Consider the following 144,179-nt stretch of genomic DNA (forward strand, 5'->3'; position numbering starts at 1 on the left):
TGCTATGGGTTGGTAGCACTAACTTCAGTTATTTTCCCTTTCTTGGGCATGGGGATGATAGAGGACATCTTGAAGCAGGTGGGGATTTCACCTGAGCTAGAGATTAAAAACACAGGTAGATTTAAGCAATAAGGCCTAGGGGCGGTGAGTTATATGGCCAATATACCACAGCTAAGAGCTGTTCTTAGGCACGATGCAACGCGGAGTTGTATAGCCGTGGTATATTGGCCATATACCACAAACTCCTGAGATGCTTTATTACTATTATAAACTGGTTACCAACATAATTAGAACAGTAAACAAGTAGTTTTGCATCATACCCGTGGTATATTTAAGCAATAAGGCCCAAGGGGGTGTGGTATACCACAGCTAAAGGCGGTTCTTCTGCACAACGCAACGTGGAGGACCTGGATACAGCCCTAAGTCGTAGTATATTGGCCATATGCCACCAACTCCCGAGGGGCCTTATTGCTATTATAAACAAGTTACCAACATAATTAGAACAGTAAACAAGTAATATTGTCTCATACCCGTGGTATAGTCTCATATTCCACAGCTTTCAGCCAATCAGCGTCCAGGAGCCAAACTACCCGGTTTATAAAGTCTTATATACCACGGCTTTCAGCCAATTAGCATCCAGGGCTTGAACGACCGGTTTATAATTACCTTTATAAAATGACAGGAATTGCATTAGTAAGATAATACACAATAATGCCAGTGGAAACACAATTAACACACGAAACATTTATTTGACTAAAATAAAATGACAAGCAGTTGTGAATACAATATCAGAAACGTTAAGCTGCTACATACACTTAGATAACCTTATGGTGGGTCATAATATGTTTTTAAAATACGTTTTGAGAGCATTACTGTATAGCAGCAAAACCTGTTTAGAGAAAGCCAAAATGGATAAATACAATTGAAATAAAAATAAGTAGCAAACTATGTTCCTATTTGATACTCTGTATTTCCTCAAATCCGGTTTCTTGGCAAAACTACAATATTAGCAAAAAAGGGCATTGTAAAAATGTGGATTCTGGCATCAACAACCTGCTTCAGAACAGCTTTGAATCACAATATATAAAATGCATTTTATTTGAAATATGGTGCTGAACAAACATAAGACCAGGCTACATAATGGACCTAGACTAGACATGATGTTATATAGCAAGACCTTTAGTTAGTTAAATAGCATAACTTCCTCAAAATCAGTAACTTCTTCACATGAAAAACACATCATCATTGTACTGTACATGAAACATAATTTCAAAAGAAGAACACTACAAATATTAGAAAAATACTAAACAAGTAAACTGCACAAATAAGACCGTATGTACAAGAAAAAAACACTAAAGCCTAAATAATTTGGGGCTTCATTGGAGAGTCATTGAGCAAGTCCTTTTACTAGGATCACTACTATTGTACACCTGTAGCCAAAGTACAGAAGACACCACAATATGAACTGGTTGGGCTTCTATGCTTAATATAGGCATGGTGATCTGTATTGCATTGGGTGGGGGGTATTAGCTTGTTATCTGTGTTTGGCCTCGCTGGATGCGCCCAAATGGCAACCTATTCCCTAGATTGTGCACTACCTTTGGCCAGGGCCCTAGGGCAAAGGGCTCCATTAGGGACTCCGCCTCTGTTTTAAGGACATAAGTTATAATAACAATTCTCAAACATGATATATTGGGTCTATTTCAAAATAAGACTTGTATGACTGTATGGTGCTAATTCTGCATTGTTGAGATAAGCAGTAGTGAGAGAAGTAATTTAAAATGTATAGGAATGATCCATATTTGTTATGTAATACTATGTAATCCATTGTTGTTTTGATATGCAGTATAGAAGAGATTTAAGTGGAATGTTAAATGTGTTGTTGCAAAAAGAAAAGGGACTCATGATCTGTCAATTCTGCTATGTCATGATCTTCGGTCAATTCTGCTATGTCATGATCTTCGGTCAATTCTGCTATGTCATGATCTTCGGTCAATTCTGCTATGTCATGATCTTCGGTCAATTCTGCTATGTCATGATCTTCTGTCAATTCTGCTATGTCATGATTTTCGGTCAATTCTGCTATGTCATGATCTTCGGTCAATTCTGCTATGTCATGATCTTCGGTCAATTCTGCTATGTCATGATCTTCTTTCAATTCTGCTATGTCATGATCTTCGGTCAATTCTGCTATGTCATGATCTTCTGTCAATTCCGCTATGTCATGCTCTTCTGTCAATTCTGCTATGTCATGCTCTTCTGTCTATTCTGCTATGGCATGCTCTTCTGTCAATTCTGCTATCATGATTTTAGGTCAATTCTGCTATGTCATGATCTTCTGTCAATTCTGCTATGTCATGATCTTCTGTCTATTCTGCTATGGCATGATCTTCTGTCTATTCTGCTATGGCATGCTCTTCTGTCAATTCTGCTATCATGATTTTCGGTCAATTCTGCTATGTCATGATCTTCGGTCAATTCTGCTATGTCATGATCTTCTGTCAATTCTGCTATGTCATGCTCTTCTGTCAATTCCGCTATGTCATACTCTTCTGTCTATTCTGCTATGGCATGCTCTTCTGTCAATTCTGCTATGTCATGCTCTTCTGTCAATTCCGCTATGTCATACTCTTCTGTCTATTCTGCTATGGCATGCTCTTCTGTCAATTCTGCTATCATGATTTTCGGTCAATTCTGCTATGTCATGATCTTCTGTCAATTCTGCTATGTCATGCTCTTCTGTCAATTCCGCTATGTCATGCTCTTCTGTCTATTCTGTTATGGCATGCTCTTCTGTCAATTCTGCTATGTCATGATCTTCTGTCAATTCTGCTGTCATGCTCTTCTGTCAATTCTGCTATGTCATGATCTTCTGTCAATTCTGCTGTCATGCTCTTCTGTCAATTCCGCTATGTCATACTCTTCTGTCTATTCTGCTATGGCATGCTCTTCTGTCAATTCTGCTATGTCATGCTCTTCTGTCAATTCCGCTATGTCATACTCTTCTGTCTATTCTGCTATGGCATGCTCTTCTGTCAATTCTGCTATCATGATTTTCGGTCAATTCTGCTATGTCATGATCTTCTGTCAATTCTGCTATGTCATGCTCTTCTGTCAATTCCGCTATGTCATGCTCTTCTGTCTATTCTGTTATGGCATGCTCTTCTGTCAATTCTGCTATGTCATGATCTTCTGTCAATTCTGCTGTCATGCTCTTCTGTCAAATAGAAAGATACACATTCTTTACAGATTGTTTATAATAAAATATACTGAGTGTACTAAACATGACATAGACTGGCCAGGTGAATCCAGGTGAAACAAGGATTTTTAAGCCTTGAGACAATTGAGACATGGATTGTGAATGTGTGCCATTCAGAGGGTGAATGGGCAAGACAACAGATTGATGTTCATTTGAATAGGGTATGGTAGTAGGTGCCAGACACACTGGTTTGTGTCAAGAACTGCAACACAACAGTTTTTCACACTCAACCGTTTCCTGTATGTATCAAGAATGGTCCACCAACTAAAGGACATCCAGAAAATTTGACACAACTGTGGGAAGCATTGGAGTCAACATGGGCCAGCATCCATGTGGAACGCTTTCCACACCTTGTAGAGTCCCTGGCCTGATGAATTGAGGCTGTTCTGGGGGCTCATTATTAGGAAGGTGGTCCTAATGTTCTGTACACTCAGTGTATATTGTGATGTTTACACATTTTTTTCCAGCATTTTTTGCAGCTTCACATGTTAACAACATTGAAATACCACAACAAATACAACAACTAAATATCCACAGCCTAACGCAACCCAATTCAATATTAAGCACATTATACATTTGTTCATTATTTGAATGAATCCCAAACAAGAACGCTCGCATATACAAAGCAGATTTTTTATTCAAATGGTGCAACATGAAGCTATCACCACTGATGGCATTTATTCATGTAAACATAATGCCCATTACCTCCATATCGTCATTGTAAATTAAGTTACCATGTCATAAATGGGCATTTCAAATACATTTGTGGCCTTTACTTTCATCCTTGGAGCTAAATGTGTTAAAATACTACATTTTTCAGTACTGTTCATTAGCTAAAGGGTATTTGCAATACAAAGCTATCATACTGTAGGTGCATTTGTGTAATCGTAGGAAATGTATGGCAGACCCCATGTAGGTGGCTGTAAAAAAGTACAACTTTATTATTTTCTATTACATAGACAAAAGTATTCTTGTCCTGTGTTTTAGGTTTACAAATGACCAATAAACCTCTTAAATAAAATAACACAGTGATAGTTTCAAGTGAATATAGACTAAAATGATGATAGTCTACCCTCTAGGCAAAGACTGGTTGAATCAACATTGTTTCCACATAATTTCAACCCCAAAAATCTATGTCATGACGTTGAATCAACATGGAACAATAATTGGACTTGCAAAAAGTAATCAGCATTTCGTCTTTTTTTCACCCAACGTTTAACCTAAATCCAATGAATTTTTTTGTTGTTGATTTCACACTGAATTGACAACTCAACCAACTGTAAATCAAAACAAGACGTTGAACTGATGTCTGTGCCATGTGGGTACTTGTTAGTAGGGCAGTAGACGTTGAACTGATGTCTGTGCCATGTGGGTACTTGTTAGTAGGGTAGTAGACGTTGAACTGATGTCTGTGCCATGTGGGTACTTGTTAGTAGGGCAGTAGACGTTGAACTGATGTCTGTGCCATGTGGGTACTTGTTAGTAGGGCAGTAGACGTTGAACTGATGTCTGTGCCATGTGGGTATTTGTTAGTAGGGCAGTAGACGTTGAACTGATGTCCATGTGGGTACTTGTTAGTAGGGCAGTAGACGTTGAACTGATGTCTGTGCCATGTGGGTACTTGTTAGTAGGGCAGTAGACGTTGAACTGATGTCTGTGCCATGTGGGTACTTGTTAGTAGGGCAGTAGACGTTGAACTGATGTCTGTGCCATGTGGGTACTTGTTAGTAGGGCAGTAGACGTTGAACTGATGTCTGTGCCATGTGGGTACTTGTTAGTAGGGCAGTAGACGTTGAACTGATGTCTGTGCCATGTGGGTACTTGTTAGTAGGGCAGTAGACGTTGAACTGATGTCTGTGCCATGTGGGTACTTGTTAGTAGGGCAGTAGACGTTGAACTGATGTCTGTGCCATGTGGGTACTTGTTAGTAGGGCAGTAGACGTTGAACTGATGTCTGTGCCATGTGGGTACTTGTTAGTAGGGCAGTAGACGTTGAACTGATGTCTGTGCCATGTGGGTATTTGTTAGTAGGGCAGTAGACGTTGAACTGATGAACTGATGTCTGTGCCATGTAGGGGTAGACGTTGAACTTGTCTGTAGTAGGGCAGTAGACGTTGAACTGATGTCTGTGCCATGTGGGTACTTGTTAGTAGGGCAGTAGACGTTGAACTGATGTCTGTGCCATGTGGGTACTTGTTAGTAGGGCAGTAGACGTTGAACTTGTTAGTAGGGTAGTAGACGTTGAACTGATGTCTGTGCCATGTGGGTACTTGTTAGTAGGGCAGTAGACGTTGAACTGATGTCTGTGCCATGTGGGTACTTGTTAGTAGGGCAGTAGACGTTGAACTGATGTCTGTGCCATGTGGGTACTTGTTAGTAGGGCAGTAGACGTTGAACTGATGTCTGTGCCATGTGGGTACTTGTTAGTAGGGCAGTAGACGTTGAACTGATGTCTGTGCCATGTGGGTACTTGTTAGTAGGGCAGTAGACGTTGAACTGATGTCTGTGCCATGTGGGTACTTGTTAGTAGGGCAGTAGACGTTGAACTGATGTCTGTGCCATGTGGGTACTTGTTAGTAGGGCAGTAGACGTTGAACTGATGTCTGTGCCATGTGGGTACTTGTTAGTAGGGCAGTAGTTAGTACGTTGAACTGATGTCTGTGCCATGTGGGTACTTGTTAGTAGGGTAGTAGACGTTGAACTGATGTCTGTGCCATGTGGGTACTTGTTAGTAGGGCAGTAGACGTTGAACTGATGTCTGTGCCATGTGGGTACTTGTTAGTAGGGCAGTAGACGTTGAACTGATGTCTGTGCCATGTGGGTACTTGTTAGTAGGGCAGTAGACGTTGAACTGATGTCTGTGCCATGTGGGTACTTGTTAGTAGGGCAGTAGACGTTGAACTGATGTCTGTGCCATGTGGGTACTTGTTAGTAGGGTAGTAGACGTTGAACTGATGTCTGTGCCATGTGGGTACTTGTTAGTTAGTAGGGCAGTAGTAGGGCGTTGAACTGATGTCTGTGCCATGTGGGTACTTGTTAGTAGGGCAGTAGACGTTGAACTGATGTCTGTGCCATGTGGGTACTTGTTAGTAGGGCAGTAGACGTTGAACTGATGTCTGTGCCATGTGGGTACTTGTTAGTAGGGCAGTAGACGTTGAACTGATGTCTGTGCCATGTGGGTACTTGTTAGTAGGGTAGTTGACGTTGAACTGACCGATACCAAGAAAGCTTGACAATCCCTATTTCTAGAGAGTTGTAACATGAAGTCTGCAACAGAGATGAGTATCCATCAGTGACATGAACCTGACAGAACAGAGACGAGTATCCATCAGTGACATGAACCTGACAGAACAGAGACGAGTATCCATCAGTGACATGAACCTGACAGAACAGAGATGAGTATCCATCAGTGACATGAACCTGACAGAACAGAGATGAGTATCCATCAGTGACATGAACCTGACAGAACAGAGACGAGTATCCACCAGTGACATGAACCTGACAGAACAGAGGTGAGTATCCATCAGTGACATGAACCTGACAGAACAAACACATCTACTGCTACATGGAGATGAGAGCTCAGTTCAAATGGATTTCATGTCATTAAACCAAGTGTCCCCTGACACTGAAAACACGTAGGATATCAAACATATCATAGCAGACTTGCAGTTTGATTCACACAGTCATGAATTCTGTAATATGAGTATAGTATCAAAATCATGTTATAGCATTATTGTCAGCCACGGAAACAGTTGATGCAGTCTGATCATGAATGTGCAAAGTGTGTCAGAATGATTTCTGATTTGATTTCTAAAAAGATCCTGAGTGTATTTGTGTGCTAGCAGCACTAGATATACCAGAGTGAAAGTTATGGTCTAGATTACTGTGCAGTAAGAAGTTTTACAAACAAAATAACTCTATTTACCTTGACTTGTTTTCAGCCAATCCCTCGGAGGGAGCGAGTCTGAAAGCACTCTAGCTAGTCATATTGAATCAATATGCCATTGGAGTGCTCCTCAACGTGAACATAATAAGTAAGGTGAGCATCATTGTTAAAACAACCATTGTTAACACAGAACAGCTGTGTTTTAACATGAACCCCTGTATGCTTTTATGTAACCCTCTGAGACTAAGTCCAAATGAAGAAGGTACAATGTTCAACATCCTCTGAATCCGACGTATCCACCTCCCTTTTCTCAATACAAAATCTCACAACTAATAACATTTCACTGACCAACACCTATACTACTGCTACCCTGCTACACATGCCAGTGTGCTGGATATGCAAGTCACACCACCACTACCAGTCCATTACCCGATCCATTCTACATGCCTCACATTGTCAAACCTTTCCTCCTTTGGATTTGACCTAGTCTTGTAATTTATTTTCTAGCGGGGAATTTTGCAATATCATTTTTAATTTCAATCCCCACACATGATTTAAAGTCCAGTAAAATTAAGACAAAATAGAAAATAAGAAATCAACTGTCAACAATGGTGCGTACATCGACCTTATTCTTATACAACATGTAGTCACTCCAGTATGCTCTGTGTATCAGGTCATCAGGTAATTTTCTTTCGGAAAGATATCAGTTTGTCTCTGTGGATGGTTTGTCCTCTGACAAATAAATTGTACGTTTCGGCATTCCTCAAGGTTCTGTTTTAGGACCACTATTGTTTTCACTATATATTCTACCTGTTGGTGCTATGCCGACGACACACAGCTGTACATTTCGATTAAACATGGTGAAGCCCCAAAATGGCCTACTCTGGAAGCCTGTGTTTAAGACATAAGGAAGTGTATGGCGGCAAATTATTTTAAACCCGGACAAAACAGAGATGCTAGTTCTAGGTCCTAAGAAACAAAGAGATCTGCTGTTGGATCTGACAAATAAACTTGATAGTTGTATAGTCGTCTCAAATAAAACTGTGAAGGACGAACATATCAAGAATATTTCAAGGACAGCTTTTTTTCCATCTTTGTAACATTACAAAAATCAGAAACTTTTTGTCCAAAAATTATTTTAGATTAGACTACTGCAAGGCTCTACTCTCCGGCTACCCTGATAAAGCACTAAATAAACTTCAGTTAGTGCTAAACATGGCTGCTAAAATCCTAGAATGACTAGAATCAAAAACATTTGATCATATTACTCCAGTGCTAGCCTCTCTACACTGGCTTCCTGAGAAGGCTAGGGCTGATTTCAAGGTTTTACTGCTAACCTACAAATCATTACATGGGCTTGCTCCTACTTAGCTCTCAGATTTGATCCTGCCGTACATACCTACACGTACGCTACGGTCACAAGACACAGGCCTCCTTATTGTCTGTAGAATTTCTAAGAAAATAGCTGGAGGCAGGGCTTTCTCCTACAGAGCAAATTTTTTAGGGAATAGTCTACCTATCCATGTGAGAGAAGCAGACTCGGTCTCAACCTTTGTCTTTACTGAAGACTCATCTATCTTTTCAGTAGGTACTATGATTGAGTGTTGTCTGACCCAGGGGTGAGAAGGTGAACAACAAGGCACAGGAGCGACGAACCGCCCTTGCTGGCTCTGCCGGGCTGGTTCCCCTCTCTCCACTGGGATTCTCTGCCTCTGACCCTATTACAGGGGCTGAGTCACTGGATTACTGGTGCTCTTCCATGTCGTCCCTAGGAGTGGTGCGTCATTTGAGTGGGTTGAGTCACTGATGTGATCTTCCTGTCCGGTTTTTCACCCCCCCGGCTCGTGAAGTGGAGGAGATCTTCGTGGGCTATACTCAGTCTTGTCTCAGGGTAGTAAATTGGTGGTCTGTTGATATAGCTCTAAAGGTTTGGGGGCTGTGCTTTGGCAAAATGGGTGGGGTTATATCCTGCCTGGTTGGCCCTGTCCGGGGGTATCGTCGGACGGGCCACAGTGTCTCCCCCCCCTCATTCAGCCTCCAGTATTTATGCCGCAATAGTCTATGTGCCGGGGGCTAGGGTCAGTCTGTCCTATTTTGTGTAATTATCCTGTCTTATTAGGTGTCCTGTGTGAATTTAAGTATGCTCCCTCTAATGCTCTCTCTCTCCCTTCCTAGAGGGCCTGAGCCCTAGGACCATGCCTCAGGACAACCTGGCCTGATGACTCCTTGGTGTCCCCAGTCCACCTGGTCGTGCTGCTGCTCCAGTTTCAACTCTTCTGCCTGAGACTAGGGAACCCTGACCTGTTCACCGGGCGTGCTACCTTGTCCCGGACCTGCTGTTTTTGACTCTCTCTCTCTACCGCACCTGTTGTCTCGACCTCTGAATGCTTGGCTATGAAAAGCCAACTGACATTTATTCCTGAGGTACTGACCTGTTGCACCCTCTACAACCAGTGATTATTATTTGACCCTGCTGGTCATCTATGAACGTTTGTACATCTTGAAGAACAATCTGGCCTTAAATGGTCATGTACTCTTATAACCTCCACCCGGCACAGCCAGAAGAGGACTGGCCACCCCTCAGTTCCTCTCTAGGTTTCTTCCTAGGTTCCTGCCTTTCTAGGGAGTTTTTCCTAGCCACCGTGCTTCTACATCTGCATTGCTTGCTGTTTGGGGTTTTAGGCTGGGTTTCTGTACAGCACTTTGTGACATCAGCTGATGTAAAAAGGGCTTTAGAAATACATTTGATTGATTGATCAGGTCATCAGAAAGAGTAACACATAGGCTCTTGAATGGTGTCCATCAGATTTCATCTCACTTTATGACACTGAAGTATGGATGCCATAAGAAGAACTCAAAGTGATCCATTTTCAGTTGTTCCGTGGAGTGCTTAGTTTGCACCAGTCAAAGTCTTTTAAGCTGAAGCCCATCAGAATCCTGCTCCAGCCTGCAGTAACACAGGACTACCTGTAGATGGCAGTGATATAAAAACACAAATGTATGTTTGGACCATAAGCAGCGCTAGGCAGTGTGAGGTCCTCCTGCACGGGATAAACATATGTGTGTGTATCCTCTCTCTCAGTTCAGTCGTGGAGATGAGCTCCAGGTGAGATCCATGCCGACCTACCCTTGGTGCTTGGTGTTCCCTCACTGAGGAGCCTCTTCTCAGGCTAAGGCAGAAGAGACAAGAGGCAGCAGCTCCTGGACATCCAGAGGTTCTCCCCTGGTGGCAGTACATCTCAGCTTTAAGGGTCCTTGCATTGTTTACATTTTTTAATAAAAAAAAAAATATCCTAAAAAGCAGCATTCAAATCAGTACATTGTGGAAGACAGCACTGTTGCATTTTAGAATCAAATGTCTGTCTGTTGCTCTCTTTCTCTGTCTTTGTGTCCATCTCTCTCGCTCTCTCTCTCTTGTCCTGGGACGGGGGGCTGTCAGGCAGCGCTCTCCTCCATGGTGGGCTTGTTGCTGGCATTGGGCTGAGCGTACACACTCTTACTGTCACTATCCACACTCTGGAAGTAGGGGTGGGTCAGAGCAGCAAACGCTGATATCCTTTTGGCGGGATTGAATGCCAGGAATTGCTGTACAGAGAAAGAAAAGAGAGAGACAAATATTATAATGATAACATTTTCTTCAATAAGAAGAAAAGTGTGAGTTCCATTCCTATTGGACAAATCTATTTGAAACAGTACATACTGTATTTAGAGTGTGGTGTGTGTGCGTCTAATACTCACCAGTATAAGGGACTTCCCCAGCTCGTCCATGTCAGGGATGAGGTTTCCGATTGGCTGAGGGGGTCGTGGAGAGAAGGCACTCTGTGGTAGGGCAACTTCCTGGGGCCAGTCCTCCACCGAGGGAACCCCGACCACACTGAGGGATCATCATCATCATCATCTTCACCACTATTTTCATCGTCATCATTATCATTATCATCAGAATCACAAGCCTCATTATTTGCCAATTGATTGTTAAAACTGTAATATGATTTATAGCATGATGTACAACATGGTACTTACTCAAAAATCTTGCCCAGCTGATCAACATCTGAGCTTCCTCTAAACAAAGGTCTGGGGAGAGGAAGAGCACATGTCAATATAACTGAAGCTTATTGGTGTAGAGTTGCACTATCAGACTGTGTTATACACCTTCAATGAATCAGATAAATGAGTTTTAATGTGTCCTTCATAAATCAATGGGATCTGTGGCGGTGATGCAGGTTGCATTAACACTGACTCTTCATCTTCTCAACACAAAATGACATCTCAAACATTCCTACTGAGCCGGCCAGGCAGACGCTGGCCAGCATCATCCTTAACTGGCATAAGCAGTCCAACCCTCACTCTGTTCTACTGTAAAGAGGTGGCTTTCCTGGTTCTGGTCAGACCAGATAATTTCAGCAGCACATGGGAGAAAGGCACACTCATGGGAGGGAGAGAGAGGAGCTGGAGAGGGGCTAGGGATGGAGGGAAGGAGCAGGCCTGCTGGTGGATCCTGTGGCTTTGGGTATGCTTCCCCCGGCACCCACAGAAATTCCAGCAGTCATCATCAGTTCATTCATGTCTCAACTCAAACCCCAGCCAACCACTGCTCCCAACCAACCAACGGGTAGAAAAACATAGATTTAACCCTCATGTGTGTCTGCCTTAGCTCTCTGTGGGCCTGTGTGGTGTGTGTGTGTGTGTGTGTGTGCGTGCATGCATGTGCGGCATTGGGAGTGGGTGAGCAGTGCAAATCCTGTGTGAAAGACCGATTGGATTATTCTAACAGAGACTAGCTGGGAAATATATAAACTAGCAGTCACCACCAGATGTTAATGCATCTAACATCTGCCGTAATGTTTTCCCTACATAGCTGAACATAGCCCCCACACTTTCCCTACATAGCTGGACATAGCCCCCACACTTTCCCTACATAGCTGAACCCCCACACTTTCCCTACATAGCTGAACCCCCACACTTTCCCTACATAGCTGAACCCCACACCCCACACGTTCCCTACATAGCTGTAGCTGAACCCCCACACTTTCCCTACATAGCTGAACCCCCATACTTTTCCTACATAGCTGAACCCCCACACTTTCCCTACATAGCTGAACCCCCCCACTTTTCCCTACATAGCTGGACCCCCACACTTTCTCTACATAGTTGAACCCCCACACTTTCCCTACATAGCTGAACCCCCAGACTTTCCCTACATAGCTGAACCCCCACACTTTCCCTACATAGCTGGACCCCCACACTTTCCCTACATAGCTGAACCCCACACTTTCCCTACATAGCTGAACCCCACACTTTCCCTACATAGCTGAACGCCCACACCTTCCCTACATAGCTGAACCCCCACACTTTCCCTACATAGCTGAACCCCCACACTTTCCCTACATAGCTGGACCCCCACACTTTCCCTACATAGTTGAACCCCCACACTTTCCCTACATAGCTGAACCCCCACACTTTCCCTACATAGCTGGACCCCAACACTTTCTCTATATAGCTGAACCCCCACACTTTCCCTACATAGCTGGACCCTCACACTTTTCCTACATAGCTGAACCCCACACTTTCCCTACATAGCTGAACCCCCACACTTTCCCTACATAGCTGGACCCCCACACTTTCCCTACATAGCTGGACCCCCCCCCACACTCACCCCTACATAGCTGAACCCCCACACTTTCCCAACATAGCTGAACCCCCACACTTTCCCTGCCCTGAACCCCCACACTTTCCCTACATAGCTGGTAGCTGAACCCCCACACTTTCCCTACATAGCTGAACCCCCACACTTTCCCTACATAGATGAACCCCCACACTTTCCTAACATAGCTGAACCCCCCCACTTTTCCTACATAGCTGGACCCCCACACTTTCCCTACATAGCTGGACCCCCACACTTTCCCTACATAGCTGAACCCCCATACTTTTCCTACATAGCTGAACCCCACACTTTCCTACATAGCTGAACCCCCACTTTTCCTACATAGCTGGACCCCCACACTTTCTCTACATAGCTGAACCCCCACACTTCCCCTACATAGCTGAACCCCCAGACTTTCCCTACATAGCTGAACCCCACACTTTCCCTACATAGCTGAACCCCCACACCTTCCCTACATAGCTGAACCCCCATACTTTTCCTACATAGCTGAACCCACACACTTTTCCTACATAGCTGAACCCCCACTTTCCCTACATAGCTGAACCCCCACACTTTCCCTACATAGCTGGACCCCCACACTTTCCCTACATAGCTGAACCCCCACACTTTCCCTACATAGCTGGACCCCCACACTTTCCCTACATAGCTGAACCCCCACACCTTCCCTACATAGCTGAACCCCCACACTTTCCCTACATAGCTGGACCCCCACACTTTCTCTACATAGCTGAACCCCCACACTTTTCCTACATAGCTGAACCCACACACTTTTGCTACATAGCTGAACCCCCACACTTTTCCTCCATAGCTGAACCCCCACACTTTCCCTACATAGCTGAACCCCCACACTTTCCCTACATGCTAAGACTTTGAAGATTAGACACAGGTAGTTTGATGGTAGTTTGCACATTTTACAGTGACAGCAATTATGTTGCCACATACTTTGACGGGTTAAGGGTGCTCCATAACACGCTATACAAACCTAGCAGCAACAGTGGTGGAACTGATCTATGCCCCTTTTCACCAAGTAGACGCCATCCTAACCAATAAACCCCCTATAACCACATTTCTATCAATGGCTCACTACACTGGCATCCCTTTATACTGGTTGCTGTAAGGGCATGTTGAGAGTCTGAGGGTTGAACCATAGAGATCAGACCAACCCAGTTCTCTGCCTTTAGATGGAAAACATCACCTACAACAACAGCATCGTGCCAAAACAAGTTTGATTTCCAAGAGGTCAATTCTTTAACCAGGAGTGGTTTGAATGGATGACTGGCTTCACACAGGGTTGGCACTGACACACACACACACACACACACACACACACACACACACACACACACACACACACACACACACACACACACACACACACACACACACACACACACCCAACCTAGAGGTGATAAGGGGGAAAGGGCTGGGACCGGCAGCTGAGTCACGCTCCCCTTGTGCCAACCATTCTGTCCCACATTCCATACAACCTCTGGAATACGTGTGCCTGACTGTGTGTGTGTGTGTGTGTGGGGGTGTATGTGTGTGTGTGTACTGTATGTGAGGGAGTTTGGGAGGGAGTGCATTTGTGTTCAGATGCACGTATGTCTGTAAGTGAAAACTATGTGTGTGGATGCACACACACGTGTGTGTGTGAGGTTATGTCTTCGAGAGGTTTATCAACGTGCCAGTCCACTGTGAGAAAGTAAACAGGGATGTGATCTCCTCCTGCGTTGGCTGCATTAACATAACATGTCCAGCCTTTAGATTAGCGGAATGTCAACACAGCCCTCTGTGTCATTCACAGCTTGTTGACTAATTACTATCCAATCTAAACCACACAGATACAGACTTGCATGATATTTGCTTCAGATTCCTGAGACAAATGGTACTGATGCTTATCAGTAAGTGAAACTGTTTTTTCCTTCAAAAAGCTATGATTAAGAGATGGACGTATTTGGGGAAAACCTATGATGAAGGGAGTTGGTTGATGAAGGGAGTTGGTTGGTTGCTGGTTGTAGAGGACAACAGAGAGATACTGGGGACTTCTCTGTCTACTACAGTAGAGTCATGGTAGGGGACTTCTCTGTCTACTACAGTAGAGTCATGGTAGGTGACTTCTCTGTCTACTACAGTAAAGTCATGGTAGGGGACTTCTCTGTCTACTACAGTAGAGTCATGGTAGGGGACTTCTCTGTCTACTACAGTAGAGTCATGGTAGGTGACTTCTCTGTCTACTACAGTAAAGTCATGGTAGGGGACTTCTCTGTCTACTACAGTAGAGTCATGGTAGGGGACTTCTCTGTCTACTACAGTAGAGTCACGGTAGGGGACTTCTGTCTACTACAGTAAAGTCATGGTAGGGGACTTCTCTGTCTCCTACAGTAGAGTCACAGTAGGGGACTTCTCTGTCTCCTACAGTAGAGTAAAGGTAGGGGACTTCTCTGTCTACTACAGTAGAGTCATGGTAGGGGACTTCTCTGTCTACTACAGTAGAGTCATGGTAGGGGACTTCTCTGTCTACTACAGTAGAGTCATGGTAGGGGACTTCTCTGTCTACTATAAGTAGAGTCACAGTAGGGGACTTCTCTGTCTACTACAGTAGTCACGGTAGGGGACTTCTCTGTCTACTACAGCAGAGTCACGGTAGGGGCCTTCTCTGTCTCCTACAGTAGAGTAACGGTAGGGGACTTCTCTGTCTCCTACAGTAGAGTAACGGTAGGGGACTTCTCTGTCTAGTACAGTAGAGTCACGGTAGGGGACTTCTCTGTCTACTACAGTAGAGTAACGGTAGGGGACTTCTCTGTCTCCTACAGTAGAGTAACGGTAGGGGACTTCTCTGTCTCCTACAGTAGAGTAACGGTAGGGGACTTCTCTGTCTCCTACAGTAGAGTAACGGTAGGGGACTTCTCTGTCTACTACAGTAGAGTCACGGTAGGGGACTTCTCTGTCTCCTACAGTAGAGTAGGGGACTTCTCTGTCTCCTACAGTAGAGTAGGGGACTTCTCTGTCTACTACAGTAGAGTCACAATAGGGGACTTCTCTGTCTCCTACAGTAGAGTCATGGCAGGGGACTTCTCTGTCTACTACAGTAGAGTCATGGTAGGGGACTTCTCTGTCTACTACAGTAGAGTAACGGTAGGGGACTTCTCTGTCTCCTACAGTAGAGTCACGGTAGGGGACTTCTCTGTCTCCGACAGTAGAGTAACGGTAGGGGACTTCTCTGTCTACTACAGTAGAGTCAATGTAGGGGACTTCTCTGTCTACTACAGTAGAGTCATGGTAGGGGACTTCTCTGTCTACTACAGTAGAGTCACGGTAGGGGACTTATCTGTCTACTACAGTAGAGTCATGGTAGGGGACTTCTCTGTCTACTACAGTAGAGTCATGGTAGGGGACTTCTCTGTCTACTACAGTAGAGTCATGGAAGGTGACTTCTCTGTCTACTACAGTAAAGTCATGGTAGGGGACTTCTCTGTCTCCTACAGCAGAGTAAAGGTAGGGGACTTCTCTGTCTACTACAGTAGAGTCACAGTAGGGGACTTCTCTGTCTACTACAGTAAAGTCATGGTAGGGGACTTCTCTGTCTCCTACAGTAGAGTAACAGTAGGGGACTTCTCTGTCTCCTACAGTAGAGTAACGGTAGGGGACTTCTCTGGGGACTTCTTCTCTGTCTCCTACAGTAGAGTAACGGTAGGGGACTTCTCTGTCTACTACAGCAGAGTCACGGTAGGGGACTTCTCTGTCTCCTACAGTAGAGTCGGTAGGGGACTTCTCTGTCTACTACAGTAGAGTCACGGTAGGGGACTTCTCTGTCTCCTACAGTAGAGTAACGGTAGGGGACTTCTCTGTCTACTACAGCAGAGTCACGGTAGGGGACTTCTCTGTCTACTACAGTAGAGTCACGGTAGGGGACTTCTCTGTCTACTACAGTAGAGTCATGGTAGGGGACTTCTCTGTCTACTACAGTAGAGTCATGGTAGGGGACTTCTCTGTCTACTACAGTAGAGTCATGGTAGGGGACTTCTCTGTCTACTACAGTAGAGTCACGGTAGGGGACTTCTCTGTCTACTACAGTAGAGTAACGGTAGGGGACTTCTCTGTCTCCTACAGTAGAGTCACGGTAGGGGACTTCTCTGTCTCCTGACAGTAGAGTAACGGTAGGGGACTTCTCTGTCTACTACAGTAGAGTCAATGGTAGGGGACTTCTCTGTCTACTACAGTAGAGTCATGGTAGGGGACTTCTCTGTCTACTACAGTAGAGTCACGGTAGGGGACTTATCTGTCTACTACAGTAGAGTCATGGTAGGGGACTTCTCTGTCTACTACAGTAGAGTCATGGTAGGGGACTTCTCTGTCTACTACAGTAGAGTCATGGAAGGTGACTTCTCTGTCTACTACAGTAAAGTCATGGTAGGGGACTTCTCTGTCTCCTACAGTAGAGTAAAGGTAGGGGACTTCTCTGTCTACTACAGTAGAGTCACAGTAGGGGACTTCTCTGTCTACTACAGTAAAGTCATGGTAGGGGACTTCTCTGTCTCCTACAGTAGAGTCACAGTAGGGGACTTCTCTGTCTCCTACAGTAGAGTAAAGGTAGGGGACTTCTCTGTCTACTACAGTAGAGTCATGGTAGTAGTAGACTTGGCAGGGGACTTCTCTGTCTACTACAGTAGAGTCATGGTAGGGGACTTCTCTGTCTACTACAGTAGAGTCATGGTAGGGGACTTCTCTGTCTACTATAAGTAGAGTCACAGTAGGGGACTTCTCTGTCTACTACAGTAGTCACGGTAGGGGACTTCTCTGTCTACTACAGCAGAGTCACGGTAGGGGCCTTCTCTGTCTACTACAGTAGAGTAACGGTAGGGGACTTCTCTGTCTCCTACAGTAGAGTAACGGTAGGGGACTTCTCTGTCTCCTACAGTAGAGTAACGGTAGGGGACTTCTCTGTCTAGTACAGTAGAGTCACGGTAGGGGACTTCTCTGTCTACTACAGTAGAGTAACGGTAGGGGACTTCTCTGTCTCCTACAGTAGAGTAACGGTAGGGGACTTCTCTGTCTCCTACAGTAGAGTAACGGTAGGGGACCTCTCTGTCTCCTACAGTAGAGTAACGGTAGGGGACTTCTCTGTCTACTACAGCAGAGTCACGGTAGGGGACTTCTCTGTCTACTACAGTAGAGTAACGGTAGGGGACTTCTCTGACTCCTACAGTAGAGTAACGGTAGGGGACTTCTCTGTCTACTACAGTAGAGTCACAATAGGGGACTTCTCTGTCTCCTACAGTAGAGTCATGGCAGGGGACTTCTCTGTCTACTACAGTAGAGTCATGGTAGGGGACTTCTCTGTCTACTACAGTAGAGTAACGGTAGGGGACTTCTCTGTCTCCTACAGTAGAGTCACGGTAGGGGACTTCTCTGTCTCCGACAGTAGAGTAACGGTAGGGGACTTCTCTGTCTACTACAGTAGAGTCAATGTAGGGGACTTCTCTGTCTACTACAGTAGAGTCATGGTAGGGGACTTCTCTGTCTACTACAGTAGAGTCACGGTAGGGGACTTATCTGTCTACTACAGTAGAGTCATGGTAGGGGACTTCTCTGTCTACTACAGTAGAGTCATGGTAGGGGACTTCTCTGTCTACTACAGTAGAGATGGAAGGTGACTTCTCTGTCTACTACAGTAAAGTCATGGTAGGGGACTTCTCTGTCTCCTACAGTAGAGTAAAGGTAGGGGACTTCTCTGTCTACTACAGTAGAGTCACAGTAGGGGACTTCTCTGTCTACTACAGTAAAGTCATGGTAGGGGACTTCTCTGTCTCCTACAGTAGAGTCACAGTAGGGGACTTCTCTGTCTCCTACAGTAGAGTAAAGGTAGGGGACTTCTCTGTCTACTACAGTAGAGTCATGGTAGGGGACTTCTCTGTCTACTACAGTAGAGTCATGGTAGGGGACTTCTCTGTCTACTACAGTAGAGTCATGGTAGGGGACTTCTCTGTCTACTATAAGTAGAGTCACAGTAGGGGACTTCTCTGTCTACTACAGTAGTCACGGTAGGGGACTTCTCTGTCTACTACAGCAGAGTCACGGTAGGGGCCTTCTCTGTCTACTACAGTAGAGTAACGGTAGGGGACTTCTCTGTCTCCTACAGTAGAGTAACGGTAGGGGACTTCTCTGTCTCCTACAGTAGAGTAACGGTAGGGGACTTCTCTGTCTAGTACAGTAGAGTCACGGTAGGGGACTTCTCTGTCTACTACAGTAGAGTAACGGTAGGGGACTTCTCTGTCTCCTACAGTAGAGTAACGGTAGGGGACTTCTCTGTCTCCTACAGTAGAGTAACGGTAGGGGACCTCTCTGTCTCCTACAGTAGAGTAACGGTAGGGGACTTCTCTGTCTACTACAGCAGAGTCACGGTAGGGGACTTCTCTGTCTACTACAGTAGAGTAACGGTAGGGGACTTCTCTGACTCCTACAGTAGAGTAACGGTAGGGGACTTCTCTGTCTACTACAGTAGAGTCACAATAGGGGACTTCTCTGTCTCCTACAGTAGAGTCATGGCAGGGGACTTCTCTGTCTACTACAGTAGAGTCATGGTAGGGGACTTCTCTGTCTACTACAGTAGAGTAACGGTAGGGGACTTCTCTGTCTCCTACAGTAGAGTCACGGTAGGGGACTTCTCTGTCTCCGACAGTAGAGTAACAGTAGGTAGGGGACTTCTCTCTCTACTACAGTAGAGTCAAGTCACGGTAGGGGACTTCTCTGTCTACTACAGTAGAGTCATGGTAGGGGACTTCTCTGTCTACTACAGTAGAGTCACGGTAGGGGACTTATCTGTCTACTACAGTAGAGTCATGGTAGGGGACTTCTCTGTCTACTACAGTAGAGTCATGGTAGGGGACTTCTCTGTCTACTACAGTAGAGTCATGGAAGGTGACTTCTCTGTCTACTACAGTAAAGTCATGGTAGGGGACTTCTCTGTCTCCTACAGTAGAGTAAAGGTAGGGGACTTCTCTGTCTACTACAGTAAAGTCATGGTAGGGGACTTCTCTGTCTCCTACAGTAGAGTAACGGTAGAGGACTTCTCTGTCCCCTACAGTAGAGTAACGGTAGGACTTCTCTGTCCCCTACAGTAGAGTAACGGTAGGAGACTTCTCTGTCTACTATAGTAGGGGACTTCTCTGTCTACTACAGTAGAGTAAGTATGGGGGACTTCTCTGTCTCCTACAGTAGAGTAACGGTAGGGGACTTCTCTGTCTCCTACAGTAGAGTCACGGTAGGGGACTTCTCTGTCTACTACAGTAGAGTAGGGGACTTCTCTGTCTACTACAGTAGAGTACGGTAGGGGACTTCTCTGTCTCTACTACAGTAGAGTAACGGTAGGGGACTTCTCTGTCTACTACAGTAGAGTCACAATAGGGGACTTCTCTGTCTCCTACAGTAGAGTCATGGCAGGGGACTTCTCTGTCTACTACAGTAGAGTCATGGTAGGGGACTTCTCTGTCTACTACAGTAGAGTAACGGTAGGGGACTTCTCTGTCTCCTACAGTAGAGTCACGGTAGGGGACTTCTCTGTCTCCGACAGTAGAGTAACGGTAGGGGACTTCTCTGTCTACTACAGTAGAGTCAATGTAGGGGACTTCTCTGTCTACTACAGTAGAGTCATGGTAGGGGACTTCTCTGTCTACTACAGTAGAGTCACGGTAGGGGACTTATCTGTCTACTACAGTAGAGTCATGGTAGGGGACTTCTCTGTCTACTACAGTAGAGTCATGGTAGGGGACTTCTCTGTCTACTACAGTAGAGTCATGGAAGGTGACTTCTCTGTCTACTACAGTAAAGTCATGGTAGGGGACTTCTCTGTCTCCTACAGTAGAGTAAAGGTAGGGGACTTCTCTGTCTCTACAGTACAGTAGAGTCAGTAAAGTCATGGTAGGGGACTTCTCTGTCTCCTACAGTAGAGTCACAGTAGGGGACTTCTCTGTCTCCTACAGTAGAGTAAAGGTAGGGGACTTCTCTGTCTACTACAGTAGAGTCATGGTAGGGGACTTCTCTGTCTACTACAGTAGAGTCATGGTAGGGGACTTCTCTGTCTACTACAGTAGAGTCATGGTAGGGGACTTCTCTGTCTACTATAAGTAGAGTCACAGTAGGGGACTTCTCTGTCTACTACAGTAGTCACGGTAGGGGACTTCTCTGTCTACTACAGCAGAGTCACGGTAGGGGCCTTCTCTGTCTACTACAGTAGAGTAACGGTAGGGGACTTCTCTGTCTCCTACAGTAGAGTAGGGGAACAGTAGGTAGGGGACTTCTCTGTCTACTACAGTAGAGTAACGGTAGGGGACTTCTCTGTCTCCTACAGTAGAGTAACGGTAGGGGACTTCTCTGTCTCCTACAGTAGAGTAACGGTAGGGGACTTCTCTGTCTCCTACAGTAGAGTAACGGTAGAGGACTTCTCTGTCTCCTACAGTAGAGTAACGGTAGGAGACTTCTCTGTCTACTACAGTAGAGTCACAGTAGGGGACTTCTCTGTCTACTACAGTAGAGTCACGGTAGGGGACTTCTCTGTCTACTACAGTAGAGTCACGGTAGGGGACTTCTCTGTCTACTACAGTAAAGTCATGGTAGGGGACTTCTCTGTCTACTACAGTAGAGTCATGGTAGGGGACTTCTCTGTCTACTACAGTAAAGTCATGGTAGGGGACTTCTCTGTCTACTACAGTAAAGTCATGGTAGGGGACTTCTCTGTGTCCTACAGTAGAGTAACGGTAGAGGACTTCTCTGTCTCCTACAGTAGAGTAACGGTAGGAGACTTCTCTGTCTACTACAGTAGAGTAACGGTAGGGGACTTCTCTGTCTACTACAGTAGAGTAATGGTAGGGGACTTCTCTGCCTACTACAGTAGAGTCACGGTAGGGGACTTCTCTGTCTACTACAGTAGAGTCACGGTAGGGGACTTCTCTGTCTACTACAGTAGAGTCACGGTAGGGGACTTCTCTGTCTACTACAGTAGAGTCATGGTAGGGGACTTCTCTGTCTACTACAGTAAAGTCATGGTAGGGGACTTCTCTGTCTACTACAGTAGAGTCATGGTAGGGGACTTCTCTGTCTACTACAGTAAAGTCATGGTAGGGGACTTCTCTGTCTACTACAGTAAAGTCATGGTAGAAGACTTCTCTGTCTACTACAGTAAAGTCATGGAAGGTGACTTCTCTGTCTACTACAGTAAAGTCATGGTAGGGGACTTCTCTGTCTCCTACAGTAGAGTAAAGGTAGGGGACTTCTCTGTCTACTACAGTAGAGTCACAGTAGGGGACTTCTCTGTCTACTACAGTAAAGTCATGGTAGGGGACTTCTCTGTCTCCTACAGTAGAGTAACGGTAGAGGACTTCTCTGTCCCCTACAGTAGAGTAACGGTAGGAGACTTCTCTGTCTACTATAGTAGAGTAACGGTAGGGGACTTCTCTGTCTCCTACAGTAGAGTAACGGTAGAGGACTTCTCTGTCTCCTACAGTAAAGTCATGGTAGGTGACTTCTCTGTCTACTCCAGTAGAGTAACGGTAGAGGACTTCTCTGTCTCCTACAGTAGAGTAACGGTAGGAGACTTCTCTGTCTTCTACAGTAGAGTAACGGTAGGGGACTTCTCTGTCTCCTACAGTAGAGTAACGGTAGGGGACTTCTCTGTCTCCTACAGTAGAGTCATGGCAGGGGACTTTTCTGTCTACTACACTAGAGTCATGGTAGGGGACTTCTCTGTCTACTACAGTAGAGTCACGGTAGGGGACTTCTCTGTCTACTACAGTAGAGTCACAGTAGGGGACTTCTCTGTCTACTACAGTAGAGTCACAGTAGGGGACTTCTCTGTCTCCAACAGTAGAGTAACGGTAGGGGACTTCTCTGTCTACTACAGTAGAGTCACGGTAGGGGACTTCTCTGTCTACTACAGTAGAGTCACTGCAGGGGACTTCTCTGTCTACTACAGTAGAGTCATGGTAGGGGACTTCTCTGTCTACTACAGTAGAGTAACGGTAGAGGACTTCTCTGTCTCCTACAGTAGAGTAACGGTAGGAGACTTCTCTGTCTACTACAGTAGAGTCACGGTAGGGGACTTCTCTGTCTACTACAGTAGAGTCACGGTAGGGGACTTCTCTGTCTACTACAGTAGAGTCACGGTAGGGGACTTCTCTGTCTACTACAGTAGAGTCATGGTAGGGGACTTCTCTGTCTACTACAGTAAAGTCATGGTAGGGGACTTCTCTGTCTACTACAGTAAAGTCATGGTAGGGGACTTCTCTGTGTCCTACAGTAGAGTAACGGTAGAGGACTTCTCTGTCTCCTACAGTAGAGTAACGGTAGGAGACTTCTCTGTCTACTACAGTAGAGTAACGGTAGGGGACTTCTCTGTCTACTACAGTAGAGTAATGGTAGGGGTCTTCTCTGCCTACTACAGTAGAGTCACGGTAGGGGACTTCTCTGTCTACTACAGTAGAGTCACGGTAGGGGACTTCTCTGTCTACTACAGTAGAGTCACGGTAGGGGACTTCTCTGTCTACTACAGTAGAGTCATGGTAGGGGACTTCTCTGTCTACTACAGTAAAGTCATGGTAGGGGACTTCTCTGTCTACTACAGTAGAGTCATGGTAGGGGACTTCTCTGTCTACTACAGTAAAGTCATGGTAGGGGACTTCTCTGTCTACTACAGTAAAGTCATGGTAGAAGACTTCTCTGTCTACTACAGTAAAGTCATGGAAGGGGACTTCTCTGTCTACTACAGTAGAGTAAAGGTAGGGGACTTCTCTGTCTACTACAGTAGAGTAATCTCTCACCTACTCAATGAGGTGAGGGGGGGGGGGGCTAAACAGCCCTACAGCAGTTTAGGGCGGAACTAACCAATCATGTCTGAGGTGTTTTAGCCAGTCATGTGAATGTGAGTAAAACTACAAACTATACCAGAATGATCACCAATGTTTCTTTTGAAAATACTTCAAATGTCATGATACCTGCCCTGTTATTTCCATGTACTGTATGTCTTCAGCCCTGGCCCTTACAGTAAACAGCAATGAGCATTTATGCAACACAGGGGCCTCCCCCTCAATTAAATTCAAAGGGCTTTATTGGCATGATAAACATATGCTTATATTGCCAAAGCAAGTGAAATAGACAATTAACCAAAGGGAAATAAATAATGGAAAGTAACAGTAAACATTACACGCACAAAAGTTTTAAAATAATATAGACATTTCAAATGTATTATTATTGGCTATGTACATTGTTGTAACAATGTGCAAATAGTTGATGTGTGAAAGGGAAAATAAATTAATAGATAAATATAGGTTGTATTTACAATGTTGTTTGGTTGGCCTTTTCTCATGGCAACGAGCCACATGTTGCTGCAGTGACTGCACAGATATGGAGTTCATCAATGTTTGATTTGTTTTCAAATTCTTTGTGATCTGTGGGAAATTTGCTCAGTTTCCAACTCATTTTGTGGTCGGTGGTCTCTCGAGAGCCAGGTCTGCCTATGGCGGCCTCTCTCAATAGCAAGGCTATGCTCACTGAGTCTGTACAGTCAAGGATTTTCTTAATTTGGGGTCAGTCACAGTTCTTTCCAGTATGACAAATAGTTATCTTTTTGTTTTCTCATAATTTGGCTGGGTCTAATTGTGTTGGTGTCCTGGGGCTCTGTGGGATCTGTTTGTGTTTATGAACACAGTCCCAGATCCAGCTAACTGAGGGAACTCTTCTCTACTTCTCTCATATTTCTGTAGGTGAGGGCTTTGTGGTGGAATGTGTGGGCATTGCTTCCTTTTAGGTGGTTGTAGAATTGAACTACTCCTTTCTGGATTTTGATAACTAGTGGGCACATTCCTAATTATACTCTGCATGCATTGTTAGGGGTTTTGCATTGTTCACAAAGTATATTTTTGCAGAATTTTGCATGCAGTCTTCATTTGGTGTTTGTTCCATTTTGTGAATTCTTGGTTGGTGAGTGGACACCAGACCTCACAACCATGGAGGGCAATGGGTTCGATAACTGATTTAAGTATTTTTTTAGCCAGATCCTAATTAGGATGTTGAGTTCAATGTTCCTTTTGATGGCATAGAAGACCCTTCTTGCCTTGTCTCTTAGATCATTCACAGCCTTGTGGCTGTTACCTGTGGTGTTGATGTTTAGGCCGAGGTAGGTATTCTTTGTGTGCTCTAGGGCCACAGTGTCTTGATAAAATGTGTCTTTTTTTCTTGGCTGCTGGACCTTTTTTGGAACACCATTATTTTGGTCTTACTGAGATTTACTGTCAGGGCCCAGGTCTGACATAATCTGTGCAGAAGATCTAGGTGCTGCTGTAGGCCCTCCTTGGTTGGGGACAGAAGCACCAGGTAATCTGCAAACAGCAGACATTTTACTTTGGATTCTAGTAGGGTGAGGCTGGGTGCGGCAGACTGTTCTAGTGCCCTCACCAATTCATTGATATAAATGTTGAATAGGATGGGACTCAAGCTCCATCCCAGTCTCACCCCACAGCCCTGAGGAAAGAAATATGTGTGTTTATTGACAATTTTATCTGCACACTTGTTGTTTGGGTACATTGATTTCTTTCTTTCTCTCGCTCTTGCTCTCTCTGACTCAGTCAGAGGCTGTTCCCAGGTGCCCTTTAATCTGTAACAGGTGGCCTTTTAAAAAGCCACCTTAATCATCTGCAGGTCAGAGAGAGAGAAAGTGAACGAGGGGTGCTGTACAGAGACATCAAAGGTCCTGCCTTCTACCTCCAGGCAGAGTTGGCCAGGAGCCAGGTCCTGAACACACAAGCTCATTGTGTCCCAGGGAGACTCACAAGACCCCACCTAGCCTGTCTTATCCACACACACTAACGCAAACACAAACACATGCACACACACACATGCATACACACATATATACCTAGCCTTGTCTCTGTCCTCTCCTTACAGCAGGATGCTAACAGACCAGACAATCCAGAGTTCCCCTCTTCTCTGTGCTAACAAGGCTAGAGATCAGATGTCCGATCTGACTATGGGATCAGATGTCCGATCTGACTATGGGATCAGATGTCAGATCTGACTATGGGATCAGATGTCAGATCTGACTATGGGATCAGATGTCAGATCTGACTATGCGATCAGATGTCAGATCTGACTATGGGATCAGAATGTGTGATCTGACTATGAGATCAGAATGTGTGATCTGACTATGGGATCAGAATGTGTGATCTGACGATGTGACCTGAATGTGGGATCTGACTATGTGATCTGAATGTGTGATCTGACTATGTGATCAGAATGTGTGATCTGACAATGGGATCAGAATGTGTGATCTGACTATGGGATCAGAAGTCAGATCTGACTATGGGATGAGATGTCAGATCGGCCTTTGGGATGAGATGTCAGATCGGCCTTTGGGATCAGATGTCAGATCTGAATATGAGATCAGAATGTGTGATCTGACAATGGGATCAGAATGTGTGATCTGACTATAGAATCAGAATGTATGATCTGACAATGTGATCAGAATGTGTGATCTGACGATGTGACCTGAATGTGGGATCTGACTAAGGGATCAGAATGTGTGATCTGACTATGGGTTCAGAATGAGTGATCTGACTATGGGATCAGAATGTGTGATCTGACAATGGGTTAAGAATGTGTGATCTGACTATGGGTTCAGATGTCAGATCTGACTATGAGATCAGAATGTGTGGTCTGACTATGGGATCAGAATGCGTGGTCTGACTATGGGATCAGAATGTGTGATCTGACTATGGGATAAGAATGTGTGGTCTGACTATGGAATCAGAATGTGCAGTCTGACTATGGGATCAGAATGTGTGATCTGACTTTGGGATCAGAATGTGTGATCTAACTATGGGATCAGAATGCGTGGTCTGACTATGGGATCAGAATGTGTGGTCTGACTATGGGATCAGAATGTGTGATCTGACGATGTGACCTGAATGTGGGATCTGACTAAGTGATCAGAATGTGTGATCTGACTATGGGATCAGAATGTGTGGTATGACTATGCGATCAGAATGTGTGGTCTGACGATGGGATCAGAATGCGTGGTCTGACTATGGGATCAGAATGCGTGGTCTGACTATGGGATCAGAATGTGTGATCTGACTATGGGATCAGAATGGGTGGTCTGATTATGGGATCAGAATGTGTGGTCTGACTTTAGAATCAGAATGTGTGATCTGACTATGGGATCAGAATGTGTGATCTGACTATGGGATCAGAATGTGCAGTCTGACTATGGGATCAGAATGTGTGATCTGACTTTGGGATCAGAATGTGTGATCTAACTATGGGATCAGAATGCGTGGTCTGACTATGGGATCAGAATGTGTGGTCTGACTATGGGATCAGAATGTGTGATCTGACTATGGGATCAGAATGTGTGATCTAACTATGGGATCAGAATGTGTGGTCTGACTATGGGATCAGAATGTGTGGTCTGACTATGGGATCAGAATGTGTGGTCTGACTATGGGATCAGAATGTGTGATCTGACTATGGGATCAGAATGTGTGATCTGACTATGGGATCAGAATGTGTGGTCTGACTTTAGAATCAGAATGTGTGATCTGACTATGTGATCAGAATGTGTGATCTGACGATGTGACCTGAATGTGGGATCTGACTATGTGATTTGAATGTGTGATCTGACTATGTGATCTGAATGTGTGATCTGACTATGGGTTCAGAATGTGTGATCTGACTATGGGTTCAGAATGTGTGGTCTGACTATGGGATCAGAATGTGTGATCTGACTATGGGATCAGAATGTGTGATCTGACTATGGGATCAGAATGTGGGGTCTGACTATGGGATCAGAATGTGTGATCTGACTATGGGATCAGATGTCAGATCTGACTATGGGATCAGATGTCAGATCGGCCTTTGGGATGAGATGTCAGATCTGACTATGGGATCAGATGTCAGATCTGAATATGATATCAGAATGTGTGATCTGACAATGGGATCAGAATGTGTGATCTGACTATAGAATCAGAATGTATGATCTGACAATGGGATCAGAATGTGTGGTCTGACTATGGGATCAGAATGTGTGATCTGACTATGGGATCAGAATGTGTGATCTGACTAAGGGATCAGAATGTGTGATCTGACTATGGGATCAGAATGTGTGGTATGACTATGGGATCAGAATGTGTGGTCTGACGATGGGATCAGAATGCGTGGTCTGACTATGGGATCAGAATGTGTGATCTGACTATGGGATCAGAATGGGTGGTCTGATTATGGGATCAGAATGTGTGGTCTGACTTTAGAATCAGAATGTGTGATCTGACTATGGGATCAGAATGTGTGATCTGACTATGGGATCAGAATGTGTGATCTGACTATGGGATCAGAATGTGTGGTCTGACTATGGGATCAGAATGTGTGTTCTGACTATGGGATCAGATGTCAGATCTGACTATGAGATCAGAATGTGTGATCTGACAATGGGATCAGAATGTGTGATCTGACTATGGGATCAGATGTCAGATCTGACTATGGGATCAGATGTCAGATCGGCCTTTGGGATGAGATGTCAGATCTGACTATGGGATCAGATGTCAGATCTGAATATGAGATCAGAATGTGTGATCTGACAATGGGATCAGAATGTGTGATCTGACTATAGAATCAGAATGTGTGATCTGACAATGGGATCAGAACGTGTGATCTGACTATAGAATCAGAATGTATGATCTGACAATGGAATCAGAATGTGTGGTCTGACTATGGGATCAGAATGTGTGGTCTGACTATGGGATCAGAATGCGTGATCTGACTATGGGATCAGAATGTGTGGTCTGACTATGGGATCAGAATGTGTGGTCTGACTATGGGATCAGAATGTGTGATCTGACCATGGGATCAGATGTCAGATCTGACTATGGGATCAGAATGTGTGATCTGACAATGGGATCAGAATGTGTGGTCTGACAATGGGATCAGAATGTGTGATCTGACAATGGGATCAGATGTCAGATCTGAATATGAGATCAGAATGTGTGGTCTGACTATGGGATCAGAATGGTCTGACTATGGGATCAGAATCTGATCTGACTATGGGATCAGAATGTGTGGTCTGACTATGGGATCAGAATGTGTGATCTGACCATGGGATCAGATGTCAGATCTGACTATGGGATCAGAATGTGTGATCTGACAATGGGATCAGAATGTGTGGTCTGACAATGGGATCAGAATGTGTGATCTGACAATGGGATCAGATGTCAGATCTGAATATGAGATCAGAATGTGTGGTCTGACTATGGGATCAGAATGCGTGGTCTGACTATGGGATCAGAATGCGTGGTCTGACTATGGGATCAGAATGTGTGGTCTGACTATGGGATCAGAATGTGTGATCTGACGATGGGATCAGAATGTGTGGTATGACTATGGGATCAGAATGTGTGATCTGAATGTGTGATCTAACTATGGGATCAGAATGTGTGGTCTGACTATGGGATCAGAATGTGTGGTCTGACTATGGGATCAGAATGTGTGGTCTGACTATGGGATCAGAATGTGTGATCTGACTATGGGATCAGAATGTGTGGTCTGACTATGAGATCAGAATGTGTGGTCTGACTATGGGATCAGAATGTGTGATCTGACTATGGGATCAGAATGTGTGATTTGACTATGGGATCAGAATGTGTGGTCTGACTGTGAGATCAGAATGTGTGATCTGACTATGGGATCAGAATGTGTGGTCTGACTTTAGAATCAGAATGTGTGATCTGACTATGTGATCAGAATGTGTGATCTGACGATGTGACCTGAATGTGGGATCTGACTTTGTGATTTGAATGTGTGATCTGACTATGTGATCAGAATGTGTGATCTGACTATGGGTTCAGAATGTGTGATCTGACTATGGGATCAGAATGTGTGGTCTGACTATGGGATCAGAATGTGTGATCTGACTATGGGATCAGAATGTGTGATCTGACTATGGGATCAGAATGTGTGGTCCGACTATGGGATCAGAATGTGTGTTCTGACTATGGGATCAGATGTCAGATCTGACTATGAGATCAGAATGTGTGATCTGACAAAGGGATCAGAATGTGTGATCTGACTATGGGTTCAGATTGTGTGATCTGACTATGGGATCAGAATGTGTGATCTGACAATGTGACCTGAATGTGGGATCTGACTAAAGGATCAGAATGTGTGATCTGACTATGGGATCAGAATGTGTGGTCTAACTATGGGATCAGAATGTGTGGTCTGACTATGGGATCAGAATGTGTGATCTGAACATGTGATCAGAATGTGTGATCTGACTATAGAATCAGAATGTGTGATCTGACAATGGGATCAGAATATGTGATCTGACGATGGGATCAGAATGTGTCATCTGACGATGGGATCAGAATGGGTGGTCTGACTATTGGATCAGAATGTGTGATCTGACTATGGGATCAGAATGTGTGATCTGACTATGGGATCAGAATGCGTGATCTGTGACTATGGGATCAGAATGTGTGATCTGACCATGGGATCAGAATGTGTGATCTGACCATGGCATCAGATGTCAGATCTGACTATGAGATCAGAATGTGTGATCTGACAATGGGATCAGAATGTGTGATCTGACTATGGGATCAGATGTCAGATCGGCCTTTGGGATGAGATGTCAGATCTGACTATGGGATCAGATGTCAGATCTGAATATGAGATCAGAATGTGTGATCTGACAATGGGATCAGAATGTGTGATCTGACTATAGAATCAGAATGTATGATCTGACAATGGGATCAGAATGTGTGATCTGACTATGGGATCAGATGTCAGATCGGCCTTTGGGATGAGATGTCAGATCTGACTATTGGATCAGATGTCAGATCTGAATATGAGATCAGAATGTGTGATCTGACAATGGGATAAGAATGTGTGATCTGACTATAGAATCAGAATGTATGATCTGACAATGAGATCAGAATGTGTGATCTGACAATGGGATCAGAATGTGTGATCTGACTATGGGATCAGAATGTGTGGTATGACTATGGGATCAGAATGTGTGGTCTGATGATGGGATCAGAATGCGTGGTCTGACTATGGGTTCAGAATGTGTGATCTGACTATGGGATCAGAATGTGTGATCTGACAATGTGACCTGAATGTGTGATCTGACTATGGGATCAGAATGTGTGGTCCGACTATGGGATCAGAATGTGTGTTCTGACTATGGGATCAGATGTCAGATCTGACTATGAGATCAGAATGTGTGATCTGACAAAGGGATCAGAATGTGTGATCTGACTATGGGTTCAGAATGTGTGATCTGACTATGGGAACAGAATGTGTGATCTGACGATGTGATCAGAATGTGTGATCTGACTATGGGTTCAGAATGTGTGATCTGACTATGGGATCAGAATGTGTGGTCTGACTATGGGATCAGAATGTGTGATCTGACTATGGGATCAGAATGTGTGATCTGACTATGGGATCAGAATGTGTGGTCCGACTATGGGATCAGAATGTGTGTTCTGACTATGGGATCAGATGTCAGATCTGACTATGAGATCAGAATGTGTGATCTGACAAAGGGATCAGAATGTGTGATCTGACTATGGGTTCAGATTGTGTGATCTGACTATGGGATCAGAATGTGTGATCTGACAATGTGACCTGAATGTGGGATCTGACTAAAGGATCAGAATGTGTGATCTGACTATGGGATCAGAATGTGTGGTCTGACTATGGGATCAGAATGTGTGGTCTGACTATGGGATCAGAATGTGTGATCTGAACATGTGATCAGAATGTGTGATCTGACTATAGAATCAGAATGTGTGATCTGACAATGGGATCAGAATATGTGATCTGACGATGGGATCAGAATGTGTCATCTGACGATGGGATCAGAATGGGTGGTCTGACTATGGGATCAGAATGTGTGATCTGACTATGGGATCAGAATGTGTGATCTGACTATGGGATCAGAATGTGTGATCTGACTATGGGATCAGAATGTGTGGTCTGACTATGGGATCAGAATGTGTGATCTGAATGTGTGATCTAACTATGGGATCAGAATGTGTGATCTGACCATGGGATCAGAATGTGTGATCTGACCATGGGATCAGATGTCAGATCTGACTATGAGATCAGAATGTGTGATCTGACAATGGGATCAGAATGTGTGATCTGACTATGGGATCAGATGTCAGATCGGCCTTTGGGATGAGATGTCAGATCTGACTATAGGATCAGATGTCAGATCTGAATATGAGATCAGAATGTGTGATCTGACAATGGGATCAGAATGTGTGATCTGACTATAGAATCAGAATGTATGATCTGACAATGGGATCAGAATGTGTGATCTGACAATGGGATCAGAATGTGTGATCTGACTATGGGATCAGAATGTGTGGTATGACTATGGGATCAGAATGTGTGGTCTGACGATGGGATCAGAATGCGTGGTCTGACTATGGGTTCAGAATGTGTGATCTGACTATGGGATCAGAATGTGTGATCTGACAATGTGACCTGAATGTGTGATCTGACTATGGGATCAGAATGTGTGGTCCGACTATGGGATCAGAATGTGTGTTCTGACTATGGGATCAGATGTCAGATCTGACTATGAGATCAGAATGTGTGATCTGACAAAGGGATCAGAATGTGTGATCTGACTATGGGTTCAGAATGTGTGATCTGACTATGGGAACAGAATGTGTGATCTGACGATGTGACCTGAATGTGGGATCTGACTAATGGATCAGAATGTGTGATCTGACTATGGGATCAGAATGTGTGGTCTGACTATGGGATCAGAATGTGTGGTCTGACTATGGGATCAGAATGTGTGATCTGACTATGGGATCAGAATGTGTGGTCTGACTATGGGAACAGAATGTGTGATCTGATTATGGGATCAGAATGTGTGATCTGACTATGGGATCAGAATGTGTGATCTGACTATGGGATCAGAATGTGTGGTCTGACCATGGGATCAGAATGTGTGATCTGACCATGGGATCAGAATGTGTGATCTGACCATGGTATCAGATGTCAGATCTGACTATGAGATCAGAATGTGTGATCTGACAATGGGATCAGAATGTGTGATCTGACTATGGGATCAGATGTCAGATCGGCCTTTGGGATGAGATGTCAGATCTGACTATGGGATCAGATGTCAGATCTGAATATGAGATCAGAATGTGTGATCTGACAATGGGATCAGAATGTGTGATCTGACTATAGAATCAGAATGTGTGATCTGACAATGGGATCAGAATGTGTGATCTGACTATAGAATCAGAATGTGTGATCTGACAATGGGATCAGAATGTGTGATCTGACGATGGGATCTGAATGTGTGATCTAACTATGGGATCAGAATGTGTGGTCTGACTATGGGATCAGAATGTGTGGTCTGACTATGGGATCAGAATGTGTGGTCTGACTATGGGATCAGAATGTGTGGTCTGACTATGGGATCAGAATGTGTGATCTGACTATGGGATCAGAATGTGTGGTCTGACTATGAGATCAGAATGTGTGGTCTGACTATGGGATCAGAATGTGTGATCTGACTATGGGATCAGAATGTGTGATTTGACTATGGGATCAGAATGTGTGGTCTGACTTTAGAATCAGAATGTGTGATCTGACTATGTGATCAGAATGTGTGATCTGACGATGTGACCTGAATGTGGGATCTGACTTTGTGATTTGAATGTGTGATCTGACTATGTGATCAGAATGTGTGATCTGACTATGGGTTCAGAATGTGTGATCTGACTATGGGATCAGAATGTGTGGTCTGACTATGGGATCAGAATGTGTGATCTGACTATGGGATCAGAATGTGTGATCTGACTATGGGATCAGAATGTGTGATCTGACTATGGGATCAGAATGTGTGATCTGACTATGGGATCAGAATGTGTGATCTGACTATGGGATCAGAATGTGTGGTCTGACTATGGGATCAGAATGTGTGATCTGAATGTGTGATCTAACTATGGGATCAGAATGTGTGATCTGACCATGGGATCAGAATGTGTGATCTGACCATGGGATCAGATGTCAGATCTGACTATGAGATCAGAATGTGTGATCTGACAATGGGATCAGAATGTGTGATCTGACTATGGGATCAGATGTCAGATCGGCCTTTGGGATGAGATGTCAGATCTGACTATAGGATCAGATGTCAGATCTGAATATGAGATCAGAATGTGTGATCTGACAATGGGATCAGAATGTGTGATCTGACTATAGAATCAGAATGTATGATCTGACAATGGGATCAGAATGTGTGATCTGACTATGGGATCAGATGTCAGATCGGCCTTTGGGATGAGATGTCAGATCTGACTATTGGATCAGATGTCAGATCTGAATATGAGATCAGAATGTGTGATCTGACAATGGGATAAGAATGTGTGATCTGACTATAGAATCAGAATGTATGATCTGACAATGAGATCAGAATGTGTGATCTGACAATGGGATCAGAATGTGTGATCTGACTATGGGATCAGAATGTGTGGTATGACTATGGGATCAGAATGTGTGGTCTGACGATGGGATCAGAATGCGTGGTCTGACTATGGGTTCAGAATGTGTGATCTGACTATGGGATCAGAATGTGTGATCTGACAATGTGACCTGAATGTGTGATCTGACTATGGGATCAGAATGTGTGGTCCGACTATGGGATCAGAATGTGTGTTCTGACTATGGGATCAGATGTCAGATCTGACTATGAGATCAGAATGTGTGATCTGACAAAGGGATCAGAATGTGTGATCTGACTATGGGTTCAGAATGTGTGATCTGACTATGGGAACAGAATGTGTGATCTGACGATGTGACCTGAATGTGGGATCTGACTAATGGATCAGAATGTGTGATCTGACTATGGGATCAGAATGTGTGGTCTGACTATGGGATCAGAATGTGTGGTCTGACTATGGGATCAGAATGTGTGATCTGACTATGGGATCAGAATGTGTGGTCTGACTATGGGAACAGAATGTGTGATCTGATTATGGGATCAGAATGTGTGATCTGACTATGGGATCAGAATGTGTGATCTGACTATGGGATCAGAATGTGTGGTCTGACTATGGGATCAGAATGTGTGATCTGACCATGGGATCAGAATGTGTGATCTGACCATGGTATCAGATGTCAGATCTGACTATGAGATCAGAATGTGTGATCTGACAATGGGATCAGAATGTGTGATCTGACTATGGGATCAGATGTCAGATCGGCCTTTGGGATGAGATGTCAGATCTGACTATGGGATCAGATGTCAGATCTGAATATGAGATCAGAATGTGTGATCTGACAATGGGATCAGAATGTGTGATCTGACTATAGAATCAGAATGTGTGATCTGACAATGGGATCAGAATGTGTGATCTGACTATAGAATCAGAATGTGTGATCTGACAATGGGATCAGAATGTGTGATCTGACGATGGGATCTGAATGTGTGATCTCTAACAGAATGGGATCAGAATGTGTGGTCTGACTATGGGATCAGAATGTGTGGTCTGACTATGGGATCAGAATGTGTGGTCTGACTATGGGATCAGAATGTGTGGTCTGACTATGGGATCAGAATGTGTGATCTGACTATGGGATCAGAATGTGTGGTCTGATGTGTGGTCTGATCTATGAGATCAGAATGTGTGGTCTGACTATGGGATCAGAATGTGTGATCTGACTATGGGATCAGAATGTGTGATTTGACTATGGGATCAGAATGTGTGGTCTGATCTGACTTTAGAATCAGAATGTGTGATCTGACTATGTGATCAGAATGTGTGATCTGACGATGTGACCTGAATGTGGATCTGACTTTGTGATTTGAATGTGTGATCTGACTATGTGATCAGAATGTGTGATCTGACTATGGGTTCAGAATGTGTGATCTGACTATGGGATCAGAATGTGTGGTCTGACTATGGGATCAGAATGTGTGATCTGACTATGGGATCAGAATGTGTGATCTGACTATGGGATCAGAATGTGTGATCTGACTATGGGATCAGAATGTGTGATCTGACTATGGGATCAGAATGTGTGATCTGACTATGGGATCAGAATGTGGTCTGACTATGGGATCAGAATGTGTGATCTGAATGTGTGATCTAACTATGGGATCAGAATGTGTGATCTGACCATGGGATCAGAATGTGTGATCTGACCATGGGATCAGATGTCAGATCTGACTATGAGATCAGAATGTGTGATCTGACAATGGGATCAGAATGTGTGATCTGACTATGGGATCAGATGTCAGATCGGCCTTTGGGATGAGATGTCAGATCTGACTATAGGATCAGATGTCAGATCTGAATATGAGATCAGAATGTGTGATCTGACAATGGGATCAGAATGTGTGATCTGACTATAGAATCAGAATGTATGATCTGACAATGGGATCAGAATGTGTGATCTGACTATGGGATCAGATGTCAGATCGGCCTTTGGGATGAGATGTCAGATCTGACTATTGGATCAGATGTCAGATCTGAATATGAGATCAGAATGTGTGATCTGACAATGGGATAAGAATGTGTGATCTGACTATAGAATCAGAATGTATGATCTGACAATGAGATCAGAATGTGTGATCTGACAATGGGATCAGAATGTGTGATCTGACTATGGGATCAGAATGTGTGGTATGACTATGGGATCAGAATGTGTGGTCTGACGATGGGATCAGAATGCGTGGTCTGACTATGGGTTCAGAATGTGTGATCTGACTATGGGATCAGAATGTGTGATCTGACAATGTGACCTGAATGTGTGATCTGACTATGGGATCAGAATGTGTGGTCCGACTATGGGATCAGAATGTGTGTTCTGACTATGGGATCAGATGTCAGATCTGACTATGAGATCAGAATGTGTGATCTGACAAAGGGATCAGAATGTGTGATCTGACTATGGGTTCAGAATGTGTGATCTGACTATGGGAACAGAATGTGTGATCTGACGATGTGACCTGAATGTGGGATCTGACTAATGGATCAGAATGTGTGATCTGACTATGGGATCAGAATGTGTGGTCTGACTATGGGATCAGAATGTGTGGTCTGACTATGGGATCAGAATGTGTGATCTGACTATGGGATCAGAATGTGTGGTCTGACTATGGGAACAGAAATGTGATCTGATTATGGGATCAGAATGTGTGATCTGACTATGGGATCAGAATGTGTGATCTGACTATGGGATCAGAATGTGTGGTCTGACTATGGGATCAGAATGTGTGATCTGACCATGGGATCAGAATGTGTGATCTGACCATGGTATCAGATGTCAGATCTGACTATGAGATCAGAATGTGTGATCTGACAATGGGATCAGAATGTGTGATCTGACTATGGGATCAGATGTCAGATCGGCCTTTGGGATGAGATGTCAGATCTGACTATGGGATCAGATGTCAGATCTGAATATGAGATCAGAATGTGTGATCTGACAATGGGATCAGAATGTGTGATCTGACTATAGAATCAGAATGTGTGATCTGACAATGGGATCAGAATGTGTGATCTGACTATAGAATCAGAATGTGTGATCTGACAATGGGATCAGAATGTGTGATCTGACGATGGGATCTGAATGTGTGATCTAACTATGGGATCAGAATGTGTGGTCTGACTATGGGATCAGAATGTGTGGTCTGACTATGGGATCAGAATGTGGTCTGACTATGGGATCAGAATGTGTGGTCTGACTATGGGATCAGAATGTGTGATCTGACTATGGGATCAGAATGTGTGGTCTGACTATGAGATCAGAATGTGTGGTCTGACTATGGATCAGAATGTGTGATCTGACTATGGGATCAGAATGTGTGATCTGACTATGGGATCAGAATGTGTGGTCTGACTTTAGAATCAGAATGTGTGATCTGACTATGTGATCAGAATGTGTGATCTGACGATGTGACCTGAATGTGGGATCTGACTTTGTGATTTGAATGTGTGATCTGACTATGTGATCAGAATGTGTGATCTGACTATGGGTTCAGAATGTGTGATCTGACTATGGGATCAGAATGTGTGGTCTGACTATGGGATCAGAATGTGTGATCTGACTATGGGATCAGAATGTGTGATCTGACTATGGGATCAGAATGTGTGATCTGACTATGGGATCAGAATGTGTGATCTGACTATGGGATCAGAATGTGTGATCTGACTATGGGATCAGATGTCAGATCTGACTATGAGATCAGAATGTGTGATCTGACAAAGGGATCAGAATGTGTGATCTGACTATGGGTTCAGAATGTGTGATCTGACTATGGGAACAGAATGTGTGATCTGACGATGTGATCAGAATGTGTGATCTGACTATGGGTTCAGAATGTGTGATCTGACTATGGGATCAGAATGTGTGGTCTGACTATGGGATCAGAATGTGTGATCTGACTATGGGATCAGAATGTGTGATCTGACTATGGGATCAGAATGTGTGGTCTGACTATGGGATCAGAATGTGTTCTGACTATGGGATCAGATGTCAGATCTGACTATGAGATCAGAATGTGTGATCTGACAAAGGGATCAGAATGTGTGATCTGACTATGGGTTCAGATTGTGTGATCTGACTATGGGATCAGAATGTGTGATCTGACAATGTGACAGAATGATCTGACTATGGATCTGAATGTGGGATCTGACTAAAGGATCAGAATGTGTGATCTGACTATGGGATCAGAATGTGTGGTCTGACTATGGGATCAGAATGTGTGGTCTGACTATGGGATCAGAATGTGTGATCTGAACATGTGATCAGAATGTGTGATCTGACTATAGAATCAGAATGTGTGATCTGACAATGGGATCAGAATATGTGATCTGACGATGGGATCAGAATGTGTCATCTGACGATGGGATCAGAATGGGTGGTCTGACTATGGGATCAGAATGTGTGATCTGACTATGGGATCAGAATGTGTGATCTGACTATGGGATCAGAATGCGTGATCTGACTATGGGATCAGAATGTGTGGTCTGACTATGGGATCAGAATGTGTGATCTGAATGTGTGATCTGACCATGGGATCAGATGTCAGATCTGACTATGAGATCAGAATGTGTGATCTGACAATGGGATCAGAATGTGTGATCTGACTATGGGATCAGATGTCAGATCGGCCTTTGGGATGAGATGTCAGATCTGACTATTGGATCAGATGTCAGATCTGAATATGAGATCAGAATGTGTGATCTGACAATGGGATAAGAATGTGTGATCTGACTATAGAATCAGAATGTATGATCTGACAATGAGATCAGAATGTGTGATCTGACAATGGGATCAGAATGTGTGATCTGACTATGGGATCAGAATGTGTGGTATGACTATGGGATCAGAATGTGTGGTCTGACGATGGGATCAGAATGCGTGGTCTGACTATGGGTTCAGAATGTGTGATCTGACTATGGGATCAGAATGTGTGATCTGACAATGTGACCTGAATGTGTGATCTCTGATCTATGGGATCAGAATGTGTGGTCTGACTATGGGATCAGAATGTGTGTTCTGACTATGGGATCAGATGTCAGATCTGACTATGAGATCAGAATGTGTGATCTGACAAAGGGATCAGAATGTGTGATCTGACTATGGGTTCAGAATGTGTGATCTGACTATGGGAACAGAATGTGTGATCTGACGATGTGACCTGAATGTGGGATCTGACTAATGGATCAGAATGTGTGATCTGACTATGGGATCAGAATGTGTGGTCTGACTATGGGATCAGAATGTGTGGTCTGACTATGGGATCAGAATGTGTGATCTGACTATGGGATCAGAATGTGTGGTCTGACTATGGGATCAGAATGTGTGATCTGATTATGGGATCAGAATGTGTGATCTGACTATGGGATCAGAATGTGTGATCTGACTATGGGATCAGAATGTGTGGTCTGACTATGGGATCAGAATGTGTGATCTGACCATGGGATCAGAATGTGTGATCTGACCATGGTATCAGATGTCAGATCTGACTATGAGATCAGAATGTGTGATCTGACAATGGGATCAGAATGTGTGATCTGACTATGGGATCAGATGTCAGATCGGCCTTTGGGATGAGATGTCAGATCTGACTATGGGATCAGATGTCAGATCTGAATATGAGATCAGAATGTGTGATCTGACAATGGGATCAGAATGTGTGATCTGACTATAGAATCAGAATGTGTGATCTGACAATGGGATCAGAATGTGTGATCTGACTATAGAATCAGAATGTGTGATCTGACAATGGGATCAGAATGTGTGATCTGACGATGGGATCTGAATGTGTGATCTAACTATGGGATCAGAATGTGTGGTCTGACTATGGGATCAGAATGTGTGGTCTGACTATGGGATCAGAATGTGTGGTCTGACTATGGGATCAGAATGTGTGGTCTGACTATGGGATCAGAATGTGTGATCTGACTATGGGATCAGAATGTGTGGTCTGACTATGAGATCAGAATGTGTGGTCTGACTATGGGATCAGAATGTGTGATCTGACTATGGGATCAGAATGTGTGATTTGACTATGGGATCAGAATGTGTGGTCTGACTTTAGAATCAGAATGTGTGATCTGACTATGTGATCAGAATGTGTGATCTGACGATGTGACCTGAATGTGGGATCTGACTTTGATTTGAATGTGTGATCTGACTATGTGATCAGAATGTGTGATCTGACTATGGGTTCAGAATGTGTGATCTGACTATGGGATCAGAATGTGTGGTCTGACTATGGGATCAGAATGTGTGATCTGACTATGGGATCAGAATGTGTGATCTGACTATGGGATCAGAATGTGTGGTCCGACTATGGGATCAGAATGTGTGTTCTGACTATGGGATCAGATGTCAGATCTGACTATGAGATCAGAATGTGTGATCTGACAAAGGGATCAGAATGTGTGATCTGACTATGGGTTCAGATTGTGTGATCTGACTATGGGATCAGAATGTGTGATCTGACAATGTGACCTGAATGTGGGATCTGACTAAAGGATCAGAATGTGTGATATGACTATGGGATCAGAATGTGGTCTGACTATGGGATCAGAATGTGTGGTCTGACTATGGGATCAGAATGTGTGATCTGAACATGTGATCAGAATGTGTGATCTGACTATAGAATCAGAATGTGTGATCTGACAATGGGATCAGAATATGTGATCTGACGATGGGATCAGAATGTGTGATCTGACGATGGGATCAGAATGGGTGGTCTGACTATGGGATCAGAATGTGTGATCTGACTATGGGATCAGAATGTGTGATCTGACTATGGGATCAGAATGCGTGATCTGACTATGGGATCAGAATGTGTGGTCTGACTATGGGATCAGAATGTGTGATCTGAATGTGTGATCTAACTATGGGATTAGAATGTGTGGTCTGACTATGGGATCAGAATGTGTGGTCTGACTATGGGATCAGAATGTCTGATCTGACTATGGGATCAGAATGTGTGGTCTGACTATGAGATCAGAATGTGTGGTCTGACTATGGGATCAGAATGTGTGATCTGACTATGGGATCAGAATGTGTGGTCTGACTATGAGATCAGAATGTGTGATCTGACTATGGGATCAGAATGTGTGGTCTGACTTTAGAATCAGAATGTGTGATCTGACTATGTGATCAGAATGTGTGATCTGACGATGTGACCTGAATGTGGGATCTGACTTTGTGATTTGAATGTGTGATCTGACTATGGGATCAGAATGTGTGATCTGACTATGGGATCAGAATGTGTGGTCTGACTATGGGATCAGAATGTGTGATCTGATTATGGGATCAGAATGTGTGATCTGACTATGGGATCAGAATGTGTGATCTGACTATGGGATCAGAATGTGTGGTCTGACTATGGGATCAGAATGTGTGATCTGACCATGGGATCAGAATGTGTGATCTGACCATGGGATCAGATGTCAGATCTGACTATGAGATCAGAATGTGTGATCTGACAATGGGATCAGAATGTGTGATCTGACTATGGGATCAGATGTCAGATCGGCCTTTGGGATGAGATGTCAGATCTGACTATGGGATCAGATGTCAGATCTGAATATGAGATCAGAATGTGTGATCTGACAATGGGATCAGAATGTGTGATCTGACTATAGAATCAGAATGTATGATCTGACAATGGGATCAGAATGTGTGATCTGACTATGGGATCAGATGTCAGATCGGCCTTTGGGATGAGATGTCAGATCTGACTATGGGATCAGAATGTGTGATCTGACTATAGAATCAGAATGTATGATCTGACAATGAGATCAGAATGTGTGATCTGACAATGGGATCAGAATGTGTGATCTGACTATGGGATCAGAATGTGTGGTATGACTATGGGATCAGAATGTGTGGTCTGACGATGGGATCAGAATGCGTGGTCTGACTATGGGTTCAGAATGTGTGATCTGACTATGGGATCAGAATGTGTGATCTGACAATGTGACCTGAATGTGTGATCTGACTATGGGATCAGAATGTGTGGTCCGACTATGGGATCAGAATGTGTGTTCTGACTATGGGATCAGATGTCAGATCTGACTATGAGATCAGAATGTGTGATCTGACAAAGGGATCAGAATGTGTGATCTGACTATGGGTTCAGAATGTGTGATCTGACTATGGGAACAGAATGTGTGATCTGACGATGTGACCTGAATGTGGGATCTGACTAATGGATCAGAATGTGTGATCTGACTATGGGATCAGAATGTGTGGTCTGACTATGGGATCAGAATGTGTGGTCTGACTATGGGATCAGAATGTGTGATCTGACTATGGGATCAGAATGTGTGGTCTGACTATGGGATCAGAATGTGTGATCTGACTATGGGATCAGAATGTGTGATCTGACTATGGGATCAGAATGTGTGATCTGACTATGGGATCAGAATGTGTGGTCTGACTATGGGATCAGAATGTGTGATCTGACCATGGGATCAGAATGTGTGATCTGACCATGGTATCAGATGTCAGATCTGACTATGAGATCAGAATGTGTGATCTGACAATGGGATCAGAATGTGTGATCTGACTATGGGATCAGATGTCAGATCGGCCTTTGGGATGAGATGTCAGATCTGACTATGGGATCAGATGTCAGATCTGAATATGAGATCAGAATGTGTGATCTGACAATGGGATCAGAATGTGTGATCTGACTATAGAATCAGAATGTGTGATCTGACAATGGGATCAGAATGTGTGATCTGACTATAGAATCAGAATGTGTGATCTGACAATGGGATCAGAATGTGTGATCTGACGATGGGATCTGAATGTGTGATCTAACTATGGGATCAGAATGTGTGGTCTGACTATGGGATCAGAATGTGTGTTCTGACTATGGGATCAGAATGTGTGGTCTGACTATGGGATCAGAATGTGTGATCTGACTATGGGATCAGAATGTGTGGTCTGACTATGAGATCAGAATGTGTGGTCTGACTATGGGATCAGAATGTGTGATCTGACTATGGGATCAGAATGTGTGATTTGACTATGGGATCAGAATGTGTGGTCTGACTATGAGATCAGAATGTGTGATCTGACTATGGGATCAGAATGTGTGGTCTGACTTTAGAATCAGAATGTGTGATCTGACTATGTGATCAGAATGTGATCTGACGATGTGACCTGAATGTGGGATCTGACTTTGTGATTTGAATGTGTGATCTGACTATGTGATCAGAATGTGTGATCTGACTATGGGTTCAGAAATCTGACTATGGGATGATCTGACTATGGGATCAGAATGTGTGGTCTGACTATGGGATCAGAATGTGTGATCTGACTATGGGATCAGAATGTGTGATCTGACTATGGGATCAGAATGTGTGGTCCGACTATGGGATCAGAATGTGTGTTCTGACTATGGGATCAGATGTCAGATCTGACTATGAGATCAGAATGTGTGATCTGACAAAGGGATCAGAATGTGTGATCTGACTATGGGTTCAGATTGTGTGATCTGACTATGGGATCAGAATGTGTGATCTGACAATGTGACCTGAATGTGGGATCTGACTAAAGGATCAGAATGTGTGATCTGACTATGGGATCAGAATGTGTGGTCTGACTATGGGATCAGAATGTGTGGTCTGACTATGGGATCAGAATGTGTGATCTGAACATGTGATCAGAATGTGTGATCTGACTATAGAATCAGAATGTGTGATCTGACAATGGGATCAGAATATGTGATCTGACGATGGGATCAGAATGTGTGATCTGACGATGGGATCAGAATGGGTGGTCTGACTATGGGATCAGAATGTGTGATCTGACTATGGGATCAGAATGTGTGATCTGACTATGGGATCAGAATGCGTGATCTGACTATGGGATCAGAATGTGTGGTCTGACTATGGGATCAGAATGTGTGATCTGAATGTGTGATCTAACTATGGGATCAGAATGTGTGGTCTGACTATGGGATCAGAATGTGTGGTCTGACTATGGGATCAGAATGTCTGATCTGACTATGGGATCAGAATGTGTGGTCTGACTATGAGATCAGAATGTGTGGTCTGACTATGGGATCAGAATGTGTGGTCTGACTATGAGATCAGAATGTGTGATCTGACTATGGGATCAGAATGTGTGGTCTGACTTTAGAATCAGAATGTGTGATCTGACTATGTGATCAGAATGTGTGATCTGACGATGGGATCAGAATATGTGATCTGACAATGGGATCAGAATGTGTGATCTGACGATGGGATCAGAATGTGTGGTCTGACTATGGGATCAGAATGTGTGATCTGACTATGGGATCAGAATGCGTGGTCTGTATATGCTTCAAAGACTTTTAACTTTGCATGAAGCGTTATCAATATGTTGTATCGATGTAAAATACATAACCATCTCAGAAATAAAGGAGGAATAATAAATAATGTTTAAAAAAGGTTCTCCGGGGTGGGGTTGTTAGTACCCCAGTGTGAGTGTCATTGCTGGGATGGTGAGGAGAATGATGTGAAAGGAGACATAGGTGTGTTAGTATAGTAAGATGTGGACATCCATAGTTCTTTAAAGGTGTCCGCATGCTTCCCATCCGAAACCGTTCGGAGCAGTTTGTGCATATATTATAATGACATATTGTTACATTTTTGTCCGGGGTTTTTCGGCAATTCTTGCACACAACATTTTTTATTGAGGCAAGCTGATGTCGGTAGCCAAAGTCTACACCCCTTCGTCTGTGATTGGTCAACAGTAGGGATTCTTCAATCAAGTGTTTAATGTCATTCAATGAGTGACAAATCGTTTTCATGCAAATTTGTTCACCTGTGAAATACTGCCTCAAACATCTTAGTTAGATGTAAAATTGTGCAACTAAGATCTCCTCTACAAAAAAATGTAAATATGAATGACATATTTCTTGAGTTAGCTTAGATTAATTCTGATTATTTTGAGGAAGTGTATACAGGCTGCAGCATCTCAAAATAATCCTGTGTAGCTCAGTTGTTAGAGCATGGTGTTTGCAATGTCAGGGTTGTAGGTTTGATTCCCAGGGGGGACCAGAATGAACATGTGAGGTGCTCTGGATAAGACCGTCTACTAAATGGAAATGGAAGGTGGACCAACAGTATTATTGCTGCGTTTTACTCATTTTTCAAGCGAAGGTCTTTTAAGGGAGTCTGCAGCACACACGTTCTGCATGTGGAAGGCTTTAGAGTAGCATTGTGAGAACATCCACAGTTGTGTTAGAGTAGCATTGTGAGAACATCCACAGTTGTGTTAGTAAGGTACTGTGAGGAAAGGCTTGCGTCCCAAATGGCACCCTAATCCCTATACAGTGCACTACCTTTGACAAGGACCCATAGGGCTCAGGACAAAAGTAGTTCTCTATAGAAATGAGGAAATAGAGTGCCATATGGGCCACACACAAAGTGAAACCATGGGTGGGTGTAGTTCAAATAAAATACACCCTAAAGCCTTACCAGAATTTCCTGGTGAAGGTTAAACTTACAATAGTACATTCAAATAAAAATATTTTTTCCCAGGTCATAAAATGGATCATATGTTTTTTCATGGTGCACACACACACACACACACACACACACACACACACACACACACACACACACACACACACACACACACACACACACACACACACACACACACACACACACACACACACACACACACACACAGAGCAACAGTTCTAACATTCATACGTACATAGAGGATCCCTCTTACCATTACAATGAAACAATGCATAAGAAGAGACAGAGAGACAGAGACAGAGAGAGACAGGGACAGAGAGAGACAGAGACATAGAGAGACAGGGACAGATAGAGACAGGGACATAGAGAGACAGAGAGACAGACATAGAGAGACAGGGACAGATAGAGACAGAGGGAGAGAGAAAGAGAGAGAGAGACAGAGAGAGAAAATAGAGAGAGAGAAAGATTAAGGGAGCCATGGTCACATTCTCCTGGCTAATGCCAGGGAAAGACCACAGGGATCTCAAGTGGTCATCAATCTATGATCAATCTATGGTCAGATACACTGTAAGTGATGAAGTCAGAGAGTCCCATTGAAATGAATTGCTATGGATATGATTACAAGTATAGGCTTGGTGTGGACAACCAAGAATTTTCCCTGAGTTCCCCTTCAATGACCATGACAATTCCCTACTACATTAAACATTGGGCATGTCCCAAATGGCACCCTATTCACTATATAGTGAACTACTTTTGACCGGAACCCTATTTTGGGACACAACCACAAGGTTTGCAATGTCACCCAGGGTGCTCTTGGAGAGAGAGACAGGATATCTGAATCCCAAGACAGAGCTCTGTCCTCTCTCCACCATCCCAGCTGTCCATCTGTCCATCCGTCCGTCCTCAGCCTGTGACATCAGTGTTATGTGAAAACCCAGCCCACCACATCCTCTCCAGAACAATGGGGAATAATCAGCCATGATCTGTGTCATCGGGCTACAGCAGGGAAATCAACACACACATTATACTTTACACACACACACACACACATGTTTCTATCCACGCACACATCCCCTACATACTCACTCATACACACACACACCTTGGTCTCCTAAGACTCCTAGCTGTGTCCGTCCTTACTGAGAGGGGAGACGCGTGTCTCGCTGTACAGACGGACAGAAATGAATGACAGATCCCTCCCTGTTGGCACCGCTCACTACCATAACAGTGACGGTGTCTCAAATGTTACCCTATTTCCTATTTAGTGTACTACTTTACATGACCGCATAGGGCTCTGGTCAAGAGTAGTGCACTATATATTGAATAGGGTGCCATTTGGGAATTGGGACACAGCCGGTGTCATTTGGGAGCTAGTGACAGCTTATCTGTTATACCAGTGACCTACCCCGCTCCCCCTCATGTTCATTCACAAGCACAAAACAATAACATATACACAAACTCTATAGTAGAGGAATATTCATTTATCATTGCATGTATTTTTCTGATGTGAGGGAGGATTGATTAACAGCTTGGATTCCAGTAGAGGAAGTATGTTACACCACAAACTGACAAATAGCTATATCAAGAAACTGGATCCTCCGTTGCTTGCAACCACAGCCCACTGTGGTGGAATTTCATGAATGGTTTGATAACCAAACTGACAAAAAATATACCACCAGTCGCAATCATCTTGCCAGGTGGCAGAAAATGACATTATATATATGTGAGGAAATGCCCAAGTCGAATAATTCCATGAAAAACATATAGCAGTTCGATTTTGTCATGTAACATTCCTTTACACTTCTTCAAACTTGATATATGATGCCTTACCATCACATTGTGTCTTGTATGTACGTAAAATGCAATCAGGAAAAGGAACTTCAGGAGATTATTATTTTTGTGTACCTAAAAAAAAAAATTATGAAACCACTGCACTACCGATGAAGGATCTTAATTTGATTACTCTTTTGTTTATGAGAATTTTCCTGCACAGAAGGAAATACAAACTTGTAATGAATTCAACTTTTTTTAAAGGCTTCTAAAGTTTGTAATTATCACCCTAACTTCAAATGTATCAACCCCTACAAAAAACGTCCATTTGTTATGATCAACATAATAATTAACATTTCTTGTTGATGAAGGATTATTTTCCTGCTGTAGCAAACTAGCTCAAATTAAGATCCTACAAGTGTAGGTCTTCAGAACAACGTTGTAAACAGTTCCCATGTGTTTCTGTACCAGTGGTCAGATGTGTGGCTTCCCAATGACAATATGTGTGGGTAACCAATGGCATCCTATTCTTTATAAAATGCACTACTTCGAGCTGAGCCATATGAGCCCTGGTCAAAAGTAGTGCAATATGTAGGGATACGGGTGCCATTTGGGACGCATATGGCATGACAGCACAGGCAGTCTTGGTGTGAACAAGGCACTGGCTATGTTGTAATGGGGAAAAAGAACTAGGCAGACACATTGGCTCCGATGAGCTCCATTGGCTTCTGAGATATGTCTCTTCATTTAGCCTCATACACAAGGCAATGAGTGAACCGCCACTAATCAATGTTACACAGGTTGTTGTGTGCTGTTGGCTAAATGATGACCTGACCTTTCTTGATAAGATCTATACAAACACCGAGTTGACCGTTAGAGAGAGCAGTATGTTCTGTAATTGGTGAATGACCTCAAACACAGCTGCTATGTGTGTGAGGGGAGTGTGACAGTTGGACTCTGTTTTAAAAGTGGTAAGAGGAGGACAGCGTGACAGCTGGAGGACAGCGTGACAGCTGGACTCTGTTTTAAAAGTGGTATGAGGAGGACAGCGTGACAGCTGGACTCTGTTTTAAAAGTGGAAAGAGGAGGACAGCGTGACAGCTGGACTCTGTTTTAAAAGTGGTAAGAGGAGGACAGCGTGACAGCTGGACTCTGTTTTAAAAGTGGTAAGAGGAGGACAGCGTGACAGCTGGACTCTGTTTTAAAAGTGGTAAGAGGAGGACAGCGTGACAGCTGGACTCTGTTTTAAAAGTGGTATGAGGAGGACAGCGTGACAGCTGGACTCTGTTTTAAAAGTGGTAAGAGGAGGACAGCGTGACAGCTGGACTCTGTTTTAAAAGTGGAAAGAGGAGGACAGCGTGACAGCTGGACTCTGTTTTAAAAGTGGTAAGAGGAGGACAGCGTGACAGCTGGACTCTGTTTTAAAAGTGGTAAGAGGAGGACAGCGTGACAGCTGGACTCTGTTTTAAAAGTGGAAAGAGGAGGACAGCGTGAAAGTTGGACTCTGTTTTAAAAGTGGTAAGAGGAGGACAGCGTGACAGCTGGACTCTGTTTTAAAAGTGGTAAGAGGAGGACAGCGTGACAGCTGGACTCTGTTTTAAAAGTGGTAAGAGGAGGACAGCGTGACAGCTGGACTCTGTTTTAAAAGTGGTAAGAGGAGGACAGCGTGACAGCTGGACTCTGTTTTAAAAGTGGTAAGAGGAGGACAGCGTGACAGCTGGACTCTGTTTTAAAAGTGGTAAGAGGAGGACAGCGTGACAGCTGGAGGACAGCGTGACACCTGTGTGTGTGTATGTGTGTGTGTGTGTGAGAGAGAGAGAGACAGCCTACTAACAGTGTGTGTGTGTGTGAGAGAGAGAATGAGCCAGCCCACTAACAGTGTGTGTGTGTGTGTGTCTGTGTGTGTGTGTGTGTGTGTGTGTGTGTGTGTGTGTGTGTGTGTGTGTGTGTGTGTGTGCGCGCGCTGTGTACCAGGACCACTCACCTTCTCCTGAACATCTCAGCGAAGATACAGCCCACACTCCACAGGTCAACTGGGGTGGCATAGCTGGACTGGAGCAACACCTCTGGGGCTCTGTACCACAATGTCACCACCTATACACACACACACACACACACACACATACACATACACACACACACACACACACACACACACACACAATCAACACACTGATTATACCAAACATTATGAACACCTTCCTGATAATGAGTTGGAGAGGAAGACAGGAGAGGAGCTAAGGAGTAAAGGAGGAGAGGAAGAGAGGAGTAAAGGAGGAGAGAAAGAGAGAAAGAGAAATGTAAAGGAGGAGAGAAAAAGAGGAAGAGAGGAGGAGAGAAAGAGAGGAAGAGAGGAGTAAAGGAGGAGAGAAAGAGAGGAGTAAAGGAGTAAAGGAGAGAAAGAGAGGAGTTGAGGAGTAAAGGAGGAGAGAAAGAGTGGAAGAGAAACATAAAGGAGTTGAAAAAGAGAGGAAGAGAGGAGTAAAGGATGAGAGAAAGAGAGGAGTTGAGGAGTAAAGGAGGAGAGAAAGAGAGGAAGAGAGGAGTAAAGGAAGAGAGGAAGAGAGGAGTAAAGGAGGAGAGAAAGAGAGGAAGAGGGGAGTAAAGGAGGAGAGAAAGAGAGGAGTTGAGGAGTAAAGGAGGAGAGAAAAGGAGGAAGAGAGGAGTTGAGGAGTAAAGGAGGAGAGAAATAGAGAAAGAGAGGAGTAAAGGAGGAGAGAAAGATGGGAAGATAGGAGTAAAGGAGGAGAGAAAGAAAGGAGTTGAGGAGTAAAGGAGGAGAGAAAGAAAGGAAGAGAGGAGTAAAGGAGGAGAGAAAGAGAGGAGTTGAGGAGTAAAGGAAGAGAGGAGTTAAGGAGTAAAGGAGGAGAGAAAGAGTGGAAGAGAAACATAAAGGAGTTGAACAAGAGAGGAGTAAAGGACGAGAGAAAGAGAGGAGTTGAGGAGTAAAGGAGGAGAGAAAGAGAGGAAGAGAGGAGTAAAGGAGGAGAGAAAGAGAGGAAGAGGGGAGTAAAGGAGGAGAGAACGAGAGGAGTTGAGGAGTAAAGGAGGAGAGAAATAGAGAAAGAGAGGAGTAAAGGAGGAGAGGAAGATAGGAGTAAAGGAGGAGAGAAAGAAAGGAGTTGAGGAGTAAAGGAGGAGAGAAAGAAAGGAAGAGAGGGGTAAAGGAGGAAAGAAAATAGGAAGAGAGGAGTAAAGGAGGAGAGAAAGAGAAGAAGAGAGTAGTAAAGGAGGAGAGAAAGAGAAGAAGAGAGGAGTAAAGGAGGAGAGAAAAGAGGAAGAGAGGAGTAAAGGAGGAGAGAAAGAGAGGAAGATAGGAGTAAAGGAGGAGAGAAAGAGAGGAGTTGAGGAGTAAAGGAAGAGAGGAGTTAAGGAGTAAAGGAGGAGAGAAAAGGAGGAAGAGAGGAGTAAAGGACGAGAGAAAGAGAGGAGTTGAGAAGTAAAGGACGAGAGAAAGAGAGGAGTTGAGGAGTAAAGGACGAGAGAAAGAGAGGACGAGAGGAGTAAAGGAGGAGAGAAAGAGAGGAGTAAAGGGGGAGAGAAAAGAGGAAGAAAGGAGTAAAGGAGGCGAGAAAGAGAGGAAGAGAGGAGCAGAGGAAGAGGGGAGAGAAAGAGAGGAAGAGAGGAGTAAAGGAGGAGAGAAAAGAGGAAGAGAGGAGTAAAGGAGGAGAAAAAGAGAGGAAGAGAGGAGTAAAGGAGGAAAGAAAGAGAGGAGTAAAGGAGGAGAAAAAGAGAGGAGTTGAGGAGCAAAGGAAGAGAGGCGTAAAGGAGGAGAAAAAGAGAGGAGTTGAGGAGTAAAGGAGGAGAGAAAGAGAGGAGTTGAGGAGTATAGGAGGAGAGAAAGAGAGGAGTAAAGGAGGAGGGAAAGAGAAGAGTAAAGGAGGAGAAAAAGAGAGGAGTTGAGGAGTAAAGGAGGAGAGAAAGAGAGGAGTTGAGGAGTAAAGGAAGAGAGGAGTAAAGGAGGAGAGAAAGAAAGGAGTTGAGGAGTATAGGAGGAGAGGAAGAGAGGAGTAAAGGAGGAGAGAAAGAGAGGAAGAGAGGAGTAAAGGACGAGAGAAAGAGAGGAGTTGAGGAGTAAAGGAGGAGAGAAAGAGAGGAGTAAAGGAGGAGAGGAAGAGAGGAGTAAAGGAGAGGAGAAAGAGAGCAGTAAGGAGTAAAGGAGGAGAGAAAGAGAGGAAGAGGAGTAAAGGAGGAGAGAATGAGAGGAAGAGAGGAGTAAAGGAGGAGAGAAAAGAGGAAGAGAGGAGTAAAGGAGGAGAAAAAGAGAGGAGTAAAGGAGGAGAGGAAGAGAGGAGTAAAGGAGAGGAGAAAGAGAGGAGTAAGGAGTAAAGGAGGAGAGAAAGAGAGGAAGAGGAGTAAAGGAGGAGAGAAAGAGAGGAAGAGAGGAGTAAAGGAGGAGAGAAAGAGGAGTATAGGAGGAGAGAAAGAGAGGAAGAGAGGAGTAAAGGAGGAGAGAAAGAGAGGAGTAAAGGAGGAGAGAAAGAGAGGAGAGAAAGAGAGGAGTTGAGGAGTAAAGGAGGAGAGAAAGAGAGGAAGGGAGGAGTAAAGGAGGAGAGAAATAGAGGAAGAGAGGAGTAAAGGAGGAGAGAAAGCGAGGAAGAGAGGAGTAAAGGAGGAGAATAAGCGAGGAAGAGAGGAGTAAATGAGTAAAGGAGGAGAGGAGTAAAGGAGGAGAGAAAAGGAGGAAGGGAGGAGATAAAGAGAAAGAGAGGAGTTGAGGAGTAAAGGAGGAGAGGAAGAGATGAGTAAAGGAGGGGGGAAGGAAAGGAGTTGAGGAGTAAAGGAGGAGAGGAAGAGAGGAGTAAAGGAGGAGAAAGAGAGGAAGAGAGGAGTAAAGGAGGAGAGAAAAGAGAAAGAGAGGAGTAAAGGAGGAGAGAAAGAGAGGGGTTGAGGAGTAAAGGAGGAGAGAAAGAGAGGAGTAAAGGAGGAGAGAAAGAGAGGAGTAAAGGAGGAGAGAAAGAGAGGAGTAAAGGAGGAGAGAAAAGAAGGAAGGGAGGAGTAAAGGAGAGGAGAAAGAGAGGAATAGAGGAGTAAAGGAGGAGAGAAAGAGAGGAGTTGAGGAGTAAAGCAGGAGAGAAAGAGAGGAATTGAGGAGTATAGGAGGGGAGAAAGAGAGGAGTAACAGAGGTGAGAAAGAGAGGAATAAAGGAGGAGAGAAAGAGAGGAAGAGAGGAGTAAAGGAGGAGAAGAAGAGAGGAGTTGAGGAGTAAAGGAGATGAGAAAATGAGGAAGAGAGGAGTAAAGGAGGAGAGAAATAGAGGAAGAGAGGAGTAAAGGAGGAGAGAAAGAGAGGAGTTGAGGAGTAAAGGAGGAGAGGAAGAGAGGAGTAAAGGAGGAGAGAAAGGGAGGAAGGGAGGAGGGGAAGAGAGGAGTTGAGGAGTAAAGGAGGAGAGAAAGAGAGGAGTAAAGGAGGAGGAGACTCAAGCATTTCTAATACCTGAGACACATTCCTCCCTTCACCCTCACAGTCCTCTCTCTCTAAGTGTTTTACCTGAGAAAACTCTCTCTCTCTCTCTCTATCACACATACACACACACACACACTCACACACACACACACACATACACACACACACAGTTAGAGGGCTGGCTCTCTCTCTCTCTCTCTCTCACACACACACACACACACACTGTTAGTAGGCTGTCTCTCTCTCACACACACACATACACACTCACACACAGGTACACACAGGTACACACACACACGCCCAGACTGTTTGTAAGCTGGCTCTCACACACACACACACACGGAAGGGCTAACGTTTCTGTGTCCCTGTCCCAGGGTTACATAAGGTATGAAATCATATCTGGCAGGGCAGGTCTCTGGGAGCGCTCCTGTTTTGGTGTGCCCAGATCACACAGTGTTTCCATAGTGAGCCATCAGGAAACTCAGTACTGGTCCCTGTGTGTGTGTGTGTGTGTGTGTGTGTGTGTGTGTGTGTGTGTGTGTGTGTGTGTGTGTGTGTGTGTGTGTGTGTGTGTGTGTGTGTGTGTGTGTGTGTGTGTGTGCGTGTGCGTGCGCGTGCGTGTGCGTGCGTGCGTGCGTGCGTGCGTGCGTGTGTGTGCGTGCGTGTGTGTGTGCGTGCGTGTGTGTGCGTGTGTGTGTGTGTGTGTGTGTGTCCATTACAACTAGATCATCTGCTTTCACAGGATTAACACAACTTTATCAGGCAGCTGTCATACTCAAACAAACCCCAGTACAACTCTTGGCTCTTAGAATAATGTTACTAAATTGTATTAATATTGCGTTCCCCCCACAAACATCTGGTTTGAAAGTGCTTTGCAGTGCTTTGGGAGGAAGTGTGTAACACCTCTTGCACTACTTGCTCTACTATGTAGTAGCAACCAACTAGGAAATAAGCAGGCAGGCAGCCATTTTGTGCCAGAGCTGCTCCCCACACGTCTCCCAATTTCTAACCCTGTGCTTGTACTCTGCTGGGAGCTGTGTCGACTGACTGTTAGCTCACAGGAAAAGCAGCATTGTTAACAGCTACAGTAGGGAAAGCCTCCAGACAAAACTCAGTGACCCCTCACCAGAACGTGGACTGCTTCCAGGTGCTTTCCCCTCTCCAGTTTTTCCTACGGCGGTCGTTTGGCCCGAGGACCCGGCAGCCGCTGCTCTCTCTCTCTGATTATCAAAGTGTCAGCAAAGACCAATGTTTGTAAGCAAAGGCAGAAATGGGGTCCTTGGGATTAGTACCCAAATGCCTTGCATGTTTTCCAACACAGTGAGAACGATGAACAATGCTGAACAGCTGAGCTTGCCCCGCGGTTTGGTACACCAGTTACTACGAGGTTGTATGTTCAACTTTGACCTTGCTAATGTGGACTATACCTTTGGGATGATGAACGTTACTTCAGATAATTGGGTCAAATAATATGGTCACTCAGTTAGGTTTGGTAGATTATTTCTGGTTTATAGACTTATCTGGCTCCGAGTCTGAGTGGAAATCCTATATAGCTTTTAGTTATTCAGTTATCTACCAGACTAGCATTAGGTATTTGGAACACAGAGTTCACTGGTGTTGGTGTGTGAAGAGGGACAGAGTTCATTGGTGTTGGTGTGTGAAGAGAGAGAGTTCACTGGTGTTGGTCTGTGAAGAGACAGAGTTCACTGGTGTTGGTCTGTGAAGAGAGAGAGTTCACTGGTGTTGGTCTGTGAAGAGAGAGAGTTCACTGGTGTTGGTCTGTGAAGAGAGACAGAGTTCACTGGTGTTGGTCTGTGAAGAGACAGAGTTCACTGGTGTTGGTCTGTGAAGAGAGACAGAGTTCACTGGTGTTGGTCTGTGAAGAGACAGAGTTCACTGGTGTTGGTCTGTGAAGAGAGAAAGTTCACTGGTGTTGGTCTGTGAAGAGACAGAGTTCACTGGTGTTGGTCTGTGAAGAGAGAGAGTTCACTGGTGTTGGTCTGTGAAGAGAGAGAGTTCACTGGTGTTGGTCTGTGAAGAGAGACAGAGTTCACTGGTGTTGGTCTGTGAAGAGAGAGTTCACTGGTGTTGGTCTGTGAAGAGGTTGATTATGTGCATTTAAAAAAAAAAAGTCATCATGTTTTTCATGCGAACTGATAGAATGGTCCGATGCTATTTCTGGAGGCTCTATTTCAGATCATTCTCCCTGGTTTAGTGGAAATGGAGAGGAAGTCGAAGCAGAAAACAGTGTTGGTTAGCTCTTGTCGCGTGACCTGAGATGAAATGCACATGACTCAGGCAGGCCATTGAAGATTTTTGAGTAGTGAGGGGGAGTTGAGAAAAAAGATGAATGAAATGGTGGTTGCACTGCCCAATTGGCAGGATCATCTTATGCATGACAATGAATGGGATTTCATTTCATGTTTGTTTTCTTTTAGCATATATCAATCTCTCTCCCTTGCCACAGCTCTACGTCATAACCACATTGTATACAACTGAATTGAGTGTTGATGCGTGCTTTCATATTTCAGACCAAAAAAGGTCTCAAATGAAATTACTGAACATACCACCACAAATAGAGAGACATAGATCACTCCGATAAAACATAAATAAATGTGTACGATATCAAACCCAATCACTCTTTCCTGTGGTTATGTTTCTCAAAGGGAGAGACAGATGCCTGCTGTTTCTGCAGGTGACATCTATTTCAAACACCACAAAGCAGCTAGCAGCAGACTTCTAGGAAGAACCACATAGTCAATGCTAACTGATGTGAGTGTTTAAGTACGTATATCCGCTGTTATTCGAAGGCTAGGCCACAGACAGACACAGCAGGAAGTGCATTGCAGTAAGTGTTGTTACCATGCAGAACTGGCCCGGAGAAGACTTGCTGCAACACACAGTAATGATTTGTGCCTTTAGAGAGCCATTTCCTGGTCCCAGATCGTCATGTGTTTGGTATGGCATACATACACCAGGTACAGCAATGATCGTCAGAGGAGTGTGACTGGCTGGACTTGAACCCTGACCCCTGAGCACCACAAGACTGCATTGGCCTGCGGAGCAAACACCTAGGGCCTAGGTACTAGCCCAGGGAGCAAACACCTAGGGCCTAGGTACTAGTCCAGGGAGCAAACACCTAGGGCCTAGGTACTAGTCCAGGGAGCAAACACCTAGGGCCTAGGTACTAGCCCAGGGAGCAAACACCTAGGGCCTAGGTACTAGTCCAGGGAGCAAACACCTAGGGCCTAGGTACTAGCCCAAGGAGCAAACACCTAGGGCCTAGGTACTAGTCCAGGGAGCAAACACCTAGGGCCTAGGTACTAGTCCAGGGAGCAAACACCTAGGGCCTAGGTACTAGCCCAGGGAGCAAACACCTAGGGCCTAGGTACTAGCCCAGGGAGCAAACACCTAGGGCCTAGGTACTAGTCCAGGGAGCAAACACCTAGGGCCTAGGTACTAGCCCAGGGAGCAAACACCTAGGGCCTAGGTACTAGTCCAGGGAGCAAACACCTAGGACCTAGGTACTAGCCCAGGGAGCAAACACCTAGGGCCTAGGTACTAGCCCAGGGAGCAAACACCTAGGGCCTAGGTACTAGCCCAGGGAGCAAACACCTAGGGCCTAGGTACTAGTCCAGGGAGCAAACACCTAGGACCTAGGTACTAGCCCAGGGAGCAAACACCTAGGGCCTAGGTACTAGTCCAGGGAGCAAACACCTTGGACCTAGGTACTAGCCCAGGGAGCAAACACCTAGGGCCTAGGTACTAGCCCAGGGAGCAAACACCTAGGGCCTAGGTACTAGTCCAGGGAGCAAACACCTAGGACCTAGGTACTAGCCCAGGGAGCAAACACCTAGGGCCTAGGTACTAGTCCAGGGAGCAAACACCTAGGGCCTAGGTACTAGCCCAGGGAGCAAACACCTAGGACCTAGGTACTAGTCCAGGGAGCAAACACCTAGGGCCTAGGTACTAGTCCAGGGAGCAAACACCTAGGGCCTAGGTACTAGTCCAGGGAGCAAACACCTAGGGCCTAGGTACTAGCCCAGGGAGCAAACGACTAGGGCCTAGGTACTAGTCCAGGGAGCAAACACCTAGGGCCTAGGTACTAGTCCAGGGAGCAAACTCAAGTCTTCAGGTCTCAGGTAAGGTTATTCATCACAAAAGTCAAGTGTTTGTGTCCCCTATGGGCCCTGGTCAAAAGTAGTGCACCACATAAGGAATAGGGTGCCATTCTGGATATATTCAGAGTATTCATTTTGTTCTATATGAGAACTATGCATACTTTATAATGGTTAAAGGGCAATCATTTGGCATTCCTGAAGAAATAATATGCTGCATGTACCAAGTGGAAGTGATTCATAAACACTTTCCCTTTCCAAGCCTCAGGGCCTTTATGCAGACCCAGAAAACGTCAGGCCACTGTCAGTACTGCTAAAGATGACCCGTCCTTTGATTCTCCTCTCTCTATAAAATATCTACACATCTCTTTATATAATCCTTACGTGTCTGTAAAACACATACAGTACATCTCTCTGTATTCCAAGGAAGCATATATACCTCTGTCCTATGTCTCTGTCTATTAGCACACTGCACACAGACCATTCACTCTCTCTCTCCATAAAACACATCGGTCGGCCTCTCTCTATAAATCAGGATATACTCTGTGAAATAACAGAGCAGCTGAACAGTAACTCATTCAAGACATGAAGACTTCTGATTGTGGAAAAAGGAATGTTCAATTCAACATTAAAAAATATCTATATATTTTACCTTTATTTAACTAGGCAAGTCAGTTAAGAACAAATATTTATTTTCAATGACGGCCTAGGAACAGTGGGTTAACTGCCTGTTCAGGGGCAGAACGACAGATTTGTACCTTGTCAGCTCGGGGATTTGAACTTGCAACCTTCCGGTTTCTAGTCCAACACTCGAACCACTAGGCTACCCTGCCGTCCCAACATGTACATCTTAAAGGGGACATTTGGGATTGATACATCACTTTTTGGACTTTTAAATGAATGGTGTATATACCCAAAAAGAAGCAGGGTGAAAGCTTGGATGTCCAACGACCCCCCCTGTTTCAGTCTCCCGTATCTATGCTGCAATATCTTATGTGTCGGGGGAGTTTTGGTCAGTCTATCATTGTGAACTTAAATCCTCCTGTCCTATCTGGTTACTGTGTGAACTTAAATTCTCCTGTCCTATCGGGTTATTGTGTGAACTTAAATGCTCCTGTCCTATCGGGTTACTGTGTGAACTTAAATTCTCCTGTCCTACCGGGTTACTGTGTGAACTTAAATTCTCCTGTCCTATCGGGTTACTGTGTGAACTTAAATTCTCCTGTCCTATCGGGTTACTGTGTGAACTTAAATTCTCCTGTCCTATCGGGTTATTGTGTGAACTTAAATGCTCCTGTCCTATCGGGTTACTGTGTGAACTTAAATTCTCCTGTCCTATCGGGTTACTGTGTGAACTTAAATTCTCCTGTCCTATCGGGTTACTGTGTGAACTTAAATGCTCCTGTCCTATCGGGTTACTGTGTGAACTTAAATTCTCCTGTCCTATCTGGTTACTGTGTGAACTTAAATGCTCCTGTCCTATCTGGTTACTGTGTGAACTTAAATTCTCCTGTCCTATCGGGTTACTGTGTGAACTTAAATTCTCCTGTCCTATCGGGTTACTGTGTGAACTTAAATGCTCCTGTCCTATCGGGTTACTGTGTGAACTTAAATTCTCCTGTCCTATCTGGTTACTGTGTGAACTTAAATTCTCCTGTCCTATCTGGTTACTGTGTGAACTTAAATTCTCCTGTCCTATCTGGTTACTGTATGAACTTAAATTTTCCTGTCCTATCTGGTTACTGTGTGAACTTAAATTCTCCTGTCCTATCTGGTTACTGTGTGAACTTAAATTCTCCTGTCCTATCTGGTTACTGTGTGAACTTAAATTCTCCTGTCCTATCTGGTTACTGTGTGAACTTAAATTCTCCTGTCCTATCTGGTTACTGTGTGAACTTAAAATTCTCCTGTCCTATCTGGTTACTGTGTGAACTTAAATGATCCTGTCCTATCTGGTTACTGTGTGAACTTAAAATTCTCCTGTCCTATCGGGTTACTGTGTGAACTTAAATTCTCCTGTCCTATCTGGTTACTGTGTGAACTAAATTCTCCTGTCCTATCTGGTTACTGTGTGAACTTAAAATCTCCTGTCCTATCTGGTTACTGTGTGAACTTAAATTCTCCTGTCCTATCGGGTTACTGTGTGAACTTAGTCATGTTCCCTCTAATTCTCCTCAGTCTCTCTCTAGGAGCCCCAGGACCAGGCCTCAGGATCCAGTTCTGCCGTTGTGTCTGCGGTTATGGAACCCTGACTTGTTTCACCGGATGTGCTACTTTGTCTCGGACCTACTCTTTCGACTCTTTCTCTCCCTCTCTCCCGGACTTGCCGTCTCGACCTCTCAATGCTCGGCTATGAAAAGCCAACTAACATTTATTCCTGAGGTGCTGACTTGTTGCACCCTCTACAACCAGTGATTATTATTTGACGCTACTGGTCATCTATGAACGTTTGTACATCTTGAAGAACAATCTGGCCTTAATGGCCATGTACTCTTATAATCTCCACCCAGCACAGTCAGAAGAGGACTGGCCACCCCTCAGAGCCTGGTTCCTCTCTAGGTTTCTTCCTAGGTTTATGGCTTTCTACGGAGTTTCTTCTAGCCACAGTGCTTCTGCATCTGCATTGCTTGGTCTTTTAGGCTGGGTATCTGTATAGCACTTTGAAACAACTGCTGATATATAAAGGGCTTTATAAAATACATTTGATTGATTGATTTGATTGTTTGAATCCCAGATTATGCTTTTAAGACAAAATATTAATCAAGGCTGTTATCATACTGATCTAATTTGTAAAAAATCTTCAAACTTTCTTTCTACAGTCGTGGCCAAAAGTTTTGAGAATGACACAAATATTAATTTCACAAAGTCTGCTGCCTCAGTTTGTATGATGGCAATTTTCATATACTCCAGAATGTTATGAAGAGTGATCAGATGAATTGCAATTAATTGCAAAGTCTCTCTTTGCCATGCAAACTGAATCCCCAAAAAACATTTCCACTGCATTTCAGCCCTGCCACAAAAGGACCAGCTGACATCAGTTCAGTGATTCTCTCATTAACACAGGTGTGAGTGTTGACGAGGACAAGGCTGGAGATCACTCTGTCATGCTGATTGAGTTCGAATAACAGACTGGAAGCTTCAAAAGGAGGGTGGTGCTTGGAATCATTGTTCTTCATCTGTCAATCATGGTTACCTGGAAGGAAACACGTGCCATCATCATTGCTTTGCACAAAAAGGGCTTCACAGGCAAGGATATTGCCGCCAGTAAGATTGCACCTAAATCAACCATTTATCGGATCATCAAGAACTTCAAGGAGAGCGGTTCAATTGTTGTGAAGAAGGCTTCAGGGCGCCCAAGAAAGTCCAGCAAGCGCCAGGATCGTCTCCTAAAGTTGATTCAGCTGCGGGATCGGGGCACCACCAGTACAGAGCTAGCTCAGGAATGGCAGCAGGCAGGTGTGAGTGCATCTGCACACACAGTGAGGCGAAGACTTTTGTAGGATGGCCTGGTGTCAAGAAGGGCAGCAAAGAAGCCACTTCTCTCCAGGAAAAACATCAGGGACAGACTGATATTCTGCAAAAGGTACATCGATTGGACTGCTGAGGACTGGGGTAAAGTCATTTTCTCTGATGAATCCCCTTTCCGATTGTTTGGGGCATCCGGAAAAAAGCTTGTCCGGAGAAGACAAGGTGAGCGCTACCATCAGTCCTGTGTCATGCCAACAGTAAAGCATCCTGAGACCACTCATGTGTGGGCTTGCTTCTCAGCCAAGGGAGTGGGCTCACTCACAATTTTGCCTAAGAACACAGCCATGAATAAAGAATGGTACCAACACATCCTCCGAGAGCAACTTCTCCCAACCATCCAGGAACAGTTTGGTGACAAACAATGCCGTTTCCAGCATGATGGAGCACCTTGCCATAAGGCAAAAGTGATAACTAAGTGGCTCGAGGAACAAAACATCGATATTTTGGGTCCATGGCCAGGAAACTCCCCAGACCTTAATCCCATTGAGAACTTGTGGTCAATCCTCAAGAGGCAGGTGGACAAACAAAAACCCACAAATTCTGACAATCTCCAAGCATTGATTATGCAAGAATGGGCTGCCATCAGTCAGGATGTGAACCAGAAGCTAATTGACAGCATGCCAGGGCGGATTGCAGAGGTCTTGAAAAAGAAGGGTCAACACTGCAAATGTTAACTCTTTGCATCAACTTCATGTAATTGTCAATAAAAGCTCTTGACACTTATGAAATGCTTGTAATTTTCTTCAGTATTCTATAGTAACATCTGTAAAAAATATCTAAAGACATTGAAGCAGCAAACTTTGTGAAAATTAATATTTGTGTCATTCTCAAAACTTTTGACCAGGACTGTATATCCCCACCCATCTCACCTCCCTCCCCATTCTCTCTCTCTATTATTTTTCTCCCCCCCTGTGCCTCCTTCCCACCCTCCATCTCCTCTTCTTCTCCCATGTCTGTGCAGGCCAGGGACAGGGGGCTTGGACTGTAGCCTGACTGACAGGTATGCAGGCCTCTCCTTTAGCTCTGCTTGTGTGGAGCTGCTGCTTGCCTGCTAACAGAACAGAGGCGGTCAGATAAAGCAGCCGTGTCCTGGGCTGGCTGACTCCAGATTAAAGGACAACATTCTGGGCATTCCTTTCTGCTGAGAGTATCCATCCCGTCTGGCCCAACTCGCTCTCTGCTACACACTGGAGAGGAAATGGCAAACAGGCAGGCAGAACAGGCAGCACAGGCAGACATTCAGAACAGGCAGCATAGGCAGACAGGCAGAATAGGCAGCACAGGCAGCACAGGCAGACAGGCAGCACAGGCAGAACAGGCAGCATAGCCAGACAGGCAGAATAGGCAGCACAGGCAGCATAGGCAGACAGGCAGAATAGGCAGCACAGGCAGAACAGGCAGCATAGGCAGGCAGGCAGAACAGGCAGCACAGAAAGCAGCCATGCAACAGATCCTCCAAGGCAAGGCAAGCTCCACTGACCGAACACATCCGCCTTCCTCCCTCTCATGTTGCCCCTCTCGTTCTCTCTTTTGTTGCCTTTCTCTCTCTCACTCTCCCTTTCCCTCTGCCTTTCTTTCTCTTTCCCTCTACCTCTCTCTCTCCCTCTCTTTCCCTTTGCCTCTCTCTCTTTCCCTCTGCCCGTCTCTTTCTCTCTCTCTTTCCCTCTGCCCGTCTCTTTCTCTCTCTCTTTCCCTCTGCCCCTCTCTCTCCCTCTCTCTTTCCCTCTCTCCCTCTGTCTCTCTCTCTCCCTCTGTCTCTCTCTCTCTCCCTCTGTCTCTCTCTCTCTCCCTCTGTCTCTCTCTCTCTCCCTCTGTCTCTCTCTCTCTCCCTCTGTCTCTTTCTCTCCCTCTGTCTCTCTCTCTCTCCGTCGCAGCGCTGTGTCCAGTACAACTGTACTGTTAAAGACTGGACCAGTGTGGAGTGCTAAAGAGATCATTGGGCAGGCATTGTGCCCTGTTAATAGAACCTTAAACTACCTCCATCCCCCCTTCTCCCCCTCAGCCAGTACTATCCACCCACCCCAACCCAGCACTATTCCACTATTGCCCCAGCCAGCGTCTCTCTTTGATATCCCCTGTGGAATTAAAACAATCGAGACACAATGTGATTAGTCGTAAGCTTGGCTGATGGGCTTGGCCGGGGTCCCGTGTTTACATTCTCTCTCTCAAAGGAATCTCAGGATGAAAGGCCCCTGCCTTCAACACAGGCTGCGTCCCAAATGGCACCCTAAATGGCACCCTATTTTCTATGTAGTGCAATACTTTTGACCATGTGGCCCGCGGCCACATTCTTTTCTACCATGTAGGGCTCCCGCCCCAGATGGGCTGACACCTTTAAAAGGCCCAGTTCCACCAAACGTTTGGCTAAGGACAAAATGCAGATAAAGAAAGTCGCACACTCCATATTTAAACTCACTTATGCTGCGGCTGCTCTCTACTGTAAGCTTGTGACTAACTCAGAGTCACTCACTTACCAACGTCTCGGCATCCCTGTGTCTTCCTCAGGGCCATTTAGAGTTTCTACAGTTGAAGTCAGAAGATTACATACACCTTAGCCAACTACATTTAAACTCAGTTTTTGACAGTTCCTGACATTTAATCCTAGTAAAAAATTTCCTGTCTTTGGTCAGTTAGGATCACCACTTTATTTTAAGAATGTGAAATGTCAGAATCATAGTAGAGAGAATGATTTATTTCAGCTTTTATTTCTTTCATCACATTCCCAGTGTGTCAGAAGTTTACATAAACTCAAATAGAAATTTGGTAGCATTACCTTTAAATGGTTTAACTTGGATCAAATGTTTCAGGTAGCCTTCCACAACCTTCCCACAATAAGTTGGGAGCATTTTGGCCCATTCCTCCTGACAGGGCTGGTGTAACTGAGTCAGGTTTGTAGGCCTCCTTGCTCACGCTTTTTCAGTTCTGCCCACACATTTTCTATATGATTGTGGTCAGGGCTTTGTGATGGCCACTCCAATACCTTGACTTTGTTGTACTTAAGCCACTTTGCCACAACTTTGGAAGTATGCTTGGGGTCATTGTCCATTTTGAAGACCCATTTGCGACCAAGCTTTAACTTCCTGACTGATGTCCTGAGATGTTGCTTCAATATATCCACATCATTTTCCTGCCTCATGATGCCATCTATTTTGTGAAGTGCACCAGTCCCTCCTGCAGCAAAGCACCCCCACAACATGATGCTGCCACCCCCGTGCTTCACGGTTGGGATGGTGTTCTTTGGCTTGTAAGCCTCCCCCTTTTTCACCCAAACATAACAACGGTCATTATGGCCAAACAGTTCTATTTTTGTTTCATTGGACCAGAGGACATTTCTCCAAAAAGTACGATCTTTGTCCCCATGTGCAGTTGCAAACCATAGTCGGACTGTTTTATGGCTGTTTTGGAGCAGTGGCTTCTTCCTTGCTGAGCGGCCTTTCAGGTTATGTCAATATAGGACCAATATAGGTTTTACTGTGGATATAGATACTTTGCACCCGTTTCCTCCAGCATCTTCACATGGTTCTTTGCTGTTGTTCTGGGATTGATTTACACTTTTCACACCAAAGTACATTCATCTCTAGGAGACAGAACGCATCTCCTTCCTGAGCGGTATGACGGCTGCGTGGTCCCATGGTGTTTAGACTTGCATACTATTGTTTGTACAGATGAATGTGGTACCTTCAGGCGTTTGTAAATTGCTCCCAAGGATGAACCAGACTTGTGGAGGTCCACAATTTTCTTTCTGAGGTCTTGGCTGATTTCTTTTGATTTTTCCATGATGTCAAGCAAAGAGGCACTGAGTTTGAAGGTAGGCCTTGAAATACATCCACAGGTACACCTCCAATTGACTCAAAATATGTCAATTAGCCTATCAGAAGCTTCTAAAGCCATGACATCATTTTCTGGACTTTTCCAAACTGTTTAAAGGCACAGTCAACTTAGTGTATGTAAACTTCTGACCCACTGGAAATGTGATACAGTGAATTATAAGTGAAATATTCTGTAAACAATCATTGGAAAAAATACTTGCGTCATGCACAAAGTAGATGTCCTAACCGACTTGCCAAAACTATAGTTTGTTAACAAGAAATTTGTGGAGTGGTTGAAAAACGAGTTTTAATGACTCCAACCTAAGTGTATGTAAACTTCAGACTTCAACTGCATATGGAGTGTGTGACTTTCTTTATTTTGATAGTTTATGGTTCATTCAACGTTAATCAACACCTCCAAACAAACTACATTTTTCTGGGTGTGTGTCAGCTCATGTTTTTTAAAGACAGAATGGCGACAGCAGGTTCCTTCCAGTGGTTTAGGGCCAAGAGTTTTACCTGCCTGGTCAGGTCGTGTGTTCAGGGAGATAATTAGGGCCCTGACCAGGAAAACCTCCTGACTCTAAATGTCATATGTAACAATGTGTAATTAGGGCCCTGACCAGGAAAACCTCCTGACTCTAAATGTCATATGTAATAATGTGTAATTAGGGCCCTGACCAGGAAAACCTCCTGACTCTAAATGTCATATGTAATAATGTGTAATTAGGGCCCTGACCAGGAAAACCTCCTGACTCTAAATGTCATATGTAATAATGTGTAATTAGGGCCCTGACCAGGAAAACCTCCTGACCCTAACTGTCATATGTAACAATGCATAATTTAGGGCCCTGACCAGGAAAACCTCCTGACTCTAAATGTCATATGTAATAATGTGTAATTAGGGCCCTGACCAGGAAAACCTCCTGACTCTAAATGTCATATGTAACAATGTGTAATTAGGGCCCTGACCAGGAAAACCTCCTGACTCTAAATGTCATATGTAATAATGTGTAATTAGGGCCCTGACCAGGAAAACCTCCTGACTCTAAATGTCATATGTAATAATGTGTAATTAGGGCCCTGACCAGGAAAACCTCCTCCTGACCCTAACTGTCATATGTAACAATGCATAATTTAGGGCCCTGACCAGGAAAACCTCCTGACTCTAAATGTCATATGTAATAATGTGTAATTAGGGCCCTGACCAGGAAAACCTCCTGACTCTAAATGTCATATGTAATAATGTGTAATTAGGGCCCTGACCAGGAAAACCTCCTGACCTAACTGTCATATGTAACAATGCATAATTTAGGGCCCTGACCAGGAAAACCTCCTGACTCTAAATGTCATATGTAACAATGTGTAATTAGGGCCCTGACCAGGAAAACCTCCTGACTCTAAATGTCATATGTAATAATGTGTAATTAGGGCCCTGACCAGGAAAACCTCCTGACTCTAAATGTCATATGTAATAATGTGTAATTAGGGCCCTGACCAGGAAAACCTCCTGACCCTAACTGTCATATGTAACACTGTCATATGTAACAATGCATAATTTAGGGCCCTGACCAGGAAAACCTCCTGACTCTAAATGTCATATGTAATAATGTGTAATTAGGGCCCTGACCAGGAAAACCTCCTGACTCTAAATGTCATATGTAATAATGTGTAATTAGGGCCCTGACCAGGAAAACCTCCTGACTCTAAATGTCATATGTAATAATGTGTAATTAGGGCCCTGACCAGGAAAACCTCCTGACTCTAAATGTCATATGTAATAATGTGTAATTAGGGCCCTGACCAGGAAAACCTCCTGACCCTAACTGTCATATGTAACAATGCATAATTTAGGGCCCTGACCAGGAAAACCTCCTGACTCTAAATGTCATATGTAATAATGTGTAATTAGGGCCCTGACCAGGAAAACCTCCTGACTCTAAATGTCATATGTAATAATGTGTAATTAGGGCCCTGACCAGGAAAACCTCCTGACCCTAACTGTCATATGTAACAATGCATAATTTAGGGCCCTGACCAGGAAAACCTCCTGACTCTAAATGTCATATGTAACAATGTGTAATTAGGGCCCTGACCAGGAAAACCTCCTGACTCTAAATGTCATATGTAATAATGTGTAATTAGGGCCCTGACCAGGAAAACCTCCTGACTCTAAATGTCATATGTAATAATGTGTAATTAGGGCCCTGACCAGGAAAACCTCCTGACCCTAACTGTCATATGTAATAATGTGTAATTAGGGCCCTGACCAGGAAAACCTCCTGACTCTAAATGTCATATGTAATAATGTGTAATTAGGGCCCTGACCAGGAAAACCTCCTGACCTAACTGTCATATGTAATAATGTGTAATTAGGGCCCTGACCATATGTAATAAGGTAATTAGGGCCCTGACCAAAACCTCCTGACTCTAAATGTCATATGTAATAATGTGTAATTAGGGCCCTGACCAGGAAAACCTCCTGACCCTAACTGTCATATGTAATAATGTGTAATTAGGGCCATGACCAGGAAAACCTCCTGACCCTAACTGTCATATGTAATAATGTGTAATTAGGGCCCTGACCAGGAAAACCTCCTGACCCTAACTGTCATATGTAATAATGTGTAATTAGGGCCCTGACCAGGAAAACCTCCTGACCCTAACTGTCATATGTAACAATGTGTAATTAGGGCCCTGACCAGGAAAACCTCCTGACCCTAACTGTCATATGTAATAATGTGTAATTAGGGCCCTGACCAGGAAAACCTCCTGACCCTAACTGTCATATGTAATAATGTGTAATTAGGGCCCTGACCAGGAAAACCTCCTGACCCTAACTGTCATATGTAACAATGCATAATTTAGGGCCTGCTGGGTAGGTGGCTCGTTTCAGGTTGTTGTATCTTGTTCTTGATACCATGTCTTGTTTTAGGTGTTTTGACTGATATGCTAATATGGCTAAAATTCACGAGCAAGCCAATGACATAAAGTATTTGAGAGACAACAAGTGCTCATTGTGCACATGTATTCATGTTCTCAATAAACATTCTAACTTCTATAGTTGACATGTTGTCAACAGTCTAACCAACCCGTCTGTTTTGCCCCATTGTCGCACACAAGTCGGTATTGTTGCTAAGAAAGCAAGCCGTCTGTAGTGAAGCCTGGTAGAGACAGTACCTTACTGAACACTTCACCGTGCTAAACATGTCCTGTTTAGATAGACACTTCACCATGCTAAACATGTCCTGTTTAGATAGACACTTCACCATGCTAAACATGTCCTGTTTAGATAAGACACTTCACCATGCTAAACATGTCCTGTTTAGATAGACACTTCACCATGCTAAACATGTCCTGTTTAGATAGACACTTCACCATGCTAAACATGTCCTGTTTAGATAGACACTTCACCATGCTAAACATGTCCTGTTTAGATAGACACTTCACCATGCTAAACATGTCCTGTTTAGATAGACACTTCACCGTGCTAAACATGTCCTGTTTAGATAGACACTTCACCATGCTAAACATGTCCTGTTTAGATAGACACTTCACCATGCTAAACATGTCCTGTTTAGATAGACACTTCACCATGCTAAACATGTCCTGTTTAGATAGACACTTCACCGTGCTAAACATGTCCTGTTTAGATAGACACTTCACCATGCTAAACATGTCCTGTTTAGATAAGACACTTCACCATGCTAAACATGTCCTGTTTAGATAAGACACTTCACCATGCTAAACATGTCCTGTTTAGATAGACACTTCACCGTGCTAAACATGTCCTGTTTAGATAGACACTTCACCATGCTAAACATGTCCTGTTTAGAAAGTAAGCTCAGCAGTCAGATAGCCAGTAGACACCACTATTTTCAATAGAGTCACTTTGACTTTTAACCTTTTCTCTTTCAAAAGAAAATTGACATGAAAGACAACAATACCCTCACCGCAGGCCAAGAAAGACAACAACAATACCCTCACAGCAGGCCAAGAAAGACAACAACAATACCCTCACCGTGCTAAACATGGCCAAGAAAGACAACAACCATACCCTAAACATGTCAGGCCAAGATAAGACACTTCACCAATACCCTCACTGCAGGCCAAGAAATGACAATAAACAATACCCTCTAAACATGTCCCAAGAAAGACAACAACAATACCCTAAACATGTCCTGCCAAGAAAGACAACAACAATACCCTAAACATGTCAGGCCAAGAAAGACAACACAATACCCTCACATGCAGGCCAAGAAAGACAACAACAAACATGTCCTGCAGGCCAAGAAAACATGTCCAACAATACCCTCAGCAGTCAGGCCAGAAAGACAACTATTTTCAATAGTCACTTTGACTTTTAACCTTTTCAGGCCAAAAGAAAATTGACAACAACAATACCCTCACCGCAGGCCAAGAAAGACAACAACAATACCCTCACAGCAGGCCAAGAAAGACAACAACAATACCCTCACCGCAGGCCAAGAAAGACAACAACAATACCCTCACTGCAGGCCAAGAAAGACAACAACAATACCCTCACTGCAGGCCAAGAAAGACAACAACAATACCCTCACTGCAGGCCAAGAAAGACAACAACAATACCCTCACTGCAGGCCAAGAAAGACAACAACAATACCCTCACCGCAGGCCAAGAAAGACAACAACAATACCCTCACCGCAGGCCAAGAAAGACAACAACAATACCCTCACCGCAGGCCAAGAAAGACAACAACAATACCCTCACCGCAGGCCAAGAAAGACAACAACAATACCCTCACCGCAGGCCAAGAAAGACAACAACAATACCCTCACCGCAGGCCAAGAAAGACAACAACAATACCCTCACAGCAGGCCAAGAAAGGAAAGAAGACTCGGAGTTAGTCACAAGCTTACAGTAGAGAGCAGCCGCAGCATAAACTGTATACAGTTATAAAATGGAGCGCAACAGTTGCCAAAGTATGCACAGCGTACAGGAATGCTGCATGGGGCCCTCTTCCAGCGAACAAAGACAGCACAGTCAGCCTCTTTCCCCTCAGTGCTATAGCTACCACATCCGCACATCATTAGTTGGAAAATTCCTCATATATGCTGTAATTTTATTTTCTTCATTGCTGTTACAGGCAAGGCTTTAATATCCAGATGCCATTAACCTCCCCACTCCCCCCACCCCCCACCCCCAATCATTCCCCCTTTCCTCGACCTGAACCGTGGCCAAGAGCCCGTCAACAATTAACACAGATGGGGCCTGAAGTGCAGGGGGTGCGCTGCCTGGCTGGCTGGCTGTAGGGGTTACACAGGAAATACCAAATAAGACGTTCACTGTGCATTGTGCTCTCCACCGTTGCCTGTGTGTGTGTTTCTGCCTGTGTGTATGCCTGTGTGTATACTGTGTGTGTGTGTGTGTGTGTGTGTGTGTGTGTGTGTGTGTGTGTGTGTGTGTGTGTGTGTGTGTGTGTGTGTGTGTGTGTGTGTGTGTGTGTGTGCATCCATATCCTCGTGTGTGTGTTTGGGGACAGCCCTCTTCTCCCGCTGCATTTGGAGCATGGAGAGAGAGGAGAGAAAGAGGGAAGTTTTCCTTTTTCCGTTGAGGAGATATCTAAACATTCCCAGAGAGGGCTGCATGTGCTCTGCTGCATGATGTGTGGGGTTTTCCCCTTTCCAAACTAAGCTGAGTTGTTGCCTGAGTGTCTGTCCAGAGTGGAAGCACATTGTCTGGCAGTGAGAACATAAAGGACTGGAGTCAGACAAAACCTTCCAATGAGATTCATCCTTGGCTATGACTGAGAAATTCATTTTAAAGCGTTTTATTTTTTCCTCAATTCTCACACAGTAGTGGATTAGACTGACGTTGTCTGTTCAGGTACTGGGTCTCAAGAGACATGGAACGTACTGATAAATGTATTGATTACTTATCATTACTGGCACAGCCATGGAATTCAAGATAGGGTCATGGGGAATTCAAAAAAGTGAAAACAGAAAGCACTGAGTCATTGAATAAGAGACATCTGACTGGATCCTAAATCTGGATCCTAAAATGACTAAAAGTGGTGAGTAAACGGTAAGTGGTTTCCCCACCCACACTCATAGTTGAACTGAAATGTGTGCAATCATGCTTACTTAAGAGTTTTTCACACTCAAACTGACCTCATCTAATTCAACACTACTTGTTGTGGAGACGCGCAGCGTACGGCGACATTGTCAGACAGGAAAAGTGTAGCCTGGTCCCAGATCTGTTTGGTCATTGGCAAGAGGGCACAAACAGATCTGGGACCAGGCTACACTTTTCGTGCTGCGCGGTGACAACAAGTAGTGTTGTTGTCGTGGGAGTCATCTGGAGTCTGTCACTTCCTGCCCGGCCAACGGAATGAATTCCTCATGTTGGCAACACCTAGCGACCGACCAGCCGACCACTTCTCAGGTCAGCTTGCTGCTTGCACCCGCTGGCTTGTTCTATATGTTCCCTGTATCTATGTGGAGAAACATACCCCACACTAACACCTGTATCTATGTGGAGAAACATAGAAACATACCCCACACTAACACCTGTATCTATGTGGAGAAACATACCCCACACTAACACCTGTATCTATGTGGAGAAACATACCCCACACTAACACCTGTATCTATGTGGAGAAACACACCCCACACTAACACCTGTATCTATGTGGAGAAACATACCCCACACTAACACCTGTATCTATGGGGAGAAACATACCCCACACTAACACCTGTATCTATGTGGAGAAACATGCCCCACACTAACACCTGTATCTATGTGGAGAAACATAGGAACATACCCCACACTAACACCTGTATCTATGTGGAGAAAATTACCCCACACTAACACCTGTATCTATGGGGAGAAACATAGAAACATACCCCACACTAACACCTGTATCTATGTCTCTTCACCCTGGGTATTACAACAACCACCGTTTATTTTGGTAGCTGCAAATATGTAACAACAATCAGTGGGAATGAAGCAACACAGTGCACATGATGCTTCCCCGAGAGAGAAAGCGCGTGTGTGTGTGTGTGTGTGTGTGTGTGTGTGTGTGTGTGTGTGTGTGTGTGTGTGTGTGTGTGTGTGTGTGTGTGTGTGCCTAATTCCATTCATGGGACAATCCAGTCAGTCTGCTTCCCATTATAACGACTGGCCGTGGTATGAATGGATGGACAGGGAAACCCCCACAGGCCGAATCAATTATAATAATGATGCACTATATGGTTCTAAATATGCCTTGAGGAAACAGACCATTAGGAGTTTGTTCTGGTGTGGCCAAAGCGTCTTGCGGCGGGGGACAAGATCTCATAGCTTTTGATTTTGGGACCAAAATACATAAAAAAACAAACATGTTTCCCCTCAATGTGCTGCATGTGCTTATAAGAAAAGCAAAAGGTTGATAATCCTCAGTTTGATGGGAAGAAAAAGGACATGGTTGTCTCTTTTCCTCTTTCCTAAGCCATCAGCTTAACTCTGCAGCTTTACACATCGGCTTGTCACTCAGAGACAGACAATTAGGTGTCAGGAGGCTGAGGTCATTGTAAAACAACAAACAAAGCATTGGACCCCCAGCTACTCCCAGGGTCAGCCTGATCTGCACCCCCGCGCCACCCGATGGGTGGTCCCCGAGTCCCCCTTTCACTCAGGGGAGGAACTGTCAGGGGGCCTCTGAGGGATGCAGCAACCCCATCATACACACACACACACACATACACACATACACACACACACACACACACATGCAACACATAAAAGAGAAGTTGAATTGTCATAAACCGTCAACTGCCTTTCTGAATTAAACCAGTTTCAGTTAAGGAAAGGAAAATCCAGAAGAGGTCCTTTTTGTACCTTATGCAAATTCAGCTCTCATATACTCTGTAAGAAAGCAGAATATGAATCATATTGATTCATATCCTGACTGTGATGGAGACAGAACAGACACATATTCTATTCAGAGACAGCATTTCTCAGTGCCCTGGGTAGTTTGGAATGAGTCAAGCGGAGCCAGGTGTGGTAATGAGTTTTATGTACCTGGGCTGCTTCGCTGCCCCTTCTGCCTGTAACTGTGCCCCTTTATAACTAGACAGGCCATTCTCAGTGTGTTGGTAACTGGCAGGTATCATCCTCTATCATCGGACAGAAAGGTACAAATCCTACTATGAGTGTGTGTGTGTGTGTGTGTGTGTGTGTGTGTGTGTGTGTGTGTGTGTGTGTGTGTGTGTGTGTGTGTGTGTGTGTGTGTGTGTGTGTGTGTGTGTGTGTGTGTGTGTGTGTGTGTGTGTGTACTGTGTCTCTAACTGTGAATGGGTTATGTTTTTGCATACTGAGTGAGAGCACAGTCACGGCAGGGCATTCTTTATCTGAGCCAGAGGAAACATCACTGGGGAGGGAGATAGGGGGATTCCAGACACACACACACACACACACACATACAGGAACATTAATCTGGAACCCCCACACACACGCACGCACGCACACACACACACACACACACACACAGGATCTGTATTTCTGTCACCGATGCCTAAGGTGGATTCCCAGGTGAATTTCCAGAACAGAAGCTCTAACTGCCAACCTAACAAAATGTTGCCATGCCCCGTCTATCATAAAATAACTGAAACCAGCTAATAGAACCACAGAGCGAGACCCCGACTGACAGCATGACTGAGTCTGGCCAGGCCAGGTACACATTGAATGACACATCTTAACTTGACTGTCTGTTCATTTCTCTAGGTAGTGCTTAATAAAGTTGATCCTCAAACATTTAGAAATGAAACAACAATGCCTCCCTTGGTTATATTTGGCCATCTTTACTTTGTATGAGTAATATAATAGTAAACATATTTGTATATTCAGATCACTATTCCCACAGATAAATGAATGTCCTCAGTTAGTCCTGAAATACCCTTGTTAAGGTCTGCTAATCTAATAACGTCTCATCTCTCCGTGCTTCCATCCCTTTCAGACCTTCTCCCTCGCTCTGTCATCCTCTGTCCTGCTATCTCTGGACATCAGAGCCCAGTGCAAGACAGTCCCACTTCAAAGCCTTGATGGAAGAAGGGTAGGAGGAGGAGGATTAAGGGGGGGTGGTATCGCTGACTCAATCTCTCTCCGTCCCCCCGCCAGGCTCCCTCCCTCACTGTCTATTTCATCCTTGTCACGTCCACTTCAGGGATTCCTGAGACTTGCGTCTCTTCAGCCCTTCCTTCATTCTCACTCTGCACACCCCATATCGTTTACTGGTCTTCTCTCTGCCGTGCAGGCTGGTGCCCTTTCAGTGCCCGCTACATCACATTAGCCGCTTTTCATCTGTGTCCCAGGAGACCATCCTGCCTTCTCTCTCTCGTTCTGTCTGTCTCTCTCTCGTTCTGTCTCTCTCCCTCTCGTTCTGTCTCTCTCCCTTGTTCTGTCTGTCTCGCTCTCGTTTTGTCTGTCTCGCTCTCTCGTTCTGTCTGTCTATCTCTCTCATTCTGTCTGCCTCTCTCTCGTTCTGTATGTTTCTCTCTCGTTCTGTCTGTCTCTCTTTCTGTCTGTCTCTCTTTCTGTCTGTCTCGCTCTCTTTCTGTCTCTCTCTCATCCTGTCAGTCTCTTTCTCTGTCTGCTTGTTACACTCCCCATTCTACCTGAGGGACTCCAGACTTCAGACTGACACCAGAAAACGCTCTGTCTGCTCCCCAAATGGAACCCTATTCCCTTATAGTGCACTACCTTTGACCAGGACCCATAAGCCAAACTGTGCACTATATAGGAAATATGCCATTTGGAACACAGTCTATGTTTTACTGAGCTGGTCTACCAATGAAAAGATAAGTATCCTGAGTGGGAAGTGAGAGTGAGACTATAAAACATTGGGACATGAGGCCATAGAACATCCCAATGTCTTGATGAGAGAGAGTGAGAGAGAGAGAGACAGAGAGAGGCCACTGGGTAAAGGGTGACTTCTTCTCAGCATCCCAAATGGCATCCTATTCCCTTTAGTGCACTACCACAGGGTCCAGATCAAAAGTAGTGCACTAAAAGGGAATAGGGTGCCATTTGGGACGCGCCCACATACAGTAAGTGGAAGTTCACCCAATTGGAGAAATAAGAGCGCACCATCCGACCGATAGCATAGGAGCAGAAAATTAGATAAAGATGGACAGAGAGAGTGAAGGAAGAGAAGGAGGGAGGAGGAGAAATAGAGGGAGATCAGGTTTTCAGAAGAAGGGTCTGAAGCCAGTCGTTTGTCCCAGAAGAACAAGCATTTTGTTTTGGAGAGGACTGAGGTAGATATTCTTTAAAAAATATTCTTTACATTGGGAAGTAACACACACAGTCCCCATACATAACCTCTGTTATGTCATCTCTTAACTAAGAGTTATCTAATTACCTGATATTAATCAGACGTATGCCGCTTGAGACTATGGGGTCTGGCTAGTGAGCCTGTAGGAAGAGGAACCAGGCTGGCTATATTTAACAGACTTGTGTCAAGTATGTGAAATATTTTGGGAGGTTTGGTTTTCCATGTATAATTGAACCAATGGAATAGTACAAAAAGTGCAACCTAAGGAAAATCAAGCGCCTAAAATACTTTCCAAAAGGTATTTGACTTAGTCTATTATATATCCTTTAGCCAGAAACTGGTATAACCTGGTATAACCTCATACCTAGGCTATTGTGAACAGCACATATAAACCTGGTACAGCAACAATTCAAAGTTAGCCTTAGTTGGAGTGACCGTATAATTCTATGGGATTAACTTTACTGAGTAAAGTATTTATCATCATTTCATTTTAACGAATCACACAACTGCGAGGCATGGCTCTGTGCTTGAGGTATGCTAGTGTACAGGGAAGGTGTTGTGGGAGATGATTGGTTGGTAGATTAATCCAGTGTTCATTTCGTCAACTAAAATATTCACCAAATACCTATTTTTCTGTGTTAATTTACAAGATGATAACTAACTAAATAGACTGTGAAAAAAACATATATATATATATAAATATAATGAAACAGCAGGGCCTTCGACCTTCGAGCCCGAGGTGCGGCGCGCTATCGACTGTGCCGCAAAAGCATGCTCAAGCGGCAGAGTCGATTTCCGCGCTTATAAACCCAGGGTCGTTACAATATGTTTAATATCAGTTGATTATGACGAGACTAAATGATCTCTGTGGCTAAAATCTCACTACAATCGTTTTGTGGAGTGATTGAGACTTTTTCAGTGATAAGTTCAATTAATATTAGCAGAACAGGAGCACAGTGCAGTTCTGTTCAGCAGTGGAAGGACTCGCCACACCCGGCACACAGCCTACATCAGCTGGTGAGCTGCGGGGAAGCAAGCTTTCTCCTATTACACACATTACGCAGGCTACTTTCCTGTTTCTCCGTAGCTAACCAGTCACCGCCAGCCTTCTAGTTAGCTACCCGTTGCCTGGTCAAGCTGCTTTACTAAATGAAAAACAATAGCAGCATTATGTTTAATAGTAAACAACAGTCTAGCTATGTTTTTCTCTCCCTAGAGTATAGACAAGTCTTTAAATTTGTAGTCTTGCTCAACCCTCACACTTTCGCCACTGCATTTCACAGCCAGGTTCTGTAGCCAAAGTACTAGCCAAGTCTCCCTCTGTTCCTGGGAGAAACGGCTTGATTCAAGCCATTACCATTCAAAACATATTACCCATAATATCGGCGCTACATTTTAGAATAAGGCTGTACGTAACAAAACGTGGAAAAAGTGAAGGGGTCTGAATTCTTTCCGAACACACTTTCCGAAGCACATGGAAGTCAGTGATTTGTTTACTATAGGTTAATGAGGCAATACAAACGTGATATGAAAGGGCATTTAGTTGACTAAAATGGCCCATTGTTTTCATAATTTTTACAATAACTAGACTAAATCAGTATTCAAATGACAAAAATGTGACTAAGACTTAATGATATTTTAGTGAAAATGACTAAGACTAGACAAAATCGAAAAAAAGAGTGTCAAAATGAACACTGGATCAAGCCGGTTAAGACAATGCCTACAGTGGGCAAAAAAAGTATTTAGTCAGCCACCAATTGTGCAAGTTCTCCCACTTATAAAGATGAGAGAGGCCTGTAATTTGCATCATAGGTACACTTCAACTGTGACAGAGAAAATGAGAAAAAAAATCCAGAAAATCACATTGTAGGATTTTTAATGAATTTATTTGCAAATTATGGTGGAAAATAAGTATTTGGTCAATAACAAAAGTTTATCTCAATACTTTGTTATATACCCTTTGTTGGCAATGACAGAGGTCAAACGTTTTCTGTAAGTCTTCACAAGGTTTTCACACACTGTTGCTGGTATTTTGGCCCATTCCTCCATGCAGATCTCCTCTATGTAACAGTATAACTTTAGACCGTCCCCTCGCCCATACCCAGGCTCAAACCAGGGACCCTCTGCACACATCAACAACAGTCACCCTCCGAAGCATCGTTACCCATCGCTCCACAAAAGCCGCAGCCCTTGCAGAGCAAGGGGAACTACTACTTCAAGGTCTCAGAGCAAGTGACGTCACCGATTGAAACGCTATTTAGCGCGCACCGCTGACTAAGCTAGCCGTTTCACATCCATTACATCTAGAGCAGTGATGTTTTGGGGCTGTTGCTGGGCAACACAGACTTTCAACTCCCTCCAAAGATTTTCTATGGTGTTGAGAGCTGGAGACTGGCTAGGCCACTCCAGGACCTTGAAATGCTTCTTACGAAGCCACTCCTTCGTTGCCCGAGCGGTGTGTTTGGGATCATTGTCATGCTGAAAGACCCAGCCACGTTTCATCTTCAATGCCCTTGCTGATGGAAGGAGGTTTTCACTCAAAATCTCACCATACATGGCCCCATTCATTCTTTCCTTTACACGGATCAGTCGTCCTGGTCCCTTTGCAGAAAAACAGCCCCAAAGCATGATGTTTCCACCCCCATGCTTCACAGTAGGTATGGTATGGTGTTCTTTGGATGCAACTCAGCATTCTTTGCCCTCCAAACATGACGAGTTGAGATGTTACCAAAAAGTTATATTTTGGTTTCATCTGACCATATGACATTCTCCCAATCGTCTTCTGGATCATCCAAACGCTCTCTAGCAAACTTCAGACGGGCCTGGACATGTACTGGCTTAAGCAGGGGGACACGTCTGACACTGCAGGATTTGAGTCCCTGGCGGCGTAGTGTGTTACTGATGGTAGGCTTTGTTACTTTGGTCCCAGCTCTCTGCTGGTCATTCACTAGGTCCCCCCATGTGGTTCTGGGATTTTTGCTCACCTTTCTTGTGATCATTTTGACCCCACGGGGTGAGATCTTGCGTGGAGCCCCAGATTGAGGGAGATTATCAGTGGTCTTGTCTGTCTTCCATTTCCTAATAATTGCTCCCACAGTTGATTTCTTCACACCAAGCTGCTTACCTATTGCAGATTCAGTCTTCCCAGCCTGGTGCAGGTCTCTGGTGTCCTTTGACAGCTCTTTGGTCTTGGCCATAGTGGAGTTTGGAGTGTGACTGTTTGAGGTTGTAGACAGGTGTCTTTTATACTGATAATAAGTTCAAACAGGTGCCCTTAATACAGGTAACGAGTGGCGGACAGAGGAGCCTCTTAAAGAAGAAGTTACAGGTTTGTGAGAGCCAGAAATCTTGCTTGTTTGTAGGTCCAAATACTTATTTTACACCATAATTTGCAAATAAATTCATTAAAAATGATTTTTTTCTCATTTTGTCTGTCATAGTTGAAGTGTACCTATGATGAAAGTTACAGGACTCTCTCATCTTTTTAAGTGGGAGAACTTGCACAATTGGTGGCTGACTAAATACTTTTTTGCCCCACTGTATGCATGGCTCAAAGAAGGCAAAGTTTGACGCATTGGTCCAACAGACTATTCAAGCATTTGGGCGGAAGTGTCTGGGAATGAGATTGGTACTGGTATAATGTTAAAATGCTCACCACGGCGGTCAGGGCCATCTGAAAGCTGTATATTCTGGTGTTTTAACAGTTTATAAGAGGTTTATAACGGGTGTATAACAGTAAGGTTCTCACCACGGCGGTCAGGGCCATCTGAAAGCTGTATATTCTGGTGTTTTAACAGTTTATAAGAGGTTTATAACAGGTGTATAACAGTAAGGTTCTCACCACGGAGGTCAGGGCCATCTGAATGCTGTATATTCTGGTGTTTTATCAGTTTATAAGAGGTTTATAACAGGTGTATAACAGTAAGGTTCTCAACACGGAGGTCAGGGCCATCTGAAAGCTGTATATTCTGGTGTTTTATCAGTTTATAAGAGGTTTATAACAGGTGTATAACAGTAAGGTTCTCACCACGGAGGTCAGGGCCATCTGAAAGCTGTATATTCTGGCAAGACCGAAGTCGGCCAGTTTTATCTGTCCTCCACTGGTGACCAGGATGTTCTGGGGTTTCAGGTCCCGGTGAACCACACGGTGTGAGTGCAGGAAGTCCAACCCCTGCAGCAGCTGATACATCATATCCTGTTAGGACACATGGACATTCAGACACAGTCTTAACAGGTACAATATGACACATGGGCACTGAGAAAATACACCTGATATCCCTGACAGAGGATGCAATGGTTCAGCATCATTGGTTTCTCTTCTAAATCAACCACCAACAGGCCTCAGAACAGTGAAAAGTCCCACAGAGAGAAGTTAAATCACTGAGGCCTTGTAGGCGGTGTAGCAGCCTGTCGACTAGGAAAAAAGAGAGTGTGTCCCTTTAAAGCCTTTGTGTGGCAGATGCTGATAACTGACACGACTGTGGAGAGAGAGCAGGGCAGGAAAGACATGTTACTGTGGGGAGTAGTTCTTATCTGTGTTCCAAATGGCACCCTGTTCCCTATAAGCCCTGGTCAAAAGTAGTGCACTACAAAGGGAATCGGGTGCCATTTGGGAGGCAACCTTGATCTGTTGGTGGTGGGCCTCTCTCTGCCTCCTTCCCTACCCACCCTGCAGCTGTCTGGGCCAAGCTGAGGAGGATTGATCGTTGTAGATCCACTATAACAAGCTGTAGCCAAGGACGGCCCCACAGGCCCTAATACCCACAAGCAGGGTGAGAGAGAGCGAGAGAGAGAGAGAGAGAGTCTGAGAGGAGGGATAAACGGCCATTTCCTCATTCTGGTGGAAACTCTCAGCCCAGCCACAACAACATAAGGACTGAGGGTGATAGTGGCAGTGGGGGCTGTTTGAGTGATAGAGACAGAGAGATTGGGGCAGATTAAAAGAGAAAGAGAGGGAAAGAGAAATGGAGAGGGAGAGAAAGAGGGGCGCTTTCACAGTTGCGACATGAATCGGCCTGCTGCTGGGGTTGCAGCAGGCGGCGGTGCGGCCTACCCCCCCGAAACCCGTCGCCAAGACCTCACAAGTGACATGGACCTGGGCCCGCGCGGGGCTCCATTCACTGACCCTAGCAGCTGGTGAGTGATTAAAAGAGCTGAAACAATGAGCTGCACACTCAAGAAGAAAACATTAGCAAACGGCGCGGGGTGACCAGGGTCGAGGGGAGGGGACTAGAGCCTCTCACAATGCACGGAATAGGGACAGGACCCTGGATGTGTGTCTGTGTGTTAGAGAAGATACAGGGCAGAGGGAATTTGTGTGTGTGGCAGGCCAGAGAGCGTAAACAGGCCTTCCTTTTTGAATATCCATCCACCCATGACCTAGCAGGTCAACAGACAGGGGCAGAGGCAGTTATTTAGGGAGCTGACACAATGGCACCGCCCCCACGAGTTCCTCTCTGTTTGCTTTAAATGGCCATTTGCACCATGTTTCCTTTCAACAGCATTTCCTACAAAACCCCAATTATCTCAGAAGTGTGACTCGAGGACAAACATACAAACAACAACCATGCCCCCTCGATGCTCCATCTCCTCTCTCCTGTTTCAGTTCATTCATATAACAGTCATACAGTACATGATGCAGAGTTTATCCATTTTAGTTGCAAATAGCAGTGAATAGCTTGTAGGGGTGGGGATAATGTCAAACTATCAGACTGACATTAATATCTAATCTAATATCTAAAACCTGACTTGATGCAAACCAATGTCACAGGAGGTGACACAGAGCAACAAGATACCCAACAACCTAACCGTCTTGGACAGCAGCTCAGCCAGAGAAAGCTGGTTAGGAAACACAAGGCAAGCAACCAAAGCCCCCCAAAAAAGAAGAGTACCCAAGAAAAAAAGACCTGAAAAAAGTAACCCACATAAAAAAAGAGTCAAAACATTGCTTCACTGAGTGCAGCCCCTTTTCTCATGCTAATATGCAAGAGGCGGCCATATTGTTTATTGTAGCTGGGCACAATACAGGACATCTGCCAGTTAGCGTTAGTGTAATTCCCTCCCTATGCTTCATTAACCAGCCTTTTACAGGCCTGGAGACGGGGGACAGATGAGGGTTCTAGAGGGGGGGCAGCGTCAGACCAGCCGTACTCCCCAAGGCTGGGGGAGAGAGACCGGCCGCTTGATGTCCTTCCAGCTCATTTGATTCCCGGGGCCTCTTTCATCAATTACCATGCGGTGGGTCTGACTGGAGGCCTAAAAGGGGTCAGGAGGAGTGGATGGACAGGCTGGGCTAGGGTGAGATGGGCAGTGGGGGTTGGAGGGGTGGGTTGGTGCGGGCTGGAGGGGTGGTCTGCAATCTGGTGTCCACTGGTCTGGAGGGGTGTAAATGAAGTAGTTGGGGGGCCGGGGTTTGCAGTGTCCACTGTCATGGAAATAAAAGGGACGGTGCCGCTGTCATCTTGCACTTGATCGTTATCCATTGTCCCTCATCCCTCCAGATGCTGTTTGGATGTTGCGAATGAATGGGGGAGATCTCACTCCCACCCAACAAGTGGTTTTCCATACTTGCTTTGGAGTCGATGTGGTTCGGCTGAGTAGGCCTCGATGGTAAAGCTTGCTTCAAGAATACATATCCAGTCGACTATTCCACCAAATCAGCTGCATTTTGAAAAGCTACACTGATGTACAGTATATGAAAACACCACCAGAGGGTTCACGTTCACTCATAGACCATAAAGCTGACCATTTGCTGTGAACAGACAATAGTCACAAAGTTAACACTAAGGTCTATTAAATATCCTCAGGTCAGCTCTGACACCTATTACAGCTGAGGAGTCATGGCAATATTAAGCCCTGTCACAGGAAGCGGAACACAACACCGATCTGATTGACAACATTAGAGAAAGAGGAGACAGCAATCCCATTGGGAAATACTTTCTTCAGGTCTTTTTTTTCTTGGGTACTCTCCCCAAAGCCAACACCTCCTTTGGCCGCCTTTCCTTCTAGTTCTCTGCTGAGAATGACTGGAACGAATTGCGAAAATCGCTGAAGTTGGAGACATATTTCCCTCACTAACTTTAAACACCAGCTATCTGAGCAGCTAGCGCTGCTGCGCCTTCTTCACAACGCTGTCTGTGTGGGTGGACCAATTCAGTTTGTCCGTGATGTGTACGCCGAGGAACTTAAAACTTACTACCCTCTCCACTACTGTCCCGTCGATGTGGATAGGGGGGTGATCCCTCTGTTGTTTCCTGAAGTCCACGATCATCTCCTTTGTTTTGTTGATGTTGAGTGTGAGGTTATTTTCCTGACACCACACTCCGAGGGCCCTCACCTCCTCCCTGTAGGCCATCTTGTCATTGTTGGTAATCAAGCCTACCACTGTAGTGTCGTCCGCAAACTTGATTGAGTTGGAGGCGTGCATGGCCACGCAGTAGTGGGTGAACAGGGAGTACAGGAGAGGGCTCAGAACGCACCCTTGTGGGGCCCCAGTGTTGAGGATCAGCGGGGTGGAGATGATGTTACCTACCCTCACCACCTGGGGGCGGCCTGTCAGGAAGTCCAGTACCCAGTTGCACAGGGCGGGGTCGAGACCTATTTATAGGCCTCTATGGCCTATTTATTGCCTTACCTCCCTACTCTTCTACATTTGCACACACTGTACATAAGATTTTTCTATTGTGTTATTGATTGTACACTTGTTTATTCCATGTGTAACTCTGTGTGTTGTTTTTGTCGCACTGCTTTGCTTTATCTTGGTCAGATCGCAGTTGTAAATGAGAACTTGTTCTCAACTGGCCTACCTGGTTAAATAAAGGTGAAATAAAAAAAATAAAAAAATATTTCTGGAAATCAGCATGGCTGCTGCATCTTTGGAACGTTAATGACAATGGCAATGACGTGACCGAGTGACGGAGGTGCAACCCATACTACTTTTCCAATAATTTGCAGCACCATCTGGTGATTGTGCTACTCTCTCTCTGTCTCTCTCTCTCTCTCCCTCTCTCTCTGCGCTTGTGTGTTTCTGTTTTGTATGTAATGTGCTGAGTTAGGAATTTGTTCTATATTATTGTTTATATGTTTGTTATATTCTTCTGTTGGGAAGAGAATAGGATGTTATGCAGGAAAATCTGTTGGTAGGATAAGGATATGTATGTTTGTTCACATGGAAGTCAGTGATTTATGTTTACTATAGATTAATGAGGCAATACAAATGTGATGCAATAGTTTATGTGTCGTGGGGTTAGGGTCAGTTTGTTATATCTGGAGTATTTCTCCTGTCTTATCCGGTGTGAATTTAAGTATGCTCTCTCTAATTCTTTCTCTCTTTTTCTTTCTTTCTTTCTCTTTCTTTCTTTCTTTCTTTCTTTCTTTCTTTCTTTCTTTCTTTCTTTCTTTCTTTCTTTCTTTCTTTCTATCCATCTTTCTTTCTTTCTCTCTCTCGGAGGACCTGAGCCCTAGGACCATGCCTCAGGACGATCTGGCCTGATGACTCCTTGCTGTCCCCAGTCCACCTGGCTGTGGTGCTGCTCCAGTTTCAACTGTTCTGCCTGCAGCTATGGAACCCTGACCTGTTCACCGGACGTGCTACCTGTCCCAGACCTGCTGTTTTCAACTCTCTAGAGACAGCAGGAGCGGTAGAGATACTCTGAATGATTGGCTATGAAAAGCCAACTGACATTTACTCCCGAGGTGCTGACCAGTTGCACCCTCTACAACCACTGTGATTATTATTATTTGACCCTGCTGGTCATCTATGAACATTTGAACATCTTGGCCATGTTCTGTTATAATCTCCACCCGGCACAGTCATTAGAGGACCGGCCATCCCTCATAGCCTGGTCTACTCTAGGTTTCTTCCTAGGTTCTGGCCGTTCCAGGGAGTTTTTCCTAGCCACCGTGCTTCTACACCTGCATTGCTTGCTGTTTGGGGTTTAAGGCTGGGTTTCTGTACAGCACTTTGTGACATCAGCTGATGTAAGTAGGGCTTTATACAGTGCCTTGCGAAAGTATTCGCCCCCCTTGAACTTTGCGACCTTTTGCCACATTTCAGACTTCAAACATAAAGATATAAAACTGTATTTTTTTGTGAAGAATCAACAACAAGTGGGACACAATCATGAAGTGGAACGACATTTATTGGATATTTCAAACTTTTTTAACAAATCAAAAACTGAAAAATTGGGCGTGCAAAATTATTCAGCCCCCTTAAGTTAATACTTTGTAGCGCCACCTTTTGCTGCGATTACAGCTGTAAGTCGCTTGGGGTATGTCTCCCAATTTTTTCCCATTCCTCCTTGCAAAACAGCTCGAGCTCAGTGAGGTTGGATGGAGAGCATTTGTGAACAGCAGTTTTCAGTTCTTTCCACAGATTCTCGATTGGATTCAGGTCTGGACTTTGACTTGGCCATTCTAACACCTGGATATGTTTATTTTTGAACCATTCCATTGTAGATTTTGCTTTATGTTTTGGATCATTGTCTTGTTGGAAGACAAATCTCCGTCCCAGTCTCAGGTCTTTTGCAGACTCCATCAGGTTTTCTTCCAGAATGGTCCTGTATTTGGCTCCATCCATCTTCCCATCAATTTTAACCATCTTCCCTGTCCCTGCTGAAGAAAAGCAGGCCCAAACCATGATGCTGCCACCACCATGTTTGACAGTGGGGATGGTGTGTTCAGGGTGATGAGCTGTGTTGCTTTTACGCCAAACATAACGTTTTGCATTGTTGCCAAAAAGTTCAATTTTGGTTTCATCTGACCAGAGCACCTTCTTCCACATGTTTGGTGTGTCTCCCAGGTGGCTTGTGGCAAACTTTAAATTACACTTTTTATGGATATCTTTAAGAAATGGCTTTCTTCTTGCCACTCTTCCATAAAGGCCAGATTTGTGCATGTCACGAATCCCGTTTCCTGAGTCTGTTTTTTGCCTGTGTTCTGTCCTGGAGTGTTTTTTCCGGCGTCCTGGAACGCACCCTGTCTGGTTGCCGGGCAATGTAGCCAGTTGGGAGTTCTGATTACCCGCACCTGTATCCCATCAGCTATCTGCACACCTGGTCCTGATCATCATCTCTCCTCTTCATAAGCCCGGACCTGACATCCATTCCCTGCCGGATCGTTAGCCATGAACATTACTCACCCGGATCATTTACCCCATTCCCGCCTGGTCGTCGGAGGATTCCGCTTCCCCATTGGATCCACCTATTTACTCCCATCAACTCACCACCGCTGCCCGCTACGCCACCTGGATATATCTACCCATTCACATTCACTTGTAAATAAATACTCACCTTCTTCCTACTCTCTTTGTCCTGGTCTGCTTCTGGGTTCGATTTTGAAGAAACGTGACAGTGCAATATACGACTGATTGTTGTCCTATGGACAGAGTCTCCCACCTCAGCTGTAGATCTCTGCAGTTCATCCAGAGTGATCATGGGCCTCTTGGCTGCATCTCTGATCAGTCTTCTCCTTGTATGAGCTGAAAGTTTAGAGGGACGGCCAGGTCTTGGTAGATTTGCAGTGGTCTGATACGCCTTCCATTTCAATATTATCGCTTGCACAGTGCTCCTTGGGATGTTTAAAGCTTGGGAAATCTTTTTGTATCCAAATCCGGCTTCACAACAGTATCTCGGACCTGCCTGATGTGTTCCTTGTTCTTCATGATGCTCTCTGCGCTTTTAACGGACCTTTGAGACTATCACAGTGCAGGTGCATTTATACGGAGACTTGATTACACACAGGTGGATTGTATTTATCATCATTGGTCATTTAGGTCAACATTGGATCATTCAGAGATCCTCACTGAACTTCTGGAGAGAGTTTGCTGCACTGAAAGTAAAGGGGCTGAATAATTTTGCACGCCCAATTTTTCAGTTTTTGATTTGTTAAAAAAGTTTGAAATATCCAATAAATGTCGTTCCACTTCATGATTGTGTCCCACTTGTTGTTGATTCTTCACAAAAAAATACAGTTTTATATCTTTATGTTTGAAGCCTGAAATGTGGCAAAAGGTCGCAAAGTTCAAGGGGGCCGAATACTTTCGCAAGGCACTGTAAATACATTTGATTGATTGATTGATTGATTGGTTGGTTGATTGATTGGTTGATTGATTGATTGATCATTGATGTGACTAAAATTAACGGGAATTTAGTTGACTAAAATGGCTCTGTGTTTTCATAATTTTGACAATAACTAGACTAAATCATATTCAAATAACAAAAATGTGACTAAGACTTAATGATATTTTAATTAAAATGGCTAAGACTAAATCTAAAAAAAGAGAGCCAAAATTAACACCGGACACGTGTGCTGCCCTTCAACAAGCCTGAATGCTTTCTGATGTTTGGGAGTTCCATCCTCTCTGTTCCTGTCTGGGCCAGGGAAGAAACATTCCCTGGATATTCAGCAAAAAACAAGGTCCACATACAGTGCCTTCGGAAAGTATTCAGACCCCATGACTTTTTCCACATTTTGTTACGCTACAGCCTTATTGTAAAATTGATTAAAAATATATTTTCCTCATCAATCTACATACAATACCCTATAATAACAAAGCAAAACCAGATTTTTAGAAATGTTTGCAAATATATAAAAAGTTTAAAACAGAAATACCTTAATTATAGTATTCAGACCCTTTCCTATGAGACTGTAAATTGAGCTCAGGTGCATCCTGTTTCCATTGATCATCCTTGAGATGTTTCTACAACTTGATTGAGTCCACCTGTGGTCAATTCAATTGATTTTGACATGATTTGGAAAGGCACACACCTGTCTATATAAGGTCCCACAGTTGACAGTGCATGTCAGAACAAACACCAAGTCATGAGGTTGAAGGAATTGTCCGTAGAGCTCCGAGACAGGACTGTGTTGAGGCACAGATCTGGGGAAGGGTGGCAAAAACATTCTGCAACATTGAAGGTCCCCAAGGACACAGTGGCCTCCATCATTCTTAAATGGAAGAAGTTTGGAACCACCAAGACTCTTCCTAGAGCTGGCCGCCCGGCCAAATTGAGCAATCGGGGGAAAAAGGCCTTGGTCAGGGAGGTGACCAAGAACCCAATGGTCACTCTGACAGAGCTGCAGAGTTCTTCTGTGGAGATGGGAGAACCTTCCAGAAGAACAACCATCTCTGCAGCACTCCACCAATCAGGCCTTTATGGTAGAGTGGCCAGACGGAGGCTACTCCTCAGTAAAAGGCACATGACAGCCCGCTTGGAGTTTGCCAAAAGACCGTGAGAAAAATAATTCTCTGGTCTGTTGAAACCAAGATTGAACTCTTTGGCCTGAATGCCAAGTGTCACATCTGGAGGAACCTGTCACCACCCATACGGTAATGCATGGTGGTGGCAGCATAATGCTGTGGGGATGTTTTTCAGCGACAGGGAGACTAGTTTGGATTGAGGGAAAGATGAACGGAGCAGAGAGAGAGATCCTTGATGAAAGCCTGCTCCAGAGCGCTCAGGACCTCAGACTGGGGTGAAGGTTCACCTTCAAACAGGACAATGACCCGAAGCACACAGCCACGACAATGCAGGAGTGGCTTCGGGACAAGTCTCTGAATGCCCTTGAGTGGCCCAGCCAGAGCCCGGACTTGAACCAGATCAAATATCTCTGGAGAGACTTGAAAATAGCTGTGCACCGACACTCCCCATCCAACCTGACAGAGCTTGAGAGGGTCTGTAGAGAGTAATGGGAGAAAATCCCCAAATACTGTAGCGTCATACCCAAGTAGAGTGCCAAATTACTGCCAAAGGGGCTTCAACAAAGTACTGAGTAAAGGGTCTGAATACTTGTAAATGTGATATTTTCAGTGTTTTTTTATTATAAATTTGCAAAAAACTGTTTTTGCTTTGTCATTATGGGGTATTGTGTGTAAATTGATGAGGGAAAAAAAAAACATTTTAATCCATTTCAGAATAAGGCCGTAATGTAACAAAATGTGGAACAAGTCAATGGGTCTGAATTACTTTCCAAATGCACTCTATTCATAGACCTAATGAGTACAATTTACAATTCAACTGAGAATTTGCCCCTAGACACTAAAATCTTTCCTCCATTAGGGAAGGGTATTAAGTAAGGGTAATCTGATCCGAGATCTGTATCAATCCCAGCAGTAATGTCAGACTCACCTTGATAGTTTCAGGTGGCACCCCAGGATCAGGGGCTTTCTCTAGGTATGTGGTCAGGTCCTGGTCAACATGCTCAAAGACCAGGGTCAGCTTGGTCTCGCGGTCGGTCCGAGACACAGTACACACATCGAACAGTCTGTAGAGAGAGAGGCAGAGGAGGAGAGTAAATACTGCTGCTTAGCATTGTTATGTGAGTCTGATATTATGATAACACTTATATAAAATTCTAATCTATAAAATGTTTAAAAAAGGGTTTATAAAACGTTTGTTTGTAATTCATTAAGGCTCCCGAGTGGCGCGGCGGTCTAAGGCACTGCATCACAGTGCAAGAGGCATCACAACAGACACTGGTTCGTTCCCAGGCTGTATCACAACCCATAGGGCGGCGCACAATTGGCCCAGCGTCGTCCGGATTAGGGTTTGGCCAGTGTAAGCCGTCAATGTAAATAAGAATTTGTTCTCAACTGACTTGCCTAGTTAAATAAAGGTTAAATAAAATAAAAAATAAGTCAGTAGAGGTTATAAGTGCCATAAATCATCTGTCTTTACTTTTAGAGGAATAACAATGTTCAAGAGGGCCACCATTGTTCCTGTTCCCAAGAAAGCTAAGGTAACTGAGCTAATTGACTAGAGCCACGTAGCACTCACTTCCGTCATCATGAAGTGCTTTGAGATACTAGTCAAGGACCATATGACCTCCACCCTACCTGACACCCTATACCCACTCCAATTTGCTTACCGCCCCAATAGGTCCACAGCCGACGCAATTACAACCACATTGCACACTGCCCTAACCCATCTGGACAAAAGGAATACCTATGTGAGAATGCTGTTCATCGACTACAGCTCAGCATTTAACACCATAGTACCCTCCAAACTCATCATCAAGCTCGAGACCATGGGTCTCTCTGGGTACTGGACTTCCTGACGGGCCGCCCCCCAAGTGGTGAGGGTAGGTAACAACATCTCCACCCCGCTGATCCTCAACACTGGGGCCCCACAAGGGTGCGTTCTAGTGGAGAGGGTAGTACCTTTTAAGTTCCTCGGCGTACACATCAAGGACACACTGAATTGGTCCACCCACACAGACAGCGTGGTGCGCAGCAGCGCCTTCAGATGCACAATCGAGAGAATCCGCCTGGTACCGCAACTGCTCCGCCCACAACCGTAAGGCTCTCCAGAGGGTAGTGAGGTCTGCACAACGCATCACCGGGGGCAAACTACCTGCCCTCCAGGACACCTACACCACCCGATGTCACAGTAAGGCCATAAAGATCATCAAGGACAATAACCACCCGAGCCACTGCCTCTTCACATCGCTACCATCCAGAAGGCGAGGTCAGTACAGGTGCATCAAAGCTGGGACCGAGAGACTGAAAAACAGCTTCTATCTCAAGGCCATCAGACTGTTAACATCGAGTGGCTGCTGCCAACATACTGACTCAACTCCAGCCACTTTAATAATGGAAAAATTGATGTAAAAATGTATCACTAGCCACTTTAAACAATGCCACTTAATATCATGTTTACATACCCTACATTACATCTCATATGTATATACTGTACTCTATACCATCTACTGCATCTTGCCATCTTTATGTAATACATGTATCACTAGCCACTTTAAACTATGCCACTTTTATGTTTACGTACCCTACATTACTCATCTCATATGTATAAACTGTACTCTATACCATCTACTGCATCTTGCCTATGCCGTTCTGTACCATCCCTCATTCATATATTTTTATGTACATATTCTTCATCCCTTTACACTTGTGTGTATAAGGTAGTTATTGTGGAATTGTTAGGTTAGATTACTCATTGGTTAATACTGCATTGTCGGAACTAGAAGCACAAGAATTTTGCTACACTCACATTAACATCTGCTAACCATGTGTATGTAACAAATAAAATTTGATTTGATTTGATGAGGGAGGAGGATGTCTTCCCTGTAACACACAGCATTGAGATTGCCTGCAATGACAACAAGCTCAATCCGATGATGCTGTGACACACCGCCCCAGACCATGACGGATCCTCCACCTCCAAATCGATCACGCTCCAGAGTACAGGCCTCGGTGTAACACTCATTCCTTTGACGATGAACACGAATCTGCCCATCACCCCTGGTGAGACAAAACTGCGACTCGTCAGTGAAGAGCACTTTTTGCCAGCCCTGTCTGGTCCAGCGACGGTGGGCTTGTGCCGATAGGCGACTTTGTTGCCGGTGATGTCTGGTGAGGACCTGCCTTACAACAGGCTACAAGCCCTCAGTCCAGCCTCTCTCAGCCTATTGCGAACAGTCTGAGCACTGATAGAGGGGTTGTGCGTTCCTCGTGTAACTCGGGCAGTTGTTGTTGCCATTCTGTACCTGTCCTGCAGATGTGATGTTCGGATGTACCGATCCTGTGCAGGTGTTGTTACAAGTGGTCTGCCACTGCGAGGACGATCAGCTGTCTCCCTGTATCTGTCTCCCTGTAGTGCTGTCTTAGGCACCTCACAGTACGGACATTGCAATTTATTGCCCTGGCCACATCTGCAGTCCTCATGCCTCCCTACTGCATGCCTAAGGTACGTTCACACAGATGAGCAGGGACCCTGGGCATCTTTCTTTTGGTGTTTTTCAGAGTCAGTAGAAAGGCCTCATTAGTGTCCTAAGTTGTCATAAACTGTGACCTTAATTGCCTACCGTCTGTAAGCTGTTAGTGTCTTAACGACCGTTCCACGGGTGCATGTTCATTAATTGTTTGTGCATGGGAAACAGTGTTTAAACCCTTTACAATGAAGATCTGTGAAGTTATTTGGATTTTTATTAATTATCTTTGAAAGACAGGGTCCTGAAAAAGGGACGTTTTTTTCACCATCTATGACAAACCATATTTTTCCAGTACAAACTGCCTTCTGAAATATGGAGAAAGCACACTTGATAGGATCTCTAGTATCATTCCAAACATGAGAGAGATCTAATCTATTTAAACCATCAAGATTCAGTTAGGGAAGAAATTCCTTTATAGTGTCAGGTAACTGTCCAGGCTAGTTTTACTAACAGTTTGAAAGAATGCGAAAAATGCTTTAACCTACTGGGGCGTTGTTGGCTAAACGAAAGGAACCAATCTGAAATGACTCCTTACTCCTGAATGATCAACATTTTGGCAACATGATCTCCTTGCCATTAGTCCAGTGAAATTACACTGCTTTTAGAGTATGTGTGGAATGGTACAGTCCAGTAACCACAACAAGATTACTTGAGAGTTGAACTCCTTGTCAAAGAAATTGAATTGGAATTCTCGTTCTGAAAAACATGCAACTGCAACCTACCAGGGTTCGAATCCAGGTCTCCTGCATGCCACAAGACCCCTTGGCCCACTGAGCTAAAGTCTTAGCCAATACATCTGGGAGCAAATGCAACTCTTCAGGTCTAAGAAAATGTGATTCATCAAGCGAACGTAGTTACGACCTAACTCCTTCAGGCATGTTTTGATTTCTGAACACAAAACTAAACCTATCCTTCAGCCTATATCCTGACAAGGCCAATAATAATGTTGTAGCTACATTATATGACTTTTACGAGGGAAACCCTTGGCAACTCCTGAGCATCCAACACAATACATCAACTTGTGGTTGTATTTTTACAGGGAAACAAAACGAGCCCCAACATCCAGATTATTCTTGCAGTTGTGTCAGGGGCTAACTTTGGTGAAAAACCTAGAGAAGACGGCCAGTGTCTTCCTCAAAGAGCCGAGGACCACAACAAACATTCCTCCAGGAGCACCACGGCAACGCGTGATGCGCCATGGCAACTGAAGCAGGGACTGCCCATGACTAACCACCAGACGCTGTTGGTTCATGCAGTAATTGTTATATTTAATTTAAAATATTTAATATTTACAGTGAAATCCATATTTCAATTTCCTCAAATATTTCGAAAGTCAACAGCACTGCAGTAATAACAGTAAAATTGCAGTTCATGTCTGTGTAATCTCTGTGAATTGTTTTGAAGTAAAGCATGGGAAAACCGCCCCACCAACTCTTAAGGAAAGTTGTCATTTTCTTTTGATGCACCTTGCCACGCCCCCCTTGTACTGTTATCAAAGGTTTGTAAGGAGTTATTCTTTCAAAGTATTATAACCATACACCCATGATCTCACAGAACGAGCGAGCCTCCCGGTTGGAAACGCAAGGTTAAACGCTCCTCAAAACCGTGATTGTTCTGCTACAATGCAGCCTCTCGCCAGACACTGAACATATGGGATGACTAATGGGTGTCATTCTAAAACATCCAGGGGCTGGCAGGCCTGTAGTTACACAGTAGGTCCAGAATGCATCCTGCTCAGTGTCGGCTCGCTCCCATGCTGTTTAGCTTTATAAATATAGACCAGACCAGACCCCCATTGGTGTGGATTCAAACTTGGGCTTATGTATACACTCTTAGAGAAAAAGTGCTATCTAGTCCCTAAAAGAGTTCTTCAGCTGTTCCCATAGGATAACCCTTTGAAGAGCCATTTTTGGTTCCAGGTATTACCCTTTTGGGTTACATGTAAAAACCCTTTCCACATGGAACCCAAATGGGTTCTACCTCAATCGAAAAAGGGTTCTTCCTGGAACCAAAATGGATTCTCCTATGGGGACAGCCAAAGAAGCCCTTTGGAATTATTTTATTCTAAAAGTGTAGGGAACCACAACTTTACAGAATAGACAGATTAGATGCATACCATAAAGTATAGGGAGTCAGGGCACATTTTGTGTTGTCATTTCATGAAACTCAATCTGGGGAACCTTCGATACGTGAAATCTCAATTGAGAATCTATTCATTTATTCAGTTTAAGAGAATAATGATGCACTTTGAGGCTGTGGTGGGACCAGCAGGGCAGAGAATAACATTTGTATTATTAAAACGTTTCCATTAAGCTTTTAATCCAAAAGCACTCAAAAGCTTAATGGCAAGGTTAGACCTTGAGCAAGGCCGGTAAATGACGTGGTCCGAATGACGTGGACCGGACTGACATCCAAACTGACCCATGGGAGTCTACAGCTGCAAGCATAACAACCTTTTTATGTTGTCTTGTGGCCTGGATGACTAAAAACAACACTGTTTATATCCCCAACTCTTGTAGGATACTGGAATGGGGAAAAATCAGCTGAATACAGTATCTCTTCTTTCTTCTTATTCATTCCTAACCGCAGTTCATTGACTTTTCTGGGAAATGTCACTATAACCAGCAATGGGAATGACTTTACCCATGACTAATCTAGTGAACAGATATCACCCAAGAATGTTTGTCACAGGTACTGCACACAAAAAATCCATCAAGTTGTATTACTACAGTTTGATCCATAATACCCATAAATCCTAGAGGTCAAAAAGGGAAATGGTTCCAAATGTTTTTCCACCATTCATTTTCCCAATAGGGGATTTTAGAAACACTTAAAATAAGGGCTGTGTTTCCTGTAGGTTTACCCTGACGTGACGTTTAGATAACCATGTAAATCTCTCTAGGACAAGCTGACTTTTATCAATGTATTCGCCTGTATTTACCCCTCAAAAATGAAATGCTAATTACCTGATATGATGATCTGGGCAAGACTGCCGAATCGAGGCGAAGGTAAGAATCTCTGGATTAACTATCTAATGGTATGTACATTTATTAATAAATATATTATCAACATTTTTCTCAATTGACAATTCTGTGAACTGTCTTGTGCAACTTTTAAATTGACACAACACCTGCTAGCAAAGGTTTCAGCTGGAGATGACGTGCAGGAGCTTGCAGGGATTTGTAGTCTTGCATGATGTCTACTTTGATGCTAATTAGCATTTTTCGAAACTGAGCATAAATAGAGCTGAATATATTGATTATCAGCTTGTCCAATAGATATTGACATGGTTATCAAACCATCACACCAGGGTAAGCCTACATGAAACACAGCCCGTGTTTTCAGAGTTTCTAAAATGCCCTATATGAAAAATAAATGGTGGAAAAACACCTGGAACCATTTCCCTGTTTGACTGCTATGTATTATGACACCTCCACTGTGAGGCCCTATAGTAACACCAGTATCAAAAAGTGTTTATAGTTACAAAACCACAACTTTTCCCGAATATCAATAAGACAACTCCATAAGACTCTGCAATACATCCCAAGGAGGCAGATACTGTATATCTGACATTATATTGATGTATATCTGACATATGAAAATTATATACACTGAGTGTACAAAACAATATGACATAGACAGACCAGGTGAGTCCAAGCTGTGATCCCTTATTGATGTCACTTCAATCCACTTCAATCAGTCCAGATGAAGGGGAGGAGACATGTTAAAGAAAGGTTTTTAAGCCTTGAGACATGGATTGTGTGTGTGTGCCATTCAGAGGGTGAATAGGCAAGACAAAAGACTGAAGTGCCTTTGAACGTGGTATGGTGGTACAGTAGGTGTCAGGTGCACCAGTTTGTGTCAAGAACTGCAACGCTGCAGGTTTTTCAAGCTCAACAGTTTCCTGTGTGTATCAAGAATGGTCCACCACCCAAAGGACATCCAGCCAACTTGACACAACTGTGGGAAGCATTGAAGTCAGCATGGGCCAGCATCTCTGTGGAACGCTTTTGACGCCTTGTAGAGTCCATGCCCTGAAGAATTTGGGCTATTTTGAAGGCAAAAGGGTGGGGGCTGCAACTCAATATTAGGCATGTTTTGTACACTCAGTGTATATAGACATTATGCAGCCATTTAAAGAGGGAAATACCAGGAGTTATAAGAGCATGAAGAGATAATGGAACTCCTGGTAGAGGAGAGGCCCTTGTTAGATGCACCCCCCTCTCCCAGTTCCATCTCTGCTTACCTGACCACGTTGGGGTGTTCGAATGCCTCCAGTTGCCTCAGTACCGCCACCTCACGGATGGTCGAGAGGGGCATCCCTTCCTCCTCCGTCTGTACCCGAACTCTTTTTAGGGCTACAAAGCGTCCCGCGTTCTTCAAATCTCGTGCCTTGTACACCTTTCCGTAAGCACCTTCGCCAATCTCGGCGACGGGCTCGTATCTTTGTGCTACACTTTCATTGTCCATTTTTGCGGATTTGTTTTCTTGTTGAGAATATTGCGGGGAATCCCGACGAATGTGAAGAGCCAGGGTTTTTACAAAGCCATCCTCACATAACAGAGTTGTTGGCACTTGCAATGCCTAAATTAGAGGAAGACAGAGGTTGCAGAGGTAAACATCTTATATGTCTGCCTAATGTTTGGTCAAACGGAGGTTCAGGTAGGCTACAACATTGTGTCATCATTCCGACTATGAACACTAGAACCCCCAATGCGTTCGACTTGATCCACTCCCACTTCATTACGCGCATGAACCTCATGTCCTTCTAGCAACCTCACACAACATCTGGCATCTCTAAAACAAGAACATTTACATCTGATCGCTTTTACATGCGTTCTCTAAGTGCATAAATCAGTCCATAATACAACAATAACGTAATACTTATGTTCATGCGTATAATGAGGGATTAGTAGACGATTGAGTTAGAAACAAAAGCAAAATAACTTGAAAGAACATAATGTAAAATATAAAGCAGAATTACTATATCATATGCACAAAAATATCCAGGCTACGATATCGTTTTTCAAATGTGACCAGCCTCATAATTATGGTTTATTATAGGCGACAAACTGTTGCGAGCACGTGGTTGTTTACCGAGTTGTATTGTCTAAACTTCCTATAGTCCATTTAAACACATATCTATCCCTTTCCATGTCATTAATAGTTATGGTGTAATAATGCAATTTTATCGCAGTTTTTTGCACAGCAGATTTTTTATTTTAATTGAATGTGTTATTATTTTTTTTGTAGTCTATATTAATGAAAAATGAAGTACAGCAATTGAATTGGTAAAATAACACAATAAGGACATGCATGCAAAATACATGTTTCTAACACAAAAAGTAAAATATCAACATTTCAGCCTACCTCGTTTCATGTTATCAGTGAAAGTCGCAACATTGGCCGTGTCCATGAAATGATGAAACATCCCTCCTTTGGATAAATGTTCAAACTAACACACAGCACATCATATATCCCACACAGGTAGTCGGATGGTGCACGCTTCTCTAACCCCCATCCCTCAGCAGTTAACTACCACCTCTTCAACTGCAGCTCAAGCAAAGCAGTAACTATAATACCGGGGTTGTGTGTGTGTGTGTGTGTGTGTGTGTGTGTGTGAGGGGGGGGCGTATTCCTTACAGAAAAACACAGTTCCTACTGCAACTTTTTTGGGGAGGTCATAGGACAAAAGCTTGATATATTCTCCAAGCCATGCTCTTCTCATTTTTTTTTCCTGTTTTAACGCTCTTTTTTTCAAATTTTGTCTGTGAGCTCCGTCTCTTCTTCGCTTTCCCACGCTGGCTGAATGTGCCTTGACCCCCTTCAGAGAAGTTTGACACAGAGCAGGAACATTTCCGCATTCCTCCCGACTACAAAGACTAACCGCCTCCTTTTGCCCTCCTTGGTTCTTTATCATTCATAGTTCTCTCTCGGTTTTGTCTCAGTGTCAAAACCAGCAGCACCACGGGGGGAAAGCTGGGCAGCAAGAAAAGTGTATTTGATGGACCAGTCGATCTATCCGGCCATTGAAAACTATTCGTTGACAATACATCAGCGGGGAAGCAGGGTGACAAGCTCGCCTCTGGCCCATAAGGTCAGGTTCAAGGACCAGTGGCTTGGGTTGTGTCAGGGGTGATTCTCCCAAAGCGCTCCTTCGAGGGTGCTCTGTTTCACTGCTTCATCCAAACGTGAGATGCCAACTGCACACGTTAGAGATAGTCCACAGCTTTAAATGGTATGAATTTTGGAAATAATAATGAAATATGTAAATTATCAAATTAAAATGGATAATCCATTAATCCAATACATATTATTATCATTCATGGCGCAGAAATCTAAATATAATTAACATATTTGTATTAATGTCTGCGTATTTCAAAAGTAGGATGGTAAGTGATTTCTCAGAAACTATTTTGAAATGACTGTTAGATATATCAGTTTTGACAATAAGATTTATAATTATAAATATTTTACATTTAACACTTTCTTTTTGTTTTATACATGTCATTGATATTCTGTTTATCACATGTTCTTTAGAATGAATCCAAAGGCTTTGTAGTCAGTGACAATAGATTTACTTTGTATTTCAGAAGCTAATATGACCCCAACAACTTGCTCAAGCCCCCCAACCCCCAAAAGCCTTGAGCCAGGAAATTTATCTCAAGTGAATCACAAAGTAGCCTATATAGATGAGGCTAACAAAATCCTTTCACAATGGATATGGTTGAGAATGGAACATAACATGTCAAGACTTGATGTCAGATTATCCTCGTGAAAGAACCATCACTGGCATTTTATAATGCCTTATTATCCTAATGTTATTTAAAGGCTTGGCTCAGATACAGTTCCAATGAACATTTCCTCAGTAAGATCTCTTGTGTACTGCTATCATTTTCATATAGTGTCTGCAAGAATTTAAGAATTTAGATTGTACTTTGATTTCAACTGAAAAAGTAAATCTGGGGTGGGGGCGGCTGTGTGTAGGTGGGTGGGGGTCGGTGATGGGAGTCTGTAGTATGTATGGAAATATACCCCCCGCCCAACCCAATCCAAGTCCACCCTAGCCAATCATCATTAGCATTACAAAGCACACAATGCAGACAATGTATTCTCAACCAATAACTGTAAATGTGGCATTTTAGCATCATCATTGTCTGCTTTAAATTAGCACTGAGAACCATCGCCCAGATTGAATACATTCGAATGCATACTCGTTATTGGACTGCAAAATAGCCAATTAAATTCCTCCGTTGTGTGGGGTAAGTAAGCACAGACACACACTTATGCAAACACATGCACACACGCAAGCACACACACACACCCATAACCCTGCTAGGAGTGATTGTAACTTTGAAAACCTGGATAACTGTCGCACAATACTGTCAAAAGTCATAAGTCAAAATACTCTACAAAGATGAAGCGTAAGCACATGGCATATACGCTTGGGCTTCTCCTATCTTTAAATCTATGAATGTTAATTTCATTATTCATCAGCATTCCTCTTTTCTACTTCCATACGTTTGCTGTTCTATTACTATAGATTCAGGCATAACACAGAGGTCAAGGTGTAATAACACAGAGGTAAAGCTGTTATAACACAGAGGAAAATGTGTTACAATAAATTATACATGTAAGATAAATGTGTTATAACACAAAGGTAAAAGTGTTATAACATGGAGGTAAAGGTGATATAACAGAGAGATAAATGTGTTATAACGCATAGGAAAATGTGTTATAACACATTGGTAAAGGTGTTATAACAAAGAGGTAAATGTGTTATAACATAGAGGTACATGTGTTATAACGTAGAGGTAAAGGTGTTATAACACAGAGCTAACTTTGTTATGACACAGAGTTAAAGGTGTTATAACACAGAGATACATGTGTTATAACACAAATGAAAATATTTTATAACAGAGGTAAAGGTGTTATAACACAGAGATACATGTGTTATAACACAGAGGTTAATGTTTTATGACACAGAGGTAAAGGTGTTATAACACAGAGGTCAAGGTGTAATAACAGAGGTAAAGCTGTTATAACACAGATGAAAATGTGTTACAACAGAGCTAAATGTGTTATAACACAGAGTTAAAAGTGTTATAACATGGAGGTAAAGGTGATATAACACAGAGATAAATGTGTTATAACTCATAGGAAAAGGTGTTATAACAAAGAGGTAAATGTGTTCTAACACAGGAAAAGGTGATATAACAGAGAAAAAGGTGTTATAACACACAGATAAATTTGTTATGACACAGAGTTAAAGGTGTTATTACACAGAGAAAAAAAGAGAAAATGTGTTATAACAGAGATGAATGTGTTATAATACAGCGGTCAAGGTGTTAACACAGAGGTAAAGGTGTTATAACACAGATATAAATGTGTTATAACACAAAGGAAAATGTTTTATAACAGAGGTTGGGTTGGCGCCCCCCTTGGGTTGTGCCGTGGCGGAGATCTTTGTGGGCTATACTCAGCCTTGTCTCAGGATGGTAGGTTGGTGGTTGAAGATATCCCTCTAGTGGTGTGGGGGCTGTGCTTTGGCAAAGTGGGTGGGGTTATATCCTTCCTGTTTGGCCCTGTCCGGGGGTGTCCTCGGATGGGGCCACAGTGTCTCCTAACCCCTCCTGTCTCAGCCTCCAGTATTTATGCTGCAGTATTTATGCTGCAGTAGTTTATGTGTCGGGGGGCTAGGGTCAGTTTGTTATATCTGGAGTACTTCTCCTGTCCTATTCGGTGTCCTGTGTGAATTTAAGTGTGCTCTCTCTAATTCTCTCTTTCTCTCTTTCTTTCTCTCTCTCGGAGGACCTGAGCCCTAGGACCATGCCTCATGACTACCTGACATGATGACTCCTTGCTGTCCCCAGTCCACCTGGCCGTGCTGCTGCTCCAGTTTCAACTGTTCTGCCTTATTATTATTGGACCATGCTGGTCATTTATGAACATTTGAACATCTTGGCCATTTTCTGTTATAATCTCCACCCGGCACAGCCAGAAGAGGACTGGCCACCCCACATAGCCTGGTTCCTCTCTAGGTTTCTTCCTAGGTTTTGGCCTTTCTAGGGAGTTTTTCCTAGCCACTGTGCTTCTACACCTGCATTGCTTGCTGTTTGGGGTTTTAGGCTGGGTTTCTGTACATCACTTTGAGATATCAGCTGATGTACGAAGGGCTATATAAATACATTTGATTTGATTTGATTAGGTAAAGGTGTTATAACACAGAGGTAAAGGTGCTATAACTCCTAAATAAAGGTTCTATAACTCAGATGTAAAGATGTAATAACACAGAAGTCAATGTGTTATAACACAGAGGTAAAGGTGTTATAACACAGAGGTAAAGGTGTTATAACACAGAGGTTAATGTTTTATGACGCAGAGATAAATGTGTTATAAGACAGAGTAAAAGGTTTTAGACGACAGAGATAAATGTGTTATAACATAGAGGAAAATGTGATATAACACAGAGGGAAAGGTGTTATAACAGTGATAAAGGTGTTACAACACAGAGGTACATTTGTTATAATACAGAGATAAATGTGTTATAACACATAGGTAAAAGTGCTATAACTCCTAAATAAAGGTTCTTTAACTCAGAGATAAAGGTTCTATAACTCAGATGTAAAGGTGTTATGACACAGAGGTAAAGGTGTTATAACACAGAGGTAAAGGTGTTATAACACAGAGGTATAGAACAACAGTAATGGTGGAACATGAACCGATAAACAAAGCCAGTGATTTATATGCTCTTTGAGTTTAGTCCCCCTCAACTTCTCTGTTCTCTCCTCAGGATGAAGAAGAATAAAGCCTGTTTTGCAGCTTTACCGCCACGTTAATCATCTCTTGTTGAAACATTTAAATACACCCACATTACAGTTGAAACACAACACCAGTCGAAGCGAATACCTTTGTACCAGTATACCACAGAATCTGTCATGACAGTTTCAAGCGCAATACGTGGAATGTAGTTTGTTAACCAAACCCACCCTTTTGGGAATTTACAAGTCTCTTGTTTTTCAGACGAGACCACTGTCATTGCCCTGAATGCCACCATATGACAAAGTTTGGCAAGAGAGTTTGACAGTTATGAATAAGACATATAATTGGCAGCCTTTTAGCAGCCTGAAAGCTGTGGGGTTAAGACAGTTTGTCTTTTTAACCCGAGGCTTAGCATGGATAAAGTGATAACATAAGCCTGGCTGGAGAGATAAAGTAGAACAGTAGACCTCTTGGTTGGACACTTCCCATTTGCTGATGTTTTGATCATGGCTCCTGCACTCTGTTGAGGTAAACTAGACATCTACTGTTGGGTCTCAGGTCAATGACCTATAAGCAATGGTACTTTTCTGATCGTCTAATTCTAAATGTACAGTGTATAAAATCTTTAGATATGCTGTACCTCAAATTGGTTCATTTCAAAAAGAGAGTATGACGAATTTGAGAGGATCCGAGCATGGCTGGGGAGATTTGGACAGTCCAGTCTTTCTTAATCCACAGAGAAGATCACTGTTATAAACCCTGCATAAAATCAGGAGACAATGCTAGGTTGTTTTCTGTGTTGGCTTGATTTTCCCTTTTTTTCAAGTCAAACTGAAGACCAGAGAGCAGCCAGCTAGTAAAGCCTCCCCTTCCCCAGCCCAGGCCCCTCAAAACAAGCCTCTTTCTGTTGGGAATCTCCATGGAAACCAAGCAACTAACTTGAGGAGGGATATAAAACCTGCTCTTTGAGGGACTGAAGGAACACCTGCCACCTCTACAGATGGGGGTCAAAATAGACTGACACACTGCCACCTCATAATGAACAGAGGGTTGTGTAACATTTAAATGAGTCCCCGTCCCGAACATCTGCTCATCGTCAATTACTTATTCACTGATAACTCCTATTTTATCTGTTAAAACAGACCCAATCTTTACTGGAAATCACTTGATGCAATAGTGTAGTCATTTATGAGTATTGGTTCAGATTGCAGATTGGTTAAAATGACAGTAATAACTGATATGGACTGTTCATCATTCTAAGATTGAAGATGTTAGGTGCGTAATTGATTTGGGAATCTGCATCACATCTTGAAGTCCGAGAGCTCTGAAGGTTTTGAAAATAAGATATTTGGTTGTGTGGCCGTTAGTTTGTACATAACATGGGTTCCATTGAAATCCAGCAACTGCATGTTTATGGAAGCGACACCACACTATCCCCTGGCTGTTACTGTCAAAGCAAAAAGCTGCTGTTGGACATACATAGCCTGAACAACCTTAATTAACACCTGCAGAATAGCCCCGCGGTTGTTATTTTACTGCTGCTCTTTCATTGTTACTGTTTTTTAATTGGTTAAGGGCTTGTCAGTAAGCATTTCACTGTGATGTCTACACCTGTTGTATTCGGTGTATGTGACAAATAACATCTGATTTGAGAACCACAACATAAATAAAAGAAAAGTACTGTTAACCACACCAACATTACTGGGATTGTTAGCCACTCCGTCTTTTTGTAACCTTGCTTTTTAGGGCTAATTGCCCTGACTTTCCAGAGTTCAGGGGTCAAACAGTTTGTCAACAAGCATTAGGGCAGAAATTCAATCAACTGTTCAGCTTTTGCGATTCAAAGGAATCTCCTTCAAGTGTTACAATGACTATAAACAAATCTTGTCCACCACCACTATCACTATCAATACAGTGAGTCCCTCACATTTCACCTATTGTATTTCCGCTTACCCTCACCCATTCACACCCCAAACATCAAAGGCCCTATCAACAAGAACAAGTGGCATGCAGGGGTCATCCATCCAGCCACCCAGCCTCATTTTAGCCTACACTGCCGGAGGCAATATGCTCTGGGATGCATCCCAAATGCTACCCTATTCCCTTTAAAGTGCACTATATTAATTTCACCAGGGGCCAAAGGGATCTATATAGAGCATAGGGTACCAGTCTTCCATGTTCCTCCCCAGCCCTCCCCACTCCTCACAACTCCATTCATGTGTGAAAGTGACGGCTGCTCCTCACATTCCTCTGAAAATTAACCAGCAGGCCAGAAAAAGGGACAAATAACAATTGAGAGATTTGTTAATATAAGGTGTGGAGTGGAGAGTAATCTCAGCACCAAGCACCAATCAGCTACCTACACTCTTAGAATAAAGGTGCTATCTAGAAGAACCCTTTTTGGTTCCAGGTAGAACCCGTTTGAGTTCCATGTAGAACACTTTACACACAGTGTTCTACATGGTACCCAAAAGAGTTATACCTGGAACCAAAAAAGGGTTCTACTTGGAACCAAAAAGGCTTGTCCTATGGGGATAGCCGAAGATGTCACACTCTGACCATGATTTTCATTGTTTGTTTGTATGTTTTGTTTGGTCAGGGTGTGATAGGAGTGGGCATTCTATGTTGTATGTCTAGTTTGTCTATTTCTATGTGTTTTGGCCTGATATGGTTCTCAATCAGTGGCAGGTGTTTGTCATTGTCTCTGATTGGGAACCATATTTTGGTAGCCTGGGTTGTAATGTAGTTCGTTGGTTATTGTCTATGTGTAGTTGCCTGTGTCTGCACGTGTTGTCATAGCGTCACGTTGTTTAAGTGTTCTTCGTGGTTTTTCGTCATTCAATAAAAGATTGGATTCACACCACGCTGCGCTTTGGTCTACTCCATATGATGATGGTGACAGAAGAACCCTTTTGGAACCCTTTTTTTCTAAGAGTGTAAGTTAAGGCAGTAAAGACAGTTGCTGTTTCTGTAAGGGTGATATGTTGGTATAGTAAGAGGATTATTTATTTAATTAAAAAGGTTATGCAACACCCAATTCCACTGTGTGAATTTCACCCTTGCACTCAATAACTGGTTGTGCCACCTTCAGCTGCAATGACTTCTACCAAATGCTTCCTGTAGTTGTTGATCAGTCTCTCACATTGCTGTGGAGGAATTTTCTTCCCACTCTTGCAAGCAGAACTGCTTTAGCAACATTTATGGGGTTTCATTCATGAACTGCTCGTTTCAAGTCTTGCCATACCGTCTCAATTGGGATTAGGTCTGGACTTTGACTAGGCTATACCAAAACGTCAAATTTGTTGCGTTTTAGCCACTTTCATGTTGACTTGATTGTGTGTTTGGGATCATCTTGCTGCATGACCCAGCTGCACTTCAGCTTCAGCTCACAGATGGATGGCCTGAACTTCTCCTGTAGAATTCTCTAATACAGAGCATAATTAATGGTTCCTTCTATTAAGGCAAGTCGTGCAGGTACTGGGGAGGCAAAGCATCCCCAAACCATCACACTATCACCAGCATGCTTGACTGTTGGTATGAGGTTCTTACTGTGGAATGCAGTGTTTGATTTTTGCCAAGTATAATGGGACCCATCTCATCTAAAAAGTTGACTCAAGTTTGCCAAAAAGCACCTGGATGATCATCAAGATTCTTGGAAGAATGTTCTATGGACAGGTGATTCAAAAGTATAACTTTGTTTATGAAGTAAATTCAATAAATATGTAATTGTGTTATTTGTTCCCTTTATCTAATATTAGGTTTTGGTTGAAGGTCTGATAACATTTTGTAGAGAAAATTAGAAAGGGGCAAATATTCTTTTCACACTACTGTAATTGATTTCACAACTAATTATTTGATTGGTGTCATTCACATAAAAATAGGACAACAAGGAAGTTGTGTTGGGCACTCTTTTCAATTGAATGTTGGATCAATATGGATGTTATACGTTTCTGAGTCTAATCTGCTAGTTTGAATCCAGGGCTCTGTTTCCTCTGGGCTATGTTATACTGTAAGAACAGTATAACATAGGGACTTTTCTTCAACATTATCGTTACAAGAAAAACAAGCAGCTTTTTCTCCGAGCGCAACCCAACACATGAAAGTTATCAAGATTGGTTGCATGGCAACCCTTTGTTATGACATACTGTGAAATTATTGGTAAGAAAAACATCACCTCGTCATTGTCAACTCACCCTAAAGTAAATGCTATGTCACTGTCTGTGGCAACTGTTTTAAAGTGAACGTGTTTCCTATTAACAAACATTGTCCAATTGTAAAAGTCATCAATGAATGCTGGCATGTTACTTTATATTAGTGGTAAAGGTGTAAAAGGTCTTATTGTCTTTCTGGAGAAAAGGGACTTTGATTGGTCTTGAAAGGCACCGCCATCATTGCTTGGAATCTCAGGCTCATACATTTGCCATTCATTGAGGAGCTGGTATATTTTACCTGGGAATGATTATACAGCACCTGTAATCAGTCTACTGCTAGTCCTGTTTGACTAGCCTGTTCCCACATCTCTATGTGCTTTAGCCAACTCCTCAGATAATCAATGTCATACAATATATCCATGCTGTATATACTGTTTGGCATGGCAACAATTGTCGGAGGGGTTAGCTAAAGGTACATACTGAAATAGCACCAGGACAGTGGTGTTAGACAGCTCAATCATAGACATTCTCTTCAGAAACTTTCCCCTTGAGGTCCAAGGGCCCGGGCTGGATTTCTACTAAGCTAACATATGGAATTGTTTTAAGATGGTCATACCAAGGATAATTTAGGTATTTGACTCCTGTAGGTATACATTTTTTAATAAAAACTATTTATTTGATGAAACATTGAAGTTGGCCTTACTGCCACACACATTGAATAACAGATTATTACATGGAAAGACAGGAAGATTGTTTTGAAGTGTCTGTCCTATAGCTGAGATGTATAATAAAGCTCAGGAAATGAATAATAACATGTTTACTGTGTAATTCCCCGTATACCTTTGAAGTGGAAATGCACTATTCACTTCCATACATTTTTTTCAGCCTGGTATCAGGTTACCTTCAGACAGTCTCCTGACACTTGTGGGGGCCATAGAGCAAAAAGGGGGAGGGGGGGCATAATAGTTTGTCTGACAAACACAGCTGTAGCTCTGCCACCTTCCACCGCAGATGTGGAAGACCAACATCGGCAGATGTGGAAGACCAACATCGGCAGATGTGGAAGACCAACATCGGCAGATGTGGTGGATTGAGATGCAGCCCATGCAAAGAAACAGATATCTCCAGCTTAAAGATAGAATCCTTAATTGAAACATTAACAAAGTGGCCACCCCACATCTGTTTTGGTAAAAAGGTGAGGGATGAGCCTGAAGAAATGTAGCTACTCAAATTCATAGACAGAGCTATCCATGAAATTGACATTTTTGTCACACCCTGATCTGTTTCACCTGTCCTCGTTATTGTCTCCAGCCCCTCCAGGTGTTGCTTGTTTTCCCCAGTGTATTTATCCCTGTGTTTCCTGTCTCTCTGTACCAGTGTATTTATCCCCGTCTCTCTGTGCCAGCTTGTCTTGTTTTCCCCAGTGTATTTATCCCTGTTTCCTGTCTCTCCGTACCAGTGTATTTATCACTGTGTTTCCTGTCTCTCTGTGCCAGTTTGTCTTGTTTTCCCCAGTGTATTTATCCCTGTGCTTCCTGTCTCTCTGTGCCAGCTTGTCTTGTTTTCCCCAGTGTATTTATCCCTGTTTCCTGTCTCTCCGTACCAGTGTATTTATCACTGTGTTTCCTGTCTCTCTGGGCCAGTTTGTCTTGAATGTCCAAGCCTACCAGCGGTTTTCCCATTTTCCTGCTTTGCCTTTTCTCCTTTTTCTAGTCCTCCTGGTTTTGACCCTTGCCTGTTTCTGGACTCTGTACCCGCTGCCTGACCATTCTGCCTGCCCTGACCTCGAACCTGCCTGCCACTCTGTACCTCCTGGACTCTGTTCTGGTTATGACCTTTTGCCTGTTCATGACCATTCTCTTGCCTACTCCCCTTTGGATTTATTAAACATCTTAAACTCCAACCATCTGCCTACTGTGTCTGCATTTGTGTCTCATCTAGTGTCATGATAATTTTAACCATGTTTTCAGGTTATACAGTATTTGTTTACATTTACATTGGAGTAAAACACGCTTATATTTGAGGTTCTGATGGGCTACAACAGTGGAACTAAACTCATTAGGCATATATAAGTTATATTCTTCAAGAATCATTGGGTTTATTTATTCAAAAATGGATGTAGCAAGTAAGGTTTTAGTTTTAAACACAGATTTTGATGGTGAATATGTAATTAGATCAGAGAGGAGTGGACATCAACTCCAGGTGGAAGAACTCTGTAAAGGCTAGATTTCAGTTAGCATGGTGGTTGTGTTGTGCGTACTGCGTAGGCCTACAGTATGTGTGTTTGCATGTGTTCACACACGTATATGTGTCTGTCAATCTGTCTGTGTGTCTACAGTGTGTGTGTGTGTGTGTTGGTAGAGAGACCAAACCAATCCCATCTGTAACGAATCTTGTCCTCTTCTGAGGAGGAGTAGCGAGAAGGATCGGAGGACCAATGCGCAGCGTGGTAAGTGTCCATAATGTTTAATCAAAACACAACAGAACACTGGAACAAAACAATAAACGTGAATAAACGAAACAGTCCCGTGTGGAAACAAGCACTGACACGGAAGACAAACACCCACAACTCAAAAGTGAAACCAGGCTACCTAAGTATGATTCTCAATAAGGGACAACGATTGACAGCTGCCTCTGATTGAGAACCATACTAGGCCGAACACAGAAATCCCAAATTATAGAAAAACGAACATAGACACCCACCCAACTCACGCCCTGACCATACTAAAACAAAGACATAACAAAGGAACTAAGGTCAGAATGTGACACCATCTGGCTTGTCTTGCTGAATAGTTTGGTGACAGAGCAGTTAGGCCTAAGCCAAATGACTTCTGGCTGTCTCAGGGTGCATCCAAAATGGCACCCTATTCCCTGTATAGTGCCCTGTGGGTCCTGGTCAAAAGTAGTGCACTATGTAAGGAATAGGGTGCAATTGAGGATGCTGCAGCCTTCGGTCTGGCGGATGGCTAATGCTCAAATCTGTATGGGCCACTGTATAGCTGGAAAAACCTTTCTTTGTATTTCATCATCCCAGTGAAAACTTGGCCTGGACCCCCGGTGTGTTTCCCAACAACATGTTTCTTTCACTGTCAGGCCCTGTCCGCTGAGGAGACCAGGGGAGAGCCACGTGAGGGAGACCTGAGCTACAGTATGTGTCTGTGTCTGTGTGGGTGGATGGGTGTGTGTGGGTGGGTGGGTGGGCGGGTGGAAGTGTGGGCATATGTTTGTAAACATTCTGTAAATATTTGTGGCTTTTTATGTTGTTTTCTATTTTAATATGTGATTTTGTCAATGTAATTTTCCTGCTGCAAAATAAATTGCCCCTTGAGGACATTCAAGTTGTCTGAATCTGAATACAATTTGTATGTCTACATGTGTGTACGTGTGTGTGTAATTCTGTGTTTCTGTATGTTTCTCTGAATGCATTTTAAACTGTATTCTGTAGGTGTATGTACATGTATACACTCCATCAGTAGGGCTGCACTAATGACTTGCTTGTAACAGCACATGTAGAGGACAACAAACAACACTGTTGACACGGCCTGTTTTCCTCACACCCCACTGTTGACACGGCCTGTTTTCCTCACACCCCACTGTTGACACGGCCTGTTTTCCTCACACCCCACTGTTGACACGGCCTGTTTTCCTCACACCCCACTGTTGACACGGCCTGTTTTCCTCACACCCCACTGTTGACACGGCCTGTTTTCCTCACACCCCACTGTTGCTGTATGACATTACATCAGTGGGGGGGTATGAGGGGTTGTGTGTGTGAGTCAACGTATGTGTGTATGTATGTGTGTGGGAGTGTGTTACAGAATCTGTAGTACGTAGTGGCCGTCCGATAGAGTGTATCTCTCTAAGGAGATAGATGTGATCAAGGCTGGGGCCCACCACCTGTTGAACAGTAGAATGTTTTGTTTCTTTATCTCCGTCTTTAAACAGGAACTAGCTCATCCTTTCTGACTGCGTACATTGCCAGCACAGGGACAACGCCAGATGTTCACCAAATCAGTGTGTGAGTGTTCACTATTACGTCAAGTGTTATGATAAGTGGCGGGGTCCTGTCTACATACAACCCAGCCACAGCTCCAGTTTCCAGGGAGTAAACATTAGGACCCTCCATGGTGTGCTGCATGAACAGACAGGAGGCCAAGCAGCTAGTGATGTTGCATAACAGGAAGTGGATCCACATCTAACATATTTCACAGGAGTAGAGAATATAGAATAGCATATGACAAGAAAGGAAACTGGGAGCATTTAAACATTATGTAAAGTGACTGGGTAATTTCTTGTCTTTTTAGGGAAGCAAAAGCTAGAGTGCTCCTCTCTGAACAGAGCTGTTGTGGCATTGGCCAAACCAGACAGAATTCACTCAGTAGTACATAGAGTTGGTTCTGTCCTCTTCACTCCTCTCAGAGCCCCTGTGGAGTTTAAGATGTTTACACACGTTTCACAGAAATTTCTGCCTTCACAGTCTCATAGTCAAGTCACGAGATAAAGTACTGACTTGTGAGAGATAGATTTTGAGAAACAGGTCAGCATATCTAGGATGACAATTTCTAAGTAATAGTGTAGGAAAAGTGATTATTCCTCAATGTGTGGGATGAAAACCATGACATTATGATAAGGGTTTATTGGAATTAAAATATAATCATTGACTGTACATACTGTAAAAGGCCACTTCGCCAGACATCACGGTCCTGACAACATGCCGTAGTTATGCATATTTCTGACGGACATTGCTAGATGTGAGAAAACCAAGCTGAGACTCAGCAGTGTGATTCAGAACAGAAGAGGATCTGAGCTAGTTGGGAGCAGGATTTGACATCCTCTACTTCCTGTCATTGGCCCGGTCGTGGGTCACATGGTGAGTGCGTGGGCGAGATAGCTGAGTGAAAGTGGAATGCGTTAAAGAGGTGAGTGCAGACGCCACTGCTGCGGCACACTAACCCTGTATTAACACGGACATGCACACACCCACAAACACACTTACTCACACACACACACACACACACACACACACACACACACACACACACACACACACACACACACACACACACACACACACACACACACACACACACACACACACACACTTGCTCACACACACCCACAAACACACTTACTCACACACACACACACACACACACACACACACACACACACACACACACACACACCACAAACACACACACACACACACACACACACACACACACACACACACACACACACACACACACACACACACACACACACACACACACACACACACACACACACACTTACTCACACACACACACACACACCCACAAACACACTTACTCACACACACACCCACAAACACACTTACTCACACACACACACACACACACACACACACACACACACACACACACACCCACCCACAAACACATTTACTCACACACACACACACACACACACACACACACACCCACAAAACACACTTACACACACACACACACACACACACACACACACACACACAGACACATGCCATGTCTTGCATCGGGTGTCCAGCACTCAACTCTTGCACACTGTAATACATCACCATGAATGAATGAAAGTATGCCCCCCAATCAAAGGCTAGCGTAGAAAGTGTGCCGCCCAATCAAAGGCTAGCGTAGAAAGTGTGCCGCCCAATCAAAGGCTAGCGTAGAAACAGTGTGCCGCCCAATTCCTCTAGCATAGAAACAGCCAAGTGCTCCCTCTCCCTCTCCGTTCCACTGCTTCTCTCTTAAAGTCTACTGTATCTCTCTATGTATACCTTGGGTTTAGCTTGCTCTAATGTGTTTGTGCCAGACCATGTGGAAAGCACCTAAACACTTTAAGGGTGTAATCGAAATCAAGACATCCTCTTACAGAAAGCCTCTAACATCCACTATATATACAATGTTTGTGGACACTCCTTCAAATGAGTGGATTTGGCTATGTCTGCCTCACCCGTTGCTGACAGGTGTATAACATCGAGCACACAGTCAGACATCCTCCATAGGAAAACAATAGCAGTAGAATGGCCTTACTGAAAAGCTCAGTGACTTACATTATGGCACCATCATTTTAAAAAACAAAGGTATTTTTTTATTTAACTAGGCAAGTCAGTTAAGAACAAATTCTTATTTACAATGACAGCCTACACCGGCCAAACCCAGACGACACTGGGACAATTGTGTGCCGCCCTATGGGACTCCCAATCACAGCCAGTTGTGATACAGCCTGGTTTTGAATCAAGGTGTCTGTAGTGACACCTCAAGCACTGAGATGCAGTGCATTAGACCACTGCGCCACTCGGGTCAGTTCGCCAAATTTCTGCCCGGGCTAGAGTTGCCCCGGTCAACTGTAAGAGCTGTTATTGTGTTATTATTAGCATGTAAAAATCATCTGTCCTCGGTTGCAACACTCACTACTGAGTTCCAAAGCGCATTTCAAAGCAACGTCAGCACAATAACTGTTTATCGGGAGCTTCAGGAAATGGGTTTCCATGGCCGAGCAGCCACACACAAGCCTAAGATCACCATGTGCAATGCCAGTGAGTCAGCTAGTGTGGTCTAAAGTTAGCCGCCATTGAACTCTGGAGCAGTGGAAATGCGTTCTCTGGAGTGATGAATCACACTTCACCAACTGGCAGTCCAACAGAATAATCTGGTATTGGGTCATGCCAGGAGAACGTTACCTGCCCGATTGCATAGCGCCAACTGTAAAGTTTGGTGGAGGAGGAATTATGGTCTAGGGCTGTTTTTCATGGTTCGGGCTAGGTCCCTTAGTTCCTGTGAAGGGAAATCTTAATGCTACAGCAGACAATGACATTCTAGACAATTCTGTGCTTCCAATTTTGTGGCAACAGTATGGGGAAGGCCCTTTCCTGTTTCAGCATGACAATGCCCCCTTGCACCATGCGAGGTCCATACAGAAAGGTTTGTCGAGATCGGTGTGGAAGAACTTGACTGGCCTGCACAGAGCTTTGACCTCAACACCATTGAACACCTTTGGGATGAATTTGAACGCAGACTGCGAGCCAGGCCATTTCTCCCAACATCAGTGCCCGACCTCACTAATGCTCTTGTTACTGAATGGAAGCAAGTCCCCGCAGCAATGTTCCAACATCTAGTGGAAAGCCTTCCCAAAAGAGTGGAGGCTGTTATAGCAGCAAAGGGAGAGACCAACTCCATATTAATGCCCATGATTTGGAATGAGATGTTCGACGAGCAGGTGTCCACATAATTTTAGTCATGTAATGTATCTGTGAGAAACAACCTCTTCCCTTTTCTTCAGACAGTGAAAGAACCAGAGAGAGCATGTGTGTGTGTGTGTGTGTGTGTGTGTGTGTGTGTGTGTGAGAGAAAGAGCTCTTCTCGTCTCATGACCACTTTTACACATGACAGAGAGGTGTCTGTCCACCTCTACCCCAGAACGGAGGGATAGGAGGCAGGACTATAAACTGTTTCCGCTCTGACACTTCATCTGACAAGGGCTCTACTATAACAGTCAACTCTTACAAGACTCCTGCTAGGATTTTTAGATGGAGAGAGAAAGGGAGAGTGTGGTAGTGTGTGTGTGTGCGTGCCTGTGTGTGCGTGTGAGTTTGTGTTATGAGAATGTACCGTGAAATGCTTACTTATGAATCCTTTCCCAGCAATGCAGAGTTAAAAAGTAAGAACATTTTTTCTAATTAAAAAAGGATATAGTAACACAATAAAATAACAATAACCATCCACTAAATACATTTAAACTCAATTTTTCACAATTCCTGACATTTAATCCTTGTAAAAATTCCCTGTCTTAGGTCAGTTAGGATCACCACTTTATTTTAAGAATGTGAAATGTCAGAATAATAGTAGAGAGATTGATTTATTTCAGCTTTTACTTCTTTCATCAAATCCCAGTGGGTCAGAAGTTTACATACACTCAATTAGTATTTGGTGGCACTGCCTTTAAATTGTTTAATTAACTTGGGTCAAAGGTTTCAGGTAGCCTTCCACAAGCTTCCCACAATATGTTGGGTGAATTTTGGCCCAATCCACCTGACAGTGGTGTAACTGAGCAGGTTTGTAGGCCTCCTTGCTCGCGCATGCTTTTTCAGTTCTGCCCAGATTTTCTATAGGTTGAGGTCAGGACTTTGTGATGGCCACTCCAATACCTTGACTTTGTTGTCTTTTTTTGCCACAACTTTGGAAGTATGCTTGGGGTCATTGTCCATTTGGAAGACCCATTTGCGACCAAGCTTTAACTGCCTGACTGATGTCTTAAGATGTTGCTTCAATATATCCACATATTTTTCCTGCCTCATGATGCCATCTATTTTGTGAAGTGCACCAGTCCCTCCTGCAGCAAAGCACCCCCACAACATGATGCTGCCACCCCCGTGCTTCACGGTTGGGATGGTGTTCTTCGGCTTGCAAGCCTCCCCCTTTTTCACCCAAACATAACAACGGTCACTATGGCCAAACAGTTCTATTTTTGTTTCATTGGACCAGAGGACATTTCTCCAAAAAGTACGATCTTTGTCCCCATGTGCAGTTGCAAACAGTAGTCTGATTGTTTTATGGCGGTTTTGGAGCAGTGGCTTCTTCCTTGCTGAGTGGCCTTTCAGGTTATGTCGATAGAGGACCCGTTTCACTGTGGATATAGATACTTTGTACCCGTTTCCTCCAGCATCTTCACAGGGTTCTTTGCTGTTGTTTTGGAATTGATTTGCACTTTTCACACCAAAGTACGTTCATCTCTAGGAGACAGAACGCATCTCCTTCCTGAGCGGTATGATGGCTGAATGGTCCCATGGTGTTTAGACTTGGTAACTATTGTTTGTACAGATGAATGTGGTACCTTGAGGCATTTGGAAATTTCTCCCAAGGATGAACCTACAATTTTTATTCTGTGGTCATGGCTGATTTCTTTTGTTTTTTCCATGATGTCAAGCAAAGAGGCACTGGGTTTGTAGGTAGGGCTTGAAATAAATCCACAGGTACACCTCCAATTGACTAAAAAGATGTCAATTAGCCTGTCAGAAGCTTCTAAAGCCATGACATAATTTTCTGGAATTTTCCAAGCTGCTTAAAGGCACAGTCAATTTAGTGTTTGTAAACTTCTGACCCACTGGAATTGTGACACAGTGAATTATAAGTGAAATAAGATGTCTGTAAGCAATTGTTGGACAAATGACTTGTATCATGCACAAAGTAACTGACTTGCCAAAACTATAGTTTGTGAACAATACATTTGTGGAGTGGTTGAAAAACGAGTTTTAATGACTCCAATCTAAGTGTATGTAAACTTCAACTGTACGTTTGTCTGGAAACGACACGTGCGATGGGGCTTGGTTATCTCTAGAAACCATATTTAATTTGGCTTCTTTAGTTTACAGGAGGATCTGTGCAGAACACGACTGACGCCTGTCACACTGATGATGAGGACTCACTGTAACGACCTCTCCAGAGGCGCAGAGTCTAACCCATAGAAATAGAAATACTAGAATGTGGTTTGAGGGCCTTTTTCCTGTTCTAGTAATTATATTTCTATCGCCTAGCCTTGCCTTCCTACACACAAGGCTCATGGGCCTCTAACTCTGTCTTCTCTCCTTCCAGAGTGACCTTGATGTGGGATTGTGTGCTGCCTGCGTCTGGACCTTGAGCTGAGTCGCTGCAGCTGGAGCTGTAGGCCAAGACTATCAGTCTGTCTGTTTCTGTAGCTCAGTTGGTAGAGCATGCTGCTTGCAAAGCTAGGATAGTGGGTTGGATTCTCAGGACCACCCATATGTAAAACGACTGTAAGTCACTTTGGATAAAAACACAATTTATTATACAATGTATGAACAGTGCCTTCAGAAAGAATTCATACCCCTTGAGTTTTTCCACATTTAGTTGTGTTACAGCCTGAATTCAAAATGGATTGTCTTTCTGAGTAAGTCTCTAAGAGCTTGCACACCTGGATTGTACAATATTTGCACATTATTCATTTTAAAATTCTTCAAGCTCGGTCAAGTTGGTTGTTGATCATTGCTAGACAGGCACTTTCAAGTCTTGCCATAGATTTTCAAGCTGATTTAAGTCAAAATTATAACTAGGCCTCTCGGGAACATTCAATGTCGTCTTGGTAAGCATCTCCATTGTATATTTGGCCTTGTGTTTTCGGTTATTTTCCAACTGAGAGGTGAATTTGTCTCCCAGTGTCTGTTGGAAAGCAGACTGAACCAGGTTATCTAACAGGATTTTGCCTGTGCTTAGATCTATTCCATTTCTTTTTATCCCCCAAAACTCTGTAGTCCTTGCCGATGACAAGCATGCCCATAACATGATGCGTCCACCACCATGCTTGAAAATATGAAGAGTGGTACTCAGTGATGTGTTGTGTTGGATTTGCCCCAAACATAATGCTTTGTATTCAGGATAAAGTTTTTGTTTTTACAAATGTCTTGCAGTTTTACTTACAGTTGAAGTTGGACATTTACATACACTTAGGTTGGAGTCATTAAAACTCTATTTTCAACCACTCCACAAATTTATTGTTGACAAACTATAGTTTTGGCAAGTCGGTTAGGACATCTACTTTGTGCATGACACAAGTCATTTGTCCAACAATTGCTTATTGCACTTATAATACACTGTGTCACAATTCCAGAAGTTTACAAACACTAAGTTGACTGTGCCTTTAAACAGCTTGGAAAATTACAGAAAACTATGTCATGGCTTTAAAAGCTTCGGATAGGCTAATTGACATCTTTTGAGTCAATAGGAGGTGTACCTGTGGAGGTATTTCAAGGCCTACCTTCAAACTCAGTGCCTCTTTGCATGACATCATGGAAAAATCAAAAGAAATCAGCCAAGACCTCAGGAATAAGATTGTAGACCTCCACAAGTCTGGTTCAACCTTGGGAGCAAATTCCAAATGCCTGAAGGTACCACGTTCATCTGTGCAAACAATAGTATGCAAGTCTAAACACCATGGCACCACACAGCCATCATACCACTCAGGAAGGAGATGCATTCTGTCTCCTAGAGATTAACATACTTTGGTGTGAAAAGTGCAAAATCAATCTCAGAACAACAGCAAAGGACCTTGTGAAGATACTGGAGGAAACGGGTACAAAAGTATCCATATCCACAGGTGAGAGCCTAGAGCTGGGATGCTGGGATGGGAGGCTGGGACTGGGAGGCTGGGTCTGGGAGGCTGAGGCTGGGAGGCTGGGACAGGAGGCTGGGGCTGGGAGGCTGGAGCTGGGAGGCTGAGGGTGGTAGGTTGGGGCTGGGAGCCTGGGGCTGGGAGGCTGAGGGTGGGAGGCTGGGACGGGAGGCTGGGGCTGGGAGGCTGAGGGTAGGAGGCTGGGGTGGGAGACTGGGACGGGAGGCTGTGGCTGGGAGGCTGAGGGTGGGAGGATGGGACAGGAGGCTGGGGCTGGGAGGCTGGGGGTGGAAAAAGTGGCACAGGGAGAGCATGCAGAGTGCCCGTGTAACAGGGTTAGTTATGTTTCCACTTGCCTCTAAAGAAAGGTGTATTTATTGTTCAAGCATTCTTATTGGTAGGTTCAACTCTGATGACAATACGGTGTGTTGTGATTGGCCCCGCTTGCAAATAGGGGGAGATCGCGAACATCAGATCTTCCCTGTATGAAAATGTGATGCAAGGGGTAGGTCAAGTTCTGAATACTGTTTTCTATTTTCTATTTTACAATGTGTACAAGTTTGCTGTACGTTACTGATTTATACATGTGTGGGTATATGGTACCTGTTAGGGATTGAGGGGCTTTCTGGGATGTGCTTTGGCATATGATTGCTGTAAATAAGTGTGTTTGCTAGCATACACTGATGTAATGGTCACATAAGCCCACTGCTAACACAGTTGTCCTCATGCTACAGATTTAGCCATTGACAGCCATCAATACCGTTAAGCCCTGCACAACTAATGTGCTGTTTCCTATTTAACAACAGGTATTGACACATGTTATATTTGTATTGTATTTTTGTATTTTGTTCGCCCAGTATGAAAATGTAATGCAAGGGATTTTGCCATCGACAGCCATCAATACCGTTAAGCCCTGCACAATAACGTGCTGTTCCCTATTTAACAACAGCAACAGAAATAAATGATGCTCAACTGGGACCACTGGCTGATGTGATTTATTAGGAATAAACACAACGCAAGGAGAGTACGATTTACATCTGTTACACCCGCATCAGTAGAACTGTGTGTGTGTGTGTGTGTGTGTTTGTGTGTGTGTGTGTGTGTGCGTGCGTGTGTGTGTGTGTGTGTGTGTGTGTGTGTGTGTGTGTGTGTGTGTGTGTGTGTGTGTGTGTGTGTGTGTGTGTGTGTGTGTGTGTGTGTGTGTGTGTGTGTGTGCGTGTGTGTGTGTGTGTGTGTGTGCGTGTGTGTGTGTGTGTGTACTAGGAAGGCAACATAAGCACCGGGGGCATCCCAGCACTTCCCCCCCAACTGTCTCAGCCCTCAGGCCTAGCTTAGCTTCCTGTGGTGAGTCAGACCTACAGTAGCCAGACCAGATACCCCACACTGAAACACTGCTGATGAAACACTTACGCTGAGTCACAAATGGCACCCTACAGTATCCCCTATATAGTACACTACTTTTAACCAGGGCCCTTAGGGATTTGGTTAAAATAAATAGACTATGTTTGGAATAATGTGCCATTTGAGACTGTGTGATCATAGCCCAACCTCTGGGTAAAACCCCTCGCAGTAGAAGTCTACAAGTTTTCATAAAGAGTAGGAGTGCTGATTTAGGATCATTTTAGTCTTTTATATCACAATGAATAAGATTACATGGACAGGGGGGGGGACGACTGATCCTAGATCAGCAGTCCTTCTCTGAGATGCTTGATACATCCAGCAATTGGATCTCTTCAGGTCTCATGGAAAAGGCAAAGATTGTATCAACATAAACAATTTACAGTTTCTTCTATATGAATTCAAAACTTGATTTACTTCTGTAAACATAGTGTCAGTCCTCAAGGACTTTAGCTGGAGAATAATGATACAATGTCTCCATCTAGAGGGTCATACAACACTTGCAGGCGCACTGGGGAAAGAGGCTGTTTTATTTGTAGAGGAAGGAGCATACCATTACAACATTCCTAGAATAGACCAATCAGCCCAACACATTATCAATGCTTGTTATTTTTATATTTACTGACGATTTTGAGAAACAAAGTTGGACAACTAGCATTACACTGGGATGATCTCTATGTATCTGTGGCTTCCAATTTGGGTCTTCATTAATTAGCTTCTATGAATGTAAAGAGATAGTATAGCTAATAAAATGAATGATTTGTTTGTTTGTCTTTCTGTTGCTCAACATTTTTATGAATGGGTCACAAATCACAAAGAACATTTCACTACATTCACTACGCTACATTCAGTTGTCACAACAGCGCCTACACTTAGCGACTCCACGGTGTGACACAATGACACTGTCTGTAAAAAATGTCATTTTTCTGGACATTGTCATGTGGTCTCTCTCTCTCTCCTCTCTCTCTCTCTCTCTCTCTCTCTCTCTCTCTCTTCTCTCTCTCTCTCTCTCTCTCTCTCTCTCTCTCTCTCTCTCTCCCTGTGTGTGTGTGTATGTGTGTGTGTGTGTGTGTGTGTGTGTGTTTCACTCCTTTGATATTTCAGAGTGTATAAATGTCTGCCTATGAATCTGCCTGTAACAGTATGTGTCTGTTGGCTATAAATACTTATTTTGAGCATCCTTCTGCATTGTCCTCCCCTGTCTATATTCACAACCTAAATGACATTCTCAACCTTTACCACTGCAGCTCCCTCTCTCTCTGTGTCTCTAAGCCTGTATCTAAGCTAACAGCCACATGTGTCTTTTACTAGCACTGATTTAGCTGTTAGCCGGTTTTACTTGCAATGACTATGAAATGTGCTTCTTACTCACTTTATTTTAAGTCCCGCTGGATAAGTGTCTGCTAAGTGACTAAAATGTAATGCCTGTATTTCACTGAGCCTGAGGACCACAGTGGAGGGTGGAGGCCAAGTGTTTCCTGTGCCTGCCAGGTGTAGGCTACCTCTCCACACTCAAGTCACGTGGGAGGGGCCTGGGCTGCTGGCTGGCTGGCTCCTCTTATTTCCCTGGCAAATGTTGTCACCACCAGTTCAGTTCCCCTCCCTCATACCTCCCTACCTTACTGTCACAGTCTCTTTCCAGAGCAGACTGCTAACTCCTCAGAGGATATAAGATACACTAATGGAGGGCCTTGGAAGAAGGACCTTTATCGCTCTGTGCCTCTACACTGCACTACTTACTCTCTCAGGTAAGAGGAAGAAGAAACATACGGTGTGTGTCTAGTGTCACTGTGGTCACCTTGTTGGGGATACCAGTGCAGTGGAAAGCTGAAGAGCGGGGATCTTTAGTGGTGTGTCTGAGTATTGGGAATGTCAGATGAAACAGTTATGGTTCATTTTGTTATCTGGGCGTACCTGGTGATTGGTCCATTGCTGACATCTCAGCAATGTTAATTGAATGTCATTTCAAGAGAAATTCATTAAATGTTTTGAAAGTGCAACTAAAAGTAAGGGCCCACATGAACATTGCCCATTATCTTTCATTGGTTTAATCATGATCGAGCCATTAGACTGTATTTGATTTGATCAGTTATTACACGCATAATAGAATGGTACTGTTTAACCCTTGTGTAGTCTTAACATTCTGTATACTACCCTTGTGTAGTCTTAGCATTCTGTATACTCCCCTTGTGTAGTCTTAACATTCTGTATACTACCCTTGTGTAGTCTTAACATTCTGTATACTCCCCTTGTGTAGTCTTAGCATTCTGTATACTCCCCTTGTGTAATCTTAGCATTCTGTATACTCCCCTTGTGTAGTCTTAACATTCTATATACTCCCCTTGTGTAGTCTTAACATTCTGTATACTACCCTTGTGTAGTCTTAACATTCTGTATACTCCCCTTGTGTAGTCTTAACATTCTGTATACTACCCTTGTGTAGTCTTAACATTCTGTATACTCCCCTTGTGTCGTCTTAACATTCTGTATACTCCCCTTGTGTCGTCTTAACATTCTGTATACTCCCCTTGTGTAGTCTTAACATTCTGTATACTCCCCTTGTGTAGTCTTAACAGTCTGTATACTCCCCTTGTGTAGTCTTAACATTCTGTATACTCCCCTTGTGTAGTCTTAACATTCTGTATACTCCCCTTGTGTAGTCTTAGCATTCTGTATCCTCCCCTTGTGTAGTCTTAACATTCTGTATACTCCCCTCTTGTAGTCTTAACATTCTGTATACTCCCCTTGTGTAGTCTTAACATTCTGTATACTCCCCTTGTGTAGTCTTAACATTCTGTATATTCCCCTTGTGTAGTCTTAACACTCTGTATACTCCCCTTGTGTAGTCTTAACATTCTGTATACTCCCCTCTTGTAGTCTTAACATTCTGTATACTCCCCTTGTGTAGTCTTAACATTCTGTATACTCCCCTTGTGTAGTCTTAACATTCTGTATATTCCCCTTGTGTAGTCTTAACATTCTGTATACTACCCTTGTGTAGTCTTAACATTCTGTATACTCCCCTTGTGTCGTCTTAACATTCTGTATACTCCCCTTGTGTAGTCTTAACATTCTGTATACTCCCCTCTTGTAGTCTTAACATTCTGTATACTCCCCTTGTGTAGTCTTAACATTCTGTATACTCCCCTTGTGTAGTCTTAACATTCTGTATACTCCCCTTGTGTAGTCTTAACATTCTGTATACTCCCCTTGTGTAGTCTTAGCATTCTGTATACTCCCCTTGTGTAGTCTTAACATTCTGTATACTCCCCTTGTGTAGTCTTAACATTCTGTATACTCCCCTTGTGTAGTCTTAACATTCTGTATACTCCCCTTGTGTAGTCTTAACATTCTGTATATTCCCCTTGTGTAGTCTTAACACTCTGTATACTCCCCTTGTGTAGTCTTAACATTCTGTATACTCCCCTCTTGTAGTCTTAACATTCTGTATACTCCCCTTGTGTAGTCTTAACATTCTGTATACTCCCCTTGTGTAGTCTTAACATTCTGTATATTCCCCTTGTGTAGTCTTAACATTCTGTATACTCCCCTTGTGTAGTCTTAACATTCTGTATACTCTCCTCTTGTAGTCTTAACATTCTGTATACTCCCCTTGTGTAGTCTTAACATTCTGTATACTCCCCTCGTGTAGTCTTAACATTCTGTATACTCCCCTTGTGTAGTCTTAACATTCTGTATACTCCCCTTGTGTAGTCTTAACATTCTGTATCCTCCCCTTGTGTAGTCTTAACATTCTGTATACTCCCCTTGTGTAGTCTTAACATTCTGTATCCTCCCCTTGTGTAGTCTTAACATTCTGTATCCTCCCCTTGTCCTAACGGTTAAAAATGACCCGCCTTCACTAAACACCTAAAATAAAGCAGCTTAATTGAATTTTAAATCCCAAATCTATTTTTCATGAAGAAAAAACCTGTCATTCATCACAAACTTTGTGAATATCTGGGGTTTCCCTCTACACAATGCAGAAAGACATTTAATCAGTGAACACCACTCATTTTTATTACACACCTGTCATAATTGTTTTCTTTACTAAAGTAGAGGTTTAGTATTACTTTATTATCATTGCTAAAGGTACTGCATAGGTGTAAACATACATTTTTTTAGCAAGAGACACCACTTGTATAGCCTAAGAAAGTAGCAGAAATGTGCAGAAAGTAGTTTTGAATGCATTTTATTGAAGGAAAACAGCCTTGAACATTTTTGGCAACATGGTGATATATTCTTATATACTGTACAATGAGGAATTCAACCACAAAATACTAGTCTTCTCCCATTGTTTTAACCATTGCCCCCACCCACAAGGTGTATAAACAACAACATTAAATAAGAATAAAATAAGATAATAGATACAAAACAAAAACATGAAGAACATAAATCAATCAACTCTAATTAACACATGTAGGACAGTATGCAAGTGTGTGTGCATGGACTTTACAGATGTATTTCTCACATGTGCAGCACATAGTATTTATTTTACAGTCCTTCTTGGGGGGGGGGCAGAATTGGCATCTCCTCCTCTTGCCTGCCCCAGCAACAAGCTTCATGTGGAACAGGACAAGATTCAGCCCCCTGAACAGCTTTCACAAGCGCTGCAGAAGCTGCTGTGCGGGGGAGGCGCTGCCTTCTTTGAATGTGTGAGGTTACAAGTGCCTTTCCCAGCTGCTCCAAGAACAATCACCTCTTGTTCCTCTTATCAGGCATCCAGGTAGGGTTGATCTTGTTCCATATCATGAAGGCATTGTATGAGGACACATCAATGATGTTATGGAAGATGACCAGGGGACACGGGTAGTCATCCTCCTGCAGCTCTAAGTTCCAATCACCTTGTCCAGGTTGTCCATGCCTCCTTTGTTGTGGTTGTAGTCCAGGATGTTGGCTGGATTCCCGTCCTCACGATCACTGATCTCAGCTGTTTTGTGCAGTGTGTTCAGGAGGACCACGTTCTTGTTCTTCTTTGGGAGGTAAGAAACTAGAATGCTGGTGGGGGTGAAGGCAAACTTTGATGAGAAGGCCTCTCTCCCCCTTGTTGTGAGGAGTGCAGGGGGGAGCTCAGGCTTGTTCTTTCTAACTGTGCCAACCATTGTGATCTTCCTCTTCAGGAGCTGCTGGCTGAGTTCAATCAGTAGCACACATAATCTAAATGTCTCATTGTGTGTGTGTGTGTCTTTGTGGTTTCTGTGGTGTGTAAATTATTTTAGAACTGCCTGATCAAAAATGACCCTAAGACAATCTTTGTACCCTAGTGGTGTACATATGTCATGGAAATATGAACAAAGGCGATGTTTCACTTTTTCTAAGATTGGGGTCTCTCTAGGAAAAGACATCCAAATTTAAGTTTAAAAAATATCATTTAGACATTTTCTCTGCTTTTAAACATAGTTGCGGGTCATTTTAACCCGTAAGACAACACAAGAATTAATCATAGTGTAAAAGGAATACTCTTATGCATGTGTGTTCATGCATGTCAGTATTGGTCCGTGTTGAGTCTATGGAAATCAGACATCTACGTAAACATATCTGACCAAATTACATGTGATTTCAGTTCTGGGTTAACTGAGATTAATTCTATGGTGGTTGACTAAGTTGATGCTACGTTGTTATGTCACATTGCAGTAGCTACCAATATTTATGATCTGATTCCCATGTTTCATATACTTTATGCTGGCTTTTAATGGTTGTAAACAAGGGTTTTTTAGCATTTTTATTTCTGGTTCAGACAGTCAGACTTTAGACAGTCAGAAGATGGAGGAAAGACACCTGGAAAGAGTTCATCAACCACGCCTCTGCTGACTCAGCTTGTCACGAGATGGGACCAGAAATAGGACTGGGCATTTCTATCACCCTGATCCATTTCTTTCCTGAAGTCTCCCAAAATGTCATTTCTTTTTCACTCTAGGCCCCCGTTATTTGCCAAATAATTATTATGATGGGTCAGTCCATCTTGCATTTTCCAGTATTGCCCCATGGCCAATGCTGATCATAATAGGCCCTGCTGATCATAATAGATGTCCAACAAATCTCACATGACTAGATAAGCTCACCACCGATGTCCTAACACAACACTGGAGCTCACTTCTAAGAATGTGTTCGTATCGGAGCTCACTTCTAAGAATGTGTTTGCATTGGAGCTCACTTCTAAGAATGTGTTCGTATTGGAGCTCACTTCTAAGAATGTGTTCGTATTGGAGCTCACTTCTAAGAATGTGTTCGTATTGGAGCTCACTTCTAAGAATGTGCTCACTTCTAAGAATGTGTTCGCATTGGAGCTCACTTCTAAGAATGTGTTCGTATTGGAGCTCACTTCTAAGAATGTGTTCGTATTGGAGCTCACTTCTAAGAATGTGTTCGTATTGGAGCTCACTTCTAAGAATGTGTTCGTATTGGAGCTCACTTCTAAGAATGTGTTTGCATTGGAGCTCACTTCTAAGAATGTGTTCGTATTGGAGCTCACTTCTAAGAATGTGTTTGCATTGGAGCTCACTTCTAAGAATGTGTTCGTATTGGAGCTCACTTCTAAGAATGTGTTCGTATTGGAGCTCACTTCTAAGAATGTGTTCGTATTGGAGCTCACTTCTAAGAATGTGTTCGTATTGGAGCTCACTTCTAAGAATGTGTTCGTATTGGAGCTCACTTCTAAGAATGTGTTCGTATTGGAGCTCACTTCTAAGAAAGATTGGAGCTCACTTCTAAGAATGTGTTGCATTGGAGCTCACTTCTAAGAATGTGCTCACTTCTAAGAATGTGTTCGTATTGGAGCTCACTTTAAGAATGTGGAGCTCACTTCTAAGAATGTGTTCATTGGAGCTCACTTCTAAGAATGTGTTTATTGGAGCTCACTTCTAAGAATGTGCTCACTTCTAAGAATGTGTTCGTATTGGAGCTCACTTCTAAGAATGTGTTCGTATTGGAGCTCACTTCTAAGAGCTAAGAATGTCACTCACTTCTAAGAATGTGTTCGTATTGGAGCTCACTTCTAAGAATGTGTTCGTATTGGAGCTCACTTCTAAGAATGTATTGTTCTAAGAATGTGTTGGAGCTCACTTCTAAGAATGTGTTGGAGCTCACTTCTAAGAATGTGTTCGTATTGGAGCTCACTTCTAAGAATGTGTTCGTATTGGAGCTCACTTCTAAGAATGTGTTCGTATTGGAGCTCACTTCTAAGAATGTGTTCGTATTGGAGCTCACTTCTAAGAATGTGTTGTTCTAAGAATGTGTTTATTGGAGCTCACTTCTAAGAACGTATTGGAGCTCACTTCTAAGAATGTGTTCGTAAGAATTGGAGCTCACTTCTAAGAATGTGTTTGCATTGGAGCTCACTTCTAAGAATGGAGCTCACTTCTAAGAATGTGCTCACTTCTAAGAATGTGTGGAGCTCACTTCTAAGAATGTGTTCGTATTGGAGCTCACTTCTAAGAATGTGTTCGTATTGGAGCTCACTTCTAAGAATGTGTTCTAACTTCTAAGAATGTGTTCGTATTGGAGCTCACTTCTAAGAATGTGTTCGTATTGGAGCTCACTTCTAAGAATATTGGAGCTCACTTCTAAGAATGTGTTCGCATTGGAGCTCACTTCTAAGAATGTGTTCGCATTGGAGCTCACTTCTAAGAATGTGTTCGTATTGGAGCTCACTTCTAAGAATGTGTTCATTGGAGCTCACTTCTAAGAATGAGCTCAGCTTCTAAGAATGTGCTTTCTAAGAATGTGTTGTATTGGAGCTCACTTCTAAGAATGTGTTCGTATTGGAGCTCACTTCTAAGAATGTGTTCGCATTGGAGCTCACTTCTAAGAATGTGTTCTAAGAATGTGTTTGCATTGGAGCTCACTTCTAAGAATGTGTTCGCATTGGAGCTCACTTCTAAGAATGTGTTCGTATTGGAGCTCACTTCTAAGAATGTGTTCGTATTGGAGCTCACTTCTAAGAATGTGTTCGCATTGGAGCTCACTTCTAAGAATGTGTTCGTATTGGAGCTCACTTCTAAGAATGTGTTCGTATTGGAGCTCACTTCTAAGAATGTGTTTGCATTGGAGCTCACTTCTAAGAATGTGTTTGTATTCACTTGAGGGGTCTTGTTTATGTAATCAAGGAAGCAGGAGGGGACACTTGAGGGTGGTGCATCAGTAGCATTCAGCTGGCCAATGGTGCTGGTGGCCTTTATTTGGGGTCAACAGGCGGAGTGTGTGTGTTAATAATTATGTGTTTATAAGTGTGTGTGTGTGTGTGTGTACGTGCGTGTACGTGTGTGCGTGCGTGCATGTGTGTGTGACAGTGAAGACATCCCCTCACCTTCTCAGAGTCCATTGCCTCAGTTATCTCCACTGTCACTGTCTCTTATCACCACAACAATCCCAGGCTTGTTTAGTGACAACAGTGGCAGCAGCGGGTTCAGCACACTGTCCTGCTTATTTAACAGACCTTCCCTGGCCTTATGCTGGAATACACAGCCCCGCTGATGGCCTAGCTAGCAGGCCACTTGGAGTGTGACATGGATGGGGGTAGGCCGTTTGTATTATTTAGGACATAACACCAGGCACACGGTTCATCTATTGTGATGAACAACAGTGGCAGTCAGCAGGGCCTGGATGTCCCCCGGGGGAACTGGACTGACTGGGGAGGATGGAGGGAGAGAGAGAGAGGGAGGAGGAGGAGGGAGAGGGTGGGAAGGCGGAAGGAGAGAGGGGAGAGGATGCAGGGAGAGAGAGAGAGAGAGAGAGAGGAGGAGGAGGGAGAGGGTGGGAAGGCGGAAGGAGAGAGGGGAGAGGATGCAGGGAGAGAGAGAGGCAGAAGAAGGGAGAGGGGGAGGGAGATAGAACATAGAGGGCATTGAAAAAGAAAGGGAGAGAAAGTGATAGGGGAGCGGGGAGAGCGAGAGAGAAAGAGGTAGAGAGAGAAGGTGCGGGGGGTTTAACCTGTGGACAGCCAACCTGCCTGCTGTTGTTTAATCTGAGCTGGCAACACAACACACACATCACCTACTCCTTCTTAATTCGAATCCTAATTTAGCCGTTGAACATCAGTGTACAATTCTCAGCGGCTAAATCATACAGCTCAAAGATGTTCGCTTTAATACCTGTTAGTAGTAATATGATAGGCTTGTCAATGTCTCACAATTACGTATGAATTGGGTTTCAGGACAGAGGTCTGGATAAAGTAAACGGAATGAATCGAATAAATAGCATGACACAGATGTGTCAATTATGATGATGATATCGCAGACTCTTTCTGCTTTACGAAGCTCAGCAGGAGGATGAGTCTGCACGTGGTGTAAAATAGACTGCTATGGCTTTCAATTTCATGTTCATGAAAAGCTCATTCATTTGTATGTGTGTTCAGGGACTGTATTTATAAAGCATCTCGGAGTGCTGTAGGAGTCCTGATCTAGGTAGTAGAAGTCCTGATCTAGGTCGTAGGAGTCCTGATCTAGGTAGTAGGAGTCCTGATCTAGGTAGAAGGAGTCCTGATCTAGGTAGTAGGAGTCCTGATCTAGGTAGTGGGAGTCCTGATCTAGGTAGTAGGAGTCCTGATCTAGGTAGTAGAAGTCCTGATCTAGGTAGTAGGAGTCCTGATCTAGGTAGTGGGAGTCCTGATCTAGGTAGTAGGAGTGTTGATCTAGGTAGTAGGAGTCCTGATCTAGGTAGTAGAAGTGCTGATCTAGGCAGTAGGAGTGCTGATCTAGGTAGTAGGAGTCCTGATCTAGGTAGTAGGAGTCCTGATCTAGGTAGTAGGAGTGCTGATCTAGGTAGTAGGAGTGCTGATCTAGGTAGTAGGAGTGCTGATCTAGGTAGTAGGAGTGCTGATCTAGGTAGTAGAAGTGCTGATCTTGGTAGTAGGAGTGCTGATCTAATGTTCTGTCTCACCCCTTCCTCCCCTCTTCTATAATGTTCTATCTCACCCCTTCCTCCCCTCTTCTATAATGTTCTGTCTCACCCCTTCCTCCCCTCTTCTATAATGTTCTGTCTCACCCCTTCCTCCCCTCCTCTATAATGCTCTGTCTCCTTCCCCTTCCTCCCCTCTTCTATAATGTTCTGTCTCATCCCTTCCTTCCCCCCTTCCTCCCCTCTTCTATAATGTTCTGTCTCATCCCTTCCTCCCCTCCTCTATAATGCTCTGTCTCACCCCTTCCTCCCCCTCTTCTATAATGCTCTGTCTCACCCCTTCCTCCCCTCTTCTATAATGTTCTGTCTCACCCCTTCCTCCCCTCTTCTATAATGCTCTGTCTCACCCCTTCCTCCCCTCTTCTATAATGTTCTGTCTCATCCCTTCCTTCCCTCCCCTTCCTCCCCCTCCCCTCTATAATGCTCTGTCTCATCCCTTCCTCTCCCTCCTCTATAATGCTCTGTCTCACCCCTTCCTCACCCCCTCCTCTATAATGCTCTGTCTCATTCCTTCCTCCCCTCCTCTATAATGCTCTGTCTCATCCTTCCTTCCCTCCTCTATAATGCTCTGTCTCATCCCTTCCTTCCCTCCATCCTCAGAAGTAAACTCAGAGATCGTCCATATTCCGTCCGTGCTCTATGGCGTCAAAGGGAAGTCCCTCCTCCTCTCCGTGGAGACTTACTTCCGATTGGAGGACGTTGAGATCCAGGGCAGCTGGTACCAGACCCGGCCGGGGGGCCCCAAAACCCTGCTGGTGACCTTCCACAACCACACCGCCATCATGCTGGCCTCGATGAGACACAGGAAGCGCTACTTTTTCCAGCCCCCCAACGCCTCTCTCCTGATCTCCAGGCTGGACGAGGCGGCGGAGGGGGACTATCATCTGGACCTGGACATTCACTTCCCCCAGAGACAGGAGCTCGTCAGGGCCGAGAGGACCGTCCACGTCACCGTCGATGGTGAGTTAGTGGACACCAGAGAATCTTATCTGTCAGACTGAATTATTACAGACAGATTTATTAAAGCAATATAAATATATACATATTAAGAGGGTAAGAAATATATTTATTTTAGCCTTTTAAAATCACATCAAATCAAATTGTATTCGTCACACGCGCCGAATACAACTGGTGTAGACCTTACTGTGAAATACTTTACAAGCTCTTAACCAACAATGCAGTTCAAGAAATAGAGTTAAGAAAATATTTACTAAATAAAATAAAATAAAAAATAAAATAAAAAGGAACACAATTGTCACACCCTGACCATAGTTTGCTTTGTATGTTTCTATGTTTTGGTTGGTCAGGGTGTGAGCTGAGTGGGCATTCTATGTTACATGTCTAGTTTGTCTAGTTCTATGTATGGCCTGATATGGTTCTCACTCAGAGGCAGGTGTTCGTCATTGTCTCTGATTGGGAACCATATTTAGGTAGCCTGTTTGGTGTTGGGGTTTTGTGGGTGATTGTCCTTGTTCCTGTCTCTGTGTTACTTTGCACCGGTATTAGGCTGTTTTGGTTTTTGTGTTACGGTTATTGTTTTTTTTATTTGATTCGTGTTTACTTTGTTTTATTAAACATGGATCGCAATAGCCACGCCGCATTTTGGTCTGACTCTCTTTCATATAAAGAAAACCGTTACAACAATAAAATAACAATAACAAGGCTGTATACAGGGGGTACAGAGTCAACGTGTGTTAGTGGATTGGAGTGCGTTATGGCATTCATGATGTCATAATGTGTAGTGCTCTAATATACTGTATGTACTCATTCAGTAACTAGGTTCCTTCAGAAACTAGGTTCCTTCAGTAACTAGGTTCCTTCAGTAACTAGGTTCCTTCAGTAACTAGGTTAATTAAGTAACTAGGTTCCTACAGTAACTAGCTTCCTACAGTAACTAGGTTCCTTCAGTAACTAGCTTCCTACAGTAACTAGGTTCCTTCAGTAACTAGCTTCCTACAGTAACTAGGTTAATTAAGTAACTTGAAAGATATGTACTTTTGTGGCTTGCTTGGCTGCGCTTAATATGTGCCTATCATCATCTTACTGTTTCGTCTCTCCCCTTCTCCAGTACCTGTGTCCACTCCAGTTATCCAGAAGACACCATCTTCTACAGTTGTTGAGGACAAGGAGAACGTGACATGGACCTGTAGGGTGGAGAACGGAACCAGGGTTCAGTACCAGTGGCTGAGGAACAACATGCCCCTAGATATTAGTGATCGCCATCAGTTTTCCCAGGACAACTCTACTCTGGTGATAAGCCCTGTGAGGAAGAAGGACATTGGACAGTACCGCTGCCTGGCCAGGAACCACATCAGCCAGAGACAGAGCCACACCCTGGACCTCAGTGTCTTCTGTAAGTACTGTCCATAACAGCACATTACTGTAGTTCTGTCTATAACAGCGCATTACTGTAGTTCTGTCTATAACAGCACATTACTGTAGTTCTGTCTATAACAGCACATTGCTGTAGTTCTGTCTATAACAGCACATTGCTGTAGTTCTGTCTATAACAGCACATTGCTGTAGTTCTGTCTATAACAGCACATCGCTGTAGTTCTGTCTATAACAGCACATTGCTGTAGTTCTGTCTATAACAGCACATTGCTGTAGTTCTGTCTATAACAGCACATTGCTGTAGTTCTGTCTATAACAGCACATTGCTGTAGTTCTGTCTATAACAGCACATCGCTGTAGTTCTGTCTATAACAGCACATCGCTGTAGTTCTGTCCATAACAGCACATCGCTGTAGTTCTGTCCATAACAGCACATCGCTGTAGTTCTGTCCATAACAGCACATCGCTGTAGTTCTGTCTATAACAGCACATTGCTGTAGTTCTGTCTATAACAGCACATTGCTGTAGTTCTGTCTATAACAGCACATTGCTGTAGTTCTGTCTATAACAGCACATTGCTGTAGTTCTGTCTATAACAGCACATTGCTGTAGTTCTGTCTATAACAGCACATTGCTGTAGTTCTGTCTATAACAGCACATTGCTGTAGTTCTGTCTATAACAGCACATTGCTGTAGTTCTGTCTATAACAGCACATTGCTGTAGTTCTGTCTATAACAGCACATTGCCGTAGTTCTGTCTATAACAGCACATTACCGTAGTTCTGTCTATAACAGCACATTACTGTAGTTCTGTCTATAACAGCGCATTACTGTAGTTCTGTCTATAACAGAACATCGCTGTAGTTCTGTCTATAACAGAACATCGCTGTAGTTCTGTCTATAACAGAACATCGCTGTAGTTCTGTCTATAACAGAACATCGCTGTAGTTCTGTCTATAACAGAACATCGCTGTAGTTCTGTCTATAACAGAACATCGCTGTAGTTCTGTCTATAACAGAACATCGCTGTAGTTCTGTCTATAACAGAACATCGCTGTAGTTCTGTCTATAACAGAACATCGCTGTAGTTCTGTCTATAACAGCACATCGCTGTAGTTCTGTCTATAACAGAACATCGCTGTAGTTCTGTCCATAACAGCACATTACTGTAGTTCTGTCTATTACTGCACATTATACGTGACATTTTTGGTCATTTAGCAGATACTCTTATCCAGAGCGACTTACAGGAGCAATTAGGGTTCAGTGCCTTGCTCAAGGGCACAGCAACAGATTTGTTTCACCTAGTCGGCTCGGGGATTCTAGCAACCATTCAATTACCTGCCCAACAGTCTTAACCACTAGGTTACTTGCCACCACTATAGAAATGTTGTACAAATGTCTCAGACATACAACTACTTCACAGACAACTACGTCTCATACAACCACGTCTCATAAAACTACTTCACAGACAACTACGTCTCATACAACTACGTCTCATAAAACTACGCCTCATACAACATGGGTCAAAATAGAACATCATGTTTGCTATACATGAGCTAGTCAATGCAGAATACATGTCAAAATTAATAAACAAGAGCCTGGGGAAAGAACTTAATGACTCAACTTCCCGCACTGTATTTTCCACATTTTACAGAAGTATAAATACTTCCATCCTCCTGGCCTTCTATGAGTAATACCAGTATGGAAATTCAAACCATAAGAGAGCTCAGTGAGTTCTGAAAACAGAAATGACTGAAATTTGCATGGGAGTCTGACAGAGGCCCACTGTTCTGTGGCAATACTATCATGTCAGTACTGCAGTATCGCTATCGGGCCTCCGTTAGGTTAAGGAAACCAGGCTGGTTGTGGCAGGTTTGGAGGTTAGCCGACGTGGAAGGATACTGTTGACATATGTTCAGACATTAACCCATTCTACAGTTGAAAACAAGACAAAAAATGTTGTAATAAGACAATTTGCAGTCTAATTATGCTAAATGCATTTGCTAATGGTTGTATGTTGAGATGCAGTCAGAGGGAAGAGATTTAATAAATGGAACTTCTTTGCCTTAACATCTTATCTTTTTGAGATAAATATATTTTATTTAGGATTTTAGACAATAGACCATAGACAAAAGATAACAGACAACTGAACATTTCACAGACAGGGATCCACTAAAGTGGTGCAGCTGTCTAAGGCACTGTATCTCAGTGCTTGAGGCATCATTGCAGACACCCTGGTTCAAATCCAGGCTGTATCACAACTGGCTGTGATTGGGAATCCCATAGGGTGGTGTGCAATTGGCCCAGTGTCGTCTGGATTTGCCTGGTGTAGGCCGTCATTGTAAATAAGAACTTGTTCTTAACTGACTTGACTAGTTAAATATTGGTGGTGCTTGAGAGATGGTTGTCCTTCTGGAAGGTTCTCCCCCATCTCCACAAAGTAACTCTGGAGCTCTGTCAGAGTGATCAAGGCCCTTCTTCCCTGATTGCTTAGTTTGGCCGGGCGGGCAGCTCTAGGAAGAGTCTTGGTGGTTCCAAACTTCTTCCATTTAAGAATGATGGAGGCCACTGTTCTTGGTGACCTTCAATGCTGCAGAAATGGGCTGGTACCCTTTCCCAGATCTGTGCCTCGTCACAATCCTGTCTCAGAGCTCTACTGACAATTCCTTTGACCTCATGGCTTGGTTTTTGCTCTGACTTGCACTGTCAACTGTGGGACCTTTATATTGACAGATGTGTGCCTTTCCAAATCATGTCCAATCAATTGAATTTACCACAGGTGGACTCCAATCAAGTTGTAGAAACATCTCAATGATGATCAATGGAAATAGGATGCACCTGAGCTCAATTTTCGAGTCTCATAGCAAAAAGTCTGAGTAATTATGTAAATAAGGTATTTCTGTTTTTATATTTTGAATACATTTGCAAAAATTTTGAAAAACTTGTTTTTGCTTTATCGTTATGCGGTATAGTGTGTAGATTGCTGAGGATTTTCATTTATTTACTCCATTTTAGAATAAGGCTGTAACGTAACAAAATGTGGAAAAGGTCAAGGGATCTGAATACTTTCTGAAGGCACTGTATGTCTTGTAACCTGATTTGTAGTGGTGAAGAGCCCAATGCTGCCTCACAATAGGATGACATGTTTGGTCATTTAATGAATATATAATTTTTTTACCCCTTTTTCTCCCCAATTTCGTGGTATCCTATTGGTAGTTACAGTCTTGTCCCATCGCTGCAACTCCCGTACGGAGGGGCGAAGGTCGAGAGCCATGTGTCCTCCGTAACATGACCCTGCCAAGCCGCACTGCTTCTTGAGACACTGTTCGCTCAATCCAGAAGCCAGCCGCACCATTGTGTCGGAGGAAACACTGTACAATTGGTGAAGGCTTCAGCGTGCATGCACCTTGCCCGCCACAGGAGTCGCTAGAGTGCGATGGGACAAGGACATCTCGGCCGGCCAATCTCTCCCCTAACCCGGACGCCACTGTGCCGATTGTGCGCCGCCTCATGGGTCTCCTGGTCGCGGCCAGATGCACACAGCCCGGGATCGAACCCGGGTCTGTAGTGACGCCTCAAGCACTGTAATGCAGTGCCTCAGACTGCGTCATTTAGGAGGCCCTGACATTCTGAATTATTGCTAATAAAACAATTTATCCTAGCTGCTAAAGGATCCTAGCTTTCCACAGTCCCAATAGAGCTTGAAGTCGATCATAAAACTATGTTCCCAGAGGGCCGGTTTGTGACAATATGAACCACTCTAATATCTCCCAGATGGCCCCTACAACCTGGCTGTGAAGTCTGACCATGGTCTGCGAACTGGGGAGGTCTTCACAGTGAACCCTGGTGAGCTGGTGTTCTTCGACTGCCAGGCCGACTCCAACCCTCCCAACAGCTGTATGTGGATCTCTAAGACCAACAACGCCACTGAGGTCATCACTGTGGGACTGCGCCTGGAGGTCACCTCCTACAAGCTGGCCCAGGCCGAGGAGTTCCTGTGCAGGGCGTTTAACAATGTGACCCAGAAGCAGGACGAGACCCAGTTCACCCTGGTGGTGGCCAGCCTGGGGACAGGTGGGTAGAGCTGGCCTGGGGTGCTGGAGGGAGCGTAGGAGGGACTGGGAACACACACACACAGCCCTGGGGTGCTGGCATAGCGTAGGTGGAACTGGGAATCAGGTCTGAGTACACACTGTGCACATTATCATGCCATAAGGTACCAAGGTGAATACCTATATTTGTAACCTACGTAGTTTATAAAGTATGACTTTTCTAAATATGAGCAGCAACCTTGCTTGCTGAGAGTCCAAAGTAAAGGTACATTTAGAAGAGAGTCAGTTAATCCACCCACACAAGGTGAATCATAAATATTGTATTTCTCCTTAGTTGCCAAGTACCGGTCACTCTGGCCTAGGTAAAAGTCCACTGGCTCTATGGGAGAGTAAACAGAGAAAAATAACAGCTGGTCTCATTGTTGACCATGTTTTACTGCATGTGTGGAGTTTCTATGTGTAGGTGGTTTCAGTCTCCAAATTGAAAAAGATACACATAATCTTGGCTACTGTATAGCAAATAACGCTGTAAATATATATATCCTATTAAGAATGATCTAAAATGTCGATGAACAAACTAAACACACTAACTGTCCACCAGGTCTGGGTTGACAGGTTTACTCTCACCTTGGACTCTTCTGAAATTTGTACAATTTAGTCACTAAACCACCAGGGCCGGTTTCCCAGGCCCAGATTATGCCTATTCTGTGACTAACAACCATTCTCAATAGATATTCTCCATTGAAAGAGCTTCTTAGTCCAGGACTGGGCTTAATCTGTGTCTGGGAAACCGGCCCTGATTAAAGTTTTGAAATTTGACTCTGACTGTAACAATACTAACTTTATTTAGAGTGTTTTTCAATGGCAGGTTAACAAAGTGCTTCTCAAAATTAATAAAAGGACTACAGATGATACAGAGACAGAAACATTGAGAAGGAAAACAAAATAGCTATATAAAATCATACATTAGAAGATAGTTTTAGAAAAGTGGATTTTGAGGAGCAGTTTTAAAAGAGGCACTGATTCTGCAAGAGTTTATGGTTGTTCTCTTTCATTTGTAGGAAAGGAGAGATATGTCCAGGAGAGCAGATCATTCTCTCCTCTGGCTGCCATCACTCTGTCCTGTCTGTTCATTAGCTGTATGTTACTGGTCTACTTCAGAAGGAGCTGTCATCATCCCAAGAGAGGTAAATGTTATGGTTGTCTTCATAATGACAGTAGAAACTAGACACTACTGTAGGCACTAGACACTACTGTAGGCACTAGACACTACTGTAGGCACTAGACACTACTGTAGGCACTAGACACTACTGTAGAAACTAGACACTAGAGTAGACACTAGACACTACTGTAGACACTAGACACTACTGTAGAAACTAGACACTACTGTAGAAACTAGACACTACTGTAGAAACTAGACACTACTGTAGGCACTAGACACTACTGTAGGCACTAGACACTACTGTAGGCACTAGACACTACAGTAGGCACTATACACTACTGTAGAAACTAGACACTAGAGTAGGCACTAGACACTACTGTAGAAACTAGACACTAGAGTAGGCACTAGACACTACTGTAGGTATTAGACACTACTGTAGGTATGAGACACTACTGTAGAAACTAGACAGTACAGTAGACACTAGACACTACTGTAGGCACTAGACACTACTGTAGGCACTAGACACTACTGTAGGCACTAGACACTACTGTAGGCACTATACACTACTGTAGGCACTATACACTACTGTAGAAACTAGACACTACTGTAGACACTAGACACTACTGTAGAAACTAGACACTACTGTTGGCACTAGACACTACTGTAGAAATGAGACACTAAATCAAATCAAATCAAACTTATTTATATAGGCTTTTGTACATCAGCTGATATCTCAAAGTGCTGTACAGAAACCCAGCCTAAAACCCCAAATAGCAAGCAATGCAGGTGTAGAAGCACGGTGGCTAGGAAAAACTCCCTAGAAAGGCCATAACCTAGGAAGAAACATAGAGAGGAACCAGGCTATGTGGGGTGGCCAGTCCTCTTCTGGCTGTGCCGGGTGGAGATTATAACAGAACATGGCCAAGAAGTTCAAATGTTCATAAATGACCAGCATGGTCAAATAATAATAATCACAGGCAGAACAGTACAGTAGACAATACTGTAGGCACTAGACAATACTGTAGAAACTAGACACTACTGTAGACAGTAGACACTACTGTAGACACTAAACACTACTGTAGACACTAGACACTACATTAGACACTAGATTTTGAAGTTTGTTAACTGTACAGTACATGCCAATCATCTGCCAATGTTGCAGTATGTCAAACTTAAACAGCATCTGTGGAAAAAATGACATGTTTTTCTGAGGAAAGGCATTCAACTTAAAAAAGCCTGAAATCTTGCCTGTAGGGTAAAATACAAATAGTTGTTGTTATTATTAAAACCTATACTGTTCCTTTTACAGTTCTCATGAACATCTATAACAGGTAAGACCATTACTGATCAGTGCTTACACATGAATAAAGATAACCTTTGTCTAGGTAGCCTACCTACAGTAAATGGGTTTAATTAAAATGACTTTGTCTCTCCCATGCAGACCTTTGACAGAACAGAGACGCCCACACCGTTCGGGTCAGTTTCCCCTTTGCACCTGCAATGTTTACCTTATACCCTCTCGTTCCTGCCTGTTGTTAGGCAGTGTCGTGTACATAGCTCTAGACAAACAATACTCCTCATAAACCCTTCACGAACATAGAACATAGAACATAGAACAAACAGTAATCATACTTGTTTGTCTTATGCAGGCGTATTAGCCCATGAACTCGGTTGCTGATCTCTTCAAGTTTCAGTTGGATCTGTCTGTGCTTTAGTGAACTGAGTTCAATACATTTAACTATGGTGGGGCGGTATTCAGTTTCCCCCAAACCAAAAGTGACATGTCCTAAATAAAATAACCTACTAGGAAGGAACAAGAAACAGGAAGTAAATAGAGAGGACACTACGTTGACACCAAAAAGTCTATCAGGTGAACTACATTTTACTTGCAGGTCATGAGGATGCAACAGAAGACTTTGGCATCTATGAGTTTGTCTCTATACCTGGGAAAATGGAATCTACACAGGTATGTTGTATGTCTTGCAACAATGCAGCTTGGTACAATAGGCCTAGTTTTCTGTAGGAACATCTCTTTGATATTGTAGTGAGCCTTATTAATTAATGAGCCCACACTAGGCTACCTAGCGTGTGACAGGGAGCCTAGCGATTAAGAGCATTGGGCTAGTAACCAAAAATTTGCTGGTTCGAAACCACGAGCTGACTAGGCAAGGCACTTAACCCTAACTACTCCTGTAAATCTCTATGGATAAGAGTGTCTGCTAAATGATTAAAATGTGAATGTGCAACCTCCTCATAAGGTTAACTGTGTTGGAGGAATGCTTAACGTGTTTCCCTTTCACACATGTGACCCGGGTTCTACTCCTACTCCCTCCATTTGCTATAACATATAGTGTCCCTGAATGTGTTGTTTGCTTTCCTTTCCCAGGCATCCAGCAGATCTCTGGCACACCTAGAGTCTGTCCAGGATTTGCATACCACCATCTATGATGTCATCAGGCACATCCCTGAAACTTCCACGCTGGCTACCCAGAGTCTGCTGGGAAAGCAGTGTGAAGGTTAACCAGAGTATCCCAAATTGCATCCCAAATTGAACTCTATTTCCCTATATAAGAATATATATATATATTCCGAGTTTCGCAGCGGTCTAAGGCACTGCATCTCAGTGCTAGAGGCGACACTACAGACCCTGGTTCGATCCCGGGCTGTATCACAACCGGCTGTGATCGGGAGTCCCATTGGGGAGGGTTTGGCCGGGGTAGGCAGTCATTGTAAAAGAAGATTTGTTCTTATCCTACTTGCCTAGTTAAATAAAGATGAAATAAAAATACAAAATGTATGCACTACTAGGGGCGGCAAGTAGTACACTATATAGTGACGCCTGTTAAGAGCATTGGGCCAATAACTGAAAGGTTGCTGGGTTGAATCCCCAAGCTAAATAATCTGCAATGTGCCATTGAGCAAGGCACGTAAGCCTCTGGCACAGTTTCAACATCCTACTTAAAATTTTCTAATAATTATTTAAATTTAAAGAACAAGAGCTCAAAAATATTTTTTGTTCTCTCTTCAAATTGTATATTTATTCAATGTGCTCTTTCAAGCTGCCTCTGGAAGTGGGCAAGAATATTTGGATGAAGGAATTATCACATTGCATGTGAGATACCGTCTGATGGAGGTGTTGTATAACATTATTTTTCAGCATGTAAATACAACATCTGCTCTACACTGTACTTACTTTATTGTTTTGTTTTGAAAGAAATGACATTTTATTTGAGTGAATATGTTATGAGTCCTATGCTCCTGTCTTTTTCTAAACGTAGCTATTTTGTTGATCTTGACATTGCCAAGTACACTCCACCGGAGTGTGAAATGTCAGATGTGTTGTTGCCTGTCTGCAGAGTATTGTAAATTTTCCACTTACAGATATGCACTTTTTGTATTTGAATAAAGATTTATAACAATTTGACTAGCTTGATTCAATAATTAACTATATGATAAATGTTTTCTGCCTCCCATAACGTCTTAAATGAGTAACTTTAGTGATGTGAGATGTGTTGTGAACGGTTTTTCCGTTATTCTGGTGGTCAATGCAGCGCTATTTAGTTGTGTCACTGGTCTGATCAGGTCTTGTCTGTTCTAGTTTGTTCTGGTCTGTTCTGGTTTGGTGAGAAAGAGGGAACGACAGAAGGAGAGTTCAGCGTGTGGTACTGTGCCTTCCACCTGCTCCTGCTGACTCCTAGTCACGAATAGTCTGTGTATGTGTGTGTGGGAGGGAGGTTGAGTGGAGAGTGAGTGAGTGAATCTTAATTTAGATGCATGACTCGAGCAAAAACAGACCAACTGCAAGAATACCATCAGCTGTGTCAAATGTGTTAGTTTATCCCCAAAATATGCTGGAGAGTTGGTCCAAGATAAAACTGATACTACTTTCCTTATTGTGGAAACACTGGGAGGATTTACATTTTGAGCCTGACCGTGGGCAAAATATTGACCAAATGCATTCAGCATTTAGAGTGTATTTTATGATGTCGGCTCCTGGTAGGGAGACCATCTGTCTCTCTCTATGTTTTACGGGAGGATCCACTCTATTCAGCTGCATGACAAACAACACTGGTGCCTGGAGGCAGCACCTCTCCGCGCCTTCATTTGACAGGGAAATAGCCAGTGGTGTCATTAAGCAGGAGCAGGAACTAGACTAGGTTACTCCCTGTGTTGTTTTAAACCAGGCTGTACTCCACCAGGTAGTAGGCCCAGTGTTTGGTGCTTGAGATGACACCATCCTTAGTTTATGAAACAAAACCATTTGGGATGAAGTTAATTAAATAGCAATGTAAGATGTGTTATAATACCCCCCACAAGTAACCCCACAATTTTTTAAACATTAGGGTTCCTCGCTATGCACATAGCAATTAAATTACTATTCTATTTAATTAATTGTAGGAAGATGGGCTACATGATCAACAATTTTCTGCATTATGTGATAGGCCACACACACACCTATTTTTTGCCTTTTGACAAGTGCCTCTTTCCATAGGAAGGGACAATATCACTTCCAGTAGTAGAGTATCCCACTACTGCCATCTATTGTTCTCAGATGAAGTTGCAGGAGACACCTTGAACTAAAACCTATATACCTGCTTTACAATTTTGAAAAATAAAACCACAGGAAAGGGGAAGGGAGATACCTAATCAGTTGTCCAACTGAATGTATTCAACTGAAATTCCGCATTTCTGCATTTAACCCAATCCATCTGAATCAGATAGGTGCGGGAGGCTGCCATAATCGACATCCACATCTTCGATGCCTGGGGAACAGGAATGGAGACATGATAGTATAAGTGGCTTTCATAAATTGAAATGGCCTGATTCCAATAAAGGGTTTATTACATGTATATTTTTTAGGAATCTGTGGGTAGCATTAACTTTAACTCTGCTGGGACTACATTCAATAAACAACGCAATAGAAATGTTTTGGGGACAAACATTTAATTTGTAAAGGACAAGTGGAACATTTTTAAAAAATGGACAAAACTACATATTTTACTGTTTTTGACAACATGAGGTAAAAACAGGAACATGCAGTTTTAAATTGACACACGTCACGCTTTGTAGTTTTCACTAGTTACCACAGCAACAAAGTTAAAATGGGGTATATTATAAAAATGTATTAAAACAAAAATGTGCTTTTTGGTCTTAATTTAATGTTAGGGTTAGGCATAAGGTTAGCGGTGTGGTTAATGTTAAGGTTAGGTTTTAAATCCCATTTTAAGAAGATACATCTTAGAAATAGGCGGACTGTATGACTTTGTGGCTGTGGTAACTAGTGACGATAGCTTTGCAGTACCCATTGAACTACACTTCCCAAATATAACAAATAATCACATGATAGATAAATAACATGGCCTCTCTCTCAGAGAGCCGGAGCTGAATCGTTGACAGTAACTTTCTAAAATTAACCAATTGTCTTTTGGACAAAACAATTATTTCACGATGCAAAAGATAAAGTCACTTATGGCCCGGCAGGTAAGTCCCCGAAGTTTCACCTGTCGATCGCATCGCACTGGCTATAGGCAGCATGCTAGCCAGGTAACGTTAGTTAGCTACTAGTAGCTGACAGTTGACATCTGATCCGATAACAATGTGCATTATAACGATGATCTTGGTCAATTTAAATAACAGAACAAGATCTCAGTTTAAGATGGATATTGCTTTCTCATCGAAAGAGGAAACGCGATAGCTGGCTCGCTACCAATCTGCATTCGTGCTCAGACGTTTCATTAGCCAGCAACAGTGAGAGGGCAAAACAACGGATAGGGAAGTGGGCAGATATGGAAGTTCTCACCTTGTAATGTTAGCGTGCTAGTACCCAGCATAACGTTACAAGGCCTATCAGTTACAGACATTCTTAAGATCTGTATCTTGTTACTCAATAGCTAGCTACAATGTATTCAGAAAGTATTCAGACACCTTGACTTTTTCCACATGTTGTTACGTTACAGCCTTATTCTAAAATGCAATGTACACGCAATAACCCACAATATACACGCAATAACCCACAATAACAAAACGAAAACAGGTTTTTAGAAATGTATTGAGACCCTTTGCTATGAGACTCGAAATTGAGTTCAGGTACATCCTGTTTCCATTGATCAACCTTGAAATGTTTCTACAAATAAAGGACTCCCAGACCATGAGAAACAAGGTTTTCTGGTCTGATGAAACCAAGATTGAACTCTTTGGACTGAATGCCAAGTGTGTCTGGAGGAAACCTGGCACCATCCCTACGGTGAAGCATGGTGGCGGCAGCATCATGCTGTGGGGATGTTGTTCAGCAGCAGGGACTGGGAGACTAGTCAGGATCGTGGGAAAGATGAACAGGGCAAAGTACAGAGAGATCCTTGATGCAAACCTGCTCCAAAGCGCTCAGGACCTCAGACTGGGGCGAAGGTTCACCTTCCAACAGGACAATGACCCTAAGAACATAGGCAAGACAGCACAGGAGTGGCTTCGGGACATGTATCTGAATGTCCTTGAGTGGCCCGGACTTGAACCCGATCAAACATCTCTGGAGAAACCTGAAAATAGCTGTGCAGCGATGCTCCCCATCCAACCTGACAGAACTTGAGAGGATCTGCCGAGAAGAATGAGAGAAACCTCCCAAATACAGGTGTGCCAAGCTTGTAGCTTCATATCTAGACTCAATGCTGTAATCGCTGGCAAAGGTGCTTCAACAAAGTACTGAGTAAAGGGTCTGATACTTCTGTAAATGTGATATTTCAGTAAGTTGTTTTGCAAATGTATTAAAAATATAAACTGTTTTTGCTTTGTCATTATGGGGTATTGTGTGTAGGTTGATGAGGAAAAAACAATTTAATCAATTTTAGGATAAGATTCTAACGTAACAAAATGTGGAGAAAGTCAAGGGGTCTGAATACTTTCCGAATGCACTGTATGTGCAGAGTCATATGCTGTAGCAATGTGTCAGTCTGGCATACACATCATACACACACCACACAGAGACTGTGTGTAGCAGCTCACCACTGACTTCAGCCAAGCGTCATTTTGTCCATTGATTACTGCACGTAGTATACAGTTAGCTAAACCTGCCTGTTGTAAAATACCAACTTCATCCTTATTGTTGATGACAGGGCTTGAAAAGCCCACAGGAGAGCATTGCAGACCTCAGCCCAGTGGAGGACTTCAGGATCCCAAGCAAGGTAAGCTCTCTTCAGAGATGTAGTATAATACAATTTCTATGAAGTTTGATTTAGTGGTTGTCTCTGATGCTATTTAATTTCACTGCATTCAGACAGTTGTTCGCATTATTGTTAACCAATGAGCACTAAACCAGAGTTCTCCCACCCTGTTCTTGGAGTGCTACCATCATGTAGGTTTGCACTCCAACCTGAATCTAGCATGCCTGATTCCTAATAAATAGTTGGTTGATGAGCTGAATCAGGTTAGTTGTTAGTTAGTACAATTGTGTAAAATATACAGCGTTCCTTCCGGTTACCCACAAGTGAAACAGTTTCAGATTATTCAGATACTGCCTAAACCAACTAGCTCCCCCCTGTGTGTTAACGAGGCCTATTTCCAATAGACTGTTTCATTTCCGGTACATTTCTACATGAAATCATAATTAGTTCCCCCAACTGTAATTATTAGCATTTTCATTCGTCTGTGTAGACTAGCCCTGTATCTTGTTGATAGCCCAGGACTGAATGACATACAGTATGAGTGTTGCTCTGTGTCATAGCACATCCTTTGAATGAACAGCTTAGGTTTTGAGACCACTGAAAAGAGGTAGGCTATTACATTTCGGTCTTTGATTTAGCCAGGGTCTCCTGGAGGCAATTTGGTAAGAAACACTTTAGGAGTCACATTCTTTATGTAATCACTGAATTTCAGCCTGACGTTACATTCACATTGCCTTATCTAGTCTCTCTAGTCCTTCAGGGGCTGTTGAATCATTATTCTACATCACACTACAAAGAAGCCAATTGTTGGAAAGGTCGAAGTTGGTCATTCACCAAACGACACTCCTCACGTCAAGGATAACAATCCGTATAATGCCTAGCTGTACTGCCGAGACACTATTGCAGCAGTTTGGATGGGAGAGTGAGCCATTGCTTAGAAAAAGCAACCAGTCACAGTTAGCCATGAGGGGCTACATTTGTCATTAGCCACTAGTTCTGAGTGCAAATTCAATTTGTAAAGAGTGTTTCTCAGCGATTAAGAAAATGCCCTGTTTATAATGTTAGTCACTCTTTGGGAGACCTACAAGCCACTCTCCTTGACGTCTCTTGTGTATTTTTGACCTTCTATGAGCTCCAGATGAATAGAACTTGGAATGGGACCAACCCCATTGTCCACCATGCAGGGTGATTCATGAAGACGTTTAATTTCCTCTGTTCCAAGCCTGTTATTGACGGCCGCAGCTTTTTTTTTCTCCTACCTGTGTGGGCAGCAGACTCAAAGTCTGAAAGTTGACTGCTGACCTCTCCCATTTTGGCTGTCAAGTTTTAGGCCGAGCCGACGTGGACGATGTCACAATGACGTGGAAGATGTCACACTGAACAAAGGCAATGACAGGCTGTGTCCAAAATGGCACCCTATTCCCTTTAATGACCCTCCAAGCCTGGGGCCACACTTTCTAGTAGGCTTAAATTGAAAATATGGCAAGTAGGAGTGGAAATATTGTACGCTGTTATCCTCAGTAATTTTCCATCCAAGTTGTCAGACCCCGGTGGCTTGTCATTGTTGATAGACAACAATCAATTTTCACCTCTTCCACACTCACTTTACGCAATTCAAAATTACAATGCTTGTCTTTCATAATTTGGTCAAATAAACTTGGATGTGTAGTGTCAGCGTTTTGTTGCTGTCATGCCTAAATTTGCTAATCTTGCCATTTTTATTTTTAATTTTTTAAAAAGTAGTTTCAGTTGGTTTTGTGATGAATGAGCCATCTGATTCTTTTAAGGATGGAGATGAGTTTGCCTTTTTCCCCTAAAATGTCATTTTTAGGTGCTCCAAAGCTTTTTACTGTCCTCCTTTGTCATTTATCATTGTTTCATAGTGTAGTTCTTTTTTTTCAGTAGTCACATGATTTCTCAATACGTTCTCCAATGGGTTGTGCAGCTAGACTTATGCCTGAGTACTTTTTATTTTCTATGGTTCTCATTCTATCTAGCTTGACCTTTTAATGAGTTTGGACAGATGTGATACAAGGAGCAGAGAGGGAAAAGGGGTTCATATTTTTACTTTCTACCTCCTATCCACACACCATCAAACCAAGTGGGGTGGGGGGGTCAAACTAGAGCCATACAGGCCTATATAAGGCTGTGGTTCAAACCATACTATTCATATACGGTACCTGTCAAAAGTTTGGACACCTACTAAATTCAAGGGTTTTTCTTTATTTGTACTATTTTCTTCATTGTAGAATAATAGTGAAGGCATCATCACTATGCAATAACACATGGAATCATGTAGTAACCAAAAAAGTTTTAAACAAATCAAAAAATATTTTAGATTCTTCAAAGTAGCCACCCTTTGCCTTGATGCCAGCTTTGCACACTCTTGGCATTCTCTCAACCAGCTTCACCTGGAATGCTTTTCTGACAGTCTTGAAGGATTTCCCACATATGCTGTGTACTTGTTGGCTGCTTTTCCTTCACTCTGCGGTCCGACTCATCCCAAACCATCTCAATTGGGTTGAGGTTGGGTGATTGTGGAGGCCAGGTCATCTGATACAGCACTCCATCACTCTCCTTGGTCAAATAGCCCTTACACAGCCTGGAATTCCTGTTGAAAAACAAATGATAGTCCCGCTAAGCG

At 43.6% G+C, this 144,179-nt stretch overlaps 3 protein-coding genes and 1 long non-coding RNA gene across 6 annotated transcripts in view; 3 read left to right on the plus strand and 1 right to left on the minus strand.

Annotated features, from left to right (window-relative positions):
• Positions 1 to 9,797: 9,797 nt before the first annotated feature.
• Positions 9,798 to 96,022, minus strand: LOC112229496 (cyclin-dependent kinase 6). The gene is made up of 8 exons (XM_024395359.2): positions 95,857 to 96,022; positions 94,733 to 95,070; positions 87,888 to 88,023; positions 78,788 to 78,955; positions 49,591 to 49,700; positions 11,166 to 11,216; positions 10,884 to 11,019; positions 9,798 to 10,730 (listed from the first exon to the last, which is right to left on the minus strand). The coding sequence occupies exons 2-8, from the start codon at positions 94,954 to 94,956 to the stop codon at positions 10,581 to 10,583; spliced, it is 975 nt and encodes a 324-aa protein (XP_024251127.2). The 5' UTR covers positions 94,957 to 95,070; positions 95,857 to 96,022; the 3' UTR covers positions 9,798 to 10,580.
• On the plus strand, positions 74,393 to 83,243 carry LOC112229498. The gene is made up of 3 exons (XR_002950185.2): positions 74,393 to 74,743; positions 78,890 to 78,994; positions 83,210 to 83,243. It is a non-coding gene; the product is annotated as an uncharacterized LOC112229498 (long non-coding RNA).
• Positions 96,023 to 118,504: 22,482 nt separating the features above from the next.
• On the plus strand, positions 118,505 to 137,024 carry hepacam2 (HEPACAM family member 2). 2 transcript variants are annotated; one of them, XM_042310135.1, is made up of 9 exons: positions 118,505 to 118,687; positions 127,437 to 127,793; positions 128,902 to 129,186; positions 132,942 to 133,241; positions 134,281 to 134,406; positions 135,691 to 135,712; positions 135,823 to 135,857; positions 136,274 to 136,347; positions 136,768 to 137,024. In XM_042310135.1, exons 1-9 carry the CDS (start codon positions 118,621 to 118,623, stop codon positions 136,900 to 136,902), a joined length of 1,401 nt encoding a protein of 466 aa, XP_042166069.1. In that variant the 5' UTR covers positions 118,505 to 118,620; the 3' UTR covers positions 136,903 to 137,024. The 2 variants fall into 2 exon arrangements, with proteins under 2 accessions (XP_042166069.1, XP_024251126.2); XM_024395358.2 differs by having other exon boundaries at positions 118,507 to 118,687; positions 127,434 to 127,793; positions 136,768 to 137,022.
• A 2,697-nt stretch (positions 137,025 to 139,721) lies between these two features.
• The window catches only part of vps50 (VPS50 EARP/GARPII complex subunit), a 229,402-nt gene continuing 224,944 nt past the window's right edge, over positions 139,722 to 144,179 (plus strand). For both annotated transcript variants that reach the window (XM_042310186.1, XM_042310187.1), the window contains exons 1-2: positions 139,722 to 139,862; positions 141,488 to 141,556. In XM_042310186.1, the coding sequence (XP_042166120.1) occupies positions 139,830 to 139,862; positions 141,488 to 141,556 (102 nt within the window). In that variant the 5' untranslated portion in view covers positions 139,722 to 139,829. The remainder of the gene's footprint in view (positions 139,863 to 141,487; positions 141,557 to 144,179) is intronic.

Source organism: Oncorhynchus tshawytscha, linkage group LG31 (assembly GCF_018296145.1).
Source record: "Oncorhynchus tshawytscha isolate Ot180627B linkage group LG31, Otsh_v2.0, whole genome shotgun sequence".
NCBI lineage: Eukaryota > Metazoa > Chordata > Actinopteri > Salmoniformes > Salmonidae > Oncorhynchus > Oncorhynchus tshawytscha.

Coding starts and splice junctions, on each gene's coding strand:
- hepacam2 (XM_024395358.2), top strand. CDS start 118,621: ATGGAGGGCCTTGGAAGAAGGACCTTTATCGCTCTGTGCCTCTACACT. Junction 118,688..127,433: donor TGCACTACTTACTCTCTCAG/GTAAGAGGAAGA, acceptor CTCCATCCTCAG/AAGTAAACTCAGAGATCGTC. Junction 136,348..136,767: donor GGAAAATGGAATCTACACAG/GTATGTTGTATG, acceptor TTCCTTTCCCAG/GCATCCAGCAGATCTCTGGC.
- LOC112229496 (XM_024395359.2), bottom strand. CDS start 94,956: ATGGACAATGAAAGTGTAGCACAAAGATACGAGCCCGTCGCCGAGATT. Junction 78,956..87,887: donor TGCCACCTGAAACTATCAAG/GTGAGTCTGACA, acceptor GTGTCCTAACAG/GATATGATGTATCAGCTGCT. Junction 10,731..10,883: donor TGGGGAAGTCCCTTATACTG/GTGAGTATTAGA, acceptor TTCTCTGTACAG/CAATTCCTGGCATTCAATCC.